Source organism: Thunnus albacares, chromosome 12, assembly GCF_914725855.1.
Source record: "Thunnus albacares chromosome 12, fThuAlb1.1, whole genome shotgun sequence".
Classification (NCBI taxonomy): Eukaryota; Metazoa; Chordata; class Actinopteri; order Scombriformes; family Scombridae; genus Thunnus; species Thunnus albacares.
This window is the reverse complement of record NC_058117.1, coordinates 21,361,831-21,504,201: the sequence shown is the minus strand read 5'-3', so window position 1 is coordinate 21,504,201 and position 142,371 is coordinate 21,361,831. Positions and strand designations below refer to the sequence as shown.

At 38.9% G+C, this 142,371-nt stretch overlaps 8 protein-coding genes, 1 long non-coding RNA gene and 1 pseudogene across 19 annotated transcripts; 6 read left to right on the top strand and 4 right to left on the bottom strand.

The window, feature by feature from the left end:
• The first annotated feature begins 23,375 nt into the window (after positions 1-23,375).
• klf2b (Kruppel-like factor 2b) lies at positions 23,376-25,631 on the top strand. Its single transcript, XM_044369025.1, has 3 exons — positions 23,376-23,711; positions 24,010-24,922; positions 25,067-25,631. The coding sequence occupies exons 1-3, from the start codon at positions 23,640-23,642 to the stop codon at positions 25,240-25,242; spliced, it is 1,161 nt and encodes a 386-aa protein (XP_044224960.1). The 5' UTR covers positions 23,376-23,639; the 3' UTR covers positions 25,243-25,631.
• Positions 25,632-27,154: 1,523 nt separating this feature from the next.
• On the bottom strand, positions 27,155-45,612 carry LOC122993586 (epidermal growth factor receptor substrate 15-like 1). 6 transcript variants are annotated; one of them, XM_044367881.1, is made up of 24 exons: positions 45,515-45,612; positions 44,998-45,039; positions 44,773-44,862; positions 44,601-44,648; positions 44,418-44,513; positions 44,118-44,180; positions 43,903-44,028; positions 43,730-43,789; positions 43,341-43,607; positions 41,927-42,084; positions 41,053-41,218; positions 40,696-40,758; positions 39,153-39,238; positions 38,404-38,476; positions 37,837-37,998; positions 37,121-37,318; positions 36,320-36,484; positions 35,839-35,947; positions 35,462-35,601; positions 35,060-35,120; positions 33,629-33,711; positions 33,291-33,354; positions 30,146-30,282; positions 27,155-28,871 (listed from the first exon to the last, which is right to left on the bottom strand). In XM_044367881.1, exons 1-24 carry the CDS (start codon positions 45,539-45,541, stop codon positions 28,725-28,727), a joined length of 2,631 nt encoding a protein of 876 aa, XP_044223816.1. In that variant the 5' UTR covers positions 45,542-45,612; the 3' UTR covers positions 27,155-28,724. The 6 variants fall into 6 exon arrangements, 5 of the variants coding, with proteins under 5 accessions (XP_044223816.1, XP_044223819.1, XP_044223817.1 ...); XM_044367884.1 differs by lacking the exon at positions 30,146-30,282 and adding an exon at positions 29,389-29,405; XR_006406408.1 differs by having other exon boundaries at positions 28,805-28,871; positions 29,389-30,282.
• A 1,402-nt stretch (positions 45,613-47,014) lies between these two features.
• Positions 47,015-51,189, bottom strand: LOC122993185 (calreticulin-like). The gene is made up of 9 exons (XM_044367126.1): positions 50,974-51,189; positions 50,381-50,482; positions 49,877-50,080; positions 49,684-49,778; positions 49,367-49,576; positions 48,727-48,840; positions 48,458-48,601; positions 48,279-48,371; positions 47,015-48,153 (listed from the first exon to the last, which is right to left on the bottom strand). The coding sequence occupies exons 1-9, from the start codon at positions 51,185-51,187 to the stop codon at positions 47,932-47,934; spliced, it is 1,398 nt and encodes a 465-aa protein (XP_044223061.1). The 5' UTR covers positions 51,188-51,189; the 3' UTR covers positions 47,015-47,931.
• On the top strand, positions 50,482-91,769 carry LOC122993184 (dynein axonemal heavy chain 8-like). Of its 3 annotated transcripts, none has more exons than XM_044367125.1 (93): positions 50,482-50,503; positions 52,712-52,813; positions 52,909-53,043; positions 53,831-53,915; positions 54,291-54,442; positions 55,221-55,407; positions 55,611-55,774; positions 56,110-56,286; positions 56,922-57,035; positions 57,182-57,289; positions 57,411-57,512; positions 57,624-57,770; positions 57,850-58,047; positions 58,186-58,262; positions 58,339-58,438; positions 58,559-58,678; positions 58,766-58,901; positions 59,031-59,218; positions 59,295-59,375; positions 59,697-59,813; positions 60,149-60,268; positions 60,503-60,641; positions 60,870-60,952; positions 61,046-61,152; positions 61,226-61,313; positions 61,826-61,952; positions 62,352-62,521; positions 62,625-62,751; positions 63,627-63,862; positions 64,456-64,560; positions 64,660-64,773; positions 64,879-64,941; positions 65,244-65,344; positions 65,479-65,616; positions 65,846-66,086; positions 66,190-66,389; positions 69,214-69,367; positions 69,495-69,658; positions 70,071-70,173; positions 70,600-70,704; positions 71,100-71,261; positions 71,896-72,120; positions 72,225-72,397; positions 72,862-73,040; positions 73,151-73,338; positions 73,434-73,520; positions 73,613-73,720; positions 73,792-73,926; positions 74,021-74,182; positions 74,294-74,540; positions 74,939-75,180; positions 75,301-75,441; positions 75,543-75,774; positions 75,867-76,009; positions 76,115-76,249; positions 76,341-76,463; positions 76,553-76,766; positions 76,859-76,968; positions 77,057-77,220; positions 77,307-77,499; positions 77,582-77,704; positions 77,793-77,923; positions 78,249-78,402; positions 78,771-78,935; positions 80,457-80,683; positions 80,781-80,899; positions 81,010-81,113; positions 81,509-81,685; positions 81,775-81,942; positions 82,158-82,373; positions 82,767-82,904; positions 82,991-83,118; positions 83,334-83,505; positions 83,613-83,768; positions 83,875-84,030; positions 84,116-84,298; positions 84,563-84,668; positions 84,772-85,024; positions 86,796-86,986; positions 87,074-87,195; positions 87,288-87,403; positions 87,499-87,701; positions 87,809-87,882; positions 87,967-88,119; positions 88,217-88,372; positions 89,015-89,131; positions 89,210-89,311; positions 89,522-89,682; positions 89,777-89,933; positions 90,024-90,176; positions 90,477-90,666; positions 90,972-91,093; positions 91,266-91,769. In XM_044367125.1, the coding sequence occupies exons 2-93, from the start codon at positions 52,772-52,774 to the stop codon at positions 91,551-91,553; spliced, it is 13,659 nt and encodes a 4,552-aa protein (XP_044223060.1). In that variant the 5' UTR covers positions 50,482-50,503; positions 52,712-52,771; the 3' UTR covers positions 91,554-91,769. The 3 variants fall into 3 exon arrangements, with proteins under 3 accessions (XP_044223060.1, XP_044223059.1, XP_044223058.1); XM_044367124.1 differs by lacking the exon at positions 50,482-50,503 and adding an exon at positions 51,285-51,716; XM_044367123.1 differs by lacking the exon at positions 50,482-50,503 and adding an exon at positions 51,844-52,087.
• Positions 91,770-95,079: 3,310 nt separating this feature from the next.
• On the bottom strand, positions 95,080-103,320 carry LOC122993134 (retinal homeobox protein Rx2-like). Its single transcript, XM_044367024.1, has 4 exons — positions 103,094-103,320; positions 101,906-102,392; positions 98,813-99,069; positions 95,080-97,559 (listed from the first exon to the last, which is right to left on the bottom strand). Exons 2-4 carry the CDS (start codon positions 102,186-102,188, stop codon positions 97,122-97,124), a joined length of 978 nt encoding a protein of 325 aa, XP_044222959.1. The 5' UTR covers positions 102,189-102,392; positions 103,094-103,320; the 3' UTR covers positions 95,080-97,121.
• Positions 103,321-107,923: 4,603 nt separating this feature from the next.
• LOC122993402 lies at positions 107,924-115,221 on the bottom strand (annotated as a pseudogene).
• A 1,436-nt stretch (positions 115,222-116,657) lies between these two features.
• On the top strand, positions 116,658-120,115 carry LOC122994674. The gene is made up of 3 exons (XR_006406648.1): positions 116,658-118,679; positions 119,456-119,663; positions 119,772-120,115. It is a non-coding gene; the product is annotated as an uncharacterized LOC122994674 (long non-coding RNA).
• Positions 120,116-120,120: 5 nt separating this feature from the next.
• On the top strand, positions 120,121-122,186 carry LOC122993401 (excitatory amino acid transporter 4-like; the record flags this gene model as incomplete). The annotated part of the gene is given in 7 exon segments (XM_044367540.1): positions 120,121-120,308; positions 120,744-120,807; positions 120,810-120,911; positions 120,913-120,980; positions 121,080-121,230; positions 121,653-121,787; positions 122,097-122,186. Coding segments are annotated over 6 exon segments (699 nt in total), but the record flags the coding sequence as incomplete, so codon positions are not given.
• A 2,072-nt stretch (positions 122,187-124,258) lies between these two features.
• LOC122993653 (caytaxin-like) lies at positions 124,259-134,583 on the top strand. 2 transcript variants are annotated; one of them, XM_044367997.1, is made up of 13 exons: positions 124,259-124,673; positions 126,806-126,912; positions 128,297-128,355; positions 128,439-128,666; positions 129,372-129,530; positions 130,158-130,260; positions 130,603-130,734; positions 130,884-130,970; positions 131,546-131,644; positions 132,025-132,060; positions 132,154-132,201; positions 132,590-132,636; positions 133,837-134,583. In XM_044367997.1, exons 2-12 carry the CDS (start codon positions 126,836-126,838, stop codon positions 132,627-132,629), a joined length of 1,068 nt encoding a protein of 355 aa, XP_044223932.1. In that variant the 5' UTR covers positions 124,259-124,673; positions 126,806-126,835; the 3' UTR covers positions 132,630-132,636; positions 133,837-134,583. The 2 variants fall into 2 exon arrangements, with proteins under 2 accessions (XP_044223932.1, XP_044223931.1); XM_044367996.1 differs by having other exon boundaries at positions 124,259-124,677.
• A 2,460-nt stretch (positions 134,584-137,043) lies between these two features.
• LOC122993654 (nicotinamide riboside kinase 2-like) lies at positions 137,044-139,773 on the top strand. 3 transcript variants are annotated; one of them, XM_044367999.1, is made up of 8 exons: positions 137,044-137,211; positions 137,317-137,407; positions 138,269-138,317; positions 138,526-138,691; positions 138,809-138,880; positions 138,981-139,087; positions 139,238-139,323; positions 139,447-139,773. In XM_044367999.1, the coding sequence occupies exons 1-7, from the start codon at positions 137,186-137,188 to the stop codon at positions 139,321-139,323; spliced, it is 597 nt and encodes a 198-aa protein (XP_044223934.1). In that variant the 5' UTR covers positions 137,044-137,185; the 3' UTR covers positions 139,447-139,773. The 3 variants fall into 3 exon arrangements, with proteins under 3 accessions (XP_044223934.1, XP_044223933.1, XP_044223935.1); XM_044367998.1 differs by having other exon boundaries at positions 139,444-139,773; XM_044368000.1 differs by lacking the exon at positions 138,269-138,317 and having other exon boundaries at positions 139,444-139,773.
• Positions 139,774-142,371: the final 2,598 nt, after the last annotated feature.

The window sequence follows — 142,371 nt, the reverse complement described above, 5'->3', positions numbered from 1 at the left end:
CGGCTGATAGCGTCTGTATTCATTCCTACTGATAGACATGAGCTTACCTTTTTATACATGTTGGCCTACTGTCTTCACGGTTTGTCTCAGCTGTGTTGTTGCTGCTTCTTGTTTAATTGTAGATTAATTTTGTCCATAAATCTTTTACTGTTTTCTTCCAATAACCGATAACGTTAGCTAACATTACTAGTTGACACATTATGTTACTGAAATGCAAAATGCTGCTAATTACTGCAACAGGTCAAGCAGCTAAATCAACTTCTAAAAAAAAGATATTTTTGGGCGGATGATGTAATTTTATCAATCTAGACAAAAGCATGAAATGTGTAAAATAAGATTAAATGGTAATTAATCCATTTATCCATCTTTCACTTCATTGTTAATTCATTGATGAAAATTGTAATGTCTTTCAGGAGAGTTTTATTTTCAAATGATAGCTTTTATTTAGTTTTAGTTGTGTTTTACTCATGGAAAAAAGGTCATGAATCAACAATTTACGTCATAGTTTTTTTTGGCAAAATTAACACTAATAAAGTTGTTTGCTCACTTGAACCTGCCTTACAGCAACGTGAGCTTTGGTAAAGTGAGGGAGCAGACGCTCCTTGAACAATCAATTTGAGAACATATTTTAGCATTAGGGTACGTGGGTCGTGTTCAAATTAATTCCATCAAACTACGTGTTGTTCTAATTTGTTCTAACTTGATTTTTTTGAAAAAGTGACAATATCTGCGGAATCTATCAGCTGCTAAACAGCACTGATAATTATGTAATACACCATATCTTATCTTTTTTTGCTGTTACACATTGAAATCGTCACATTACTCACACTGTAATTAAATATGCAATTAGCAAAGACGATATTGGCGCCAGAGATCTGCCGTTATGACTTCCTGAACTTGGTCTGACGACACTCCAGAGCTCCGTGCGGCCACTGTGACCTCCCAGGCAGTGTTTACTCTCCGGTGCAGAACGAACATGTTTTCACTGAGGATCCTGGGCTCATAAAACACACTAATTAGAGGGCATCCTTCAGCCAAGTGCAGCTATCAGTCAGTCATTTTATGTTTATGGCCATTTTTTTTCTGTTGCTATAAAACTCTGTTGCTGAAGTGGTGTATAGCTGGCTTAAGGAGCCTAGGACAGAGATAAGACTCCTATAATTTCTCCGTATCAGCACTGAGTTTTACGCTGTCTCCATCAGGCTGTAACCCTTGGTCAGGCACCAATACATAGATTTGACAGTCGCCCACGCATGTTATCAAAGCCAAGGATTGTGTGTGCACTTAAGTATAAGTATGTTATGTTGAAAGAAACCCTACTCTTGCATTCTTTGGAGTTAAAGAAAGGACATCGTCCCCTTGCGTGTGCGTTTACAACACAGCAGATTCCATCTTAAAGCCTTGAGTGACATGCAAGATGCAGATTTGACGAAAAGAGAAGGGGAGAGGGAGGTATCTTGTCATTCTTAAGCTGGATGTGACCACGTTAGCATGCTAAAAACGCAGATAGGAATACCTCACAAAAGCCCAAGTCAAACAGATATTGTACTAAAGGCATGAGAAAAAACCGACAGTCCTGGTCCCATCCAGCAAGCATGCGATGAGTCACAGCAGCTTGGGCAAACAACGATGTCTGGCATGAGTCATAACCACTGACACATGGGTATCCAGAACACGTGGATGGGCACACAACAGACAAGTCCAGGCAAAGGGCTGCATCCAGTCTGACAGCCGTTTACATCTGGATCTGTCCATCTCGGTCTACGTGCAGCAAGATCCTCCACCCGTTCACATGGCCATATACTCTTTTGATTAGCAGACTACTGCAAACAGCAACAACCCTGCTATGAGTCACTGAGTCAATATGCAAGTTGTCTCCTTGTATTTGGCACTAAACAGTTCCCATCACATTGTCCAAATATTTCTGTAGCACCAAAGTCAGAGTCAAACAGTTATTCATGCATATGTATGACAAAATTGCCAAAAATACTTATACATGTTCACATAATATATGTATTCATAGTTTCAAATCAAGTTGGCAAAAGCAAACACACACACACACCTGTCACACTGGCAGTTATACAGGCTTTGCATATCCCGTCTTCCTTTTTGAACAGGATTTAGAGATTTATCTTCCACAGTAAGCGAGGTATGCGCTGCAGCCAACAAGTTTGTCTAAGCTGATATAAACCGATCTGATGTAATATGACATGTTGTATATTTATTCACCATTTTCCAAGAACAGGCATCTACAGCTGTGAGATGTGGTTCCTACCAGGTATTTGTAAGGTTAGCGTTAGGCTGGTGTTAGTTGGTTCGGGGGGCTCCCACAGAGGTAAACAGGGCAAGCTTTCTTCAACCTGACATTAGATGGGACTGTGCCAAATGATGGATGACTCAAGGACATTCAGTACTCTTGGTTGAAGCTCTTTGTTGTATTATGTGAGCCCATACAGCTGGTAATCCATTTGGTGGAATGTGGCAATTCCTGTTGATGCCCGCAGGGAAATAAAGAGAAAACACCTGACCAACTGTCCAAGTCTTTTAGGACTTCTGAGGCATAAAAACTGATTTTTCAGTGAGAACAAAAATCTGTTTTGTGGTGTGAAGAGATTTCATTTGCCTTCAGTGTGAATTCTCAACTTGTTCCAGGACTGTTATTGAATTAAATAACTTGAAACAAGCAGAGTAATCTGGCTTACGTCTTGTTCTTTGTGATCCCTTTTTTTTTTTCCATCTTCAAGAGCACATTAGTGCCCCTGGACTTAATATAAGTGAAAATGGCCTGTTTTGTGGTCACTTGTTGGCTAGTCATCCATGTTGGCAGCAGAAAGTAACTAGAGAGCAGTAATGAAAAACAACTGTTTCTGTGCTGACAACAACCTTAGAGAGAACGCAATCGAAAGTCAAGCCAGATTAACAAAGGGTTGAAAGCAGCGTCTCTAAATGTTTATATCAGATCAAACATAAATCAAAAACGAGGCTATAAAACCATTTACTCTTTTTCCCCTTAAGTAGCGTTAATACTTCTACTTCAACATTTCTATACTTATTTGCTTTCTTGTCAAGAGTTGGATTAGATTATTGATAGCACATGTCATGTCTGTGCGTTAAGTACAGAGGTATAGCCAAGTGTTGATTAGCTTAGCTTAGCATCCAGACTGTAAGCAGGGAGAAACAGCTAGCCTGGCTCTCTCCAAAGTTCAAAAATATACCTACGAACACCAAATTAACATGTTGTATCTTATTTGGTCAATCCGTAGGAAAACATGCTGTAACTACTTGGAAAAAAACAGGTGGGGACAATGACTTCCTAGAGTCTTGTCGCCACAGTGCGGAGATGTTGCACATATGTACTGAACAAATAAATGAAGAAATAGTTACAGCATAAATGTTAAACAGCTGCATTTATATGGCGTTTTTATCCAAAGCACTTTACAATATTTCTGCTGCTCACTCACCCATTCACACACACACTCACACACTGATGGCGGCACGCTACCACACAGGGCGCAACCATCAGGTGCAATTTGGGCTTCAGTATCTTGCCCAAGGACATTTCAACATGCGGACAGGAGGAGTCAGAGATCGAGTCACCGACCTTTCGATTAGCGGATGACCCGCTCTACCTCCCGAGCCACAGCCGCCCCAGCATGTAACTCTCTCTACAACCATGTGTCATTTTTACATTTCCTTCAGATTGAACAATTAAGATGCATTAGTCAGTAAGCTTAAGATGTGGTAGGTGTATTTTTTAACTTTGTTCTAAGATAAACTAATCCCTTACTGGCACCACCTCCATACTTACTGTAACACAGAGACATAAAAGTGGTATCGTTCTTCTTATTAGTATAAGCATATTTCCCCAAAACATCAAACTATTCCTTTGATGTTGGAAATATCACTTTATTTCACACTGTCTGACAGTACGATATATATATATATATATATATATGTATATTCTGTAGCAGCTTATTCCAGCTGTTCATTAAAGCTTTATGATGTTTACAACGAGTTAAATTAGTTTTTTAGGCTGCACCATTCCATCAGATGGAAATACTGTAGTTGTATTGTGCATCATTTAACACACATTTACCTAAAATTTAGTCTGACATATCTGATATCTTTGGAAACATTAGGATCTCCAAAAGAATTTAAAATAAAGCTCTGTGGGTTTGAACAATGTTTGGCTGCACAGTGTGAGTTTGTAGTGACTGACTCATTGGCAGTTCTGTGAGGGTTTAAGAAAGAAGAAGTGAATGAAATGGTGATATGTTTTCATAATATCAACTCTATTTTACAGAAATGAAACATTTCATGTCTTTATCAAATTAAGCTAAATCAATAAATAATAACTGTAACCTGAGGACAAATGAATGAATTGAATTATACTTTTATTTATCCATTTGTGTTACACCCCTCATTGCACCGCGGCAGATTTTTCATTTTGAGACTCTGCTCTGGATAAATTAAATGTTAAGCTGAGGATATTTTGAAGTGTCCAGTTTCAAGGAGGAAAAGAACTTGTCGAGTTGAGGATTTTATGCAGGTTACAGTGAAGACATGCAGATGCAGCAAGTTAAAAAGTACAACACAGCTGCTCCATGTCAAAGCAAGCTGGAAATAAAATATCTGCTGCATAGTGCCAAAAAGCTGTTCGAGTTTAGTTATGAAATTTATGAGACTGATAAAGGGAAATCCTAATGAAGAACACATGTTATACTACAGATGAAGTTAAGGAAACCATCTGCCACTGACATCCACGTTGTGAACGGGTAATCCCAAGGAATCTGATAAATTGACTGGAAATGTTTCACAATCAGTGTCCCTCCTAACCCGCCTTTGGATCTGTCATTGCCTGTTGTACTTTCCACACAAAATCAACCCTGCTGTGACTTGAAAGTGCGGCCGTGACCTCTCTGCGGTCACTCAAGCTCTGAGGATGAAGACGAGGTCCCCGGGGTCCTGATGTAGCCTCTGCACTGGACACCACAGCTTCAGAGGTCTCTAGCAGAGAATGGGATACGTTTTTCCTTTTTTTTTTTTTTCTCCAATGTCGCGTAAACACCAGCGCCAGACCTGAGTGGGATCAAAGTGCTCATTAAAGAAGCCCACAACCCTGAGAAATGGCAGACCAAATAGCAGCCCATGGTGGCGGGCAAAAACTAAATTTGGAACAAGGGCACGCATTCATTTCCCAGGAATGGGGTGTCTTAGGCAATTGCCATTGAGCAACGACAGTGTTTTAAACAGTATTTTTTTTAAAGCTACAGTAACAAACAGCAGAGTTTTTGTGCAGAAAACAGAGGAAGAGTTGTTCCTCCAGACAGATAGATAGATAGATAGATAGATAGATAGATAGATAGATAGATAGAAAACACTCATCTCTGGTGCATGTTTTGGATGTTGCATTGAAAGTGAGATCATTGGATGATGGATGATTCTGGACTTTGACTGACCCCTAAAAGAAATATGTCACATGCTTTGTTAATACTGTAAATATTTTAGACAAATCACAATATAATTTAGCTTTCAGCGTTATGTTGGATTTGTGTCCTTGCAATTGTTGATTTTACATGAACCAGCTGTATTACAAAAAGGGAATTATGAGATTTATTCAAGAGTGTGTCAGTAAAAAAGCAAAATGAGGAGAATACGCTGCCAGCCAGTTCATTACATAGTTCAGTGCCGCTCATGCGTGATCAACAACTCTATAAACAGGTGAACAAACCTCCAGTGAAAATAACATACACTTATATGGAAAGAAAATGTGCATTACATTTTACTTTCATGCCACAGAGGTGTCATAGTTTCTGCTCATTTAACGGTTTCCGCCAGCTGGGCTGAAATAGTGGTAATGCAGCGTTTGTATGAGTGACTGAAACACACTGAGGCAACTGTTGTAAGCGGGTGAACACAGGAGAGTGATTCTCAGGTTGCCACTACTTAAAACCTGTGGGTTTTTTTTTTCTTTTTAGAGGTTATGATGGGAGTCAAAGCAACGTCAAACAGCCCTTTCTATCGACTGGCGAGATACAGAAAAACATATTTCATGTGGCTTCTGTGTGGAAGCAAAAAACACAAAAGCACAATTGCGTATCGCCACTTACAGGCTTCTTAAAGGCTCAATCAAGAGTGTTGTTGTTAACATTTGTCCACGGGACAATAGGTTTTCCAGTTATGAACGTAAATCAAAACTGCCTTGTGTAAACAGACGGAGAGAAACAATCTGGAATCATCTGTTGATTCAGATTTCTATTTGAGTCTTTGTGATTATGGCTTTCCCACCATTGCTCTGTAATTATAGTCCCGCTCTCCTCTGCAGTAAGGTTCACATTACAAGTGTGGTTATCAACATGTGTGTGAGAGCGAGTGAGAATGTGTGAGAGTGAGTGTACGTGACGGGTAGTGGAGGACTTTCAGCGCAGGCTGAGCGTGCCTGTGGTTGACCTGTTACCCTTAAAGTCCTCTGCGGAGGCTTAATTATCAGAAATAATACTGCTGGTGAGACTTACAGTACACAGTCTGATATATGAAGTGTACTGCTGATTGGCATGCATATTACAGCTGAGTATATTTACTCATGTACAGTCTTTAGGTAGTTGGTCTCTTCTTGAGTATTTCCTTTTTATGTTGCTTTACTCTTCAATATTTCAGAGGGAAATACTGTATTTTTTACTCCACTGCATTTATTTTACAGTTCATGTTACTTTACAGGTTAAGGTTTGGGATATAAAACATATTAATCATTACAATCACTTATGATACATGATGCATGTTTGTCAGATAAACAGTGTATAAAATAGGTAAATTATTATCTCCATGACAACCAGCTACAACATTAAAATGTTGCTTACACATTAATGTATCAGTAATTATTAAATTATAAAATATTTAACACTATTAAAGGGACTATTCTGCATAATGGGTATTTTTCTTTTGCTAATTCATTACATTTTGCTGACAATACTTACATACTTATAGTCAAAATCATAGTCTTGATTTTGAAGGCAGAACTGTGTTATAACACTGAGTTTTTTCTACTCTTATATAAAGTTATAATCCTGAAGATTTCAGTTCTGGTTACTTTGGAGACACCTGTGGTTACTGGTGGTAATGACATGCTCATTTTAATAAAAATAAGTCACAGGTCCATTCAACATGACACATGTAAGGATCAGCTACACTGTGCAGCTACTCTGTCAGAAAAAAAGACCAAGGAAGACATTCAGCAGTGTTGTCATTTACAGTAATACTGAGCAAATGATCAAATTATGTTCAGTTCACTATGAATCATGAGAGAAAGGCAGACCCTGTCAGTAACAATGAAATTTGAGTGGAGGTTACAGATTGAAAATACTTATAATGGCTATTCCTGAATATATGCCAGCCATCACAATGTATCACAACTTGGGTACATAATAGAAAATCTATTTTGACTGTGTGCCTTTAATTCAAGACAGGTGAGCTTCCTCTGAGTGAACTGGGTGCTCTGACAACAACTTATGAACTGCACAAAACACAGAAACTAAAAAAAGGACACAAAAACCCCAAAACCACAACAATACTATGACCTCAGTTTACAATTTGGTATACAAAAGAAATGTAGGCCATAGTTTGTTTTTGGAGTGCCATTCTGCTGGTTCATAACTTATGTACCATTACTTTTATGAAATTTGAAAAGCAGGAATTTTAGTTTTAATGGGGTATTTTTACAAGGTGGTATTTCTACAAGTAAAAGATAATATCTTGATGTTTGTTTTTTGTGAATGTAGCCAAAAAACACTACAGAATTAGAATTGTTTCCTTTGTCAAACGGACATACTTTTGAGTAGAAATGCAGGCTTATAACCTTTAGGTAAAACCACATTTCAACTGGAATTTTGATTCTCCAGAGAAGTCATCAGTCAAACGGAGGACAGGACTGAGTTGTAGTTTCTTAAAGCTCAAGAGACAGCGCCAACAGTTCCACTTTTAAAGTGTAGATAGAGATATTCCCAGATGAGGTTTAGACAGCCCTAACCCCGAATGATGAATTAGGCTATTCACCTCTCTCAAATCCACACAGACCTCTGTGTGTTTTGTCACATGAAAACACAAGCTTGCCTCTTTACCCCAGGCCCAAGTATGTAAAAACAGAGGAAATAGCTGAAAGAAAAGGTGTCATTTTTCTTCATCTGAAAGAGTGTATGTGTGTGTGTGCATGTATGACTGAGAGAGAGAGAAAGTAAAAGAAAGTGAGAGCGCCTGCATGCGTGAGAAGCACATGGAGGGAAAGTGAGAGCGCGAGGGGAGAAAGAGTAACCGGCCTCTAACTCGCTGATCTCAGCTGATTACATTTTCCCGTCCAGACGGTAGACATTCCTCCAACCTGTGGCCGCAACCATCGGGCCCCTCGGTTTTAACTTTGCAGCAGAGTCCCATTAGAGGTAAACAACCCTGAGTCTATGCAGACCGCAGAAACAGGTGGGCGTGCGGGGTGAGACTGGTCACTGGAACCCTGATCGAGGTCAACAGACAGAAAATCTTCAACAAAAACTTTCAACCTTTTGTACATCTGATTTTCTCACGGACACCTAAAAGGTGAAGAAAAAAAAGATGCCTTGCGGTCTCTCTCTGTTTAGATGGCTGTGAAAACACAACATCTGTGCCGCAAGGAGTTAAACATCAGATCTGTTTGCTGCTCAAATACACCCTTGGAATTTGATCTGCCTGAGTTGATCAGAGTGAACCTGTCATTCCCACAGGGAGCAAACCACTTCACATCTCTAGGTTCGCACCGTCATGTGAGTAGCAGTATCTGCCGTCAGACCAGGCTGGTGACATGTTGAAGCTGTGACATGGCAGAAATGAGTCAGATTCACAGTACATCCATATTGTGTGTGTGTGTGTGTGCGTGTGTGCGTGCTCTGACTCAAGCAGCTCCTCTTGCCAGGCCTGTGTGTCGCTGTACGCCCGCAAACACATACACACAGTCAAAACACACACCTCACCCCAACGACAGCATCAGTTTTTCCGCCATGGAGGCCACAAAGGTCAGGGAAACACTGGCTGCGTTTCAACAAGCCCCCCCCCTCTCCCTTCCCCACTTGCTCCTCAGCAGGCCGCACGTTTACTATCAACAGGAAACATCTTTCACGGTAAAGGAAGTGTTACTCTCTAATTGGCATGATGTGATTCAATGACCAGATTACTCCCAGCCAATGGGAGGGGGCTTATTTTAAGAGGAGGTATAAAAGGGAACAGAGGCCCTTCCAGAAAGCTTAGACGGCACAAAGTTCTCACACCGACTACATGGTGTGCTCTCAGCTCAACTTCTGCAAAGTTGTTAAGACTGTACATAGAAGCATTACTAAGCACATCTGGTTTCATTGTTGTTTCATGGATCCCATAACACATCATGAAACCACAGTCTAAGCAAAAGAAGATGGGGGGAAACCCAGAGTGCAAAAAAACTGACCTCATTATGATTCTCCAGTCTTGGCATAAAGTATGCGTTCCTCCTCACACATTTTATGAACAGAGAAAAATGATCCAGTAGCCTGTAATATATCGTATAATAAATCATGCTGGAGCTAAAAGGTAAATGAAGGTGAGAGGAAGGTCCCATTGAGAGGGATTTACTGTTATTTTTTTTCTCTTTTTTCACAGAGGTATTCACATTTTGGAGCTCTGCCTTATGACGAAGCAGTTACCCCCTCAGCTGCCACTGATGCCACAATCTCATTTTTAGTCTGCACATTCCAAAAAGTGATTGTTCTTGCCAACTTTGACAAATTTTCTTTTTTTTTTTTTTTGCTTCAATGGACGGCAAGAGGCATGAGAACAGAGCCAAAAATATCATAATACAGAGTGTGACATTAGGGGAGCACGGCCTAGCGACGGGGAGCTATGACGGAGTTCCCTGATTAGTGAGTTACCACGCAGAGACAAAGGGCCTCTGAAATCACAGGAAACAGAACAATCAAAGAGCCGGCGCACATTCCAAGAAAAGCAGCGCGCCACAGAAGCACAACATGATCCAGGACGTTGCTCTGTCTGAACATCTGATGAATGCTTTAGCTGAGCAAGTGCAGTATTTATTAATAAAGAATGATACATAGGACAGACCAAATAGCTAAAATCTTAAATTAGCAGAACCCATACATCAGATGCTATCTTTGATCGCTGTTCCTCTCATTTTCCTGGTTACAGAAGGAAAATCAAAAGACATGAATCCGAGCCATATTTGGATAAGAACTCACCCTAATTATAACTCCCACACTGTTGGAATCTGTCTTACAACCTCAACAACAGGTATTTTTATACACTTACAGATGCAAAACCCCCAAACCCTCAAAACTGTGGGGTCCCCTTCCCCAATACCACCGGGCCCACACAGCTTCCCCATGAACCATTAGAACTGAACTCAGGAAATAACCGGCTCCCTTTCTCCAAAATGGCAGCCCTGTTTCCGCAGTGCTGGCTTGCTGGATTAGAACAATTCCCCACCAGCCCATAATTTGTGGGACTCTCATAACACGACACACCCTGCCATACATTTCCATTATAACCCCATTTTGTCCTCTGATGAGGATATTTCAGGATGAAGGGCATCTTATCCAATTTCTGGTGAGGGACCCTCTGAGGGGTTGCTTTGGTTAAGGCCTTCACAGATGGGCTTCTAGCCACCAAATGTCTCAGATTTCTCCTCAATTGTTCGGTAGCAGGTAACAACAGGGTTGGACAGAAAGCCCTCAATGTGGTCGCGCAAATTCTAGGTCAAGCAGAGATGAAGGAGATCTATTTTTGGCAAAATGTGCTGTTTATCTCAGTGTGTAAAACCAGTGGGGAACCTCTTCCCCCACAAGTCAGGCCCACTTCTCTAACTTGTGGTGCATGTGGCGATCTATGCAATGTGGTTGCCAAATTATCTGTTTTCTCTTTGTTAAGTTAATATGATGAGGTATGAGCGGCTAACATTGATTCGAAGTAATCAACTAATTAATGCAGAGTTAAATGTAGATATAAGGCCTTGATGAAGAGGAGTATTTCCGCACCATTAGAAACACAATGTCTTGCAAATCCCTCATCAGAGTATCAAACGCAGAGAACAGACCAAGCTGTCTGTCCTTTCACTGTATTTCCAGGCCAACAGTGTATCAGTCAGGCTTGTGCAACACAATGGGGCGAGGGCGAAATATGCCAGATGAGTATAAATCTTAGCACGGTCGACCTCAGAGTCTACGAAAACAAATTAGAGCCCGGCAGTACCCTTGGCTCACTCAGACACACACATTATATACACAACTGCTGTACATGTGTTCCTTTTAATCCCTGATTTGAAAGACAACATTCGACATGGGCCTCAGCGCAGGCAAGAATGTGGTATCTCTGTCTTGAGCCTGTGTGAGGTCCACGCTGCTGAGTTGATTATAGACAAAGCACAAAAGAGAGATGCAGAGATCAAGAGACAATGTGAATGCAGTTCTCACATGTTTCTGTTTAGGCTGAGCAGGAAGGTTACAGCGTGATGCCAGGATGGTGAATGATGCATCAGTTTCCTGATAACGTTAAAGGCAAAGAAACTTTAACACATGTCACTCAGATGAAAAGGGACATTAATTTTATTCCATTACACCATCGCTGCATAAACACAGCCAGCACACACACACACAAAATACACTCAGGCGCAAATGTTATTGGTGTATTCTTGCCAGAAACTTAACGTAAATTGTATTTGCAGCCATAGAGGGTGCACCACGTTGAGTAGAGAGGAACTGTGATTGTTCATTGCAAACATGCAGCCACCTCAGTTTGCGTTAACCCACAACACACAAAAGTACACGCTCACACACACGAAACACACATTTCAGGAAACCATGGCCAAACTGTGAGAAGATTCACTGTTCGAAAAACAGGAAGTGGTTACCAGCTGCATTAAACCAGAGTACACCTCTGTAATACTCAAAATACACTGAGAACCTTCAATATCTGAGTACTTTAAACTCTAAAGGAGAACTGAGAAAACAGTTCTACTGCCACCTCAAATTCAAGTTTTATTCGCTTTATTTGCATGAAAGACAGATGCACGTTTAAACAAGCACATTACTGAAGGATTTCTCGTTTGTGCTGGAATGCAGTCCCTCAAAGAAGCAGTCCCTTGTCATTAGAAAATTCTAATGCAGGCTTTTGTCAAAGAACATCTCTATCCCTTTAACAAAAGAATGTCTGAATTGCATAATATGCCAGGCAGGTAGATTAGCAAAGGCTTATTCTCCTGCACCGTGTCTGTGCTGCTGATTGCTGTGCCTCAGGTTAAACAGAGCAGCTGCGTTTGAGAATGTCACCCAGAGCTGCGGGGCTCTCCTTCCAAATGAACTCACATGCATTTATGGATCAAGTGTGTTTACCCCCTCGGCCTGCTGCAGGTTGAAGTACATGACCTGCCCTGCTGTGGAGCAGTGCCCAGGCAAGCTGACAATTGCGAGGGCTTAGATGGGAATGAAAACAAGAAGGGAATAAATCGAGCTAAGTGTCATTATCTGAGAGGTAAGTGTCTGCAGCTCGGGGGACAACACAGGCAACAGGTCTTGTGACGAGCTGGCGTGAGAACTGGTTCTGACAGTTGAGCTGAGCCGCAAACAAGATGGGCCTGATAAGTGCTTAAGGGAGAGCTCAGGTGAGCTTTAAGTGGTCAGTCAAGGTTGAGAGGGTGAGGATTTCATGCTCTCCCAGAGGTCATGGACTCAGGGACGCCTCAGAGAAGCAGCCACTTTGACCTGTTGACCCTTCAAGTAGCCTGTGAGATGTGGTCACAGGCTCAGATGTTAAGGAGTGAGACTTGCTCTGTGTCGGCTTTCCCCACTCCGTCAGAGCACATGCTGTTGCCAAGCACTGGGTGTGTGTGTATGCATGTGTATTACAGTCACTATTCACTATGACAGTATGAGATGATCACATATTTTGGGAAGAGTTGGCTGATGAATAAGACAGTCAGTCATAAAACACCATGGAGGAGTTACATCAACAGTCCTGCCTTGTAGTAATAACCTCAGATGTGCACAAATAGACCCGACCCTGCCTTGACATATAAGGAAAAAATGCATTGAAGCCTGATTTGGACATATATGTCCATTATATATAGTACAGTTGTGACATATTTTCTCATTAAAGGGAACTGGAAGGTGTGTCCAAACTTTTGACTGATAGCGTAGTTCTTTAATCACCATTATTCTGATGTCACAATTTGTCATCTACTTAGATTTAATTTCACTATTAGTTTAGTCTTCACTCCTCAACATCTCAGCTATGATAAGAACCAGCCCCCCATCTATTTTCACATCACAAAAAGCCCGTAAATTCCAACCTGATCAATGGTGGGCCCCTTTCAGGAAGTGTGTGAAGAGGCACAGATGATACAAGAGATACAGGTTATTAAAGAGCAGCGGGGAGAAGGGGAGTTTGAAGTTAACCAGTCGGGTGAGGCCCCCTGAGCCATTACAGTAGGTTAATTATACCTTAGTTGAAGTGTTAAATAGACCAGTAACCTGTGCTTTGGTGCCGTTTATTGAAGCCAGGTGTAGTAAATAAATCAATTAGGTATGCGGCTTCAGAAGTAATTTGACTCACTTCAGTCTCAGGGGGAGTTTTCGAAGCTATCTTTGACTTTATGTTTGGCACTGTGTGGGTATTTTCAGTTTTGCTACAGTTGTACAACACGACCGATATTTAAAATAGCTGAAAATCCTCCAACTGTAAACGACTTTGAACAGATTTAAAATCAGGTTACGTCAGTGGATTGCACATAGCCACAAAAGAAACTGCTGAAAGTTGGAGAGGAAACCGACATGTGGCTCAGCAAACCACTCTCTCCGTTGAGGTAGCACACTTCACAAATGATGAACTGAATATTTTGCATTGGTGTGGATTCATTGGTGTGTGCATCGTGGACCCACCTGGTAAGTTGACAAAACCACACTACAAACACCGATTCCTGTCAGTAGGCTAAGACTGAAAGAGGGACACATCAAAATCTGAATGGTGCGCGTGCCAAATAGTCGGTACACACCGGATCTCGTTTGTTTGTCAACCACAGGTTGTTATCTTCTGTGCCTTTTTGCAGCCAAACCCAAAAATCTAAATTACTCAGTTCCAGATACACCCATAGCACCTGAACACTCCCTTTAACTGATATAACTGTACAAAGTATCAAAGCAACTGATTTGGCACTTGTTATAACCAAAAATCACATCGTCATCTCTCTTTTTCTCACGCTGAAACCCACATTACAGAACCACATTATAAAACATCTGTTAATCTGACGTTTGTAGTTTCCATATTCGACTGCAAAAGCCAACAACAAGTGATACTGAGAAAACTAGATACTGTCTGTCAGCATCTTTCTCACCCCTCACCCGCTCTAAAAACAAGGGTGTTTTATGGCAGTTTGACTAGGGGTTAATGTCCCCGTGCTCCTTTGAGATAGCATCTGTAATGTGCAGAGGAACCTGTCTGACCCCCTCAGTGCAGAGTTATTGACTGACTGGGTGCTGGATGATTTGCAGGCAAACTCGGGATACCTCCTGGCCTTGAGACATGGAGGAGAACAGACTTCACCTGTGTGGATTCAAGTTTCTGTAATTACTCTCAGCAAAGCCTGATGTTAGATATTTGGAAAAGTCATACTCTCACATTAAATAGTGCGCTAAGAGGTTGTACAAATAGGATTCTATGTCAAGGTTTTCTTGGTCTTTACTTCATATAACTCTCAAGATCCAAGTTTTTTTGACAACTTCAATTTACCGCATGATGATATATTTCATTAGTTTTTGTTATGAAAGAAAGAATATATGAACACATCCTATGACCAATCCGAGGCCATGACCCTGAGATTGTGAAACTCTCTTCAAACACATTTAGTCACATACGTTAAGCTTCTTACACTGTTACAGAGGAATCCTGACGTTTTGACCACTGAAAATGACAGTTCAGCTGATGACCTATCTGTTCCTCCCACTTGATTTGAGACACGATGACTGCTATTCACTACGCATTTCAATTTCCTTTCACCATGACATTGTAACTTATACTCACTCATTTCCTACAACAACTCACTAATAAGCTCCTGACAGTTTGGGCTGAAATGGCGTCAAGCTTTAGCCTTTTAAGGGATCCATTTAGCAAAAAACACAACACCATTCAGGGGTACAGGATCAATATCCACTCTCTGAAAGAGCGTGGTTCTGTGAAAACAGACGAGTACACTCAAGGAATCGTAACCAGGTGTAGGGGAGGAAATACCTGGAGCATTCCTCAGTGCAGGAATGTTTTTATTAGCGTTTTTACAAATGTCGCCATTTCGAGGTGTGTACACTATAAAGTGCACTGCAGGCTGGATCACTCAATCAAGCGGTGCGTGGCTTCAATGGGGAACCTGTGTCGAGGCCAAGGTTATGCTATTTGAACAGCTGGCACAGTTTAGTTCGGCATGTTCAAATGTGCACAGGTCTGAGGCTGTCATACCACACAGAGGAAAAAAAACACAGGCCTCCCCCGACTTTCAGCAGGATAGACTCTATACAGTGTCATCATACTCAAAGTGTTGATCGAACAGGCGTGTTAAGCTGCTCACAGTAGATGGGTCAGACATTGATGCATCAAAAAAATAGAGTTGAAAGGCTGTTAACCAAAAGATCTATCTTTGTAAGTTGAAATAAATGCATCTAGGTTATGAGCGTGCAGCTTTCCGTTCTCTTTTTTTTTGATATCTGCCTTTTTTTGAGTCAGAAACTTACTCAGGTCAATGTACATTTTCCAGTTTTTCAGAGAAATCAGTGCAAACAGAAGAGACATGGACACATTAATCAATGAAACCCCTATCACATTCACACCGTCAATACATAAGCTTTAAAAAAAAAATTAAGCATTTTGGAAATACGCTGGAAATTCACTTTCTTGCCAAGAGTGAAAAGATTGATACCACTATTCCTAAAATGTTGAACTATTCCGTTAAGGTGAAGATGAAGCATAAAAACAAACAATTTTACTATTTTACCAGAAGTAAAAACATATATATCACAATGTGCACCGAGCCTGGCCAACACTTTGAACTGTCATGTGTCCAAAGGCCGGCCTGAAAACGTTCCAGTGCTTTCAGAGTGACCCACTTCAAGCCCCTGAGAGCCTGCCCATTCTCATTTATCAAATAAAAAGCACCTTTCTTAGCACTTTGCAGAGAAAAAAAACATTTTCACAGCCAGCGAAGCCATGTGTGTGTGGTGTGACGAGTGGGACCGGTATGATTCCTGGTGTTAACAGCTAATAAATTGGGGCCCATCCCCCGGTGCTGTACTGGCTCAATTATATCCACATGTAGCCATTATTCCTGCCATGTTAGCTGGAGTGGGCTGCATATTTTTAAAAGGTGGGTTTCCATAACACTTGCTGAAAGCTACCTCGGTTGTCGAGACACATGTTTGAGCTCTATGGAAGCCAGACACTGGCTGTTTTAATGCAGAGGTGCTGTGGAACGCAGCAGGGGCCAGTGTGTGCCCTTTGTCTTCAAAAGTCTCACCTCAGTTATGTGTGTGGAGACGATAAACAGGTTTGTTACCTGGATAGAGTCGCAAACAAACATTCAGATTAACCTAAAGTCTTTCCTCAGGTATTTTAACACTTTTGTCTACAAGTTTCCAACAATATAACTGACATACCCTCAGCTGCCAGTTTATTAGGTACAGCTAAAACTAATGCAGACCTGCAATAAGTCCTCCCTTCATGAAGGTTATAATGTTCAGTTTTGGTTGAAACAGTTTTAACGTGAATGCTGTCTGTGTTGTTGAATTGCACTGCATTATACTGAGAAGTATATTATAAACACCTATCAGTAGTTTATTCAGCCTTAATAAAGAACACTACATCCATTATCACGATTATATAAGTGGATTTAATGACTTTAAATGATGTTTTTGTAATTAAATTATTCTGTTAAAGACACTGTGTTCCATAAAAAGCCTTTACAGACAATTACAAACTAACAACCCCTGAAATATTGCGGTTATGTTTGTCTCAGCGGTAAAAATTGGAGGGGAGTTGGACTCGTGTCTCTCTGGTATTAACTGGTTTACTTTTTCATCTTAACCATGTAAACAACCAGGCAGTGTCATGCAGCTGCAATACATTATTCAAATGAGCGCAGCGTAATTAACCGCTGTATATACTGTAGCTTAGTGGCAGTTGTGTTTGGTGACAGTTATCTCTAACAGTGAAACTCAACTGTTCTTTAGTTATGCTAATTCAACCAAAGAAACTGTACTTAATGCTCCCCAGCAGGTACAAATGTGTGCTCAGGACTATCTGCTCAGTCCCCGTGCTGTTTTTTTTTTTTTTTTTTTAACAAATGTTTGAGGTTTTGTGAAATTGGAGCAGGACTAGGGCCAGCTCTTTGAATGTCACACTGTTGGCACGTGCCAACCTTTTCTGCTCAACATTTCTCTCCACCCCCTTGTCCTTCCCCCCCCTTTTTTTTCCAACAGGGGGGATGGAGAGCCTCAATGCTATCATTCTTTGATTCTGTTTGAATCTGGACGCATGTGAGCAGGAAAAGGAGCCAAACGTGCTTCCTGAGTGGTCCGGGGGGGAAACGCTGTAATAAGCAAGGGGTGGGCGGTTAAAAATAACTGGGCTATATAAGCCCGGAGCAGGATCCCACTCACTCTCAAACTCTCACTGACTCTCGCTCGGTCAGGACGTCCCGTGCTGGTCCAGCGCTACCTCTCACACTTACACACTGTTTTTCCATGGCAGTTAGCGGAGTGTGCCACATGAGGCAGGGCTGATGTGTCCAAATCCTCACCGCAGTGACGGAACACTTACAGACCTGACACAGACATGATGCATGCTTGTATTCATGTCACTGACTTAAACAGCCCAGTAACAACTTATAAGTGACAACATGTGTTTTCGTCATGGAGAATATGAGACATAAATCTATACGATGAGCCAACAAACCCAAACTTTGTGCTGTTTTTTGGAGACAAAAGAATTATAAAAACAGAGTAAAATGCCTTAAATTCTCAACATTGCTGTTTAAGTTATTCGTGGGAAAGTTTTTTCAACAACAGGTGCATTCAGAAAACAGAATATCTTCAAGAATTAGTCTGACTGTCACCGCTGCAAGAACATGTCAACAACTTCATGAGTCGTTAACAACCCTGACAACTTGCTGATAACTTTCTAACTTCGGTATAGCTTCACAGATAAGACAGCAACACCAATAGCACAAGCTTTACAATTGTGAAATGACAGTTGCCTAATGTTAAAACTATTGTGTAAATCTCAATTCAGGGAAAGAGATTTTCTGGAAACATTCAACACTTGTTTCATGTGACAATTTCATTTGTTCCTCTTCTGCAGGGAGAGAGAGAAAATGTGCAACATGTATGGGGCTGCAGGTTGGAGGAGCAAGACGTGAGACTGTGCTTTGACTAAAAAGGACACGAAGTAAAGAATCTGTGGCGGACACTGAATCCCTTCCAGGTCCCAGATGTTTGTCCTATTTGTGACCTCTAACCTCTGTGTAGAGGGGGACAAGCAAAGCAAAGGGAGAATTTCCCTACAGGGATCAATTAAGTTCCACTTCTGTATGAACTTATTACAAATCTCTTTAAACGAAACCTTCACTGAGAAATATTTTTGTGTGGGCTGGTGTCAGAAGAGTGTTCCACCCATCGTATGTGAGGCCCCGCGCGTTCGTCCAATTTGCCCAAATGAAATTCTCTTGTTGGGTACGTACACTTCTCCTCAGGAAGTGACGGATCAGAATGAAATACAAACCTGTCTCTGAAACATCATGCGAATTACTGAGCGCTCCTTCCAGGGAAACACCAGACCTGCCAACTACAGCTTTTTTTGTTTTTTTTTTGGCTTTCTCATCCCTTTGCTGCACCTCACAGAGCCGAGCACACTGCGTGCAGTTTCACATGATTTCAGGCTACTCAAAAGCCCATCTTACAGTCCTATTTGTCTGTCTGTCCATCATTTGGAAGTGAAAGATGTCAAGTAAAGTCTTACTACAGGTCTGTCGCAAATCTCCTGTTCATCACATCTGGTTGCATCATGACAGTGTACTACAAAACAGAGTGTGTGCAAATAATGGATTAACCAGCTTGGTTGAAATGTGATAAGCTTGCTGTGTTGTGAGGCTTTTGGTAAGAACCAGTAATGTTTGGTACGTAATATTCAAAGTTAGACTGAATGAATGAGTGAGTCAGTGAGTAATTGGTCTGACGAACTAGATTTATTCAAGTAATTTCCAAGTTTACAAGATTACTAGAACAGGTTGAACTTTATCTTTCTAAAATTTAGTCCCGATCTGAGCAAACCTCTAAAAAGAGATGTCTTTGTAATATGAAAACAGCAGCTGTGGTTCAGCTGGTAGAAAGAGTTGTCCGTTAATTATAGGGTTGCCACATGTCAAAGTGTCCTCAAAAGAGATTTTGCCCACAAATTCAGCTTTTTTGGGGCTTGGCTCAGAAATAGTCACACACATGAGATATATGTGTTAACTTGTGAGCTTCAGAGGTGGTGGTAGGCGGATTTTGTTACCTTTGGACAAAGCCAGGCCAGCAGTTTCCCCCCCGTTTCCAGTCTTTATGCTAAGCTAAGCTAACCATTTCCTGGCTCCAGCTTTATATCGAACAGACAAATATAAAAGTGTTGTGGATCTTCTCATCTAACTCTCAGCAGGAGAGCGAATAAGCGTATTTCCCGAACTGTTCCCAACTATTCCACTAAGAAAGACACTAAACCGCAAACAAAAATGTAAGTTGCTTTGGCCAAAAGCATCCAGAAAATGAAAGAGAATCACTGAGGTTATGAAAAGTTCAGTGACAAATCACACAGACATGCAATATTCTGTTGAGATAGCCACGTTTTACATATTGAAGCACAATCAGATGTCCACAGACACGGTTGTTCAGCAGGTGCAAACCAACTTGGTCTCCAAAGAGTTGAAAATGTTTTTTTAGAAATAATTAATTTATGAGATATGACTGAGAGTGCAAACAATGGATTAAGTCTCCTTAATTCAAACTTTTAAACATTACACAGCGTTAAAGGTAGCTGAGTAACAGGGGAAGTGAGAGTGCTCTCGCTCTCACTGGTAGCAGAGCAGAGGACTGCTGCACAGAGTCGAGGTCAGAGTCAACGGTCAGAGGTTCAGACATCATGCCGGCCGCTCCACTGCCTCTAAAAACACACTTCCTCTCCGGGATTTACTGGATCTCTGCTGTGTGACGCACTTTCCACTGAACACATAGCACAGATCAGGGATCAGGATGTGGAAACCTAACAGCTGCACTGACTGGTGATGGTGAACATGACAGCTTGATGAGAGGTGATCTGTCTGTCATGAGGTGCTGAGCTCAGGCGTTCTCTGTTTGTTCAGATCATCAGTACCGAGCGCTTTTACGCTTTTCTTTCACTGTACCTGTCGCAGGAGGGAAGGAGGGTGTTTGGGATTAAATGATGATTCAGTACGTGTAGATAGATATAGAACATAATGTGTTGATTCGTGTTGAAAAGTAAAAAGTACGGCCCTTAACTATATTTATTCAAGTACTGTACTTAAGCATAATCCAAAGAACTTGAGTATTCTCATTTTATATCACTTTCTACTTCTTTTGCACTACATTTCAGAGGGAAATGTACTGTTTACTTCTCTACATTTATATAACAAATATAATTACCTGTTTCTTTGCAGATTAAGATTATTTAAATATATTAAATAAATGAAACTTCACAACAGTATATAATACAGCTCTATGACAAGATAATAGGCTGCTTATACAGGTGAATGCATCATTAATAATAATCCAATACTATAATATATAATGATATTAACATTGACAGAGGACATTCTGTCTGGAAAATGAGTACTTTTGAAACTTCATACTTGAAGTTTCAAAAGTACTCATTTTGCTGATAATACTTGTCATACGTGTACTTTATATAAATATAAAGTAAATATATATAAAGTAAATATAACTATGAAGTACAGAATGATAAATATGTGTGCTTACACTCAAGTGAATTTCAATCCTATACTTTTACTTGCAATTTAGTATTTTTACACTGCTGTATTGGTATTTTTACTTACGTAGAGAATCTGAATATTTCTTGTTATAATTTCATTTGGCAGACGCTTTTATCCCTCTTCCACCACTGGTGTCGATTGTGAGATTTGATAAAACATGAAAAAAAAAAAATGCAAAACATGTGTCAAGAGAGATGAGAGAGATAGAGATGTAGATATAGATGACAAAGTGATGCTGGGGTGATTACAAATCTAGATATCAAAATACAAGTGAATGTAGGTGACCCATATTGCAGAGTTACAGTTGGCCAGCAGCGGTGGAAAGAGACTAAATACATTTACTCAAGTACTCTACTTAAGTGCAATTTTGAGTTACTCGTACTTTACTTAAATATTTCCATTTGATGCTACTTTATACTTACACTCCACTTCATTTCAGAGGGAAATATTGTACTTTCTACTCACTGTTTGACAGCTTTAGTTACTTTTCAGATGAAGATTTGACACAATGGATAATATGAAGATGAAACCAGTGGTTTCCAACCTTTTTGACTTTTGACGTCTTAAAAAAAGCTGTGTGTAGTCGGGGTCACATTTCAGATGTCTATCGGTTGTTAACAGCTGCACCAAATAGTGATTTTTCCCTCCAAACTTCTCACATGGTTTCATTTCAATAAATGTTCAAATGATCCAATATTTCACTAAAAATCAAAGATTAGAGAAAAAGTCCAAAAACTGAAAACAGATTTGTGTATCAGAACTTTGTTTTTTTCTTCTTTTCTCTCCCATGAATCATCTCACGACCCCTCAGATTTATCTGGTGACCCTTTGGAGGGGCCTGACCCCTAGGTTGGGAACCACTGGACTAAACTAGCTAACTGGAACATGCTGCTTACACACTGATACTTCAGTATTAATAATCTAATGATGTCATATATAATAGTATATCAGACAGAGGGACCAAACCTCTACTATTACTGCAATACTTTAAGTACATTTTGCTGCTAATACTTATGTACTTTTACTAAGTAGGATTTTTTTGTGCAGGATTTTTACTTGTAATGGAGTATTTTTACATTGCTGTATTGGTACTTATACTTAAGTATCTCAATACTTCTTCCACCACTGGGAGCCAATGAGGTCCTGCTGAGAAAACCATCAGACCGTCTTCAAGTCAGAAACCAGATCTCTCAGGAGAAACAGCAACAGGCAACAGTTGTGATGTAAATTTGACCCCCAATCGACACCGCAGACCGCCCCCCTCCCCCTCCCCCCCTCCTCTCTACCCCTCAACCATGTCAGTCCATCATTAACACCTGAATGGGATGTTACCTTAAATCATGTTTACATCAGGACTGGTTAGAGCGTTTAAAAGCCGTGAAAATCGTTTCAGACTACCCTGGCGCCTGTTTGGACAAGCCTGCTGTGAAAGAACAAAACCATCTTCCATTAATGATAATGAGCCGAGAGCGGGACGCGCTAAACAGGTGGAGGCAGCAGCACGCACCCAGCTCACAATATCTCACGCTTTTTTAAAAAAAAAATGTCTTTCTTTTTATACTATGTTCAACTCTCACTGACCTGCACACACATCTTTTTTTTTTTGAATTACGAAACAACGCAGAAGCTGTTCCTCATTTAAGTTTAAAAGCGTTAAAGTAAACGAGGAATAGGTGTTGGATTGTTTGTCATTATAAGAGAGAAAATAAAGAAAACATATATGAAGAAAGTGACGATTGCAATTTGACAGCACACATTAACGGCATTAATAATCAAATGATAGAAGATGGTAATGTTTTTTGACATTTTTGTGGTTAATGATATCAGCTATCTATGCGTGTGAGTGTGTGCGTGTGTGTGTATGTGTGTGTGTGTGTCATAAAAGATGATTACGTAACAGGCTGCCTTTTTTGTTGTTAAAATCATTTCTTATTTATGTGTCTTTCCTTCCAGAGTTTTAACCCACTAAACTTTAAATCTAATTGTATTTTTTATTACTGTTCATCAAAAAAGTCATATCTCTCCCATGTTGTGATGATTAACTGAAGTACTGACAGCCTTCATATTAAGCTGTTGGTGAGGCTTGGCCTCCGGCACTTTCTGTCATTAGACTTGTTCTTTTCAGCATATTACGTAAGTATCTATGGTTGCTATATTGCCCAGTGTGTTTGTAATTTGCCTGCAACTTTTTTCCAACTTCAGCTCAGGTGGGTTGGTCTGCTGAGTGTTTGCGTCACTCTGTGGGGGAGGTCCTACACTTTATAGGCTCCTCAGCGCTGCTCGCCTGTCATACGGCGCACTGAGCAACGCTGCCTGCAGGAGCCGCTTTATAAAGAGCTAAATTTACCAAACTTTACGTTGTTTCCTGAGCTCTCACAATTGGCCAGGAGTAGTCGGGTTAGAGGGTTATAAGGTTCGGAGGACCTCCTACCACTCAATCTTGTTCATGTCTTTGAGGCGCAGCTGTGGAGAGGCGACAGTGAGATAGACGCACAGACTTTGGTGCGGCTGCCGCTCAAAACAACGCGACTTTAAAAAGAGATTTTTATTATTTCACCGAACGATGGCCTTATCCGGAGTGATGCTACCGTCATTTTCGACATTCTCAAACCAAAGAGAGAAACCCTGGGAAAACGTAAGTTAAAACTTATCTTGTATTGTGTTTTAAAATCAGTGATTTGCATTAGATGACTTGTCTTGGTTGAGTTGATCATCATAGTGATATTAATATCGGCCTATTGTAAAGCAGTTCGAAATAATTTATTTGCTTTTGGAAAACAAGAAAAAAACAACTTTATCCTTATTTTAAGAAAATAAAGCTCAGTATTAGACTGAATTATTTGTCCAGTGGAAATTATCTGCAGTGTCACATACAGTGTTTTATTTCACAGCAACATTACAATCATGCTTAATGATATTTTTTATTCTTTCAGAGATGGAAAGGAGATATGGACAAGCTAGTCTCCAGCAGCTGCTCCATGCTTGAAATGGTACACAACCTGGACAATCATAGCAAAAAGGACGACGAGGATCTGAGTAATTATTTGGATCTGGATTTTATTCTCGCCAACACAACTTGCTCAGACAGCGCGGCTGTATACGTGGGCACAGCTGATCCCAACATGTACACGACGGGAAACTCTGTGCCACCCTTCCCTGCAGACGACCACCGCTCGCCGCCACCCCCGTACGGCGCCAGCCTCATGACTGAGCTGCTCCGCTCCGAAGGAACCAACAACTATGGCATTACGCGCAACCCCAGCGTTCAGGGGAGATTTTATGTCAACACGACGCATTTTCCCCGCCAGGACAACATCAAAGTGGAGCCACCCATGGACAGTTACGGCCCTGTTTTGGGCATGGTGCCCCAGAGCTGCAGCAAAATCAAGCAAGAGGGGAACGTTTCGTGCATGATGTCCTTCGAGCAGCCCCGAGTGGCCATCTCTCCTCGGGCAGCCAGCAGCATGACCCCGCCTCTCAGCCCAGATGACCAGGGGGCTTCGGACTGCCAGGCACCGATGTGCCAGCCCATGAACTTCCCGCAGAAGTATCACACCACGGCGGCTTTCCCGCACCATCCTCAGGCTCCCCAGATGCAGATGACCTACCACGCTCCGCATGGTGCGTTTGGCATGTACGATGAAGGTCTCAGCCTGCAGCCTGGCGCGCAGAGGGTGATGCTCACACCGCCCTCATCTCCCCTCGAGCTGCTCGAGTCCAAACCCAAGAGAGGACGGCGCACATGGCCACGCAAGCGCACGGCAACGCACACCTGCACCTTTGCTGGCTGCGGCAAAACCTACACCAAGAGCTCACACCTGAAGGCACATCTCCGAACTCACACCGGTAAGTTTAAGTTCATATTAATGACGCATGAAGTAGTATATTAGCACCACAACTGTGCGTAATTACGTACACGACTGCTCAAATCAAACCCATATTTCCCCTTTCAGCACAGACTAATGAATTTCCCTTTCTTTGTCCACGCAGGTGAGAAGCCGTACCACTGCAGTTGGGAGGGTTGTGGATGGAAATTCGCTCGCTCCGATGAGCTGACCCGTCATTTCCGCAAACACACCGGCCACAGGCCCTTCCAGTGCCACCTGTGTGAGCGCGCCTTTTCCAGGTCTGACCACCTGGCACTTCACATGAAGAGACACATGTGAAGGAGCCCTGAAAAGGACTTGGGCTTCATGGGGGGGTAGTGTTGTTTTTGTTGTGATTCAACTGATGTATTTTTTATTTAAATTGTTCTCCACACGACCAAAGTCTTTTTTATATAATATTGAATTTAAAAAGTTTTAGTGTTATTATTTTTTAATAACGTAGCTGGTACTACTTTGGTTATATAAAAGCTTTAGAAAAGCTTTGTTTGCTTTACAGCAGGCAGACCAAGAAGGGGCTGGCCCTGTATATACTACTCTTCATTGACAGAACTGGAATGCTGTGTTTGACACAAAAGTGCCTTTCTATGACTGTGCTACTGTAAAACTCTAGTATATGTTGTCGACAGGAGTGAAATGCTCATACATTTTTTGCCTAACATGTGCAAAGACAATGTTTTATTTAAACTGCCTCACTGTTTGAATGGCCTAAACTCTTTTATTTTAATGTGGTCTCCTATTTTTTTTTTTTTTTTTTTGGGTGATATTGTCTCCTCTTGGATCCAGCCCCTCTGTACACTATCAGGGCTTGATGTCCTGTGCATTATTTTCTACTTAAATTTATATAAATATGTACATGGATTTTATACTGTAAAATGTGTATTTATTGTAAATATTAAAAAAAACAATGAAATTGAACATTTGGCTTGGGGAACTCCTTTCTTTCAGGAAATCACAAGATGCATCTTGTTCACACATTTGGTTTAATGGGCCGCATCCACCCACTCACCCACCATTCTTTGCTGCCTTTGAAAGCACTTTAAATGGGTGCAGTGGACCTGCAGACCATCACATCAGTTACACTAAATAGGTTATACACGTTGCCATTGGATAACCACTTTAATTTTACAACATGGGCACTTGATTTCCACTGTGATGCTTTGCAGCTGCAAGACAGAGAAGGGCAGCAGCTTGTGGGCTTAGCCTATAAATACAAACACTCAATTTCCATAATTACAGAGTGAGCTGGGAGCCGTCTGGACGGAGGGGCACAGCAAACCCTCATCAGGGAGCCCTTAGACTCCCTTTCTGATGGGTAGAAATTATAGTAGGACATCAAAGGGCCTTAATACTACAATTACACAGAGTCACCCTACACTACAGATGCAAAGTATGAGTCTGTGCATATTATGTCTGTATGGTGTCAGTGAGCATTTGTTTCATCCGCCATCAAAGGCTGCATTGAGTAGTATCAAAGCCAGATGGCTGTTTTTTTTTTTTTTTTTTTGAAAAGATAAATATTAAAAACATTTTTCTTCAAATACAGCATGTGACCAGTCATTGACAAAAGTCTTCCTGTTGCTTTATGATAAAAGTTTACAGCTTTAAAACATGGCTCAATAAAAAAAAAACCACTCCTTCCAAGAAAAGTGCTGTCACTCAGCTCCACTGTTATCTTGTATCTCACGCTCACTCATAACAATAAATTGTACAACCGCTGGATGTGTTCTTCAGCACGTTGCCAGGATTGATCATATTTAAAAAATGAGGAAGTACAGACCAGGTCAAAAATATCTGCAGTAGTCGATGCAAATGTATCACTCTCATTTCGCTTTTTTTGTTCCAATATCAACGCAGAGCCTCAAGATGAATAACTATCTATCATAATTTCACTAACATAACTCTGTTCTGTTTTCACAAGAAACTTCTTTTTTAAGTAGCAAATTAAGACTTACGGAAAGATTTAACCAAAGTCCTTCCTTCCTGTTCCTCATGGCCACAAGTGTAATTTCTATATTTATAACTGATACATTTACTTTGCTATCAAACAAGTGAATAGTTTCATTGTGACGTAACTGACTATTTTCTTTGGTTGTTACAATATTTTACTTAAAATACAAGACTTACCTTGTTCCAGGAATGTTAAAAATCACTTTTATTGAATTAAACATTACAGTTTCAAGCAATTCAAAACTCAGATTATTATTTTTTTTAATAATCACATACATACTGTGCAATATTACATGTTATAATGATATGTTGATAAATAAGGCGCCGTCACTCTGTACATGTCCAGTAAGCTCTGGATTATACAGTGAATGCATTATGTGCCAAATAAACCTGATTAGTGTGAAAATTATTACAAGAATGCAACATTTTAAGGCATTTAAACAAATGTCCTCCAACTGGGTCATAAGACATTAATGAACAGAAAAAAAAAATCCACAGAAAACAACAACAATAACAACAACAAAACAGATCCAATGGTTGATTTGAGCATTGAGAGAAAAGCAAAATCTAACCTGGAAGCAGATTTCACTTTGTATAGGCGGTAGTGTGAAGAATACAAGTAAAAATGTCAAAGCTTAGTGTAACAGCACCAGTATAAACTATGTAGGTTTACACTTATTCCATTTTATAGAGGCTCTTAGTTGTATGGGAGTGCAAGTTGTTTGGGCGTTACAACAAGGCAATGATAAATCATCTGACAAACACAAGCTGCTGACATCAGAGTGACGGTGCAACAGCGCTCCAGGTGGACTGAACTTTGTTCATAAGAAAGGAAGACCTCAATGATTATCGCTAGCATCTTAATTATTGGAAATAGCAGAGATAAGAAATGATAAGGGGTTAAATCACATTTAACTGTAGCAATTTTAGGATTAAAATGGCTATCAAGAGATTTAAAAAAACATCATATCATATGTATGTCCCTGTTGAGCATTTTTATTTCTTCAATCTATGTACTTTAAGGCTATAAATAATAGATAAGCAGGCATAAATGGCAATACTTGTAATATTTGAAATAAAAATCTGAATTGTGCCATTCATGATCTTGATAACTGAGCTCCAGATCTTTAAGACTGGTTTGTTTTAAAGATGGACTCTGCTGCTCTGAGGCGTGTACATAAAACCATCATCAAATAATATTTACAGTACATGAGGAGGTTTCTTTAAAAAAAAAAAAAAAAAACAACATTTGCGATTGGACAAACTAAATCACAGGCTAACAGAGCAGTTAGCATGTGTGGTAATCCATAATCAATATGAATGTTTCTGAGTAATTAAAGGTTATATAAAACAGTTTAAACAGTGCATTTTACAAGTACTTCATATACCACAGATTCATTGCTTTTGTATATAAATAAAGCAGTAAAATATTCTTAAAATGTTATTTTTCTTGCAACAAACAAGCTTTTGGATAAGGCAGGGTTGTAGGTTGTAGTCAAGTACCCAGCTGGTTTGGGTTGCGTTAAATCGCTATGTTCTTGCAGGATGAAGCCAGGCTTAAATCAAGTGGCTCCGTATTGTCCCTGATTATAGTTGCCATGTAGTTTGGGAGCAATGAACCTTAACTGGTTGCTAAATACGGAGTCATTTGACATGACTCCAGTCATGGCTGGAGAAACACTGGTATCTTACACAAATTGGTAACAGGGGCTGCTAGACGTGTCGGGCCAGTGTGTCGGTGCTGTTGTCATGAGTGTGCGGAGGACTGCTAGGCAGAAGGAGGAGGACTAAAAGCTGTGGCGGGGCATGTCTGGTCAGGCGCTGGGCATGTCGGCCCTGCTGAGAGCGATGGCCAGCTCTAGGTCCTGCTGCTCCTGGAGCCGCAGTCTCCTCAACCTCTCCTGCTCCTCACGCTCACTCTCCCGCTTGGCCCACTCCAGCTGCTGGTTCTCACTTCCAAACTAGCGTAGAGAAACAAACATGAGATGTGGACAAAAAAAAAAAAAAAAAAAGCAGAGACAGAAGCTGAAATGCCAACACAAAAAGAGGCGAGTCACTGGACAAGAGCGAGTTCTAAAATTAACTGTGGATGCAAATTTGAAATCAAATGTTTCTAAATAGGCAGAATGTCGACAATTACGTCCAAACATAACTGAAATGATTTTATACACAACAGCAAGTTGAACATGATAAAAGCAAAAAAAAAAGAGGTCATTTAGATTTCACTTGGACATCACAAAAAAGTCAAAAAACCCAATGAAAGCTTAAAAAAAAAAGATTCTTACACAACACATAGAGCTTATACGGTATATAAGCGGTATACTGTTGACATAAATTACTGGAGAGATATTTCCCATATACATAAGTGCTTAGATATTTATTTAATTAATTGTGCTCATGAATCACCGTTCTCAGATTATTCAGGTTTTTCACATGCAAAGGATTGAAGTTGACCACCACACCCTTGTACAGTCTTACCTTGGCACGTTCAGATCCTGGCAGAAAAACAAAGATTACAACACAGAGCTCGATATATAAAAACCACAAATCCCTTTCACAACTGTCATGCTGGCATGAGGGATAAAATTAATTAATGTCATGTCAAATGATACAAACCAGACACAAAAAGCTGCCATGCATCATCTCTCCACTTGAGAGCACGCTCAGCTGTTAGGCTATGCACGATGGCAAAAAAGCGGAAGACGGAGGACAATGAAGAAGATTTAATCTGTTGCACTCTGCTTCAAGGCATATCATGTTTTGACAGCAAATAAGCCTTTAGCTCGTACTTCAAGATTTGAAAAAAATGCTCCCAGAGTGCTACCTGACCAGGCAAGTTCACTAACTCTCTGACTAAAAGTTTATATATCCTAACTTCCTGTCAAAGCCACAGATGGCAGCAAGCATGCAAGCCCCTTTACCAGGCGGACGTAAGCAACAGTCAGCTAGATAGAAGTACCAAGACTGTTCACGTCAGTCATGCAAACATGTATTTTCCTTCCACACCAAGCCCTTAAAAAGCTTTCAGTTGTTCTGTCAGTTGTTAGTCAACAGCCAATAAACATGGCGGTCCTGTGATTGCGTGCTATAAAGTCACTGTGTGATGGAAAGTTAACAGAATGAGGCCCAGTGACTGACATCTCTCAGCCTTCAGCTCTACAATGTGAAGAGTGACATCATAAGATCAGTAGCTCATGCAGACAAAAATAATTGACTGTAAGTAGGCTACACTTACAGAGCCAAAATCTGCAAAACCCATAGGACAGTCTTTGGATGCTTTACTCGAGTGTGTCGTAACAAAAGTGTCTTTACTGTCTGCTGTGGAGCAAACGCTCTGGGAGGCCTCTGATGCACTCAAACTGAGCATACCTACTGGAGAGGGAAGACATTTAAGTAAGTACCAAATTCATGTAAGAAAAAAACACACTTCAGTGCCATCACTGCAGATGCTCAGAACTGAACGCCCCTTGGGAAAATAACATCACACTTTATACACTAATGTGTAATATTGTTCTGCTAAATTTTCACAGGAAGCCAACAGCTTTAAGCTCATGCATATAAGTCACCCAGGGGAAAGCAATACTGGTTCAAAAAAGGTGTTAACCACATTTTTTGAGTAAAGCTCACTGAACCATTGAAGCTTAAAAAAAGCACAGTGTTGCTCTTTTAGAACATCGACTTATAAAAGACGGACCCGCCCTTGTCTACGGTAAGTGTTGAACTCGTATGTCGTATGTTGATGGTGTTATGGCTGCAACTATTCATCTGTCAAGCTTTGTTCAATTCTGTGAATGAAACACAACCAAATCTAGGAATTGGAGTGCTTCTACCAAAAAAAAAAGGGCTCCACTATCTATCTAACAATGCACAACAGTGGAAATTCCACCTTTGATTTACTTGAAGGGGCCATATTATACCCCTTTTCTACAAGTTCACACAGTTCCCCGGCGTCTTAATAAAATGTATCTGACATGCTTTGGTCAAAATACCACAGGAGCCTTCTCATCCTGTACAGAACAGCCGATTTGAGTGCCTGCCCGGCCCACCTCATCCCCCCTTCTACGGGGTGTGTCAGCTACCATGGTAACTCTTGAGCGTGAACCCCCGAAGAAAACACAGCGATGCTCATCAGCGGTGCAGCGAACACACCAAACACCTTGCGTTACTCGCGTGACTTTGACCGGGGGATCATTTGTGTTTACTCGCCCCAAACAGCCAGCAAGCAACGACAGGCACCGACTAGTCCCCAACCAGCGCTGGAGGCTCAGCCTGTATGAAACCAAAATAAAGACTCACTAGTGTCGAAACGTTAGGCTGTTTGCACAATTAAAGGCTGTGAATTAATAAGTGTGCTCCAGTCCCTTTTGTTCTCTGAAAGTCAGCTGTCGTCGAACTGAGAAGCACCTGAGTGAGCTGCATTTTGGAAGATGCACAGAGAACCCTGTTTGAACCCAAAATAAACTTTTGATGTTTTGGTGTGGTTTAATTGCAACTAATGGATCAAATGGATGCTGAAATAACTACATCATAATGCCGATTTGTAAAAAGTCTGAATTCAGGTTTCATCAGGTCTGTCAACAAGACAACTTTTAAAATACTTTTCTTCTAAATTGAGTTCAGATCAATCAGAGCTATGCTAACACTGTAGCTGCTCCATCTACACTCAAAATAACGTCATCTAAAGGCATAAATATGGCAGCGAATTTATTGTTTATACACACAGACATCTACATACTGTGTAACTTTAAAATTATATAAACTCACTGGCATTTAAGATGTTTATTATTGATGACAACAGCTGAGGTAGTGTGTGATTCCAGTGTTAACTTAGTTTTAGCTAGGCTGAGAGGCCAGTTCAAAGATAAATCCACTTAATCCCAAAAATCTAAAAAATAAACTCCTTCCGCTGGTAAACTGCTGCGGATCAGAATAGAATTGAGTGTTTATTCCTCCAGAAGATGTGACAGCAGCAGCAGCAGCAGCAGCCGCAACACAGGACACTCCGGCTCTGCTCGCCGGCTCTCTGCTCCAGAACTGGCCGGCGTTCAGCAGCCGTCTGTCGGCGAGCAATGGCTCTGTCCCCCAGTCCAGCCCTGCTATACGTGCAAATTTTTCGCCCTTAGCTTAGTTTTAGCACGTGAGAACAAACATGGCAGACCTTAGGAAACTTAGTGGGAAGAGACTCAGATAGAGGTATGGATGGGGGGGCAGTACAATTTCAGTGAATCTCCAAATGATGTTAGAAGGGGCATCAAATCTAAATGGCTTGTTCAATCTCAAAAGTACAGAGTAAGTCACCCAACCCCAAACTGACTTGGTTGTCTTATTTCAGTTTCAGTTTGTGTATTAGTAGGCACATAAGAAACCAAAATATATACGCACAAGCAATAAAAAAAATGAGTTTTTCATAATATGGCCCCTTTAAATATTGCTCTATTAAATTTGTTATTTGTGCTGCAATACACTTGGAAGCAGTTAGCTGGATTACACCTTGTAACTGGACCAAAATTTGTTGTGCAATTGCCCCTGTGATGCATACACTCAGAGCAGCCCACATCTTTCTCACTTCCCCTTCACGTATGAGGCATATCTCTGGAGCTAGCTGACTGCCTGGCTAACTGGATACACATCTCTTGCCCTCTCTGTGTGGTAAAGCAAAGGGGAACACCAACTTTCTCACGCTGTGGCTTCTGCTAAAAGAATAAGTGCAAGGTCACAGCGGAAGGCAACGTGCTGGGCATGGCCTGTGGGTAGAGTGTGACTTCACGTACACACACACAAAAAAAAACCTCAAGATGAACATGAGGCTATGTGCATCGAAATGGCAGAGAAATTGTTCTCAGTCTTAACACATTTTTGACAAGTTTATAATTGCACAACTGAATTTATATCTAATTAATAATAAAACCACCGAGATCACATCGCTCTTTAAACGTTATAGTACTACCACATCTCGAATGACACCTTTCCTGTTGACAACTTCAAAAGAAGAAATTGCTTTCATTGCACTGTCACAGCTCAATAGGAAGTACATTTTTCAGCACACCATCAGGGCACAAAAATCCGTGTTTAGAAGGACAACAGTCAATCACAATAAATATACCCAAAACAATGCTGCAATGACATTTTTGTGAGAGGTTGCAACTATTAAAAGGTGGCCGAGAGCAAATAAAATATGTGCTCAAAATAAAATACCTTGACATGATGAACGGTATTGATTTCAACTGGTCTAAACCAACCTTACATGCTAATTATGAACATCACTGAATCACTGATGTCAAGTGAAGCAGCAAGCACAGTCATGTTCAAGCACACACACACACACACACACACACACACACACACACACACACACAAGGACAAAAAAAATCAGGGCTTACCATAGGGAGGTGCAGGCCGGTTAGGCACATTTTTCTTTGATGGGAGCGCAGGATTGTCTGACTTCTGCCCACACACAAGAGGAGAGACCAAAAAAAAAAAAAAAAAAATCTCTCAACTGTCATTCAACATGATGACTCCAACAGAAATGTCAGCCAAATTATAAAGCCTCTGGCCTCATGGCATAGAGGTTGTTTTCATAAATGTGATGAATGGGCAGAAGAATAAGAAATCACTCATGATGAGAGTAAAGTACATAACACAGCTCTCTACAACTTAAGTGGAAAGTTAGGCTTTATGGTGCAACTGATTCATAACTCTGAGAGTCTGTGGAGCTTACCTTCGACATCTGACTAAAATCGGCAAATCCACCCTTGCCTCCAAAAGAGTTGCTTCCAAAGGGGTCCACTGTCCCAAACACATCTGTGACAAGAGTACATTGAAACACATTTGGAACATTTGAATAGGTTTACGGAAAGAGCCAAGAAACTATAATGAAGTTCAGTCCCAAACCACACATTCAAAATCATCTCAGCATCTTGCTTATTCTGAAAGGGCCTGCATGCTATTTTCAGCAAAGGGAATGTGGCATGACCGTTAAATTTTCCATGACATTTCGCAAAATCCCTGAAAAGCAGAGGTTTTGTTTAACCTGACGTATGCATCTGATCAGCTAATTAAAGGCGTCAGTTGGAGTACTGTTAACCAGAACTGTGCCCGGGTTGTTTTGAAGCTCAGTGGTATGCCGCTTAATGAAAAAAAAAAAAAAAAAAAAAAGGCAAACTGCAGATGGTTACAGTGAAAAAACAAAACATTGTAATATAATATGTTTGTTGTGAATGTGCAACCACAAGAGACCCCATTCATGTGGAGTACGCTGTGTTTTTCTTTTACGCACAGTAACTCAGCTCAGGTCTACAGTTGCCTCTGTGTTCTTCTGAAGGTGTGTAGCATGGCAGAGCATTGGTCAGCAGTAGCCACTAACTTAAAACAACTTCCGTACCGAATGAAGCAGAGCAGCTCAATAGTAGCAGATATAAAGGCAGGACAGAGGCAGGAGTGAACTGGTTAAAGGAGTGGCAGTGTATTCTAGTAGAGCAGGACCAGCAGTCACAGAGTTTCTGTTATGTTTGGCTCCTGCAAGCCTCCTGTTTTTCCAGGGTAGGGGGAGTATTTTTAGTTGGCCAGTAGTTAAATGCGTAGGTACTCGCCTAAAAATAGCCTCAAACCACAGGAAAATTTGAAGCCACAGTGAGTAAAAATTGTTTGCCCCTGATGCCCCCAAAAATAAAATCTAAATCTAACACGTCACCCAGAATGGCAAAGAATGACTCTTTGAGATGCTTTGCACAACGAGAACGTTCTCTCACGTTCAGATGTCGGTTAATAGAGTCACATTCTGGGAAATCTGCACGTATTTAGTACAGGGATGACTGTGCATTTGTGCTTTTATTTGACAAAGTGACACTACCACAGTGCCATCTCATGTCATCTTCCCTTAAACAGCAATTGCATATTTGATAGAAGAAACACAATATCTTCATAATGACTGAAAACATAAACCTCCAACCTGCTTTAAAAAAGAATGTACTACAAAACAATTAGAAAAAGAATAAAAGCTAAACTGAGAAACTGAGTATTACTGATGACTCTTCATTAAACAATAGCAAGGAAAACTCAGGTTAATCTGTAAATTTACAACTGAGAAGACCAAGAGTAAAATCTCTCTCTATGTACTGACATCCCATGATGCTTGTAGCCAACAAAGTACCTGAATCCCTTGGTTTTGGGCTGTTTGATGAGAAGGGGTCAGCACTGCTGAAGGCACTTGGCTGAGAAAAACAAAAAAGCAAAGCACAAGTTCAATAAGTAAGCTACTGAAAAGAGCTTGTTGAAAATACAAAAAAAATGACCACAGTAGCATAACCACCAGAAATCTTTCTTTGTAGTGCTGGTTTACTTTTCCCATTATCTACAATGGAGAAGACATGCCAGAACTTGCTTCTATCAGCACTGACAACTATAGCAAGTTGTTTAAAAGAGGAAACATAACATTTTGAACTCTGGGGAAAAGAGCCTTAGTGTTCTCAGGGTCACATTGCATACAAAAGAGCCAAGATCAACACTTCAAACTAACAAAATCTGAGTGCTAAAAAGAAGATGTGTTTGATACCTTGGCTGGTGGTGTGGGTTTTCTACCAAAGGGGTCTGAGGATCCAAACAGGTCTGACTTGTCTGTCCTCTTAAAAAAATCATCAGATGAGGTGCCTTTGAATGGATCACTTTCTTTGAAAGGATCTCCCCCAAATGGATCTAGAAGAAGAACAAAACGGTGGTGAGTTGATAGCGACTGGCTTGGCTGCATTATGACTTGAATCATTTTCAGTCTTTAAAAAGTATCTGAGGTTTTTTTCCACAGCATGAACTCCAACAGACTGGAACAAACAAACATTTCCATTTCGTTTACGTAATTGCACAATTTTGGCATCCATAATGTAGATATATTTTAGGAATTTAGCAGAAAGGCTTATTCTCAAAAGGTCTTCAGACCTTTGAAGGGATCGGACTTGAAGGGGTCTTCTGTCTGGAAGGGGTCTGCTGGGGGCTCCTTAGCGCTGCTGTTGTTGAACATGGCTATTTTTGACTTGAAAGATTCATCCTGATGTAAAAATACATGCAAAAACACAAATCGAGACACGTCAACATTAGTCATGCCATGACTTTGCACTAAAATATAATTCAGCAAAAAAACTGTCCACTTAAAGCCGTCAGTGACTATATTACATCAAAACAAAGTGTAACTTTATGGTATGACAAGGCAGAAAATCTCTTCTGGGGGCTACAAAACTGTGAAACAAATAGATTTCATGAGCATATTTGTGTTTGTATTCCTGTGGCATCTTAACAGTCATTTTTAAGGAATGGGAACCAAAATGTGAACCAGGATCATCAGGTGTACAGGCGAATAAAGTTTCTGGGTTCTAGGCTAAATTCTTGTGGTAAAAAGAGGACTTATTCTTCATCTCCTCACCGCACTTCTGAAACCTCCGTTCTCCTTCTCAGCAAAAGGTTCACTTAGGTCTGGCAGGTTGCTGAAGTTTCCTCCATTGATGTCCTTTAGGGAGCTGTTGTACTGTTCGATGGTCTTGGTCACTTCCTTTTGGTTGTCCTGGATCAGCGACAGCTTACTGCGAGCCTAAAAACACATAAAAGACCGTTTAATCCATATCTGATTTCATAAAGACAACAGCGTGATTTCCTTCTTGGTTCAACAGGGCAGAATTTCCTGCCAGGTAGAAGTAATTATCATTTCAACCTGCACTTTAAAACATAGTGAAATATAGTGATGTATTTGCTTTTCCATCGTGGATTTGGTACAAATACATTCATCAAAAGTCAAGTTTTCACTAGATTAAACAATGATGACCATGTTTAGCAAATTCTGTATATGGTGGTAAGTGGTTAGGTTGGTCAAAAAGAGCAATTAAACTATGATACAAGAAGGTAATAAACATTTTCACTTTAGTGTTTCAAATTTGTGCTCCCCAATGCACGTTAAACACTTAAGCACAGTAGTCATAGCAAAAAAAAGTTGAACTTATGTCTCAAAAAGTGAGATTACTATATCAAAAAATATACCCACCAACACCAAAATACAATAAGTTCAAATTCTACAGACATTACATGAACATACACACAGGTCTTCCAACACAGGGAAGTCAGTATTATCACAACTGATCTTTAAGCCACAAAATGTTGAGCTGATCAGAGATCTTATTGGCCCTAAGTGCCAGAACATCTTCATGTAACATGTCTCTCTGTCCATACTGACCTGGTTGATCTCTTCCTGGGTGGTTTTGAGCGACTTAATTATGCTGTCCAGCTGGACGCGACCGGAGAGCAAATTCTGCTCCAGCTGGGCCTCCTCCTCCTGCAGCCGGCTCAGGTCCGCCTTGGTGCGACCAAGTTCATCCTCCTGGCTCCGGAGGTCAGTCTCCTGAGAACGGATCTGGTTCTGCAGGGACGAAATCTAGAGGGTGGTAGCGGAGATATTTGTAGGGTCATCATTTGTGTAATAGTTTAACTGCTCTACATTTAGTAATTATAACTTATGTCCGATTTAGGTTGCTTGTTAGGACAGATCAAGGTAGCAATATATTGAGGTTTGTTCTCTGCAAGAAAAATAAAAATGTAGGCCTCAAATGAATCAGCAAAGCAATGCTTCACTTCCTGATACGTGTGTTAATGCTCCCTTCAAAAACAAAATTAGCAAAACACAACAAAAGTTACAAACACCTGACTTGCAACTTTGTTACAAGTAATAATCTGCAGTACTTTCCTTCAAACAGACCTAAACCTACACTGAACTCACAGTTTGACCAACATGTGATATCTGGTATCATAGTAATTCCTGTAAGTCGTCTTCTTACCACAAACATCACACCCCAACACAATCAAAAATGCAAGTGTCATCAAAAGCAAAATACAAAACACAATGGTATTTCTTCTTGTCATATGCATGTTATTTTAATGTGTCAAGACTCTAACCATCTGGGACTCTTCCTGACACTTCTGCTTGACGTCATTTAGCATCCCCTCCAGCTTGGTGCGCTGCTGGTCCATCTCCTCCAGACGTTCCTGGGCTTCCTGCTTCTGGGACTCCAAGTCCTGCAGGCTACTGCTCTCCCGGTCCAAGTCGTTCTGCATGTCCTGAGGCCAAACACACATACCCAGGTATCATCTTTATTCAGCAATTAACTCTTCCAGTTCACCTCGAAACTGTGTAACTTTGGTGGGAATCAGCACAGGATAAGTGAGTATCTGACTCCTGATTACTTCTCCATGAGTTCATCATCATGCTTAACTCAACAATCTTCTTGAGTGGATCTCAAAATGTGCATTGCTTTAAAAAAACAAGTCAAAATTACTCCATGAGTTTGCCTTGTTAACAGTAAATAAATTATGTATTTTTAGGCATACAAAAAGGTCTATTAGTACTCTTTGTATTGTTTCCAGGCACTAAGATTGACTTGTAGTCACTCATGAGACACTAATTATACAACATTATTTTATCCATAAACAGATGGTTTGTGCATTTTTTTGACTTAGACTTACTTGAACTTCACTATTTTGTTGTCTGATGGTTTCCTCCTTTTCCCTTATCTCTTGTTCCATGATGAATTTCTCTCTAAAGATGAATGACATGGGAGAAGAGCAAAGGACAGGAGATTACAATTTGTTATCACTCATTAACAAAGCAAATGTATGCCATTTTTTTCAACAAGCTTGAAAAAACAAATTGATGAAGAAGACAATGTGATGAGAGGAAGTAATTGCACGGAAGCTACACCCTACTTGATGGCCACAGCATTTAACACTACTTAATGTCACTTATTCAGCAGTACGAGCATGAGCAAACAAATGGTTCAAAGTTTCGGTTGATGCTGTTGGTGAGATGTGGAAACAGAGAGATTTACACAGAATCAACATGAAAGAAAAAGCAGAGTGTGGGGGATTTGTTGCATTCAGTAGTCACTTTATGACCTCTGTGACAATATACCAATTTAAAGAAGAAAAAAAAAATCAGCAAGAGAAATTTAGAATATGATTGTATACATGCCATAATAATTTGAAAGAGAGGTCTGGCAATTGTGATATGTTTAACCTTATTTCAACTGTCACAGAATAACTAAAGATATTTACATGAAAGCTACAAATTGTTGTAATGTAAGCTGTGTTAACATAATTATGTTTTTTTTAATTGCACTTATAGTTTCATGGTGCTTAGATCTCACTGCAGCCTCCCCTCTTTTTTTCTCAGAGGAAAAGAAACAAAGCTATCCTCCTGCTACTAAGGGGCTCACCTCTGCAGCTGAGCTATTTCCTGGCTGAGGTCGTCCAGCTCTTTGATGCCTGTCAACTCTGCCGACCCTGTAGAGCTGGTGCTGTCCTGAGGCGAGAGACATCGAGACAGACGAGTGAGACGGCAGAGGAAAAAAAAGAAGAAAAAAAAAAGGACATTCAAACAAGTAAGCACGATAAAGGATGTTAGGGGGGGACAGGAGGTGAGAACAGAGAAAACAGGAGACAGGTAGGAGAGAAAATGGATATGAGGGAATGTGAAGAGGGAAGACAGGGGTTAGGAAAAAGGAAACAAAAAAAGATGGAGAAACAGAGCAGAGGGGAGATGAGTGGTATGCACGGGGGAGAGAGGAGCTCCCTGCTGGCATGTCTAGCAAAACAAAAGACACAGGAAGGAAATACAAACACCTTGCACAGCTAGGGAAGGACAGAGAAAGAGCCAGACAAAACATGAATGAGGAGAAATGCAGACAATACGAAAGAATTTACCACTACGGTGAAATTTGGGTCATTTTTAAAAAATATCAGTTATCAGAGACAGTTATGGGAACTCCTGGTGGCTTAATAGAAAATGTAGGTGTCCCGGAACCGTCTCCCTCTGTAAGCAAGCCAAGCATTGATCAGATAAATGCTATCTTTAACTTTTTCATTTTTTTAAAGTTTCATGTTCGACCGCAAAAAAGGGAACTGTGAAAAAGAAGAATTTGGTTGAAATGATAGCACTTATTTATACTTTAAAAAAAAAAAAAAAAAATTTATTTAGACTTTATTTCTGTGAATTATTGCTCTGTTGATTTTAGTCTATTTCTGACATCGAATTGTTTATAATTCACACAAACAACCTGAATGTCTTTGATGTGGCAGGTTCAGGTGTGGTTACATATTAGAAGTCCTTCCCTTTTCGGTTTTGTGTAAACGCTACACGCTAACAGGCAGCTGTTATCCAAAATGTTTGGACATGTTTCTGTTAAGCATAAGAGTGAAACAAGTGAAATTTTTTCTTGAGTGTATAGTTTCCATATACAGGATGAGAAACTGCAGCTTGATGTCTGTTCTGATGGTCAGAAACTGAAGCATTTTATTCAAAAATTACATTTCCAACTAATTGAAATTGATATTTGATTTTACCGGCACACCCTTGACTTTTGATGCTTTTTGAGGATGACAGATCCCCTCAGTCATTGGTTGGCCAAACTGTAAAACTAAAAAACTAGACTAGTGACTACTTGTTTTCCTTGTATAACACAGTATTAACTAAGTAGAGCTGGAATAACATTAGATATTGTGACAAGTCATTGATGATTACCCTTAGAGCAAAGGGAGGTTTAGACAAGGGACATTTATGGAAAATCCAAAGCATTACAAATTTGTTGCAAACAGTAACAAGATGGAAGTATTCATGTGTTCCCTTTCTATTGGAAAATAAACTGGAAAACTGGCATAATAGAAGGGGCACGGTCCTGTTTACACCTTGTGCTTCGGACTGAGACAGATGACACGATAGAACAAAAGCGCCACCTTGTGACAAAAAGCTGAACTACTCACTCTGCGGATATTAGCTAATGCAGCATATTCAGGTCTCACAGCTGACATAAGCCCCGCATAGCTCTGTTAGACAGGATAGAAAAGCAAAAGCACAACAGAATAGTTTTGCAACAGCAAGTCTGGAAAGCCAGAAAGCAGAACTCACCATTTAAAATATATGTAGATGTAGGAAAACATAAGACTCTTGAGGTACAGATGCAAGTGAGAAACCTTTGGCTTTTGATTAATGACAGAAAGGTAATAACTGCAAACCACCAATATAGACTTTGGAGTTTTGGCTTGCATTTAATTACAAGCACAATAGTGAAAGATAGGAAGCCTTTTAATAAAAGAAGCTATTGAAAGATCAGGACTCACGGAGCCTGCCACTGATGCTGCAGTCCTCTCTGAGGGGGGAATCATGTCTGGAGTGAGAGTGGAGGGAGGGTCCATGCCTTTAGTGACCTTCTGCTGAATCAGATACATGGCCAGAGAGAACTGCTCCCGGGTCAGCTTGCCCGTCTGTTTAGTGTCAGCCAGTCCCCTGCAGAGAGAAGAGACTTCACTTGAAACATGACATTCTTTGTTCCTTTTTAAGAAAATTATATCTGACAATCACAGATAATGACATCCATCTGATATTGTCAAACATGCGGTCGAATTTCTAAGAACACGAGCATATCTTCACCACAACACAAGACATGAGCAGCGTTTAGAAAAATAAAGAAGTGCTGCAAATAAAACACAAGCAAATATGTGACCACACATACATGCCACAAAGAAATGTGCTGCAAATAAGGAAAACACAGGCAAAGTCCACAACACACACATTTTTGGGGGACACTTGATAAGTTAAACACTCATCAATGATGTTTGAAAATGAGATAATCATGTTTATTTTCATTTTAATATTCTTATTACCCCATTCAAATATTATTGGGAGATATTTTTTGTACAGCTTTAGTCTTTTACTTATTATTAGCTTGTTCTTCAGTTTTTAGTGTCTCTCGGAAGCTTTGAATGTGTAGAATCTTAGTTCTGTTGTACTTGCAGCATTTTTCTATTTGCTGCAAGCTATTTTATGCCAAATATGCAGGGTCAAACTGGTGAATGTATTTCCTAATTTGCCTGTGATTTTTGAGGACTGAGCTGTCTTGACCCCTGTAATATTCTCAATATGTGAAAAAGTGTGTTGTGAAATTAAACAAGAAAATCTAAAATAGAATAAATATGATGTGAACTGAGCTCTCACCATATCTGTGCCAACATGGTCTGGGAGAGACTGGACTGCATGAAGATCTCTATGACCTCTGTCCCAGTGACGAGGCCGTCGTTGTCTGTATCCATCTTCTTGAAGATGTCATCGTATCTCTCTCTGTCAGCCACCGGTACCACCCAGTTTACCGCTGGCTGGAAGGAACAAAGGAACAAAGAGCAACATTTACGCGATTAGAGATGAAGGAGAAAACATCTGCTACAACTTCACAGTTCTTTTTATGTGCTAGACTTTAGAGTGATAGTTTGGATTTTTCAAAGAACAGGTGGTATTTGCATTTACTTATACTGGTTAACTGTAAAAATTATACTACAGCACTATAGATTATTAGTGACCAATAAGGAAAATATTTGCAATAAATGCAAGCAAGGTTTACCCCACATGTCCAAGAACACTCCACTGAAATGTACTTTTACCAGTTGTTTACTACAAACAGCATGACAATCTGTCACTGAGTTACCAACCCCATTAACACAAATACTGGAAAAGTCATCATATAAAATCCAAGTTTAAATTCAAACATTTGTGACTAAATAAGTTAATGTAAGCGAGGATACATATGCAAGAAAATGGCTTTGCAAGACCTCCCACAAAATGTGGAATGGACAGTTTTTGTGTTGAATCAGTTACACAGAAAATTAAAAATGGGGAAATTAAAATAGCAATTAAAGAAGGAGAAAAAGACAGGAATTTAAAAAAAGAGGACATCACAGAAAGCCTCACTTCTTTTCTCTGTCAGGGAAACCTGTTTTTCCAACAGTCACAAATGAAAAATCCCTGCAGCAATAACAAAGTACAGGGAAACACACTGGCCTGTGCACAATTCTCAGAACAATGTGGCAAAACAAGTTCACCCATTATCAACAGAAAAGAATTAATGCATGAAATGGGGCTTTCTTTAAAACACCAGGCTCTGCCCTCGTGACCATTACTAAGGGAAGAACAACAAGGGCTAAACATATTGATTTTTTCAAAAGGACTGGATGTTTTTCCAAGTTTTTGGTGTTTTTCACTTGATGCTTGTTTGAAGAAAAACTACCCAAGACAGCAGGCATACAATCTTGTGTTTACTTCCCCATGAAGGAAACAAAACTTGTAAATTCTATTTCAAGAAGTGAGGAGGGTCGGGCATGTGTGAAGACACGGCTGGTGTAATGCAGAACCACAATTATACATTATATTATTAAACTGAATATTAATTTTTGTGTGATTTTTCACGCAGTTTCCATTATTATTGTGATGTATAGCAATATAAGAAATGTATTCCTAATAATATCTTGATATCCATTTTAATGATATTGCCCAGCCCAACTAGACTTATCAATGTCATGATGCAGTCACACTACGCCAACATCAACAATTCAAGCATCACAAAAGTGAGGCAACAAACCTGTGAACTAGATTTAAAGGAGTGTTTTGGAGAGAGATTGACAGTAGTGGTGCTGAGGGGAGTGGCGCTGGGCAGAGGAGGAGTGCTTCGCAGGGTCTCTTTGAGAGGAGCCGCACCAGCCGCAAGCCCGGACAGGGCAGGCAGGACAGCCACAGCACCTGGCAGCGCAACCGCAGATTTTTTCCTTTTGGAGGGAGGAATGAGGGAAGCCGGTAAGGTAGTTGGGATAGGTTCTTTCTCCATGGCCCGATACACAAGATGCATGACCTAGAAAATGGGAAATCAGTTCATTTAATTGTATTAGCAAAAACAAAGGTTTTCTATTTTTTATTCCTGATTTTAAAAATCAAGTATTATGATCCCAGAATGACTCTGGAGTGACAACTTACCACTGTGAATTCATCTTTGTCCAAGTGTCCATCTTTGTCTACATCACTTAACTCCCAAATCTAGAGAAACATAAAATAAATGCCAGAATTAACAAGATTTAATTGCTTTGAATTGTTAACTCTGCTATATCAGGAGAGACTGTGCAAAGGTTACATCTAACATGTAATATCACCTTTCCTAACACATCCAGAGGTAGCTTGGAGTTTATCAAGACTGGCTTCACTTTATCACCAGAGAGGAGACCATTTACAGGGGACAGACTCTCAAAAATGCCCTCAAATTTCCCTTTTTCATCAGGCTGGAAAAGAAAAAAGAAAACAGGTTTCAGAAACAAGCCTACTTTTTGCATAATCTAAGGAATTTTCTGGACAAATGGTATCAACTCACCCTTATTGCCCAACTATCAGTTGATGTTGTTGAAACACTTAATAATGGGCTGCTTGTGTCTTTCTGTTAAAAAAATAAAATGGACATGAGATACTAACAAAGTAGGCTGTCTGCAGAAACAAACACAGCAACAACCACATGAAAATGGTGAAAAGATAGTTATTAAGAAATGTAATTTTTCCCTCACGATATAACTTCCTGCGACACTCATGATACATTAATCTTTAATCAGACACAGAGAAGTCATTTTTTTCCCTGCCATCATGTTGCAATAGTCAGCATAGTCATTTCAACACTCACAAATTTGGGTGCCGCTAAAGTCTGATTGAGATTGTTGAGACTGATGTCATTTCCGCCCTGTGCTGAGGCCACCAGTCTTAAAGCTATGAAGAAACCCTATGAAAGAGGAAGAAAGTTAGGTGTGTTTTGTGCAAACATCAGCATCACCACTGGCAGCAAATTTACAGAGAAACTTGGTGTTACCCGCTTGTCCAAGTAGCCTTTTCTTTCTGAATCTGCCAGATCCCAAATCTAAAAAAACAAACGATAAAAACAAAAAATTACTAAATTTATTTTTTTTTAAACTAAATTAAAGTCAAGATGGCAGTGAGCACATATATGAATGTGTTTGTGAGTGGATGTGTGTATGATCCACCTTTCCCAATGTACTGTCTGACAGCCCTGATTTCTTAAGGAACTGAGCTGCATCTCCGGCTGATATTTTGCCACTGTTTCCTGGATCCAGCTGCAAAGAATCAACGAAACACATGAAGTAGGCAGAGCAGAAATAACATAAGACATTCATTGATTTTATATGACTGGTGATATACAGCTAAATTAACATTGAAAGAGACGGACACAGCAGTAGCTCCGACTTTACCTGTCTGTAATAGCTCTCATAGGCTGGGTTTCCACTTGATAACTAGAAAAGGAGACGGGAAACACATATAAATTAATTCCAAACAATAGTGTCAGCTAGCACAACCTCCACGTTAGGCTGTTGGATGACAATAGCTGTAACGTTAGCAGATTGCAGTTACATCATCAAGTCAGTCCGACGCTAACGTTAGCTAACTAAATGTTGGTTGTTGTACAGTTTAACCACGCATTTATTTTCATTAATACCGTCCTCACTGTTAACTACTACTTTCCCTACGACAGTAGCTTCTCTCCTCCATTTAAACGCACAGTGCCTCTGCTGTCCTTAACCTAGCTAACCATGTTAACTTAACCTGATTGACAACGAATTGTTTCTAATACGGCCCCACTAGCTAATATCCACCACTGCTGGTAGAGTAGTTAGTTGTGTGGTGAGAGTGTATAGCGACTGTAACTGTCACTTGGTAATGATCAATATAAAAATTCGCCACTTTTCCCAAGATACTGGAAGTTGTTACCTGATTGAGAGTCATAAGCGCCGCCATATTTCCTGGTGTCTCGGGAGCGCGCGAACGCCCCTTAACCGGACGAGCACGAGCGGCGACAGATGAGACGTCTTATTTTTTTCCCACCTGCATTCCGCAAAGACCCGCCCTACTCCGCCTCTGATTGGCTAGTATACGTTTCCTTCGTTGGTAAGATTGGTTAGGTTTATCAGGGTCAGGGCCAATCAGAGGCAGAGTAGGGGCGGGTCTTCACAGAATGCGGGTGGAAAAAAAATATCGCTGACGGGCCGGGCCGGTGGGTGTAAACTGGAGCAGTGACTGGTGCTGAGAGGGATTAGATATGGGAAAATGTATTGTGCCAGTACAAACAGAGGTGGAAACCTGATTTAAAGGACCAGTGTGTAAGATTTAGTGGCATCTAGAGGTGAGGTTAAAGATTGCAACCAACTGAATACCCTTCCCCTAAGCCCCTCCAATTCTGGCGTGTACGAGAACCTATTGTGGCGACAAAACTCGCAAAGAAGAAGGGTGCTCCAGAGTTTGGTTTGTCCATTCTGGGCTACTGTAGAAACATGGGGGTACAACATGGCAGGCTCCGTAGAAGCGGACCCACTCCCTATGTAGATATAAAGGGCTCATTCTAAGCTAACAAAAACACAATTCTTATTTTCAGGTAAATAGACACTAATAAAAACATACTTAGTAATTTAATATTCCATTTCTGCAAAGTCCGTTCCACTGGATGCCCACTAAATTCTACACACTGCACCTTTAAAGGTAGCAACATGCTGAACTTGTCATCACACCCATTAATTCATAACATAAATGCCACACTGCCCTGCCTTGTAACTCATTGTAGTTATTGTTAGTGAACATTTCTGTTTTCTCATTGTAAATGGATGTTGCTCAAAGTTGCTGTATGCACATAGGTCTTACCAGGTTCATACCATGAATTCACCCTTATCATTCCTTAAAAAACAGCAAGGTCGGATTACTTGTCAGGTAAAGCAGGCAACTATCCAAAGACCTTCACTGTGGTAGTTTGCACCACTATATCACAACATAAACTGCATTTTTACCTTAGTAGCCAAATTTCACATACATAAATTTCAATTGTTCAAGTTTGTTTGAATTATCTTATCACAAAGATAAATTGAAATCCATTACTTGTAAAACAAAAAAAGGTCATGCAGTAAGATGAAATGTCACCTATTTTGTGAAACAAACACAGTCATATCTCATAGTCGGTCATTTTTTCCCTGTAGTTGCATGAATCATATGAAACCTCCCCCAGAGATAGAGTCGGCTTTTACCATTATACAGCCAGCATTTCTCAGTAAAACTAATCTTGATTTCAATATTGTAATATGGCAGGTTCATGGTTTAGTTTTTCATTTTGTCTAATGCTGTAAAACATGAAAACAAATTGTGGTTGTGAAGTAAGCTAACTTACATTTAAACCACATACTTCCAAAATGTGAGCATATGCAGTGAAAAATATGACAGGACCAATATGGTTATAATCTTTTAATAAAAACTTTGGTATCAATAACATTCTGTCCAATAAAAATAAGTGTGTGACCCAAAGTGATGTCATCAGTCACACCAGGGGCTCACCATCTGTTTCTCCAGACTTTCAGGATATTATGCAGGTCCCGTCACATTACCATGAAGACATGATGAATTCATGCCTTTTCAATGTAGAAAAACAATTGCATTGTACACTTAGATGAAGATTCATTTATGTCTAAAGATTTCATTCATTTCTGCCTTATAGAGTGGGGAAAGGAAAATAAAGTCAGTGCCACAGATGTAACCAGAATAAGTTACATTATATTACAGTCTGTATTTCTGTCTGTATTTTTTGATAAGTCTTACATTTTATATATTATATGTTCTGTTTTATGTGCATTTTATGTTTTACTGTGCTGCAAGAGAAATTTCCCTTTGGGGACAATAAAGTTAATATTGGAATCTGAACAGTTTGACATCTGCAAACCTCAATTTGTCACATTTACTACAGCTTATAATCAACTGTCAATGTACTCTAACCGGTGAGGAACTGTGCAAGGGAATCTGCAATTAAAAGTTAGACAAATAGATCAAGAAAATCAAGACAACAGTGGATGCCAGTGCCTCCATATTCTCTGTTTTTACAAATTGCTGATAGAGCATGTGAGGAATGGATGTGGTGGAAGGTGGAAAACCTTAGAATCTACCCAGCAGCTCAGAGGCAACAGGGCGGCATCATGACCAAAATGAAAGAGAAACTAAGTCCATAAACATCCACCCTTCACTATATAAACCCCTCAAGTTGGGTTGTGTCCAAATCTCAGGGAAAGGATGCACAGCAGCCACAATACCCCTGGAAAATACAGGACAGAGTTTCTCTAGGAGGCAGGACAGAAAAAAAATCTGGCCAGACCTCCTCAAAGCTCATCTTTATGCTTTGCTTCCTCCTCATCTGTTTCTGAAAGTCCCTCCTCCATGTCTTCCTTTGTTTCTTCCTCCCCATCTTCTTCTCCCTCGTCGTCTATGTCTTCATCCACATCATCATCGTCATCAGCGGCGGTATCTTGCTCTTTGGTCTTCTCCTCCTCTTCTTTTTGTTTCAGGTCATCTTGCTCCTGTTTCATTTTCCTCTCTGGTTCCTGTGGGGAAAGTCCCGATAATGATGAGCCATGACTTCTAATCTAATTTGTATTTCACAAGCGACGGTTTCATTTGCCGTACTGATATACTAAATATGGAAATATGAATTGCAGCACCAGCATACCTTTGTGACGCCCCATGTCTCATTCCCAATGTCTTCTGCTTCCTTCACGTCATCTGTGATCAGGAAGTTGTCAAAGATGGTACCAGATTTCACCTGAGATGAACCATAAAAATGTTAAGCTTTGGCATCATTACAGTAATAACATTAATACTCAAAAGATGTCTTTCTTCCTCTCTAACCTGCCAAAGATCGAGACCTAAAACACCAATGTTGTCAAACTTGTAGATGGTGGAATCAGGACTGTATTCAGGATTGTCAATCTCAGGGTGTACCCAGGCTCCTTTGTAGTTGGGATTGTCGATCTGCTTGGGTTTCCATTCTCCCTGGAATAGAGAAGCTATTTATTATGCTGTAAAGGCATCAGCGGAGTGAATGTTTAACTTTTTTAGGCACAACAGATAATTAAAAGCACAGGCTCTTGTAGAATGACTATCCATCTTAAGCCTACCTTGTACTCGGGGTTGGGGATCATGGGAGGCTCCCACTCTCCATCCATATCCTCATCCCAATCATCAGGCTTTTTAGCATCAGGGTCTGGAATGTTTTCAGGTTTGTCCCAGTCCTAAAGGAGAAGAAATAACCCCAAGATGGGAGGTTAAAGAAATAGAGTTGTAATTGCAAGTTTGGACGTACCCTTGATTCAAGGCATGATTAATGGACAATAGTAAAAGACTACAGCTGTACTGGGCAGCAACAGATAATATAAAAATATTTTGAATACTTATATAAATTCCCACTGTCAATGCAATAAAATTGATTGAAAAAGGTCTGCCTCTCAATAAAAGTGTGGCAAACAAAATAACTGTATATCTGCTTACTAGCACTGGAAAAGGTGGCACAGAAACATAATTATCTTGCCATCATTGTCTACTTGTTCAACATGTTTTATATTAAGTGGTTGATCTTTCCAGCAAACCTGATTTTAAACTATTTAAGATTCCTATTTTGATCTGACATATTGCCAATTAACAGATCTTGTCCCACACTTAAACCCAAAGAAAAAGACAAACAAAGGTACATTTTAAACTGGATGAGGTTGATTACCTACAAGCTACTGGCAGCAGACGTATATTAGTAAGCTTATTCACCTCAGGCTTGGTGTCATCAGCGTCGTCAATCTTGGCACGGTCATCCCAGTCCTCTGGCTTCTTGGCTTCAGGGTCCTTAATTTTCTTGGGAGGCAGGAAGTCCCAGTCCTCCTCCAGACTGCCGGATTCTACCTTCTTGTTGTCAATCTTCACCTCATAGGTCTGGTCTGGATTCAGGATCAGTGTGTACAGATGGGTCAACTCATCATCCTAAAAGAAACAGAAGTGTTTTGATTAAGCCACTGGTAGAGAGTGTGTTTGTACTTTATGATAAAGATGATAATAATGTTTTTTAACATTTCTTATGTCAGAATTACCTTGCACTTTACTTCTTTCTTGATGAGGTGATTCTTGCCCTTGTAATTGAAAATGACGTGAACCTTCTTGGTGCTGTAGCCACAAATATCAGGGCCTGTGTGAAATAGATTAACACAATCACTAAAAATTGCAAATCCTGATATTATAACCATTTGACCACAACTGTTGCTTCCTGGGAACATAACCACTTACCAAACATGATGTAGTATGTGGAATCTCCATGCATGGCACTCTGATCCAAGTCAGTGGGGAAGACCTTGACATAGCCACCACCACAGTCAATCTTTTGCTCATGCTTGACTGTAAACTGAATGACCAAAGGCTTGCCCTCGTTGTTGAAAGGCTCAAAACGGGCAGAGGTGGCATAGAAACGAGCATCTTGGCTTGTCTGCAGACCTGAAAAAGAAAGCATGAAAGAAATCTTTAAGAAGACAAACACAAAATAGAAACCACTGCACTTAACTGGAGGAGAGATGAGCTTTTCAAGCAAAGCTACAATGCTGAAGTTGAGCTGTGGAGGCAGTAATATGTTTTTGTTTAACTCAGTAAATATTATAGCTGCAGAATCAGGTAGCAACTAGCAAACTTTTTCATAATCTAACAATTTATTCATTATTTCCTCCAATATTTACAAAAGGGACAGGTTTGAACGACATGTGACTGATCAATACGTCATTTCAACATTAAAAACTTTACCTTTGTCTTTCTCAGCATCTCCATAGAAATTGCCAGCCGTTAGTTTCCACTCTCCATAGTCAGACTTGTGCTTGGAGTCCATCCAGCGACTTCTCCATTCATCTGAACAGAAAAAAACGACCAGTAAGTTCAACGAGGTTTAACACTTGGGACACATCAGTTATTTCAAGGTACTTCCCGAAAATTACTGACATCAGCCAACTGTATATGCACATGTGCGTTAGCTACTCTTTGGAAGGTAAGTTTCATAATTGTGACATTTGTTTAGTTTACTGCCACTTAGGTTAAATCTAGCTAGCTACTTAGTTAACCCAAGGTTAGTTGTGGGTAGCATAACTCAACGTTTGCTAGCTCTCGAGGCCTTGTTAAGGTTAGCCAGCTAACGTTATCAACTTAGCTAAAGTTAATAAGCTGAAAATGAAGGTATTTTTTTACTGAACCGCTGACTAAAGAAATCTTAGTTTCGTGAGAATACGATTTAAGAAAAATTCGCAATGATTATTCTAACCGAAAGATGGCTAACAGTCAAGCTAAACGTGCAATGAATTAACCTCCTGCACGACCAGCATAATGAATTTCTCTGCCAAACTTACCACCGTCCAAAAACTCCTCCCGAAAGTAAACCTTTGCATGTACGCAGTATACTACCAAAATTACCGCAACTACGCCCAAGACTTGCATTTTCCCCATCTCAGGACCACTGTCCGCTACCAACAATACCCTTGCTAAATAGAGAATATCTTCTGGAGAAGGAAGAGAAGGGGGATATTTTAGAGTCGCTCCAGCGAACAGATGTCTACATGTCATTGGACGACAAGATGGCGTGTCTGGACCAATAACAGTAGACCACGAAACATAGGTCCTCTGCGGAGACTGACCCAGGATCTGTACTTATTTTGGTAAATTCGTCGTTGTCATTATATCAACAGTCCGATAGAGGGTGCCAAATATAACAAAAATAAATAATGGTTCCCAGACGATGGCCCGGAAAGCATTCATAATGATTAGAAGTCTGATTCTGGTCATCCATCCAGCCAGTCGTTCAGTCTGAAGACTTTTTAATTGCCAAATATCATTGAAGATAATGTGAAGTGTGATTTGGCGTCATCAATACAAGGTTACTGAAAGAAAATACGTGGACAAGCATCATTAGTTTCTCTAACAAGCCCTCAAAACTGACAGAGAGAGAGAGAGAGAGAGGCCAAAAGCAAAAGATGAAGAACGGCTGGGGACGATAACATTTATGTTTTTTCATGTCACCTTTGACACTAACGGCTATAACGCCTGGTGGTGTCCCTCAACGGCTGGGCAACAAGTGCGATCATTTGGCAAGCAGGTAAGTTATGCCAATTAAAACGAAGCACATGAAACCCAACTACACGGTCAGGGTTATTACTGAAAGAAAATACATGGAAAAGCATCATTATTTTTCTCTGACAGGCCCTCAAAACTGAGAGAGAGTCCAAAGCAAAATATGAATAACGGTTAGGAACGTTGAGATTTTTTTCACGTCACTCCTGACACTAACTGCCAGTAGCGCGTGGTCTCCCTCCAACGGCTGGGCAACGGTGACAGTTACAGGGCTGTTAAAGCTGGATTTGAATGAAAAACTTGCTGTCAGCGGTCGGAAAAACCAACGAAAACAACCCAAACAGAAAAAAATGTGGCCGACAGAGGGCTGTAATTGTAACGGATAATCAAGTGTTGGTAAGCACAGAAAAAAAGTGAACAGTATGTTAACATGATGTATGGCATTAACGTTAGCTTGCACAAAGTGTCTGACTGACAGCCAGTGTAAAGTTTGCTAAACTTGGATTAGTTAACACAATGTAAACGTTAATAACCTTACCAGACGAAAGTTAACTAATCTAATAGCTATAAACTATCTTTATGTAGCTTTTATTTAACTTTAAGTTAGCCAGGAGCATATTTGTAGCTTAAGTGGTAAGGCGATATTCCTTTACAATGGTAGCTAATAGCTATATCAGCTTATTTAGCTAACCTCGCTCTCAGTTGAACGTTGTAAAATGTAACAATGTTAATCAACGGTCTCATTAACCGTTAAAACGTTTCCGTTGATATGTATTGTGTGTATATAATGTGACATGTATTGTATATAGTGTGCTCATATCTAATGGTAAACTCCTCGATATGAATGTCAGCTCGATTTTAAAAAAAACAAAAAACTGCCATATTTTGCTCAAAAAATACATTTATTTATCAGGTTAAAGATATCCCCACTTCTTTGGGGCTTCATTAAAGTGAACATAATGGCATGAGGCTGCAGCACAAGTGGCAAGTTATGTTTTTTTTTCTTATTTTTTAATGCAGGGAGGATATGCAGAACTGAGTTTTAATCAGCGGAGGAGGATTTAACCTGAGCTCTTACAAATGGATGCACATGATCCAAAGCCGAAGAAGCATGGCTATCAGGTAAATTACATCTAACACCTTTACATTTAGACCTCCGCCTACTGCATTTGTTAATTGAACAAGTTACTACTATTAACACTGCTTATCATCCTCAGGCCAAATACAAGCAGGCGAGAGAAGAGCGAAAGAAGCTCCTCACCCCTGCACACATGTACATGATTGACATCCTGGCTGATAGGCTGTCCTTGGAGCCAACAGCAGTAGAGGACTTTATTCTAGATTCCTCATCTGTGAGTGTGTCCTAAGGGTTTTGTTTAGGAGATTGAGAATATCTCACAGGAGAAGTAATTAATCATTCCAGTGTTGGTGGACTGTTTTGTGTTCATTATGACAAATCAGGTCTGTGATCAAAAGAAATGAAAGAGCCAAGACTCAACATTGACATAATGAGATCCTTTCTGCATTTGGGGAAAATATGTGGCAGTTGCAACTTCTCACTTAACCTTTCAGATGGAAACTTGGAGCATCATTACATACAGGCTTCCAACAATTCCAAAATTGAATACAGGTTTGGTGGCATTCAGAAAAAACACCTTAGGGATAGAAGGCACAACTTAGCCTTTATATTTTATTGGTCAGATGAGGTTCACATGTTTTGGTTCAGTTTGTGCATCATATGCATAATGGCAAAGTTTTAATTCTAATAAAAATGTAAATTGTTATACTATTAAAAGCAGCCACATCTCAACCAATGCACACCAACACATCCTATTGCCATGTTCTTTTGTCTGCCACTGTGTCTTTTTTGATACTACAATACCACTGTGATATACAGAAGTCACAATATTAAAGGCTTACATATAGTAGCTTTGAAGTGGGTCAAAATGTTCATTCTTTGTTTCTGGTGTTGTTTAATGACGTACTATAGTACTGTCATGACTCTCATCATTTTTGATTTTGGGGAGAAGTTTTCATTTTCATAGGTATTTCTTCCTTAGTTTACAGGAACATTGCGTTTTTGGTTGAGTGCGTTAGTGTTAAAGTTATAATTTCTTTCTTTTTTCCATTGTTGAACAGCTGGCTGCTTTTGATAATTTCTTTTCCAAGGGAGGTTGTAAAACCATTTCCTTTGTGTATCAAGAGTCTGAAGTCCCAGGAGTAGGTGGGTATAAATCTAGAAAGATAATCAGTTTCAGCTGTCACACATTAGCCAGCATGTCATGTGTAATTTATTACTTGACTGTCATCATGCAAGTTGAAGTTATTTTTAATAGAGAACAGAATGATAACAGCAAATCAATCACAAGACACATGGTTGTACAATACTCAATAAGTTTTCATCTCTGGGTCCATATGTGTGCTGTATGCAACTGAGTTTATGTTCGGTCATCTGTCTTTACTGTCTAGTAAACATAATTGATTGAACTCGCACCCATACTGGTTAATATCCAAACTTCAGTTTAAATCATCATTGAGTAGTGTTACATGTCCATTTCTGTTTTTAATCTCATCAAAAATCATTTTAATTTAATTTCAGAGTGTGGCCGCTCATATCCTGGGGCAGCCAAAGGGGAGAAAATAATGAGGCTATTTTTAGCCGATTTGTCTCAGACATGCCTTACAGGCATTTGCTGCTCTTTCACACGGACTACAGTGGACATTCCTGTGAATTCAGAAAACATACATGAGGTAAGACGTGTAATGTGTAAACCATTTAAAATGGTGTTTTCTGTGATTGTAAGTCATTTATTGTTCTCTATAAAAGCGACATTTTCCCTTTATACTACTGTATTTTGTTGAACTGCACATGCCATGATTTTATTGATGTGCTAAAAGAAGTAGAGAAGAATTAGAGAATTAACTTATCATAATTAATCATTGTGTGCTAAAATAATTTATTTTTCTAATAAAACTAGAAAGCTATCAGAGAGTGCATAATCCACAAAGGCTGGACAACTTTAAGTTAATTTTAATGATAGAACTTTAATAACAATAGAGATTGATAGATGATTTTTCAAGGTTACCACAATCTTGTGCATATTGGGACTTTGTACAATAATGAATTGTGCAAAAATATCAAGCATGACAAACTCATCACAACTGAGTTATGGCCATTTAGATGCATCATGTCACTGGAGTATGCCTATTGTCAAAATTCTATCAAATGTTGCAAGATTGATTTAGGTTGACATGCTGTCATATCTAAGGAGTCTACAGTGTTTCATTTCATTCAACAAAACTGCCAGTTTTACTCATTAGTACAACTTCAACCAGTTAGATGGAACTAATCAGCATTCCCTGTATGCATTTGACAAAAGCTGGCAACCTTTGTGATAGAAAACACATGTTGCATTACTTAGGAAGATCCTTGCTGCAGATGACCATGTAACTAGCACTAAGCAAATTTGAACTTTTTTGCCTTTTCATTTTGTGAAGTGATCGATGATCTTGTCTTGCTGCTTTGTAGGAGATCTTTTTTTCAATGGTTGATGCCAGAGAGGGTCTCCTGAAAGGGACGAGGAATGCTTTCAATTTTCTGCTACCAGCTCTTGATGCAGCACAAAACTGGGGCGTCCTAGATAAGTCTAGACTCGGAGCAAAAATTAAAACAAACTTCAAGTACACCATACAACGCTGTCTTAGCTCCTTAGATGGTAACTAATTTTTTTTCTGTCAAATTTTGATGTTTAGAGAGAATTATAATTGTAACCTGTCTTCACCATTTTTATTAGCAAATCCTACTTAATTGCTTTCAAATTATCATTTGTTGCTTTATTTGTTAACAATGCCATTACTGTAACCAAAAGGTGGTCTTTAAGTAGTTTTGATGATCTTGTCTCTCATATTTGTACCCCAGACATTCAGATGAGCAATGAGAGTATCGTTCATCTATATAAAGTCACAGATATTGACTTCACTAAATTGGTGTCCCTTGAGGAGATGAAGGTTGCGGCTGCCAACTTTGACATGGTGCATCGACTGGAAGAAATTCTGATGCAGTGGTATAAGCAAATCGAGCAGGTTGGTTAAATGAAGATTTTATATTTGTTACTACTACTCGAAGAGGCAGTAGTCAATTTATGTGATCAGAAGTATCAAGAACTAAGACTCAAACAATGCAATATCATTAAGATGTCATTAAGATACAATCTCAGAGCATGATCAGGGTCTATGCAGACTGTCCAAAATATAATCGAAAACTAGATTAAATTAGACATAGAACATTTTTCATGGTGAATAAATCCATATTTTGAATTATTAAAGCGTGTCACTTCCTAATCAGTCGTACTTTATATTGACTGATTGATTTGCTTTCAAAGGAAATTGTAACCTTTCTCTGTATCTGTGATCATCAGGTCCTGATAGAGAGTGATCAGTTGAGAAAAGGGGTTGATTCTGCAGGGCCACTGAGTGAGTTAGAACACTGGAAAAGAATGTCTTTAAGGTTCAACTCCATCATCAATCATATCAAAGGCCCAGAGTGCAAGGCAGTTGTAATGGTGCTCCATATCAGCCATTCCAAAATTATGAAGGTATGAATGCTTGAGTCTTCAACTTAATCGGTTAGGTTTGAATTGCGTACAGATATGGACTCCACTCCAAACTTGGGAGAAACACTCAATATTGCTAATTGATTCTGTGAAAATAAAACCAGACAAATGTCTGTGCAAAATGATATGATGGAAAAGTTTATTGTTGCATCAGATATTCTGATTACGAGGTGAATGAAGATATGTGATAAATTCTTAACTTTTAATGTTGTGTTTTAATGGGATATAGCATACATACAGAATATATATTCTAAATTTCTGATTCTAGTGGACAATTGCAGTGACAGTTGTCCATAAACCTAAATTGAATCTATTTTTAATAAATGTCAAATGCAAGGACTTGCTTGCTTTTCTCTGATTCTTATTGTACATTTGATGCCTTTGATGAATTATATAAGAAATAAAAAACAGCTGTTTCAGAGTCGTTCCCATTATCACAAGAATAACATTATGAGGAAATAGCAACCTTTAGGTAAATTAGGTATACATTGTTGCAAATTTATATCTAAATATTGACGCAAAGTATCAGCTATCAACTTCAATTGGAACTTCTAAAGCCCTCAAGCCATTCACAGGATTATATTTAATCAAACCTTTTCAACCATGCGGCTATGCAGATGTGGCGGGAGCTGGATACCAGGATAACGGATCGTGCCAATGAGGCAAAAGACAATGTAAAATTCTTGTACACACTGGAGAAAGTCTGTCAACCTCTTTACAACAGTGACCCGGTATGTATAGTAAATAATTTAGGTGATAAACACCTAATCATCATCATTACTTTTTTTTTTAATTATCTGTTAATCAGAAATGAATGCAACAATTTCCATTGACACAGAGTATTGTCAATAATGTCAATATATGTCTGTGCTTTCAGGTCACCATGATGAAAAGTGTGCAGAATGTGATCAATGCCATTCAGATGATTTACAGTGTTTCACAGTACTACAATACAAGTGAAAAAATATCTGCACTCTTCATCAAAGTGAGTGAATTCAGTTCAGTCAGAGAAAAAATACGTTGTATTCAGAAAATAACACACAATGTAAGGACCTAGTTTTCTTTGTGATGCTTTAATAATTTTTTGGCCTCTAAAAATTTAACAGGTCACAAATCAGATGGTTACAGCATGCAGATCCTATATTACTGACAATGGCACTTGTCTTATATGGGACCAAGATGCCGAAGACATCATCAGCAAAATGCAGGTGATGATCACACCCATATGGATAACATCTATTGTATCATTAGTGAGGCTTGAATATAACACACATTGAATCAACATGTCACTGTTTTCACTAATCTTTTATCCTTGGCAGGACTGTATCTGCTTGTATCAGGAGTATCAGTCTTGCTTCCAGAAAACAAAGAAACAAACAATGGAAAGACCTGGAAAGAGGTCCTTTGAAGTTTCAGAGATGCAGATTTTTTGCAAGTTTGAGGGCTTCTGCAAGCAACTCGAAAAGGTACAATCCAAGATCCCATTTTTTATCCCATTCTTACCACCTGGCCTTGTCAAGTAACAGTCAGCATTATCTTTTCTAGATCACACAAATAATAACAGTGTTTAAGACGTTTGAATCTCTTGGGAAATCAAACATTGAAGGCATTGAGATTCTGGCCAGACAGTTTCACACTATATCCATGAATGTGAAAAGGAAGCAGTATGATATGTTGGCTCCAAGGACAGCTGAATTTGAAGCAGATTTTGCTAAGTTCATGACTCAGATCAGCCACATTGAGGTAAATATTTTATCCTGCTTTTCCAAATTGCAACTTGCTCTGATATTAGTAGCCCCCGTTGTCCATCTCCCTATATATACTTGGTATTGTTTCTGAGATAGATGATTGTGTAAACATTTTTGCCACCTTTACCTACAGAACCAGCTGCGGACATTTATGAACTCATGCTTCTCAAACATCATCTCATCTCAGCAAGCTCTTTGCCTAATACAACGGTCAGTACATAATTTTAAGATACCACTGTAATTATTTAAACTTTGGACGATTTCTCATGAATTCCTTTATTTGTAGTTTTCAGAGGCTGAACATTCCTTGTATAATGACAGAAATATCCAACACCGTGGGTCTTATTCTTCAGCAGTATGCCTCAGAGGTAGAGTTTGTGAAAAAGGTATCCCATTTGCATGCTTATATACAGAAATTGACTAGTATTGACATCCGAGTATAATTGTCAGATTTGTCTGAGCATTGATTAAATGAGCAGATGTACTTGTGTAAATTTTCTTTGCAGCTCTATGACAAACAAAGAGGTGACCCTCCATTAGCTAGAAACATGCCTCCTGTGGCTGGGAGGATTGGTTGGGTCAGGCACCTCTACAGAAAAATAGAGGAACCCATATCATACATAAAAGTAAGATGTAATTTCTCCTATTAAAACAACAAACGATACTGGATACCGAAATATTTCATTGTTGAATGTATCTGTTATCCTCAACAGAAAAACTCTGACATCCTGTGCAGCCCTGAGGGACAAGATGTGGTCAAAATATACAATCTCACTGCAGCTGCATTAGTAGAGTTTGAGTCTGTCTACCACAGAGCATGGATGAGTGAAGTGTCAAAGCTGGATTATGGTTGGTTCTCTTGCCCTGACCTAATATGGTGGTACTCTAGATGGTACACAGAACCCCTTTTTAGGTTGCATCATAAGATTATGTTAATATTCATTTCATATGCTTTCTCCCTATTCTGCATCATAACAGTCTTGAATATTACACTGCTGGTTCGTCACCCAAAGACTGGAAAATTTGTTGTCAACTTTGATCCTAAAGTAACTGAGGTCATTCGAGAGGCTAAGTGTTTGTTAAAGATGGGTCTGGAGATTCCAAAGCAGGCTTTGTGTCTGGTCAAGTTGGAAAGCAGAATGAATGCTAATCACCTCAGACTGCAGGTAAATTATTTTATTATATTTTTTCACAGATGGATGGGTTACCTTAATATAAAATGACTTGTATGCCTTCTTATAGACCATTTTGGCAGACTTTGAGTCCACTTGTGAGAGCATACCTGCAGACTTCACCAACTTGATGGCTTCAAAAATAAAAAATGTAAGCAGTTTATGAATACAGTACATTTGAAAATAGAAGTAAAATATCAAATTGTTGAAGAAAAAACAATGTATGCACAACATAAATAGTTCAACTCATCAGTCAACAACAAACATTTTAAGTGTTTCTTGCTTAGCAGGAAAAAAACAGTAGTGCCTTCAGTAGAAAAGCTTTCTTGCTACAGACTGTGGACATGTGGAACCTGCTTTGCCGCACTTCATATTTTTATGGCTTTTTTGACTATTGACCTTTTATTTCTTAATTTACCAGTGCTTCCAAGGTTGCTCATTTATAACTAAAATGTTTATGATAAATTACAAGGTGGAATCTGCACTTCGCCATGGGTCAGTGCTGCTCACCTGGTCATCCTTCCTCCTGGACAAGTTCTTTCAAAATGTTGACAGTGCTTTGTTTGAGCTCAAACATCTTGTAAAGAAGGTACATTACTCAATAAAAGCAACGTGTAAGCTGTCCCTCTGTTTCAGATATGGATATTGCTATAATATCAAGTATAGTCGTTTACTGTTTAAAGTAATACCAAAACTAATGAATTTATGAAAAAGATAAGAAATTAATCAGTGTAATCCCATGATGTTTAGAGGATTATTACAAACTCACCATGAATGTTTGTGGGTCTTCTCTGTAAAACATGTCCTTGAATATTAAAATCACAAGTATGGCCATTAATAATTTGTCACAATTTTGCCCTTCAGGGATTCACAGAAATACTATAGCTCAAGGGCAATTTTTCTATGCTACATTTCCTTTTTCAGGTGCAGGATATCTGTAAGATACACATTGATGATGTCCTTAAAGACATCTCAGAGACTGTACTGATTGAGCTTCCTGAAGATCACGCTTCCTCAGTGCAGCACCTGATTGACCTTAACGAGGTATGGTACTGTGATGACCATCTTATTTTAATCCACCAAATAAAATCATTACATAAAATTGTATATTCGCTATTGATGTCATACCAGTAAATGACTCGCTAACAATTTTTACTGTGTTAACGATGTAGGTTCAGCTTTTTAAGTTTGCACTTCAAGTATGAATATGTATTCCATAGAATTTTCATATTGTGTCTGGGTCACCTTTACACTCATTGTGTTGTCAAATCTCTTTAGACTCGATGTAAGGAGTGGGAAAAGATATTGGACTACAAATGTAGTTGTGTTAAAGAGGCAGTGAAGGAGCTGGGTAATTTGTTCAGTGCCATGTATGAATCAAAAGGCACCAAGAAGACTGTTGAGGAACCTGTTCCAGGTGCCCTAAATTCCTGTTTTAATAGTTGCATGCAAGTGGAAAGTATATAAATAACCATCATACAGCCACTAACATTTTATGTATTCATTTATGTAGTCAAAAGTTTGGACACACTTTCTCAATGAGAAGGTGTGTCTAAACTTTTGACTGGTACTGTATGTACAGTTTGTTTTTGTTTTTTTACTTCACCTTCTAAAACGTTTTATCAGAACTGTGTGACATTCACAGGAGAGATCCAGAAGACCCCTAATGAGGAGGAGGTAATGACTTCAGAAGGTCCAGATAGAAATAAAGCTATCAAATTTGAAAAGGTATGTTCGCTTACTAACACCAAAACATTGCTCATGGTGTATACAGTATACCAACAAATGTATTAATGCTTCAAATGAAAACTGAAATTTCAGGAATTTAAGAAGCTTTATGAACACTTAAGTGCAAGGGTACTGGATGCACTGGTCAAAACAACTAAGTTATCTCTTGACACCCTGAAAAGGAGAATCTTTGGCACAAAGTAAGTATTTCTGGGTTTGTCAGTATGTAATAAAAGGGCCAATATCTAAGCAACACTATACAATTTCTTACAGATCGACATCAACTTACCAGAAGCCAAAGTCTGAGTCTGGGCTGGTCCCACTAATAAAATCTGAAGTCCAGCTGGTCATGCCCAATGTGGTGAGTCTCTAGTACTCTTGGTTCCCAAGGCACCTTGAAATCCTTGAAAGTTTGTGAATTTGAGAAGAAAAATCAAGGCCTTGAAAGTTTTTGAAAGCAGACAAAAATAGACATGGGTCTTTGAAAGTGCTTGAATTTATATATTTTGTGCTAGAATATAATATTGTTTTGCTGTGCTGTGTTAGAGAAGGCAAGAGACCACATAGTCTATGAGCCTCTGTATAGCCTGCTAGTTCTCATTATAAAAATTCTGTGTTACAACAGTAATTAACGTTTATCTGTGTCTCAAATTATGCTGTGTTGGGTCTTTGAATTTGAGGGAATTGGGCCTGGAAAGTCCTTGAACAGTCCTTGAATTTGATGTTTAAGAAGGTGTTGGAACCCTGAGTATTCATTGACAGCTGATTTTAGTTCATGCTAGTGAAGTCACAGGAAAAAGATAATCTAGAATTGCTTGCCAATCTTGTGAAACAGAAAGTTTTGTTTCTCTGTCTGATATTTGTTGTGATTAGGTAATGATTCCCACTGTAGATGAGATCCAACAGGTCATAAATCAACTGATGGACTTAGTGTTGGAAGTTAACAAAGGTATTACATGCTGGCAGCGGGAGTACAGTCATGATGGCACAAAGAACAAAGGTGAGTTATTGTCAGAAGGAACATGGATTAAAAAAAATACCTGAAGACAAGTTAATAGGAAAGACATATGTCTTAAAGTATAATAAAAATATGTGGATTTTAACAAAGAACACTTAATCTCCTAAAATGTACACCAAAATATATATTATTAAGTTTAAGTTAATAAAGTTGTTCATTTGTAGATCTCTGTATTAAAAATAAGAACAATCAAGATTGATTATTTAATCTTTTCATTTAATATGATGGTACAGTGTATTATAAAATCAATTCCCTGATTGGCCAACATCAATCAAAATTGCTTGCAGCTCTTAAAATTTGATGTGTGAACATGAGTAGTGTTATTAATCTGAGATTTAAATTTTCAAGAACAAGTTTTGGTCATTTGTAATCATCTTATAGGCAGAGAGAAGGAGAATTTCTATCACAGAGTTGTTGAACACAAGGACATCAAAAAGGTTGTGGTGATCCTGAAATCAGCTGTTAGCTCCCAGAGAGAACAAGCGACTGTTCTGAAACAGTTCGATCCATTCAGAGTGATCTGGGATGAGGACAGGGACCTCAAAATCAAGGTATGTTGTCCTGCGAACATAACCTGTTATTGTTTTGACTTTTAGTCAGAAAATGTATTTTTTTCCATTATAATGATATTAACATTATCTTAACTTTTAAAAGGAATTCATGGGCAGCAATCCATCCTTGATCCAGATTAAATCAGAAATCCAGCACTACGACTCAATTGAACAAGACATTGATGATATCAAACCTATCATTGGTTTTGGGTTTACTGAACTGTCAACAGGTAAGGTAGCAGTAATGTCTTCTAAGCAGCAACTATTATTTTCCCTCTCTCATGTACACTACATTTTACACTGTGTAGTGGGTCAAATTCCAGTGGAGAGTGGAGAGAGATAGCTTTACAGCACACAGCCAGAAGGGGGAGCAAAAGACTTAGAGTTTAGATTGTTACCATTCCAACATTTACAAATTAGCTGTAAACACAAAGTACAGTTGAAGCTGTAGTTTCAGTTTGTCAGGTATTTGATCATAAACCAAAGAATTAAACAGATTTAAATTTTGACCTGATGATGTATGTGATAAGGAGGTGGATCCCCAAAGTAATTACAATTCATCCTGTGTGGAACATGAATGTCTGTATAATATTTAATTCCAATCCACCCAATAGCGGTCAGGACATTTGACTCAAAACCAAATGTCAACCTCATGGTCAACCTCATTTGGGGGAAACTCAGGGGATCACCAGAGACAACAACAACAATCCATCCAATATTTATATATAAAGATACTTCTGTCTGGACCAAATTAGTAGAGCAACTGAACAACATTTCTATCCACACCATGCCATGGCAAAAAAATTTCCAACCAAAGAAGCAACAAATATATGATTTAATAGGAACTGTTTTAACTTTTTGAATGAATGCCAAGAATTTTGGTGGTGAGATAAAGGCCTTACTTTTACATCATCCTATGTAATCATACCTATGTTCTATAGTTAATTTCACAATGATGAGGCTGAAGTTTAAAAATGATGTGCTTATAATATTTTAAATGCTGTTGCCTTTCTTACTGGTTGTGTCATCACTTGTGTTTGGGGTTGTGTTTGGCTGTGTGTACGTGTTAGAAGGGTGCACAACAAATTGTTTCTCTTGTATACAGATCCATTAAAGAAGTCACTAAAAATTGAGACCAAAGCCTGGAAGAAACTGTTGTGCAAATATCTGAAGGAGCAGTACAAAAAGAAAATGATTGACACCAGCATACATACTAACAAATACATCATACAACTATCTCATCCTGTGGCTAATCTGGAGGATGTACGCCGTGCCATGGGGGCCCTGTCTAAGCTTCGGGATGCTGAAATACAGACTGACATGACATTGATTTCCATTGAGGTATGAATAGCACAGTAATTTGTTTTCAGGGATATAGCTCAAGTCTAGTCTATAACTGCAACAAATGCAAAGTAAATAGGAATGTGTACAAATGTGATTGACCAGTTTGGTTGCATTTTAGCAAAATCTGAGCCAGGCTCAGATTTTTTGCCAGAGGAACCTGTGTCTTTTTGCATTTCTGTATTTGGGCCACTGCTGTGCCAACAAAGTGGTTTCACTAAAACAAATAAATACATTCTGATAAAGTAGCAGACCAAACTGGATCCACAGACAGTATTTAAAGATCCCCTCCACACACCTAACCCTGATATGGTTTCTCCACAAAGTAAAAGTTCAATTACCTAATTAGAGTTTAAAATAAAACAAAACAAATCTTGGCGAAATCTTGTGTGTAGTTGAAGAATATTTCTGACAGTTAATGATAATGTCTGTGCTTTCATATAATCTGCAGTTTGTCATAATAGGTTCAGAAATGTTTTTTACTTTCATTGTCTACTTGAAGTCATAAATTATTTTCCTTTCATAAGTCAGACCTTGAGTTTAATTTGTATCGATGTGAAATAACCATCTTATGATGATCTAAAATTTTACAGGAAGCCTTTGAAATTCTGACTAAATATGAAGCAGAGGTAACCATAAAAGAAGCAGAGGGGGTACACAATCTGAGGCATTTCTTCACAAAGCTTCAGTCTAAAGCTGTTAGTATCATCATTATATTTATGCTTATTTTGTTTTTGGATGTTATAATGTGCACTTAAGTAACTGTGATTTTGTTTTTTGATTCCGGACATTCCCAGAGATCAGTGCAAGATGAGCTTGTTCGTATGCAACCCAAGTTCAAACAAAACCTTCTGGAGTGCGTTACCATTTTCCAAAATGATGTTAGCACTTTTATAGACCAGTATGATTCAGTAAGTAATCTGTGAATCTGTGTTTAACTATGTGTGTGTAAGTTTTCAACCAATATATCAATTTAATTTGATCTATTAATCAGTTCATATGGTCTTGTATTTTAGGAAGGTCCTATGGTTGAAGGAATAGCTCCCCAAGAAGCCAGCCGCAGGCTCCATAGTTGTCAGGTAATTTTACTTAATTTTGCTCAATGCAAAAGTATCAGAGGTGATATGTGAGCAAGGGGTAAATGTGTTTTATAAACACAAACAATTGTCCATATCCACACACACATTTTTGATGATGATTTTTGTTTGTTTCGTTTAGTCTCAACTTTTTGTTGTATGTTGAATGTTTTAAAGTTTTTGTTGTTTGTTTGTTTTTTGTTAGTTTTTTTTTGGAAGCTAAAAATAAAAAAGATATATTAGTATCTTACTTTCCTGAGATGAGAATGTCTTGCATATTTGATGACCTTTTGTATTTTATTTAGGTTAAATTTGAAGAACTTTGGAGAAATTTCAACACATATACTTCTGGGGAGCAGCTTCTTGGCCTGCCAGTTACACAGTATGACTGTCTTCAAAAGAAAAAGTGTGTTTCTACTCTAAAAGGCTCACCATACATTACACTAAAATTATATCAATACTTTGATTATAATGTTAATCTTATTGTATTTTATAAAGTATTCAGACTAATAAAACTATGATTTCTTATTATTACCTTAGAAAAGAGCTTGACCTGCTTCAGAAACTCTACGGCCTGTATAATGCAGTGATGAGTAAGATTAGTGGGTACTATAGCATTCTGTGGACAGATGTGGACATCGAAAAGATCAATGCAGAACTTTTGGAATTTCAGAACAGGTAATCATTGTATTTCTGTTATTTTCTTTCCGTTTCTGTGAGTTTTTTGTTCTATGGAGAATGCTTGGCTTTAGGTAGGCATATGCTAATATTAGAACGTAATTAACCAAAATTAATACAGTATTCTCTCTCTGTAATAGGGAGAAAATATTCAAATACACATTATAAAGAAAAAACATAATTGTATTTTTTATCACACATGTATATTGGTTATTTTTGCTATTTGTAGGTGCCGAAAGCTACCCAAAGGACTAAAGGACTGGCAAGCCTTCCTGGACCTGAAGAAGACAATTGATGATTTCAGTGAGTCATGCCCTTTGCTTGAGATGATGGCAAACAAATCTATGATGAGGAGACACTGGGATCGGATCACAGACCTAACTGGTCACCAATTTGAGGTGGAGTCCAGTACCTTTACACTACAGAACATCATGGAAGCACCTCTGTTGAAATACAAGGAAGATATTGAGGTTTGCTCTCAGTTTGGACAGTTTGGTAACATTTAAACACACCTATCCCATTTTTTAGCCATTTTGTATTCACTTTCTTAAGCATGGCTTTCTGCATTTGTAGGACATCTGTATATCGGCTGTGAAGGAGAAGGATATTGAGGCTAAGTTGTCACAAGTGAAAGAGGTGTGGTCTGGGCAGACACTAAGCTTGATGACATTCAAGGATAGAGGAGAACTAATGCTGAAAGGGGCAGACACAACAGAGATCCTCACCATCCTGGAAGACAGTCTGATGGTGCTGGGGTCACTGCTGAGTAACAGGTAGAACTGGGCAAATGCTAACTTGAAATTTTGAGTTGAAAAATTAGATTTTTCCTTCAAAATGAGCGCAATTTACATGAGTGAAAGCACATCACAAATTTGTGCTTCTGGTACATTTTGTGAGTGATTAAGAGCTAAAAAGAAGTAGTTCAATGATTTTTCTCAGACCAGCAAGCTCAGAATAGAAATCCAATGCTGAAATAGAAATAGTCAATCAACAAACAAGATTCCAAAATATCGACCAAGATCATAATTGAACACTAGTAGAGTTGCAAAGTGGGAGGGCCTGCTGGTTCTGGAAGTATATTTCCCTATTCTGTATTCCCCTTTTGACATTTTCTTTGAACAACATCGTCAATATTGCTTTACATTGTGGACTCTATTTTCTTGCAGGCGTAAGGGTAGTGCTCAGCTAAAGGCAGTCTTTACACAATTTTCCTGCACCTGTGCCTGCTGAGGCTGTGTTAATGCAGAATAGGCATCGCAGTGCAATTTTAGTGCTCATTTTGGCACAAAATTGCATCTGCAATAAAACCTGCTTAGACCACCTCTTATCCGCCAACGCAGACACAGGGCAATTTACGTGACTTCAGTTGGTAGACCTACAGAGACGTATCCAAAATCACAAACCACCTCTCATTAATGTTAAGTTTTGCCCCTTTCAGTTTGCCACATTTTGTCATCTACTCAAGATTGACATGAGAATCAAAACATAATTTTTAAGGAAGATTTTTACAAATAATATCATCCACATGTATGTAATCCAATAACCCGGAGTTCATAAATACGTGTTTCCCACAATAACTTGTAGAATGTTGGATCTTTTCCTTGTTTATTAAACAGCTGTAGTCATTTCTCAGCAGCAGGAATGATACATGTGTTTCATCTATGGTCAATGATTTGAGAGAGGGGCTATGCATCATTCACTCATGGATAGCACAGAAGAGGCAATTTCATTAATTATTTCAGTCTTCCGACACAACGAGAGGATCAATCAGGATCTATTGTAATTGATGTTGTGCGTTTGCTAAACATCAGACTGGAAAGCTGTTACTCACAGATTCCAAGTTTAACAATAAAACAATTTGAAGTAACAGTTGTCCTTAAGATGCGTCCTGAGCTCCATCAAATCTGTCTGGACATTTATATTAAATAAACGTTCACACTCACTTTAGAGAATCTAATTATTTCTTCTGTCATGTCACAAGGATTGTTACAGTTAGTTTTCAGTTTGGTACTTGCTGTCAAGTCTCAAAATATTTGCAGTAGTCAATTCTGTGCATGGACGTGTATCCATATGATCAGTGTGTAAAATACAGCTTTATTTTCATTCTACCATTGTCAGCATATTTTGATTGATGCATGTTACAGACATGAACTCTTTTCTCTCTCTCACTCAGCCTCTCTCCCCCATTTCAGATGTTGCTGGTTTAAAGGGGATGAGAGGAGCTCATTTGATTAGTCATTACTGAAGCTTATCCTGACTCCACCTGCTGATTCTGTATTCCTCCCACTAATAATGTATTCAGTCTCTCCTCCACATTGAGCATGGCTGAGCCCAGTGCACTAATGCTGATGGTCAGGAGAACTGCAAAAATTTATAGTCACACCCACACACGCCATGTGCCAGAAATTAGGATTTGAATCTGTACGTACGCCCTATTTCAGGAAAATTTGGCCTTGTACTCCCTATTTCAGGAAAATATGGCCTAGAAACTCAGGACTCTCGCATAATGTAGTGATCCTATAGGTTTATACTATGACCACCAGTTTCAATTATTTCAACTTCGTTTCTGAGAAATAACATTTCCACTGATTTCATTCTTCCTCCTGAAATGCACCTTGCTAGTCGTAACTTCTATCCCAAAATCTTTACACAGTCTTGTACCTTTGACTTTTTACCAAGAACCAGATATTTTCTGATGCAGTTGTTAATATTTTGTACTGATGACTTAACTGGGAGAGTTTCATGCCAATCCAAGGTGTTGGAAGGGCTCAAACTTTGAGTAACACAACATTCTCTATAGGATAAATACTTCTGGAACAAGGGGCGCCTGAAATAGCACTTCCTACTTTGCAGCTCTATTGAGAAAAATGGATGGAGGACGTAACTGATGATTCAAAGAGAAAGTCGACATATTGGTGCAAAAAAAATTTGAGGTCTTTTAAGTCACAGCATCCTTTCAGTCATGGTCTCATTAACTAGAACGTTTTCAAATCCCTTTTGTATTTATAAGTTCAATGTTGTATGGACTGTTTTTCCCCCATCAGATAAATAAGAACTGATGTTTTGCATATGAACTGTTTTTATTTACAGGAATTTAAAGACTGAAATGAGGCTTTTCAAATGCAGAGAAGGAGAAGAAACGATGAGTTTAAATGTATTACTTAACCTTTATTAAGTGTTTACACACCTAAAATTGGCAGCACCAGTATGCCAGCAGGACCAATATTTGTCACCATTGACTGTATATTTGTGGTGATTTGAACATCAGAGGTAAACTTTCTTTCTGTCTCAGAGACCTCAGCCTCTCTCTACCCCTGTTTCACCTACAGTTACTTTTAAAGGGGATGAGAGGAACTTATGTGATTAGTCATTAATGAAGCAGGCTAGGACTCCACCTGCTGATTCTGCATTCCTCCTACTGATAATGTATTCAGCCTCTCTTCCACATTGTGCCCATCTGCATTGGAATTGCAAAAATGTGCTGGTCACATCCATGTGTGCTTAGTCGCATTTGCATCTGCACCCTAATTCAGGAAAATGAAGCCCAATGTTTTGTACTGTCTTAAGGACCTTGTGACCATTGCTGTCTCTTTATAGGTATAGTGCCTACTACAAAGCAGAGATCCAGGATTGGGTCTCCAAGCTTTCAACATCATCTGACGTCATTGAACAGTGGGTTATTGTGCAAAACCTGTGGATCTATTTGGAGGCTGTGTTTGTTGGGGGTGACATTGCCAAAGACCTGCCACAGGTAAAGTTTATGCTTTTTATCTTTTTATTCTGAAAATTTAAATGTTCAGAGATTGAGATTAACTGCAGTATAGAGATACAGCATAATCCTAATTTCTTTGTAAAATAATTGATTTTTCCCAATGAAGGAAGCAAAACGTTTCCAGAATATTGACAAGTCCTGGATTACGATCATGCAGCGAGCCCAAAAGGTACCAAATGTGGTGGAGTGCTGCGTGGGAGATCCAACTCTGGGACAGCTCCTCCCAGATCTTCAAAAACAGCTGGAGTTCTGTCAAAAGTCTCTTGCAGGGTAAAGCTTTGCCAAAGATAAAACAGATAAAAAATGAAACAGAGGGAGACATTACATTTGTCTATGATAGTTCATGCAACTGTTTGTTCCTCTGTCAATATCTGCAATTATACTGCATAACCAAGCAGTTATTTTGAAACAGACTTGTTTCCTGCAAAGTTGGTTTAACAAAATCACTCGTATTTAATGATTAGTATTTATTTCTAATTGATTCGCATTTTAATGTTTTCCATTCAAGTGTTTTCATTAGACTTTTTTCACCTATTTTTTGTTACTCCCACTCTGTTTTGTCAGTGTCTTGAATCACAAAGAAAACTTTGTAATTAATGACATACTGTAAGTTATACAGTAGCTATTGTACAATGGCTGGAGGTGATATGTACACTGGATATGATGTTATCTAACTCAACAGGTACCTCGAGAAAAAAAGACTCCTGTTCCCACGATTCTTCTTTGTGTCTGATCCAGCCCTCTTGGAGATCCTAGGACAAGCAAGTGATTCTCACACAATTCAGGTTAGCCCATTTATTGTATTCATTTATATATAATATAAAAAAGTGATGATGTTAACCATAAACGGTCAATCACATAGATATGAAAGCACTTATGTAGACAAGAAAAAAATGTAAGTACCTTTGCTAAGGTTATGTTTTCATTCCCATTTATACATCTAGTAGTTATCATAATATCTTGAATACATGTCAAGAGATTTCAGTGTAATTTGGAGTAGAACGACCATGGGCCAAGCAAGAAAATGTGGGATGTAATTTGGGGAATTTTTAAAGGATTTCTTAACATTGTGAAAAAAGGAGTTTTAGCTTTTCTTGTATTGCATTTCCTGTAAATTTACTTAACTGTCATTTATATTGACTTATTGATTGCTTGAATTTGTGATGAAAAAAAATTGTAAAACTAATTTTAGGTGCAATTTATTTCTTTAGTCACATCTCCTTGGAGTGTTTGACAATGTCAATGAAGCAGAGTTTCACACGACAGAATATGACAAGATTATGGCTGTTATGTCACAAGAAGGAGAGAAACTACCGGTATGTAATGTTAATTGTATTTACAGATCATAACTGTAATGTGGAATTGTGTGTGAACTGTGTGTCTGTTTGACACTGAGTGCAACTGTGTCTTATGTACATGCATCTGCATGGGTTTGTGTGTGAGTAGTTGTATTGTTTCGCTGCATTTTTAAACTGGTTTCTATATTTCCATAACTAGGAACATAAATAGAGTGATAAATTTTAGTTAAGTAAAATTATGCAAGAATTGATAGCAAAAGGTACTTATGTATAAAATGTAAAATTGTGAAGAATAAGGATGTTGAATTGTTGATTTTTTGTATTAATCTTTTTTTTTTTTAACTTAATGTACTTGCTCTCCAGCACTGTTCACAGTATAGAATAAAATAGTAAATGTGTGTTTGTGGTTCTAGCTGGACAGTCCTGTCATGGCACAGGGACCAGTGGAGCTCTGGCTCGGAGTGCTGTTGTTGCAACAGCAGGCTTCATTGCACTCCGTTATTAAATCTTCAGATCTAGAGATCAATGATGAAGACTTTGATCTTCTCTCTTTCCTCGACAAGTTCCAAGCACAGGTCAGTATGGCGAGTGTGTGCCAGAAAAGAAAAAAGACTAAATACCCAAATACCTTTGTATTAGATTTTAGGTCAACAGTAGGCTTGTACACTGTATTATTATAATAGATATGCTCCTTTGCTATGAACTATGACAAGAACTGTCCACCCTCTTACCACAACTCCCTGTAGATGCTTCCACAACAGAGGTTTGAAACACTGTACTCTATAAGCTTAGAATATCATCATTGCACATTTTAGAAAGAAAAGAAAATTTCAGATCAAACTGTCCGGAATGATGGCCTCAGCATGAAATAACTACAAATTTAATCATGACTTTATTTTCACCAATTTACCTTTCTCTGTGATGATACTTTTTATATTCTTGGATGTACTTTGTGTCAAAAGTTTGTAAAAATAACAAAGATCAATAACCTTGTAGTGTTGAAATATGAAAAGAGAGGGGGTTTTTTTGGTACAGTTCCAGTCAGAAGTTTGGACACACCTTCCTATTCCCTTGAATGAGAAAGTGTGTCCAAACTTTTGACTGGTACTGTACATGATAGAATTGCAATTAATGTATATTAGCCAATACGCTCAGGCTATATACAGGCAGTTCACCTTTAAATGCATTGTTTTGCTCTTACTCTCTTAGGTGGGCTTGCTGGGAATCCAAATGCTTTGGACAAGAGATTCAGAAGAGGCTCTACAAAATGCTGAAGATGACAGGGAGATCATGCCTCTTACCAAAAAGAAATTCTTAAATCTGCTCAGCGTTCTCATTAAACAAACAACCTATGACCTGAGCAAGTTTGACAGAGTCAAGTATGAGACGCTTGTCACAATCCATGTGCACCAAAGTGATATATTTAATGACCTAGTAGGTTCTTTGAAAAATCTTACTTCTATCATGGATCTTTTGATATTATAGACTAATGGTTATTTGTGTAACACATTCAGATTGATGTCCTACTTTCTCCTCAGGTAAAAAAGCGAATCAAGTCTGTCACTGACTTTGAATGGCTAAAGCAGAGCAGATTTTACTTCAAAGAAGACCTGGATAAGGTCATTGTGTCCATTACTAATGTCGACTTCATTTATCAGAATGAGTTCCTAGGCTGTACCGACCGTTTGGTCATCACCCCTCTGACTGACAGGCAAGAAAAGAGGAATATAAATTACTTAAAGGCATACTATGCAGGATTTTCCTTAAAGTGTAAAGACTCATACAAAAATAATCCCTCTCAATCATCACTTATGATGATCCCCCTGCCTGTATTTTCTTATTATTTTGCTGTGTTCGGGATGTTTCTGGGCGTCAACCTTTACAAGGGAACCACTGTGAAACAATCAGAAAATAACATTTTATTTATCTGATTCACTGTTTTTCTCATTACTGCCATTCACTCTCTAGTACTTGACCATTGCTTTTCTTTCTCTCTTCCTCTCTCTCACGCTCGTGCTCTCAGCTCGCTTGGGGGAGGAGGGGACAACTCTGAATGTTGTGTTTACAAACAGCAACGGACAAATCCATGCATAGTATGCCTTTTATAATTGAATTTACTTTTCATATAGGGTTTAATTTCTAAGTTCAGTCAGAGAATTGCTTTTCTGTCTGCAGGTGTTACATCACACTAGCACAAGCTCTGGGCATGAGCATGGGAGGAGCCCCTGCAGGGCCAGCCGGCACTGGAAAGACTGAAACCACTAAGGACATGGGTCGCTGCCTTGGCAAGTATGTGGTGGTCTTCAACTGCTCAGACCAGATGGACTTCAGAGGACTTGGCAGGATATACAAAGGTATCCCAAGCAATAAAATTATTCATCTAGCAGTGTGGTGTACTATTTTAGGTATCATATGTTGTAGTTTTGTCTATTTTTTTGTTTGTTTGTTTGTTTGTTTGTTTCAGGCCTTGCACAATCAGGGTCCTGGGGCTGCTTTGATGAGTTCAACAGAATTGACCTGCCAGTGCTTTCTGTCGCTGCTCAGCAGATCTACATTGTCTTGCAAGCACGCAAGAAGCTTAAAAGCACTTTCATCTTTACCGATGGAGACTGTGTGGACCTGAATCCAGAGTTCGGCCTGTTTATCACTATGGTAGAATGAACAAATCTTATAAATCTTATAATAAACATTTCAAAGAAGGGTAGAGAACATCAAATATATTCCAACATGTTGTCATTCCATCCTAGAACCCTGGATATGCAGGTCGTCAAGAACTTCCTGAAAACTTAAAAGTGCAATTCAGGACAGTGTCTATGATGGTGCCAGACCGGCAGGTAGGTCGAAGCTAGTATTGTTCAAGAGTAAATTGCTTCCTTTTAGCTGTAGTCATAACTGACAATCACTTCCCCACTGTTGTTTTTGGCAGATCATCATGAGAGTCAAACTGGCCAGTTGTGGATTCAATGAAAATGTTATCTTGGCTCAGAAATTTTTTGTCCTTTATAAACTGTGTGAAGAACAACTCACAAAACAGGTGAGAAGCTTATGGCCAGTGCCTAATTCATAAAGTGAATGATTATTGACACAACCTCTACTCTTTACCAGGTCCACTATGACTTTGGCCTAAGGAACATCCTATCTGTATTGAGAACACTAGGGGCCAGTAAGAGAGCCCGACCCGATGACTCAGAGTCCAGCACTGTCATGAGAGTGCTGCGTGACATGAATCTTTCTAAACTGGTATGAGAGGAACTCTACTGACAAACAGGGATAATATATTTTATATTTTACTGCGTAGACAGACACTGTATGTGGATCTTTTTATTTGTTTCAGGTGGATGAGGATGAGCCTCTCTTTCTTAGTCTGATCAATGACCTTTTCCCTGGTATCCAGCTGGATGGGAGCACATATGTTGAACTTCAAGCTGCTGTAGCTCATCAAGTTGAGCTTGCTGGTATTGTCAACCACCCCCCATGGAACCTTAAGTTAGTCCAGGTACCTCATTACCTGTTCATCCACACGTTTTACTCCTGTTGTTGTCTTGTGTTTTACCAAGTTATAATTTGGAAAATACCACTCTAACTGTTATGTTACTGTTACCACCAGCTTTATGAGGCTTCACGTGTACGCCACGGCCTGATGACTCTGGGCCCAAGTGGAGCTGGGAAGACCACAGTCATCAACATCCTCATGCGAGCTATGACTGAATGTGGAACCCCACACAGAGAGTTGCGCATGAACCCAAAGGCCATCACTGCACCGCAGATGTTCGGCCGCCTAGATGCAGCCACCAATGATTGGACAGATGGTATTTTTTCCACTCTGTGGAGGAGGACGCTAAAAGCCAAGAAAGGTTTGTGACACAAGGTTTAGTGCACATTTAAATAATATGTCTGAATTTATGTCATATATTTTTTTACACTACTCATTGTATTATTTAATTAATTATTGCTTGAACTTAAAGAGCTTTACAGTTTACCTCTGATTCACACACACCCACCTACACACACTAGGTATGTAGTGCTGGTCTGACCATCTAGAGCCATTTCAGTGTCTTCAGGTTCAGGGTCTTGCTCAAGGACACTTTAACATGTAGATATGAGACGCTGAGGATTGAACCTCCAACCCTGCTAGTGGTGGATGAATTGCACTTGCTCCTGAGCCAAAGCTACCCAGCCGAGTGAAGTGTAGAAGAGAGAGTTTTAGAATTTAATAATTGAATTTTAATGGCTTATGATGGATTCCCTGCAGGAGAGTTCATATGGATTGTGCTGGATGGTCCTGTGGATGCCATATGGATTGAGAACCTCAACTCTGTGCTGGATGATAACAAAACACTGACTCTGGCTAATGGTGATCGCATCACGATGTCTCCATCATGCAAGCTGGTGTTTGAGGTGCACAACATGGATAATGCCTCCCCTGCTACTGTATCCCGGGTGGGTATGGTCTTCATGAGCTCTTCAGCTCTCAGCTGGAGGCCCATACTGCAGGTACAGTTGTCATCAGTCATCCATCAGTCATCAGTCATCAGCGGAGAGAGTCTTTGTAGATAGAAACAATGCTTCTCTTACAATTGAGTGCTTAGGTTGAATACAGGCTTTATGTTTTAGGGATGGGCTAACAAGCGCAATGCAGAAGAAGCAAGCAGCATTATGGATTTATATGACAAGATATTTGAGGATGCTTACTTGTTTATGAAGCAGAACCTTAAACCCAAAATGGAGCTTTTGGAGTGCAACTACATAATGCAGGTATGTACCAAGAAGAAATTTCTATGTTGGACAGGAATTGGATAATGCTCTAAACTTTTTTTCTGGAAACATGGAATAATCTGATTATGATCTACCCTTAGTCTGTGAATCTGCTGGAGGGCCTCATCCCAACCAAGGAGACAGGGGGCTTAGTTGGTAGCAAACACCTAGAGTGCCTCTTTGTCTTCTGTCTAATGTGGAGTCTGGGAGCCCTTTTGGAGTTGGAGGATCGTGATAAACTGGAGGCTTATATCAGAGCACATGACAGCAACATTTATGTGCCTCAAACACAACCAGGAGAGACTATGTTTGAATACATGGTCAACTCAAATGGTACATCCATTTCATACATTTAATGCCACCTCTTTTTTATCTAGTTTTTAAGTGAGATATAACAACTGTATGTATGGTAATTTCTGTTTCAGGTGAGTGGTGTCATTGGAATCACCATGTGGGGGAGTATGTCTATCCAACAGACCATGTGCCAGACTATGCCTCCATCCTTGTGCCAAATGTGGATAACACAAGAACATCTTTCTTGTTGGAAACCATTGCCAAACAACGCAAGGTGATCTTGTCCCTTTTTAATAGATGTGTTTTTCATTTAAAAAGTAGTTACTTATTTTTGTTTAGGGTATATCTGTGAAAGATTTGATATATTTTATTTGTATAGGCTGTATTGCTTATTGGTGAACAAGGGACAGCCAAGACAGTGATGATAAAAAGCCACACAAAAAAGTATGATCCTGAAACAGACCTTTCCAAGTCTCTGAACTTCTCTTCTGCGACAGAGCCCATGATGTTTCAGGTAGAATATTTCTCATGTTCTGTATGGTTGTCGTTGTAAAGTTTTAAAATAGGGTTTTGTTTGCAAAAGCAATGTTTATTTTTCATTACAGCGAACAGTGGAGAGTTACATTGAGAAACGAATTGGCAGTACCTATGGGCCCCCAGGGGGACGCAGGATGACTGTCTTCATTGATGATGTAAACATGCCTATTGTCAATGAATGGGGAGATCAGGTGCTTATATAGCAGGTTTTGTTATATATTTACTATTTCATGTTCAGTCAATTCAGTTAGAGTAACTACTGTATGTGACTGTCCAACAGATTACCAATGAGATAGTCCGGCAGATGATGGAAATGAGTGGCATGTATAATTTGGACAAACCAGGAGACTTCACCACTATTGTGGATGTACAGATACTGGCTGCCATGATTCATCCTGGTGGTGGGAGAAACGACATCCCACAAAGACTGAAGAGACAGTTTACTGTCTTCAATTGTACTCTGCCATCTAACACCTCCATTGATAAGATCTTTGGTACTTGTCCCTAAAATGACATTTTTTTCTGCTTACTATATATCAGTTTGAATGAAACACTTCGATTATTTTCTCATGCTCTCTTTCTACAGGTATAATTGGCTGTGGATATTTCGATACTTGCAGGAATTTCAAGCCTGAGATATCAGATATGGTGAAGTGTCTTGTGTCTGCTGGGAGGATTTTATGGCAATGGACAAAGGTAATCACTTGAAAAATAATGTGAAATTGATTTAAGTGATAGATTTATTAATGAAGACATGATTTGATTGTATGATTTCACATTAAAGGCAAAAATGCTTCCCACACCATCCAAGTTCCACTACATCTTCAATTTGAGAGACTTGTCCAGGATCTGGCAAGGAATGCTAAATGTCAAGGCTGATGAGTGTGATGATATCCCCACTCTCCTGGCTCTTTTCAAGAGTGAATGTACGAGGGTGATTGCTGATAGGTATGGTGAAGTTCTTACATACAGCAAATCCCCTTTTAAATACAACAAAATGGCAAGAAGGCAAACCGAAATGTATTTTTCTATAGGTTTATTTGCTCTGAGGACAGAGAGTGGTTTGAGAAGAATGTATCTCGTGTGATCCAAGAGCATGTTGACCCCGACCTTGTACCGGAACTTCATCCTGAGCCATACTTTGTCGACTTCCTGCGAGATGCCCCTGAGCCCACTGGAGAAGAGGATGATGATGCCTGTTTTGATGCCCCCAAAATTTATGAATTGGTATGACCTTGGTATTTAGGCCATTTAATGATATTTGTACTGATTATGTCACCATCATCTGAGCAAAGTAACATTCTTCCAGGTGCCAAATTTTGAGTTCTTATCAGAAAAGCTAATGATGTATCAGACCCAGCACAACGAGGTCATCAGAGGCTCCAGCCTAGATTTAGTTTTCTTCACAGATGCCATGACTCATCTTGTCAAGGTCAGCTTAGAAGCCAATCTAACAGATACATATCCTGTAGTGAAGGCTACAGATAATTCTGATTTATTTGACATTTGCCTCCCTATAGATCTCACGTATCATTCGAACGGACAATGGAAATGCCCTGCTTGTGGGAGTGGGAGGATCAGGGAAACAGAGCCTGACTCGCCTGGCCTCATACATAGCTGGATACAACATCTTCCAGATCACATTGACAAGGTAAAAAGAGAAAAAATAAAAAACTGTTCTCAGCATTAGTGAGGAAACTTGGTAGAGGGACGCTATGCAGCAACAAGATGAGGTGATAAATAAAATGAAAATTCAATAATAGTTAGTCATGTATTTTGTTTTAAAATGTTTGTAGAAATGCAATATTGTAAAATGTTTGTCAAGAAGCAATTGAATAAGTATTCCATGAAACCTTGTTTGTATTTTAGATCCAGTTTTCCAAAATTGTGTTTTCTTATTGATCCTTATTGTTTTGCTGCATTCACACTTTGAGGGATACTTGTTTCTTACACTGCTGTGTTTGTCTTTCCATCAGAACATACAACATAAGTAATTTCATGGATGACCTGAAAGTGTTGTATAAAACAGCTGGGGCTGAAGGCAAAGGCATTACCTTCATCTTTACTGACAATGAAATCAAAGATGAGGCCTTCCTTGAGTACCTCAACAATGTTCTTTCTTCTGGAGAGGTGAGGACTTCACTTTGAGGGTAAAAAGCACTGATGTCTGTGAACCCCCAATTCATGATCACCCAAACAAGCTTGGTCTATATTTAGACAATGTAGTTGAGGACTTTCCTATTTATATCATTGAAACAATAAACCATGTTATGATTATATTATGATTATGAAAAAAAGGTAAAAAATAAAATTAACAATTTAAGTTTACTGAATAATTACAAGTTAAATCCAAATTTTGTTAAGCCGATAAGAAAAATTTAAAAGCAGCCATTGCCTAATAAATGATCAAACTTATAATATTTACTATAAATCTAATAGATCTCAAAGTAATGCTTTGGCTGGTCCTAATGACTTCACTGTGAATTAACTGTGCGCAGGTCTCCAACCTTTTTGCAAAAGATGAGATCCAAGAGATCACCCAGAACCTGATCTCTGTGATGAAAAAGGAGTTACCTCGTGTTCCACCAACGTTTGACAACCTTTATGACTACTTCATATCACGGTCCAGAAAGAATCTGCATGTAGTTCTGTGTTTCTCACCGGTAGGTTAAAACTCAGTACATCCATTATGAGAAGCCAGTAACCCATAGATCAGGTGCTTAAAAACTGTATCTTTGTACATTTATTTTGGATCTTTTTGTTTAAATTGTCAGCTGCAGTAATTTCATTATTATTTCAGTATTTGTTCTGTTGCATTGCATGCTTAAAAGAAGCAAAGTAGAACTGCTATATTACACATGCACTTACGAAGCTACTCCTGTATAAATGAATGTTTTTGGTTAGATTACATTGTATCTATAATGGCTCCACACTTACTTTTATTTTCAGTGGCAGTTGTGCCCCTGAGTTGAAAAAAGGGGTACAGACAAAGATTTAGGGGCACTGTAATTCTCAGGGAATGCATCTCTAACGCATTTCTTTTTTTAAAACCTGCAGTGCAGAACTTTTACATATAAATAAACATCCTTTACATTCAAGCTCTTGCCAAACGAGTTCACACAATGTTGATTAAGCCTATCACCGCCAGTTCTCTCTGTATTTCACAGTATACTGGAGATTTAATCTGAAATACAGGATGTAGTTGAGACCTAACAAAGGACAGGAATGCATTGTGCTTCATTAATGCATCCTTTTTTTAAACTACTTAGAGACTGCTTATTCTTTTGAGGCATTGCAATCATGTTTGAGGTTTGAATCCAGTATCGAATCTGCTTACTAAATCTGACTTCAGTACTGAAGCTACTTGTCAAATCTGAATCAATTCAAATCCATTTAGGTTTGGTGTTCAACTTTTGAAGAAACTAAAGTTAGAAATAACTACAACTCAAAAGATTCACCTAAAATCTGTAAGCTGAGAGGACAGAAACAGTTTTGATTGGCAGCCTTATTAATGTTCACAACCTGCAACTACAACTTGAAAATGAGAGAAAATAGAACTAAATTCATCACAAAAGGCATTTTTGTGCTGAAGGCGCTCAGTATACATAGTGAGATGAATGTTCATAGCAACAGAAGACATTAAATGTTGATTATATATGTATGCAGTACATTGAAATAACAGTAACCTATTGACTTTGGCACACCTTTTTTTCACCAGCAACTCTCTACAAATACTGAATGTCTACTAATTGTTAAGCTGCTTAATTGTTGATATGATACTGCATGAATGAAATTCTAACTGAGAGAATGCAACACCTGAAATTGACATGATGTGATCAACTAGACCATTTTAACTATTTCACTAAAGAAGAGTATTTGCGGGAACCACAAAAACACAAATAATCTTTGGCTGAGTATAGACACCAGCTGCAGAGAGCACACAAACCCAACATTAGCTAAGTTTCATTATGTTCTGTCATCAAGTTATTTACACAATCAATGTTAATTAGCGACAGCTGATATGACCTGCTGTCCCCAACGTTTGTCATCTTAACCAGCAAAAGCAACTGTCATCTGTATACATTGCCAATCCAGGTGTCATAATCTAGAGTCACTCACACCAGAGCGTCCAAATAATTTTTTACATTTGCACACTGTAGAGCCTTTTCTACTGTCCTTGACAGGTGGGACAGAAGTTTCGCTCCCGATCTCTGAAATTTCCAGGGTTGATATCTGGGTGCACAATGGACTGGTTCACCCCTTGGCCCAATGAGGCTCTGGTGGCTGTGTCCAACTATTTCTTGTCAGAGTTTCCCATGGTTTGCTCTGCTAATGTGAAAGCTGCCGTGGTGACCACCATGGGTACATATCATGACAAAGTGTCCAACACTTGTGAAAGCTACTTTGAAAGGTATAAAACACAGAGCATATCTATATTGACATTGTAACATTGTATTTATTTATATCCAGATATACAACTTAAAGTTGTATGCTGTTTTATCTTTCAGGTTCCGAAGAAGAACTCATGTCACCCCTAAATCCTACCTCTCTTTTATAAACGGTTACAAAACACTGTATGCTGAAAAACATAACTACATCAACACACTTGCAGAGCGTATGAATGTCGGTAAGGAAGTTCAGCAGCAAAGCTAAGATATACTATGAAGATGATTTTTTGGGACAGCTTTGCAAGGTCTACTTAGGGAAAGGATTTTATAAGATGTTACTGATTTCCAGGATTGGACAAACTGATGGAGGCTAGTAAGTCTGTGGCTCAACTATCAAAGGACCTTGAAATCAAGGAAAAAGAGCTGGCTATAGCATCTGTCAAAGCTGACAAGGTAAATAATAATATAGACTACATCTTCCCATGACCCTGTAAAAGATGCACAGTTATAGATAATGGATAGATCATGTGCAACTTCTCTAAAATCTGAAAAAGGGACATAAAAAAAACAAACAAAGGTTGTGGCAAGTATGACACATCTTATATAGAGTAAGTTCATTAATTGGGTAAAGGGAGTATTAGCTTTTCCATTAAATATTTTTAATTATAGAAAATAATATATCTGAAGTATATATTATAGTAATAGTAAATATCTGTCCCAGGTTTTGTAAAAAAAAAAAAAAAGAAAAACAACTTGTTAACTGGAAAACTGGATAACAGGTCAACAGTTTACGGACATTTATATGATACCTAGTATTACGTGAGACATTTCTTGTTGCAATCACAAAGGTGGTGGCAGAGGTGACAGTCAGTGCAGAGGCTGCTACCATTGTCAAGAATGAAGTCCAGATTGTGAAGGATAAAGCCCAGAAAATTGTGGACGAAATTGGAGTAGAGAAAGCTATTGCAGAAGAAAAACTGGAGGCTGCAAAACCAGCTTTAGAAGAGGCTAAAGCTGCACTGAATGTGAGATTTATGTGACTTTTTGCGTTGAGCATATTTGTATTTACACTATGTGTGTAGTATAGGACTTGATATACTTTGAAATTCTACAGACCATCAAGCCTGCTGACGTTGCCACTGTGAGAAAACTGGCAAAGCCTCCACATCTGATCATGAGGATTATGGACTGTTGCCTGCTTTTATTCCAAAAGAAGTTAGACTCTATCTCTATTGATCCGGAAAGGCAATGTCTTAAACCATCATGGTCAGAAGCACTGAAGGTAGCAAATATCCTTTTTTATTAAATTTCTATAGTTACACCTCACAACCTGCACATTGTAAGTGCTTTATGTGAACCTAAATTAATGTTTTCTGTGTGTATGGTCCAGTTTGCATGTTCCATAGTGTAAATAATAATAATAATACCACATAATATTCAACTTTGTGAAGTTACTCATGGCTCCCCTTTGTCCGTCTGTCTTTGTCTACTCTATAGCTCATGAGTGGTGCTGGTTTCATGACCTCCCTCCAGCAGTTCCCAAAGGACAAAATAAATGAGGAAACTGTAGAACTTCTGCAGGTCTACTTTGACATGGAGGATTACACAATGGAAAATGCAAAGAAAGTGTGTGGTAATGTAGCTGGTCTGCTTGCATGGACCTGTGCTATGGCCACATTCTTTGGCATAAACAAAGAGGTGCTACCACTAAAGGTAAAATTCACCTTCATCATTTATGCGATGCAGATGTGGCATAGGTAGTGCTGTATTTAAGGATAAATGATATCCACATCTTAAGCTATAGGTTTTATTTGCTGATGTACATAATGTAATAATACTCAACACATATACAGTGACACATTTTCAGTTATTTTAGTTCTGCAATCTAGTATGTTATGAAAGGAAACAAAAACTGATGAGAATTTTAAGCATATTTGAGTGTGATTTCACCCATTTTATAGTTTTTAGGATAGAAATTATAGCTTTAAGATCATAATCAATTTTATACCTTGCATTATATGTTACAAATGATATGATAATTATAAAAATCTTTTCTATGCTGTACTCTAAGTTTTGTGAACATCAGTGTCCTTTATCTGTGACTAGGCTAACCTGGCGGTTCAGGAAAGCAGGCTAAGAGTGGCTAATAATGAGCTAAACGGTGCTCAGGCTCAGCTGGCTGAGAAGCAAGCCGAGTTTGACAAAGTTAAGGCCAAATGTGATGCTGCTATGAAAGAGAAACAGGTGTGGTTCAACCTTGTAAAACATTACATTTACTTTAAGCTAGAAATTGAAATTTGGAGTCACCTAATAGATCATGTTTTTTTCAGGACTTGCTGGATGATGCTGAGATGTGTAGGAATAAAATGCAGGCTGCATCTGCACTTATTGATGGACTTAGCGGAGAAAAAGTGCGCTGGATTGAGCAAAGCAAAGAATTTAAATCACAGATCAACAGGTAGGTTACAAAGGAAAGAGAATCTAGTTGTTGAAAAATAATATTTCTGGAACCCATACAATGTTGGGGACATTTATTATTATTATCATTAGGTTTGGCTTTTTCAGGAGAGATCTACAATTTTTTGTATTTATTTGTATTGTATTTATCCTGAATGTCTGAAACTTTAAAACTGAACTTTAAATGATGTCATTTGCCTCTGTTATCCTTGGCAGACTTGTGGGTGATGTGCTACAGCTCACTGGCTTCCTTTCTTACTGTGGGCCATTCAACCAAAATTTCCGTGATATGTTGTTGAAGGACATCTGGGAGGCAGAACTAAGAAGCCATAAAATCCCTTTCACAGAAAATCTTAATCTAATTTCTGCCCTAGTGGACCCTCCCACTGTAAGAACAACACAAACTTGCCGAAAAAAAACCTCACTTCTACAGTAGCTGCACAAGATTGTATTCATGTGATGAAACATATTCACACCTCTGTTTATCTGTTTAAGATAAGTGAGTGGAACCTTCAAGGACTGCCAGGAGATGACTTATCAGTGCAGAACGGTATCATTGTAACAAAAGCAACAAGATATCCCCTCCTCATTGATCCCCAGACTCAAGGAAAGGCTTGGATTAAGGAAAAAGAAAAGGCCAATGCACTCCAAGTACAACACCTAAGTGAAATGCAATTGAGTTGTGCCATTCCCCCCCCAAATTAGCTGTTGGTACAGTAACGCATAAAATGGAAGAAATGTGTCATCTCGCTTTCAGGTCACATCACTCAACCACAAGTTCTTTCGCACTCATTTGGAAGACTGTCTTTCTTTGGGACGCCCACTGCTTATTGAAGATGTAGCTGAGGAGTTGGACCCTGCACTTGACAATGTCCTTGAGAAAAACTTCATTAAATCTGGGAGGAGTTTCAAGGTAATCAAATGTAATATCAGCTTGTAATTGATGATACAATTGTAAAATATGTCCTCTTTTAAATTCTTGGAGTTTTCTTGTGTAGGTTAAAGTGGGAGACAAGGAGGTGAATGTGATGGATGGATTCCAGCTCTATATAACTACCAAACTGCCTAATCCAGCATACTCGCCAGAAGTCAGTGCGAAGACATCCATCATTGATTTCACTGTAAACATGAAGGGCCTGGAAAACCAGCTACTTGGTCGAGTCATCCTCACAGAGAAACATGTCAGTGTCTATTTTTTGGATTGTACATAACAGATTTTTCTCACATGGGTCTATCAATTCAAAATAATATTACATAATGGTTGGTTGAATGGTTAAAACACCAACAGTGTGTCGGTTTGGGTTTGACTGGCTCGATCACGTAAATGTCCTCTCTTCTATCACCGTGTTATTATGGTATTAAGCATGTAATATTGATCTGTCTGAGGCTGCATGCGGCTTTTAGATCCACTGATAAGTTGTGAGTTATTTTAATGCTTTTTACAGGAACTAGAGGCAGAGAGACTTAAGCTAATTGAGGATGTGACTGCCAATAAGAGAAAGATGCAGGAGTTGGAGGACAACCTGCTGTACAAACTTAGCAGCACAAAAGGTACATCAGTCATTGTTGTAGGTTCATGCCAGTTTCTTGGAAACCTGTGATGTCATAATATATTTTTGAAAACTAAAAAGTGTTTCTGTTTGTGTAATTTAAGGTTCCTTGGTTGATGATGACTCCATGATTGGCATTTTGAGTGTCACTAAGCAAACTGCTGCTGAAGTTAGTGCAAAGCTCAGTGTTGCAGCAGATGCAGAGTTGAAGATTAATGTAGCTCAAGCAGAATATCGACCTGTTGCCTCCCGAGGTAGCATCCTTTACTTCCTCATCACAGAGATGAGCATGGTCAATGTCATGTACCAGACCTCACTGGGTCAGTTCCTCAAAATCTTCGACCTGTCACTAGCAAGGTATGATCTAATTTAAACCAGTTTAAGAAATATTTTTGAATAATCTTGTTGCTTGTTTGAGCATGGAACAGCATTTCTACTATGACCCTACATGTCATACTACGTTACTCAGTAACTACAGTTCATTTAGAAAGTATTCAGACACCTTCACTTTTTTAGAAATGTTTGCAAATTTACTAAAAAGGAAAAACTGAAATATCACATTGACATAAGTATTCAGACCCTTTACTCAGTACTTAGTTGAAGCACCTTTGTCAGCGATTACAGCCCCGAGTCTTCTTGGATAGACGCGACAAGCTTCGCACACATGGATTTGGGGATTTTCGGCCATTCTTCTCTGCAGATCCTCTTAAGCTCTGTCAGGTTGGATGGGGACCATCGGTGGACAGCCATTTTCAGGTCTCTCCAGAGATGTTTGATTGGGTTCAACTCAGGGCTCTGACGGGGCCCCACAGTGACATTCACAGAGTTGACCCTAAGCCACTCCTGCATTGTTTTGGCTGTGTGCTTAGGGTCATTGTCCTGTTGGAAGGTGAACCTTTGGCCCAGTCTGAGGTCCAGGTTTTCATTAAAGGGTAAGAATAACCCCTGCCTGTCCTGTCTCGTAATACCACTTTGTACCTCAAGAGGTGATACTGAGTCACTGTAGCATCCAGTTTGCCCTTGGGGGATATGTTGCCCCCAAGTGTGGAGTATGAATTCGACAGGTGACAAATTTTTACATATTGCACCTTTAGGGATATCTCTGTACTTCCACTCAGCTTTCCCTCAACCCTGACTAGTCTCCCAGTCCCTGCCCCAGACCCCTGAAAAGCACCCCTTATTTCTCACAGTCTGAGAGTCCTTCAGGTGCTTTTTTGCAAACTCCAAGCAGGCTTTCCTGTGTCTTTCACCACGGCAAGGCTTCTGTCTGGCCACTCTGCCCTAAAGCCAGTGGAGTGTTGCAGTGAGGGTTGACTTTCTGGAAGTTTCTCCCATCCCCACAGAGGATCTCTGGAGCTCAGACAGAGTGACCATCAGGTTCTTGGTCACGTCTCTTGCCCTTCTCCCCCAAATGCTCAGTTTGGCCGGGCAGCCAGCTCTAGGAAGAGTCCTGGTTGTTCCAAACTTCCTCCATTTAAGAATTATGGAGGCCGCTGTGCTCTTGGGAACTGTCAATGTAGCAGAATTTTTTTTGTAGCCTTCCACCGAGCTGTGCCTCGACACAATCCTGTCTCTGAGCTCTGATATGCATTGTCAGATGTGAGACCTTAATATAGATAGGTGTGTGCCTTTCCAAATCATGTCCAATCAATTTAATTTATCACAGGTGGACTCCAATTAAGGTGTAGAAACATCTCAAAGATGATCTAGAGAAATGGAAGACACCTGAACTAAATGTCAAGTGTCAAAGCAAAGGGCCTGAATACTTACGTCAATGTGATATTTCAGTTTTTCCTTTTTAATACATTTGCAAAAAAATCTGTTTTTGCTTTGTAATTATGGGTTATTGAGTGTAGATGTGGGGTAAAATGAATGTAAACAATTTTAGCATAAGGCTGCAATATACCAAATGTGAAAAAGTGAAGGGGTCTGAATACTTTTTGAATACACTGTACCTTGTGAAACCTGCCTAAAAATTTAAACTAAACCAAAAAAGATGACAATTTAAACACAACCTTCATTTTTACCAAATAATGGCCTTGGAGGAGGATATCCTTGTTGCACACTGTTCGTACATTAAATCTTTCCTGTGTTTACTATTGCTATTATCATGAATATGTTTTCACAGGTCTGAGAAGTCCTCAAAAACTCAGAAGCGAATTGCAAACATCATTGAACATCTGACTTATGAAGTGTTCAGATACACAGTTAGAGGCTTGTATGAAAACCATAAGTTCATCTTCACCCTTTTGCTGGCCCTCAAGATTGACTTACAGAATAACAGAATAGAGCATAACAAATTTCAGATTCTTATCAAAGGTAAGATGATCATCACTAACAAGAAAAGTTAATCTACCTTTTTCTATGGTGTATTTTAACATGTTGACATCTTATATATACATATAGGTGGCGCAGCTCTTGACCTGAAGACATGTCCCTCAAAGCCATTCAGTTGGATCCTTGATATGGTATGGCTTAACTTGGTGGAACTCAGCAAATTGCAACAGTTCTCTAACATTATAAACCAGGTGAGCTAAAGCTCTATGGATTATATCATATCTTCATCTGATTTATTCATAAATGTGTCTTTAAAAAGTGTTGCTATTTACATATTTTGTAGGTGTCTCAAAATGGAAAGGCCTGGAAAGCATGGCTAAATGCTGATGCTCCAGAGGAATGTGTCATCCCAGATGGATACAACGCCCTTGATGTCTTCAACAAACTTTTGCTAATAAGGTTGAGCCCTGCTGCCAGTCACATTGCTTACTGCATGTGTTCAAATACACAATATAACATTTCATTCAATCATCCTACAATCCATTTTTTTACAGGTCTTGGTGTCCTGATCGTACCTTGTCTCAGGCCAGAAAGTATGTGGGAGAATCCATGGGCATGAAGTTTGCGGAGCCGGTCATTTTGAACCTTCACAGCACATGGGAGGAGAGTGACCCTCGCACCCCACTAATTTGCTTCCTTTCCATGGGCTCAGATCCCACTGAACAAATTGAAGGACTTGCAAAGAAACTTGAACTTGGTGAGCATTACTCCTGTATTAATATTCCATTGTTTTAAGTGTCTCATCTTAACCGTGACGATTGCTTACTTTGTGTCATGTTCTCACTATATTGTTGTGTCTTACAGAATGCAGAGCTATATCCATGGGGCAAGGGCAGGAGGTGCATGCAAGGAAGCTCGTTCAGATGTCAATGGCACAAGTGTGTATTCTGAGTTGATCAAGTATTACATTGATGGCTGACTACTTGACCTGATCTGTGGGATCTGTGTCCGGATATACATAGGGAGGCTGGGTCCTTCTGCAGAATTGCCACCTGGGTCTGGAGTTTATGGATGAACTGCTAGAAACAATCTCTACAGCAGAGACCATGCATGATACTTTCAGGGTGTGGATTACCACGGAACCACACAATCTATTCTCCATCACACTCCTACAGGTGACACCTAACCTCTATAAATACTGTGATGAATTTATAAACATGTACAGTACATGAACAAGCTTCAAGCAAACATTTTTCACCTCTTCACCTCCAGTCATCTATCAAGTTTACCAACGATCCACCCCAAGGTGTGCGTGCTGGCTTAAAACGAACATTTGCAGGAATTTCACAGATCCAGTTGGAAGTCAGCAACCTGCCCACGTGGAAGCCTTTGCTGTACAGTGTGGCCTTTCTCCACACTGCTGTGCAGGTAATGATCACTGATGAGGAAAGGGAGCTTTATTTAGAGGAGCCAGTGACAAAATATTTAGACCTTGGCAGAGTTCAAACTAGAAGCACAGAAGGATCAAAAGAATTCATTTGATTTTTTTTAATTATATATATAGGATTTAAGCAATTGTATACAATTTAACCAATTGTATACAAATTAACTTCCTAAATCCTATTTCTACTATATATAATATAATGTGTGTTGTATTATCTGCCATTTTATTATAATTCTGACCAAGGTGTGGCTAAACTTGGTGGAACTCACAAGTCACTAACATTATAAATGCAACACCATTTTCTCAATAAATCTTGCCCAGAATGTTTTGTATGATTATCTGATATATTTCTCTGGTGTTCATCACTTGTTATGATGATGAAATCCTTCTGATAGCCTATCATGATTTGAGCCATTAATGTTTTAAAAAGGCAAAGTGCGCTTTACTGTTCACACACTTCAGGTTCACACTTCATCCATGATTGAACAACAGTTTCAGTTTGTTCTCTCTAAGACAGCGAGAGAAGACAGGTCTTCATAATCACAAAGTCTTTTTCTTTAGTGTTAACTCATGCTCAGTGGCTTGATTCAATATGTGATAAATTGTTTTATTGCTTCCTTTTTGAGGAACGGCGCAAATTTGGACCATTGGGTTGGAACATACCTTATGAATTCAACTCTGCTGATTTCACTGCAAGTGTTGAATTTGTTGAGAGACACCTGGATGATTGTGGTCCCAAGAAGGTGAGGATTCAGAGGTCTAATTTTTAAGAATTTCTTATCATCTTTCCTCACTTACCACCTTTTGCTTTTTCCTCACAGGATGTCTCATGGGTAACTGTGCGTTACATGCTAGCCGAAGTTCAGTATGGAGGAAGGGTCACAGATGACTATGACAAACGCCTACTGAAGTGTTTTGCTCGAGTAATAATCTAATTTTTTCCTAATCTGGAATTTCTTGTAGATTACATATAGGAAACAATACAATATAATATAAAGCAATGCAATTCAACAGCACCATTGACAACTGAATGTACTGGATAATACCAAAATACTAAAAACATATTTTTAAAAGGACAATTATTTCTCTTTGATCCAGTATTTTATTTAACTGTTTAACATTTTTAATTGCAGGTGTGGTTTAGTAAAAAGATGTTTGATCCATCATTTTGCTTCTACACGGGCTACAAAATTCCAGTGTGTAAGACAGTAGAGGAGTATATGGAATATATCCAGAGCTTGCCTACAATAGATTCACCCCAAGCGTTGGGGCTGCATCCTAATGCTGACATCACGTAAGCTGACATTATGCTTAATCTCTCAAGTACTGTTTATAATGTATGATATTGCTAAAATCACACATTGTGCTTGGTGTTCAATGTTGACCAGATACCAGACGAACACATCTGCTGAAGTGCTCGATACAATCACAAATATCCAGCCCAAAGAAAGTGGAGGGGGGTCAGGAGCGACTCGGGAGTCCATTGTTTACAGCATGGCAGAGGATATGTTGGACAAACTGCCCCCTAATTATGTGCCACATGAGGTCCGTTTGTTTGGTCTATAGAGTTTTAGTCACCAACCTTTGCACTGACTATAATCTAAAAACTAAACTATGCAACTTTGATGGATTAAGGTCAGAGCACGACTGTTGAAGATGGGTGCTCTGAACCCAATGAACATCTTCCTACGTCAGGAAGTGGATCGAATGCAAAGGATCATCGGTGTAGTGCGCACTAGTCTGACTGACCTGAAGCTGGCAATTGATGGCACTATCATAATGAGTGAGGTCAGATCACTGAGTCATCCCTTTGATCACTCTAAAACACCCACGCTTCACCATTAGTTTCTTAAAATACTAACTTCAGTACATGTTTGTAATTCAGTTCTAACATGTTTTGACAATTAATATTCACTGAATATGTGCATATTATAATACTGAAACATTTTATTTTGAATATAATACAAAACAAAGTGCAAAAATTATTTGTATTCCTGAATATACGGTCATCAAACTATCTTTCAAAAAAAGGTTTTTTTGTGAGGGTTCAAAGTGCTGTGAAACTACTGATCTGTACTTTACTCCCAGAACCTCCGTGATGCCCTGGACAATATTTTTGATGCCCGTGTGCCAAACCTGTGGAGGAAAATCTCTTGGGAGTCATCCACACTTGGCTTTTGGTTCACTGAGCTTCTGGAGAGAAACAAACAGTTCCACTGCTGGGTGTTTGAAGGAAGGCCCAAAACCTTTTGGATGACAGGTTTCTTCAACCCACAGGGTGAGTACCAAGCTTTCGTAGAATAAGGCAATTTTTAAAATTGTCTTCCACCAATAAACAGATTAAAGACTAGACTAGTTGTATAAATGCTCATCTTAAGTCACTGTGGTTTTATGCTTAAAGGAAAATAAATGAATTCTAACAGATTCATACCGACTGATTGATGCATATTGAGTTTGTCGGTAGTAAGATGACCTAAAATGAAGACCCCAAGCAAATGTCAACATCAGCTGAGGTTGAATTGATATCATATTACAATACTGATATCAATTTATAACTATCTTTGTCCTGGCTGATGATTGCAGGTTTTCTAACAGCTATGAGACAAGAAGTAACAAGGGCAAACAAAGGCTGGGCTCTGGACACAGTCACCCTGCACAACAAAGTACTGAAGCAGGCAAGAGAGGAGATAACAGCTGCCCCTACGGTGAGTCAGAAAGCATGCAAATATTAGCAGAACACCAGCTTATAATAATACATAAATCTCAAATTCAGCTAACACTTATAGTCTTGATAAATTTAGGCGGACATTTTTCACAAACAAGTAATGTTTATTCTTTTAGGAAATACACTTTTCACTGACTGCCTTTCCTCAACAGGAGGGAGTTTATGTTTATGGTCTGTACCTGGACGGTGCCGGCTGGGACAGGAAGAACATTCATCTCATCGAGTCCTCACCCAAAGTGCTGTTCACACCCCTGCCTGTCATCCACATGTTTGCCATCAACTCCACCGCCCCTGTGGATCCTAAGCTTTATGTCTGCCCCATTTACAAGAAACCAAGGCGCACAGACTTGAATTACATCACAGCAGTGGTGTTGCCTACCACCCAGGCACCAGACCACTGGATCTTGCGTGGTGTCGCCCTGCTTTGCGACATCGCATGAGGGATAGCTGCATGTCATTGTTTATGTGTAATACTGCTTAAAGGGAACATTTTAAAAAAATCACGTCAGATACCTGTAAAGAGGTCTATTTAAGATATGTTATTAATTATATTGTTACATTGCATTGTTAAGATTTACTATTAAACAAAGGGTATGATTTAACATTTAGAGTGGACTGTCTACTAGTTGACAAATCATTAAAGTTGTACAAAGTGATAAGGTTTTCATTGTACCATTCTTGCATCTAATTCAGTGTGCCAGTCAGTATGTTGGCCAGGTTTTGTGAATGGCCTCTCAAATGTTGCAATTAAATTACATTTTAATTAAATAACTGATCACAAAGTCTAAATGCTGTCGTTAAGTCTACTCATACCAGTAATATCATAACCTGGTAAATTCCTCTTTAGTTCTTTCCCCCTCTGACATAAAACGCTTGACAGTGAAATTCTGGAGGAATCTGATAGACATGGCAGCGCTCTCACCAATCAAGTAGGGCTACAGGTAAATGATACTAGTGTACATCTCTTATAAATTACAGATATTCCAAGCATTAGTAGTTGTAAGTACTCATAGTTCAATTTATGTGTATATAAAGTATCCAATCCAGACTATTCATTAACTTTCACAAAAGTCTTTACTCCTGCTCACCATTGTGGTTCAAAAATTGATCCCGAAAACAACATGAAAAAAACTTACTGTGTAAAATTATTTAGCAGTCTAAATAACTCTCCATGTCTGTTCTGTACACACAGGACCTGAAACAACTTTTAACAGTATGGACAGATCACATCTACTGATGACAGGCGGTCAAGTCGGCCACAAACACATTTTTGTTGCCTTCCCATCCTGTCAGTCCCAGCAAGTATAATGGAACAAGGTAAGAGTCTCCTATTTGATCTTACTGCTTTTTTGTAAAATGAATGAGATGTTGATGCAGACACATTTTGTATACAGGATGAGAGTAGAGATAAAGCCAGATAGCTCCAACACCTCAGGAGACGAAGCACCAGACCACACAGGCCGACACTCACACCAGTACTGAAATGCAAGCAACTCTGGTTGGAGAGAGGTGTTCTTATGTGCACAAACCAATGTGTCACTTGCTTGTTGTGCCTGAGGATTAAAAGAAGTACAGTACTTATCCAATATTGGCAACGATTAAGTACAAATATGTGTGGAACATACTGAACATACACGTGGTCATTTCTATACTAACCCATTCCACTGTAATAAACTGGATGCAAACTGAACACAACAATTACTTTCCAGTTAGTATGGTTTAGAACGATATACATTTTTTTTTGCAAACAAGCTATACAGTTCCTCATTTTGAAACCCCGATTCTGGAAAATACTGTTATAGATGAAGGCAGTAAAGCCGGTTGATTGTCTATATTGAAGACAAACCTTATGTTGCCAGTTTGGTTTCCCCTCAGTTACAATTAGCACTTGCTAATATGGTTTCTACAGGTCAGCGTTATGGTCAGTTGGGCATTTATCAGTTATGGTTAAGGCTAAAATTAGTTATTAGTTAGTGAATGTTAGTCAATGCAATGAAAAATTAAGTCATTAATGTGTGTGGGTGTATGCTATGCACATGTGTGTCTGTAAGGTGAAGAAGGGGTTGCTGTTTGAGTGACATGTCCTTTTCCTAAAAGTGAACACTGGGACGAAGACGAGCAACTGGCGCCAGCCTTCAAATCCCCCCCACCCTCTGAGTGATCCCCAATTATGTCAAGAGGGGAAAATGGTGTCCCTTTGAAAAGTGTTCTTAATCAAACCCAATTAATTCCGCTCCTTTCCCTTATTATTTCCACCGTGGACCACGTCCTGCTAGTCAGCCTGTTAACTAGAGCCTGGGCCCCAGCTAAGGTCACGCTTGGCCAAGCAAATAACATAATAATGTGTGTAATTATTTACTAGTTCTGAGTGCGTCCCTACCAAATTCGGTGTTGCTACATTAAGTCTTCATGAGAAAGGTGTGGTGAAAGCTATCACTAAATATAACAAAGTCTAACACTTTTAATCTATATCCTCTCTACTGATAGTAATGCCAAACAGCTCAGTGCTCAGACATATTAATGATATGAATGTTTAGTATACGCTCTCCTTGCAAAACTAAAGGGTAGCAACTAATAGCAAAGCAGTGAGAAAATGAACTTTTTACAGTATACTAATATACCTGTTCTGGGCAATTATTATTCATAGTGCAGAGGTGTTAGGAGGCCTACATACTGTTTGATAACACCCTCATATTATTTTCTTATTATGTTGTCCCAAAAGTCAACTAAATAAAGAGCCTTCTGCTCATGACTCACTTATATCGTGCCCTGAGTCAAAGTAGCATTTTAAAATTGTAGCTGGAAAACAAGGTCAGGATATCTACATTCAAACACTCTTATTACTTTACTGTCAGATGATATGTATAGACAGGAAGCAAGTTTGCATCTAGTCTAAACACATTCTTAAAGGTTTGAACAGTAGCAGCCCATTAAGTATGCAAAAACTAGGACATGACTGTTTCCAAAATAAATGTTTTTAACATCAGTGTTTATTTTTGTCCCATTTTAAGTGATATATTGTAAAAGATCATTTGTCCAAGTTTGAAACCAACTCTTCATCAGTCTACTACTAATGCAATACTGCCTAAGCAAGTAGTTGGCTTTGACACTTTCAGTCATACTAGTGCAAATAAGAGGGCTTTACTCACTTCTTTACCTCTTCTCTGCGAAGCTGCTTTTAGCACACTTGATACATTCACCTCACTAAGACTAAAAACCAGTGCGTGCAAAAATATTTTACTGTCTTACTGTCGACTATTTTCTCAGCACTTTACCCTCTGTCCCTCTGGTCAGCTCATGTAGTGCTCTGGTGCAATTTTAGGGCCCAAATGAAATATAATAAGCATAACATTGCACACAGAAGAGTTTTTCATTTTCACCTCTTTCACACCATTGTTCCTTCCCTAATATACTGAACCTCTCTTAAAACCACTGTTTCAATATTTAACAGTTTCCTACCCTCAACCTCCATGTCTGTTTTACTATTGATAAAAGTTTTGAAGCATATGACAGAAGCTGATGATTGATGTCAACTTAAAACAGAAGTTGACTGTGTCAGACAAGATGGTTGGTACGTTAAGTTTAGATTATCTACCCTACTAATACATCCCTGTAAAGGGCGCACATGCAAAATAGACTTCTATGCAAACCTTCATCCAAAATAAATTGGGGCAGCTAAGCCACGCAGGCTACTGGAGGGCAATTAGAGCTTGAGCCCTTGTGGCCTCTGCAGCCTAGCAGGCGGGGCCTCCTGACACCCCTGGTTGGGCCTGATGGAGTGGAGTTTCATCTGCCTAACGGCCTGGCAAAGCTCCACAGGCCTGAACAAACACAACAGGCCTCCATCAGGCCAGCTCGCTCTGTCACAGCTTACATGGCCTATTGTACACCAGCGCTCATTAACGGCACTAAGTCATGTTGGTGTCTTACTAATGCGAGTGTGGAAAGAAAAACAAGATCCACAGTTGAAGTGCTTCTACAGTGGTGCTACCGTAACTTTATTTTTTCTTTTGCACATGGAAAATGAAAGTCACATCCTAAAAACTTGAAAGGACTAGAAATTAGTATATAATAATGTTGAAAACTGATGAAAAAAATGCTTTAAAATAATAAACAACCATACACATTCATAAATGTGTTCTCTGTTAATAAGAAATGTGCCTTTTTGTTTCTTTGGCTTTTAGTCCACTGTTGTCAACAGGGATTATAACTAAATATAAAACCAAACCTATAAAACTGACAGTGTAGATGCTGCCATTTCTAAAGGCCATCATACACAGTTAATGTTCTGTAGTGATGTAGATGATAACTGTTCCTTAAACTTCATTATGGTGTCCACAGTAGATTTCCACTGACGGATAGATTTGCCTCAAAGCACAGCCAGAGTGTTCAGTAGTGCTTTGCTTGCCCAGCACCCCTCTGCATCACTGCAATGCACACACACCAAATACATTATAAAAACAGACACGCATTATCACCATGACCTCACAGTATTTATCTGAGCAGCGTCAGTGCAACGTCATCTCAACGTCATCTCCCTCTAGTTACATCAAACTGTTCTACTTTCAAGAGGTAAGAGAAGTTGCCAGCTCCCATTAACTTTCTCACTCTAAATCCACCTGACTTCAGTGAATATTTTGTCAACAATGAAATGAGGAGCATCCTTTACCAAGGATGAAGATTAAGACAGTGCACAATAAAGAACAACATTGATATGTTGTGCTGTTTCTGTAAATTAGAGATAATATAAATTGGCAAGTTTGAGGGGAGGGGCAAAGTTAATCAGGTCTTGAAATGGGTTTTTCAGGTGCATCTGAGGGCATCCTGTCTATGGCTGAGAATCCGGGGTTAATCGCTTTAAAAGCAGTAATTAGGTGTTAAGAGGTATGCTTGTCTGTTTAAATTAGCCTCTGAGCCAGATTACGCTCTGTGACTTCCGACAACCTCCCCCATCAGGTCTAAATGCTCTCCAAAAGGCCATTTTAATAATTTAAGTAAAAAAAATACAAATATTGCCTTTAAACCCAAATCAAACTTAGATGTATGTGGGAGAAGAGGTTATGAAATACACATCTGTGCCCACTTTCTTTTCACTTTAAGAAACTATAGTAGAAAATATAGTAGAAATGACCAACCATTGGTGCACATTTGTTCAAAAGATGGACAAAGAGTAAACGCAACCAAACAGACATACAGGGAGAGAAATCTGTTAAAACAAACAAAATTTATACCAAAGCTATATAATTTTGAGAACTAGAAACTGTACCAGCAAACCATGTCAAAGCGCAGCAGTGTTCATCAATCCTCATGAAGATATTATCACTTAAAGTAAGCAGCAAAATCTTACAACAAGGTACACAGACTAAAGTCAGTATCACCTCATTTATAAAGTACCTCACATCCACATAACAGTCAGAACACCCCACATTTAAGACAGGAAACTTGTTTAAATTGTTGAAATTTGTCATCACGTTATAACTCCAAATACAAAAATGTTGCTACAAGACTCCACTTAGCCTTTCATATACTATATTGCAGTTTGTTGGTACTGTCTGAAATGCATGAAAACATACAAAATTAGTCTTGACACACAATTTTGAAGTGTCGATCAAAACATTAATGTAGAGGATTGTCTTTTATTAAAACAAGTGTGTGTTCCCAAACAGTGTAGCAGTTAAAAATGTATATGTCTGGTAAGGAGGTCCTTTAAAAATCGTGTATAAGGCAGGAAAACTCTTTCCCGTCCAAGTCTAAAGAAAATTGACCCACAGAGGTTTGATCATTTTCCCTCGGGGTTGATAAGTTGTTCATACAAAATTAATAACATTTTTAAAGTGAATTTTAAAAAATCCCAAGAAATTAATTTCCAGAGTTATTCTTTAGTGTCATTGAAAAATATCTGACTTTTGAACTCCTTGTCTTCATGAATCCTCTCCGTTGTATGAAATAAACAGTCGAAAAGAAGTTTGTAAACATTCACTGGAGCAACTCAAAAGTGCTTCATCAGGTCACATGTGTTGCCAGGTTTTATCCATTGACTGAATGTGCTCTTTGGCCTTCATCCTGAGTGCTGCGATGCTGGAACTCCTGTCATCCTCCATTGGGTATTTGTCGTTGAAGCTGGGCGGGCACTGGTAGGGAGGTGGGCCCATGGGCTGCATACTTTGGACCATGCCAGGTGGGGTGTTGAGAAAGCTGTGGCTCGGATAGGCTGGCTGCAGGCCCTGAGGTGAGCCCATGAACCCTGGGATGGTATGCATGGGTGTGGCACTGGAAATGGGTGAGGTGAGCCAGGGATCTAGGGGCATCGGGTTGGCCACTGGCCCCACGTTGGGAGGCATCGGTGGACGATTGAAGGATAGCATAGGGGAATCATGAAGCTTCATGGTGCTGGTGTCCATCTTTTCTTGACGTCTCCACTTGGCCCTCCGGTTCTGAAACCACACCTGGACAGAGATAAATGCAATGAGGTCAGATGGTGCAGTGTCATGGAGGCACTGAGACACAATGGCAAAAATCATCATCAGAAAAAATACAATCAATCTCAGAGTTTGAGCTGTCTGCCACACTGTGTTGTCTGATGGTAACACTTGGGGTGTGTGAAAAACGCGATTCACATAAGAATTGAGATTCTCATCTTCTATGATTCTGAATCGATTCAAAACGGCCAAAAACAATTTCTGTAACAGTATTTATTAATAATATTATGTTTTGAACAGATTGAACAAAAAAGGGTGGAACTTAACTGCGAGGGTTATGCAGCTCCTGGACGGTGTACAGTGTGCACATGCAAGAGTAATCTTGTAGTTCATCTTACAAAAAAGCAAGCCTTTGGGCGCATTTTCGAGTTAATAACGTAATAATTAGCTTTCCAAGACAAAGTATTTTGTGATAGTGCACCATCACTCAGAGACTAATGATAGTGAAGTGGAGCATCAAACTCCAGCACTAGCAAATGAGAGCGGCTGACCAACACACATTGCAACACTTCACAAAATCAACCAAGAAAAAGACTCAGTCTGTAGTCGGTTTCATGTTAAATGTTCTGTGCAATGTCTTTTCCCGGTACTAGCGTTGCATCCGAGAGGCTGCTCTCCACTACTGGAGACCCAACACTTTTTCCCCTCTTACTCCCATTACACACACACTAACTTCTGTTTTTGCAAAAAATATTTAACTAGTGATGTTGGCCATTAAATTACACTTTAATGTGATTATTCTAATACAGGCAGAAGACTGTAACATGCTTCAAAATGAATGCAGTTAACTTTTTTTAAATCACAAAAGTTTCTCTGCTTTTTTCTGTTTGTCAGACAGTGACCTTCATCAAGACCAGTTAGCGTATCTGTCAGTTATGTTTTATATTTCAGTTCAGTGGACAAAGGACACAAATCAATAGTTTGACACACAATGCACTGGCCTAAAAATAGTGCGCCACTTTCTATTTATTGAATCAAGAATCGGTTTTGAATCTAAATACATCCTTGAAATAAATAATATACATGTCTGATTCTGTTGCCAATCAGAGCTGTAGTGAAACAGATTTAGAGATGGGAACAGTGGTTTTATGAGAGTTGTTGTAGATTAAACCTATTTGTCCCAAAAAATGACAACTGTTTTTGCAGCTAGGTGCAAAATAAAATAAATTATCTTATGATTAAATGTGGTATGCTGGAGATTAGGATATCACAGTCTTTACCTGAACCCGAACCTCAGGCAAGTTGACCTTCATTGCCAACTCCTCACGGCTGTAGACGTCTGGGTAGTGAGATTTCTCAAAGGCTCGCTCCAGCTCATGAAGCTGATAGGTGGTGAAGGTCGTACGGTTCCTTCTGTGTTTCTTTTTAGCGTGCTCCTCCTCTTTGGCCATGTCGGGAGATCCCTCAGCAATGTCTTCCTCCTTTTGCATGTTGCTCATTTCTCCGTCACACTTGTCACTGGAGAAAAGGTCTGATTCTAAAATGATGAAGAAGATAGTAAGACCAAAATAGGCATCATTAACCATCTGAAATTTTCACACTTGAAGGGGAAGAATGTTTGTTATAGCTGCCTTTCTCATTGTGGATGTCAGAAACCAAGATGAAATTAAAAAGCACCTCTCATTGGCAACATGTTTACATCTTTAGGGTTATGATATGGTTATGCTGTGTTACATATTGCAACAATTTATACTTGTTTGCTTGAATGAGTAATTCTGCCTCATTAGTAACATACAAAAATATAGACAACAAAAATGTAAGTGTAAATCAGGGTTAAGTAGGACGTCAGTATTCATATCTTTTAACATCTAATAAAATGAATGTAACATTGTTAAACAACCAACAGGTGTGCAACTTGTAGCCAGTAAACAGTCTTTACATTTTGGCAACACTACCATTTTGACAAATCTTATTTGGCTCAGTCAAAGACTACATCAGTTTAGAGACTTTCTATTTTGTGCATTACCCAATAGTAATAATGTCAACAGTTACAATACAGTACAGTGAATCTTTCAGAGTTCACCCCTGTTTATTAATTCTAAATGATTCAAATATTTTGTTTATAACAGCTGAACACCACAGCCAAATAATTTCTCAGAGGACCAATTCACAAAATAATCCTATTTTTTCCAGAAATGTTGTTACCAATGTCAGCAGCATTGGACACCAAACTTGTAAGAAGTTGCATCCTTTCAAATCGGGGTCAGATTTGCATAAACATGGTTCACATTCCACAGCATTTCCAACAACTGGGTCACTCTCCTCTCTTACTATTTCATTAATTCTGCTTTCTGTGACAACAGTAAAACATAGAAATAGCCTCGTATTCTGAACACTAGAAGTAAAACTTTTTCTTGCTCTTTTATTTCTTTCTCTGTAGTCGAATAAATTATCTTATGTCTAGTTTTAAGATGATGTGATTGTTTAAAATTTCAAGATGAATGTATGTAGCTTTTCAATGCACACGTCTTAAGTGAAATCTTAACTCTTCTCCTCGTGATAAAAACAGCTTAATGTCTGATGCCCTTTATACAGTTGAGAACACCAGGGGTTTGGCAAGCCCAAATGACATCACGTCTTTCACTGAATTCTTCCCCTGCAGTAATCCCATAGTAACAGATGCTACCAGTTAAACCTGTGAGTCCCCGCCTCCTCTAATCTAACAAGGGACTTTAGTTGGCCTCTACACAAGCCAAGTAAACAGTCATAGTCCAGATTGTGTCTTCCAAGAAATGGATGTAGAGCAAGTGAGCCATGTGTGTGATGCACCAAAGCTTGTTAATCATACCAAATCGTTTTAGGCAAGATGGTCAACAGATCATTGGTTTGGAATAATGATGCCAAGCAGCAAAAGCTGTTTTTGGGGGGTGGGGCTGAATGAAAAAAAACCTTTGTTTTTTCCACATTATGTTAAGTTCTAGGGTAAAGCACCATATAAGTATCTAAACTCCCACATCAATCTTGTTTATGGACAAAATTTAATAAAGTAAAGCTAATTTTGCCCGAGGGATCAAAAGTGTTGCAAAATTATGCTTTGATTTATAAAACTCTCAAAGGTATCAGCAACAAGTTTTTAGCATGACAAAAGTCAAAGCAGTGCTCAGCTTGTATTGTTTACAATGGGATACAACAGTGAAGAGTTTTCACAACAGAAAAAGGCATCAAACCTCAAAAAAACAAATCATCTTTGTTGCATAATGCGCTTCTCCACTTCCCATGCATTCCGGCTCCTCCATTGGAGAGAACTGCTCTATCTGGTCTCTACTGGTCACATAGGTTGTTCCGATGACAATATACTGTTCATATTTTAAGCTATTAAACATAAACAAGTCTGGAGCAGAGTAAGCTAAATTTAGAAAGTCTTTTACATCCTACATATGCAGAATATTGCTATCACATACAGTATTAAATATTTTATTTCAACCAACTTAACAAGTTTTGCTCTAATTATTTTGAGTTTGCTCAACATCTCAAAATTACCAAAGACAACAGATATGTCAGCTGAATTGACTTTTCTTGCAGTGGACATAGTAGAGTACAAGTGTAACTAATTACATGGCTCTGGTCCACTTGTGGTGTGCCAGGAGGCTAGCATGCACAGCGCCAGGGCCCTGGTACTATAACATCTGATTGGAATGTAACCATAATTTATGTTAACAAATCAAAATGTCCTCTGTTTAAAATGATGGTGTGTTTCCACTTGATAAAAAACAACAACACTGTTTCGTGGTTTTGAATATATTTCTCAGTATAAGCCATTTATAGATTCAAGGAATTTTTAGAACTTACATCTAAGATTAAAATCAAGATTCAGAAGTATAGCTTGAACACAGAAGTATAGTAAACACAGGTTTTCCATCGGTCAAGCTTGTCTTTTGCTGGTTCTTGTATTTTTATCGTTGTATTGTAAATATGAGAGTCCAGTCACCTAAAATCATAGGTAACTATTGTATTATCTTAAGATGGAATCACACAAATATAACTTCATTTAAATGTAGTTCTGTGCTCCTCCTTTTGCACTCACCAAAATTGCTGCCCTTATTACTTCACATCGCTGTCATTACAGACAATCACAACCATCATGATATTGAACTTTGTTATGGAAGGATACTGGTCCAACATATATGGAAAACAGTGTGGGAGTATTGCATTCTAAACCAGAGATACACCAAGAGACCTCAATAAACTTTATATATGTCCAATGTCACTCTCTGCACAGTCTAAGATAAAATCCCTGAACTGACTGTGATCATGAAGAAATTCATCTGAGACTGTTTGTACAACACAATATGTTCTTTTCTGAAAAGACTCACCATGATAGGAAGAATGTTGAGAGCTGTCACGCAGCTCTGAAAGATGGCCATAGGGATCTGATGGGTCTTGCTTCTCAGGGTGCTGTGGGTTTTCTCCATTGGCTTTTTGGCCCTCATCATCTCCTACTGAATGGAGTAAAGGGTCCTGGTCTTTAGTGAATCCCAGTATGACATCAATGCTGTGGACCCTACCTCCAGTGCTTGAACCAGCACCTTTTGCCATATCATAGTTGTCCAGGCAACTGTCGTCCACTATTCCGAGCGTATCCATTGACAAATGCATCCGAGCCTTTGGAGATACTTTCTCTCTTTCTTGTCAGGAAAAAAAAACCCAAAATGAGACAAGGCAGAGCAGTTGTTGTAGAGAGCTGCGTCACATGCAATGGAACAGCCTTATGTGAAGCGTGAGGGCCGTATTCTTCAGGGATCACTTCAGTGAGGTTGAATATGGTTTTTGTGAAAAAGCAGTACAAACTCACATCTTTGTCTGCAAACGAGTAAGTGAGAGAAAAGAAAAAAATGACATGACACATTCTGTACACTTAATGAATCATTGAATAGCTTGTTAGTCTTTATAGGCTTCAGTTGTTGTAGTGGAAATGAGATCTGTTCTGGCAGCAAGTTCCCTTGTTTTGATTGTTAAGATACTTAAAGTAGCACAAGTACTTCAAATAGTGAGTGTTAATCTCCTCCATAAATTCAATGTTTTTCTACCTCAAGAAACTTCATCAAATCATGCTATCTTTGTAAAAGTTCTGTCACGATCATATGTTGTTGACTACAAGCAGGGCAATATTTTGTCAACAAACCTTGATAAAAATAGGAGGAATTTTAAAGTGAATCAGTGAAGAATCTTTGCTCTGCACAGACACTTTTTGTATCAGTGCATATCTTATTTTTACAGTGTCTAGAAAAACAAACCCAATTACCCAATAATCTGATTCACATCTGTTTTTATCTACATAGCACATTTAAACCTCAGCATTTTTAAAGTTTTTACATACGTATGCAGTAATTTGAATTAAAATCTACCCAAAGACATCTTGTGAGCCACCAATAAGCAAGCTGCACTTAAACAATATTTTAATCTCTTACTTGAAAACAAATGAACCTTATGGAAACCCATACATCAGTATCTATTATGATTGACAAAATGCACAATAAAGAAAGTAAATAAATTAATCTTACCTTCGTTCAAGGTTCTATCACAAGTTACGCTGCGCACATCGTGTCTCTGTAGTCCATAAGTACACAAATGACAATATCTACTGTAGGCACTTGTTCCTCCCTGTTAAGTCCTTGAAATCCCCTGCACACAAGTGAGCAAAGGACATACTGTTGGAGCCCTGTGCAACAAGCATATGTAATGTCTTTCTCTCCTGACAAAACTCTTCTTAACCACACAGGACACCAAAGCTTGCGGGGGAATGGTAGTAAAACCAAAGGGTTTAAGAGGTTTATTAATTGGAATCCTTCCCCTTTAAGAATGACTGACAGTTGTTTTCTGGTCAAGTAATTGCTCCAAATGTGTCCTGCATTCAGACCACAGAGGGAGGCCATTGCTAATGAAGCCTTGACAAAACTTTCAAAAAATCTATTGTTTGAAAGATAATGGCTTGTACTGAGAGTTTCCACTAATCCCTTCATTATAGACAATGTAAGGGAGAAAAGACACAGAGATGGACTTTTAACTTGAATGGCTACAGACTGTAAAGACTTGTATTCATAAATTTTTTTTTTTTTCAAGCAGACCATTCTTTATGAGCATTGTTGCATTTGGAAAAATAAATGAATCACTTGTGGTTGAAAGCAAATTTAATGACAATTTTTTTGTGGAAATAAAGAATGAGCAATGTTATGAAGGTTTCCTATTCAGATGAATTGTCTACTTGAGTTACTATAAATAGTACACAGCTAAGAAGATACGATTTATAATAGTAATAATAGTCAAAGCATCCTGCATTTTTCATGTTTGTACAAGAGGGAGTGACAAGAAGTAAAAATAACAACATCTAGGTCCAGAAAAGTAAAATGGGACAATCCTCCCATACCATTTAACCTAATCATTTCAAATACTGTATGAGCAATAAGTGTACAAGATGAATGTTGAACCCTGTCCTTATTAAAAGTCCCGTTAAAGCCCCTTTAAAGTGTTTCAGTTGAGACTGTGACACATACTCATATTGTTTACATGAGTCAGATAAAAAAAATAACAAATAGTGTGGCCCTGTTTTATGAATAATCTTGTTGCTCTAATGGTTCACAGTGGAACTGGGTTGGGGGCATTGGGGGCATTTTATCCTGCAACCTGCAGTTTCTCCTCTGCCAGCTGGCACAACCAAAGCTGTGGCAGCTACAGTAGGTGTTGCAGAGATCAATCCTATCCTTAATGAGCCTAAAGACTTCACTAGAGATTTCCTCTGACCTCACTCCTCCCATCTGAAGATATATTTAGGAGTTCTTTGCACGGCAAAAGCAAAATCCAGCATGGAAAAGTTGTGCACAAGGTAGTTTTTCCTACAGAATGTCAGGTGTATAAAATCTGAGAAAGCAAAAAATTGAAGAAAAAAAATTGTCTCTGAAGTGGTTTTAAGAGAAGTCTGAAGCATCAGCCATGCAACAAATCATATATCAAATACTGACTTTTATTATATTCAGTTATTTTATACATACTGTAAAGTTTCCAAGAATTAATGTCATTATTAGGACTGCCAGACTGATTTGAAAGTAAGGAAGTACTGTTTTTAAGTTTTCATTTGTTTACTCTGCCATGCGTTCTATGTGGATTATTTTTGCAATAGGGCATTGTTTTTGAAAATGCCTACAATTACCAAGAAGATGAGTAAAATCTGTTGGTACACATGTATTACATGTTCATATTCATTCCACTTTTCATAGACTCCATGAAAATTTGCTGTAGTGTCTAACAGGCGGTGTGTGTAAAAAATAATAACTATTGATTATAATTAATTTTTAAATACATTTTGACACTCATTAAAGACGCTTAATGAGGGTCTTCCATCTATGGATATGCCATCCTCTTGGACTCGGGGAGATTCCCAGAAAGTTTGTCTGCATGATTGTCTCATGCCTAAGCAGACGAGGAATTTTGAATACTAACAAGTTTAAAGCCGCCTGGCAACACTGATCTGAATTGCCAATGCTCTCTATGGGCAGAATGGCTGTGGGTTAAGTGGCTTTGGCTGAACACCTTTTCTTGGTTGTCAAGGTTGTTTTCCAAGAAAGCAAAGACTGCAAAGCCCATTACTTTTGCCTGTGAACAACAAGCTTTGCTACTAGAAGAAAGAAATAAAGTAAAGGAGTTGGCATGTGCCCAGGCTCTGCCATATGGTTACTGTAAAGAAAGTCAATGTGTGTTGGCAGGGTGCAACGTGTGCTCTTCATTAATTTATTCATTAGTTAACAAGGCATTTTCATGAATATTTTAAAACATCACAAATTAATTAAGGTGTTCTGTCATGTCAACCAGGATTTCTATTTTGGAAATTGTCTTTTAGCAAGATAAAACATTGAAAGAAGCATTAATTGCTTTAGTAAGCTGATACCATAAGACAGTCAATGGACTTAGAGGATGATAATTAGTGTCATCAATTAGTGATGCAAGTGAGAAGATTCATTGTGTGTGATTCAGAACATCCAGTTGTCACAAAATTTAGAGAGTTATGATTTTCATAAAAAGATATGTAAAAATATATATAGTATATGTCAGAAACTTTGAGGTATCAGAATGATTTTACAAACCAACATTGAATCTTATAACAGTGTATTAGTACGCAATGATGATATAAAAAAAGATCAGGTGGTATTGTCAATTGACTCTCACATGTTCAACAAACCACATGTATCTGCAATCCGTTTCAGCTAACCTGACTTCGACTTCACCTGATTGTCGAATACACCTTCTAAAATTCCCACTTAGCAGTGTCAGGGTTATGTTTAACCAGATAGAACATCTGGGTGAAGTCCTCTTACTTCTTGAAGACTTTTCAAACCTCATAAGCAAATGTATACATCAATTTTACGTTTCTACACAATAAATATTTACATTTAAAAAATATTATATATTTACATATTAAAATGAGGGGAACAAAGCTGTATGTCAGAAGATGCTACAAGATCCCACCTTGTATGCTTTAAATGTGTTTTTTAAGAAATCTGATACAGTTTATTTCAGTTTAAATAATGATTACTCCAGGCTGACCCAAGAGCGTTGTCACTGCAGTTGTCTCCATCTGTATGGTGGTCTTGTCGCAGCAAGAAAAACGCAGGTATAACTATGAGCATTAATGATGGCTAGGTTCAAATAGTGTGAGCCAGCATGTATAATTCTTGCCAGAGCCCTGGAAATGATACACCTGAATGTCTTATAAATTACACCTGTTTATCAAGTCACAATGTTTACTGTGACCTTTGTGTGTCCACATCTGTATTTGGAAATGCTATGCACCTGTTGACACATAATGTTTAACACCTACTCAGATCTAGTTCAGATGTTTCTAATATCATCTATTGTTTTGCCCACTACATTAATGGATAATATTCATATGAGACCTGCAAGAGGCTCCTAATACCACCCAAGTCGTTGGCAAGCGAAATTGATAATCATTTTATCACATTAATATATTAAAGCTGTCCCTCTTTGCTTGTTTCCCCATTATCCTAATTGAGTACAAATTGGTTAAGAGGGTGCAGCATAGCTATCAAGCTCCTTAGTTTTATCAGATGACAATTTAAGCCCCTGAGATCCTATTAGGAAGAAAGCGGATAATGTTTAAAGGCGCTGTGTCAGCTTACAGGGGGAAAGGGGGATGGGGAGCAGCAGGGGGATGACAGGGAGATGATGGAAAGGGAGGGTAAAATGCTGAGCGACTGACCATGTGATCAGCTCTGGCTGAAATGTGAGGGGAAGCTGACTCTTTCAAATACTGAACAGTCTGTACTGTCAGATGTGCAAGTCTATTATCAGTTTGTGTGAGGTAGTACATAAAATAACCTTTTTTTATTTTACCTGGCTTCAAGCTTAGGCTTTGTTTACAGACATAATGAAAGTTACATTTTTTATTTTAGAATTTCAAAATGTCATTTCAGAATATCCAAAAAGGCTATAATTGTTTTAAAAAATGTACATTAAATGAAACTAGTAATCTAATTAGTATCTAGCGATGGAGGGGCCAAGCAGGTATCAGGGTAAAAGTTTAATCCTAGATTAAACAGTATGTCCGATGATGTATGTAATCTATTTGCTTTTCCTTATAGGTGCAGTACAAGCAACTCAACATACCTGCTATGTCAAGGTGTGCAGATAGAGATAAGAGTGCATCATTGATGTTCCTGCATAGGACATATTCCTAAATTTCCTTATTTTTAATCCCATGCATTTGTCCTACTATGCTACTTTGAATCCTGCTTATTTAATATTTTGAACTGGTGCAGACAAAGTCATTAGGAAAGGGGAAAAGAAATGTTCAGAGCATTCAGGTACTTTATCTTTTAATCTTTTGGTTTGTCACAATAGTTAAAGGAGTTTAACCCTCCCTCTACTCATCCAGATTAGGACTTGTTGACCCACGGTTAATACTTCCTTCACTTAAAGTCTAATTTAACATCTTTATCTTTTAAACATAGTCGTTGAGGAGATGACACAAAAAGGAGCATTTCATACTATTTCAAAGACTGTTAAATTAATATTTTTAACGTGCAGATAAAAAGACATCAATAACATGACATTAATGACATTAATAATCCCACTTTGAATAAAGCTAAGGACTTCTAACATGGAGATGACAAATTAATTTAGAGAAGTAATGTAAGCGCTGTGAGGTAGAGCGGCCCTCCATAGCCAAATCAGTTTTCAATTGTAATATTTTCTAAAAAAGAAATGACTTTCTGGATCAAAATCAATAGCTATTAAATCTACATTGTACTTGAATTGTCTAACATTGCAGTTAATATGACCACATATTTGAAGGCCTAGGTATAGTTTGGGTTAAATGCAGGTTAAATGAATAGTAGGCACATGAGAAAACACTTTTCCTGAGCAGTCTGCTTTATCTCCATCACTATGGCCTGGGTTTGGTTTGGTGTATCATTATTAGTGTCCTCTTCTTAATCCTCTTCCACCATTTTTGTACGGTCCTCTGGCAGGTCAGTGTCATCTATCTTGAGCACTCTATGGACTAATGAAATAAAATAGTTTTAATGTATATTCAGAATGACAACCTCAGTTTCTGGATAGTTCAGCAATATTAAATGTTTTGTACTGTTTTGTATGAAAATTAATATAATTATGAGAAGAATAAATATGCAGGTATTGCGACATGACTTTCATTGAGGGGACATAACTGAGGTCATTGATGGTTATTTCATGTGTTAAAGCAAGACTATGTAACATCTGCTGAGCATCAGCAACAGCGTCCTCTGCTGCCACAAGTGGTAATTACAGGACGCTGATGCATTTAATTCTGTTGATAACAGGGCAACCAAAATCTGTCAAGTATGATTAAATATTTTCATTAGTCACACCAGTGCACCTGAAATTTCTCTCCTGTGTTCCTGTTTGTACTTTCAGATATCAGCCTTATTTTGCTGTTTCCTGATCGCTTTCAGTCGTTACAATAATGCAGTACCCTCACCGCAAGGTAAAATACGTTTAGGCTACCTGTTGGAGATGTGCTCTTGGCCGAAAATGCACTAAGAGCCTGTTGTCTGCAGCTCTTCATCAAACTGTGGCTGTTTCTGCTTGTACTGTTCCTCTTTGCAGTATTTCTCACAACAAATGAACGAATAGCTCCAAATATCTCCAGATCTTGTTGCTGTGTCGACTTGTTTAGGTGACTTTGACTTTGTTTGACCCGGCACAGCCAAAAGTGCCAATGGAAAAACCCTATACTATTTCTCGTGGGTGATCATACCCACTCAACCCAAGTTACATAGTGCAAGAACAGGTGTTCAGGGCGCAGAGTGGGAATAAAAGAGGGGCCATTCTCCCTATTACACATCAGTATACCATCAAAATAATTTTGAAGTTTTTATTTTAAGGTAAAATAGTTGCATAATGTTGCTTTAAGGAGTTTCTTGTGTGCTTCTGTTAAACTTAAAGGTATCCTGTGGAGTTTCTGACACCTAGTAGCTCTTTGGAGCAGTAGTTTTTTAATGAATGTGTCCCTGTTTTGTTTGTCTCATCACATCTCATGTATCTAGGTGACACGATGCACAGTCCTACCAATTGTTTCACACTATTGTGTAATTGTTTCCACTGATCTACAGGTGGCTATAATGTGCCAAGAAACACAGCAATGTGCCAACAAAGGCAGAGAAGAGGAATGTAAGCAAGTAAACATGGATGTATTTTGGTGAGAAACAGTCAATACAAACATAACTTTTGTTTGTTTACAAGAAAACACCACAGGGCACTTTTAAATTTGTCTGTCCACTCTCCCCTAATCTGTCAGCTGACACCATGGTTATAGTGCATCTGTCTCTTCCAAGTTACACTCCCTTCAACATCAACAATTGTAATAAAATAATAATAATACTTATAAAAGAAACTCATGTTCCACCCCCACAACTGTAGCTTTTAAATGTAACATTAAGACCATTGCAGCAACATGTTGATGTTTGCCTGTGACGAACAGTTCGATTAAAAGGGAAAAAAAACATTTCTATAAGAATTTTGCTTTCAGAGAGGCTTATCAACTTATTAAACTGAGATGGTTAACAAGGTAATTATGCCTGCTAAACGTCAGCATGTTAGCATTTAGCTTAAAGCCCTGTTGTACCTAAATACACCCTCACAGAGCCTCCGGCATGGCTGCAGATATCCATTTCATGTATAAATTGTATGAATATTGTTGCACATTTGAATGCATCCCCTGAATGTATCCTTTGTGTCTTCGCTCTGCCTTCTCCAAGAAGCCTAAGCCAAACACATGAGTCTTAACATAAGAACACGACTTAAAAAGGTTAACGGGTGGACAAAGAAGCAGGTGGCTTTGAGTAAAGCTTTCCTTGAACATCCGTGTCTTATCATCAGCAGCATTACCACATTACAGTAATGTTGTTAGCAAGGGAAAACAATTCGCACCAGGAACACCTGACCAGAGTCAATGAGATTATACTATGAAACATTATCTTATTGATCCAATCAACTACTCACACTGTATTGTTTTGATTTGGTTAAGCAAGCTGTAATTCCTATAATTCCTCATTCATCTGATCTCATGTGGAGCTGTGAGAATGAAGTCTCTCCCATTTTATGATCCTGGTGCTTTTATTAACATGTGATAGAATTTCCTTGATGCTTGTACTTCATCGTTCACATTTTTATTCTTAAAACGTCACAGGAGGACACAATTTGGGTTTGTGTTTTGTCATTTTAAAATTAATTACAGATTGGCCTGATAGGGAAGCTATGATCAAAGAGACATACAGTTTAAGATGCTTAAGTACCCCAAACCCAAAAGTAACAAAACCTGCTACTCAAAACCCCAATACACCACTTGTTGTCATGATGGTTCTGTATCAGTTGAAGATTAATGTTATTCAAAGTTCTCCAACACCAATGACCGGTGGTAGCAAAGCATTAAAAATTATACATTTGGCTCCACTTGTCTGGTGGTGGGAATTAAAGTAATTGGCAGGTGCAGTGCTACAATTAAATGTCAAAATTTTAAACCTTTCTTGTCTTGTTTTTTTACTAAAGACAAGGGATGATGATTGCATCTTGTTACTGTTTCTGATTGCTGCTTCATTTGTGGCCCAGGTTTGTACTGACGCAGAAGTTCAACAAATGCATGTCCTTATTTGCTACATAAGGCAAGTTGATCCGGGCCTAATTCAGTTAAAAAATAATGCATTTATACAGTTGCTTTTAGGGGTTTGGTATGTTAGTTTGGTTGAGATTTGGTCCTGGTTTCATCTAGTTTCACTTCACAAAAGAATATCATCCATGTTCCATACAATCCACAATTGAGTCCATTTGTGTTAACTAAACCAGGCAGAGTACTACACTTTTGTTTTTATTAAAATATGTAAAAATGTAATATAAGATCAGGATCTCTAAACATTCAAACTCACCTTTGGGTTGCACTGTACCAAATAGTAGGGTTTAGTTAAATTAACTTATGCAGAAAGTAGTCTGTTACTTATCCACCCTCTCCACCCAGATTCACCTGTTTGGCCTGGAAAAATTGAGCTACCTGCAGGGTTGTCAACAGTACTATAGGATCGTGTCCATATTGGTACTAGATTTGACCCATGTCTATTTAAGGGTGGTCTGCTCGGGCCCTGACCCTCTTTTAATGAGATTAACTACACCAAGAGCTGCAGCTTGGCACATCTCCTCGGGTACTTGGTGTCTTGGCCGGGGCTGTACTCACCTCATTCCCCTCTAAGACTGTGCCGTGTATACATGAAGAAGATATCAGCATTCACTGTATGTGCGTCATTAGGCACATTCGAGTAGTTATGTATCGTCAGTTCATGAGGTCTAACAAACAGTATAATACAGTGTCATGCATTATTTCCCCTTTTGTGTGTTGTCAAAAACTTGAACCAGAATTTCAGTTCTATTCAAATAACAGAGATTGGAGACAAAGCAAAGTCCCTGAAATCTATCTAAAAATCAGGTGTAGTCAAATCCATTTCACCACTAACAATAATGTGTGGTTTTACTGGAACTGTGACTCAGCCACAGACCTACACACTGTCTCTTATCTGGATAAATCAAAATGAGGACTCTTGCAGCTTCCTCTTAATAGTTTAATCAGATAGTCTCAGTAAGTCAAGTGGTCTAAGTAAGCCAACCCCTAGTTTTGATGTGTACGTTTAATTAGAATCATAGGTTTTTTAATTAGAAAAAACTCAAAAATGTGCTCCTAAACTGCATAATAATATAATATTAAAGATGCAGATGAATTTTTTTGTATATATTGAATATATATTTTTCTGATTATGAAAAAAAAATTCTAGTACAGCACTATAGCTAGATGTATAGCTTAAATAATTTTCAAATTAAATTTCAAAAATGCATACATATATTTTTTCCCTTTTTATCAGTGAACCCATCTAATTTAAATAAACCTTAAACCCCCTGTTGTAGTTGCATTTAAAGACATAACTGACTTACATAGGCTTCCACACTGTCACATGGAGAATGAGGCTTGTGCCTTTTTGCTTAATTGAAGACAGCTAACACATCAGCATTACTTGAGATTGTAAAGTGATTAAAAAATTATTGTTTTAAAGCGCACTGCCTAAGAGACATGTTTAATGGTAGCTTCCTGAAATCGAGCCCTGACAGGTTATTACACGCGGAGCCTAATCTGCTTCTCCGGCTAATTTGAGCCCCAAGCTAATAAACCCCCACCTAAAGCTACCTTATAAGCCTTGTTTGCATCCGTTGATGTCACACATGCATCACACACAACCACACAGGCAAGAGAGTTCAAACTGTCAAATGCACACCCACGCACGTTTTGGTAAGAAAAAAAAAATCCAGGCATCAAATGAGATATTAGAAATCTAGAATAATGGGGTGATATTAGTGCAACATCTTTGCAATTACACAAGAATAATATAGTGAGATTCAGATATTGTTGTCACAATATTAACGGGCTAATATTAGTGTAATTCCTTTATAATAATACCAGAAAACTCAGGAATCACCGTCAGTGAAAACATTCCCTCTCTTGTTTTAACGTTAATATAAAACTGTCTCTATTCTAGTACTGCAAACTACAGCATTTTATGGCCATATTGATTTAACCTAAACACCAAAAAGAACTGTTGTTACCCAAAGAGGTAATAACTGGTAAACTGTTTTCTGTTAATTTAAATTTTTTGGTTATGTGATTGTCAAGTCAACATCAGTAACAAGTGTCATCACTTAGAAACGCCAATGGTAGCTTCTGTGCAATAACAATGAATCATAGAAGGAGAATTTAAACCTGAGTCTACCAGCATGGCTCACATCGCAATAGCACCTCGTGTCATTGGCCGTACTTGGTCCCCATTCAAATGGGGACATTTAGGGTTAAAGCAGTGCTGTATACCAGTACTGTACAGTATCATTCCTCCACTGTTATCTGAAGGTGTGAGGCCTTTTGTTTTGTTTATGTCTGTGGCTCACAGACAAACATGAAGTAGGAGCCTACTGTAGTTAGTAATACTAATCACACATGCTAATCCCTGCTTAATGGACATGTAGGTCATATTTTCTCTTTACAACAGCTTTCCACTCTATTCAACAATTCAGTAGGAAGTATTCTCACATTTATTATGTTCACTTTTGTCCATAAAAATAGCTCAATGTTATTTAAGTGCTTTGTGACTCACACTAAAACATTTAGGCATTTAAATATGTTAAGATCCCTGGAATGTGTACATATTCTCTATCAGGATCTCCAGTTCAGCACATGTGTTGTGCTACACTAGTCATAGACATTATTTTTGTTGCACAGCAATTAGTTTTACTCGGATGATATAATAAAAGCATGTCTCTGCTTACTCACTTCTCTTCCGCTAGCTGCCTCTGGTACTCAAACTCCTCCCTGGACATGCCTTTGGACTCCTCCAGTTGCTCCTGCTTTACCATCATCTCCAATACTCTTCAACTTATCACCCAACATTTGATTCATGAGGAACAGCATTGCTCACTTCAGATAGATGTTAATGGCGCAATCCTACAGGGAATGGGGTGAGGGAGGTCAACGGCCAATGGAGGGGAGAAAGGCAGTTGATAAACCTTATATCTGTGAATTAACAGATTACTGCCTTACAAACTTCCCAAATGGGATCCTTGGCTAGACTGTATCAATAACTTGTGGCTGGAGTAAAACCACTAAAGAGCTAAGCTCATAATTGGCAGCCTTCCGACATCGGAGAGTCTTTACATTGTCAACAAGATGCAGCAGCACAGAACCTCAAGATGTAGGCGACTGCGGTTTTACTCCACCTCACTAACCAATACTAATTACCACTGTACATCAGACATGGGGTTTAAAAGATCATAAACACAGATGAAAGCAAAAATGTTCAAATAAATCCCATAATGTAGTAACATGTTGACAGCAAATCTCATATAATGAATTTTAGTTAAATATTCACTCTTTCTAGATCTGCCTTGGTTTCCGCTTAAAATATCTGAACTAACTAACTATCTCAACATACGTTTATTTTTCTTCAAATTTTTCATATTAAAACACTTCAGATTGCCCCCATTATTTTACTTAACACCAGATTTTGATTTTTTTTTTCTTTCACTTTCACTTTCTTTTACAGTCACACAAGAAAGCACAGGTCAAATTAATTCAAGAATAATTTATGTATTATTGGCATGTCCTCAAGGGAACTCTGTCACTAGGTGATTTGTGACTAAAGGGACTCAAGGAGCTGTAAGATACTTAAAATCTCCCTGATCTGCTCTTCTGTCTTTTCCCCTGCTAAGACTCAGTATTTTAGGGACACTGTGGCCTTAACACCTCCATGACCTAAAACCTCTGTGCCTAACACAGAACTAATAAGGCTCTGGATGTTATACTCTTAGGTGTTAAGATCATCTAATTACAGAGGATCTGTTTAAATCATTCACTTGTACCTCTGGACTGAGGCCAACTTGTCCAACTTAAACAGTTACTGGAAAAAATGGATACTTCTTGTTCTGATATCTGATTGATCTGATTCATTGTGAAATACATACACACCCGAAACTTAATAAAAGTTAAGGTTACCCAAAAAGTCTAAATACACAGTTTGCCAAACTATGGTTAAATAAACGACTTCTGGGTTCCTCAAAGATGTGAAGCTCCACCAGAAGTAGTGTATTTAATTTTGTAAATCCACAAGTGTATGCAGCACATTGAGCCAATCATGGAGGAGTGCTTTGAGAGCTTTATAAGGACATTTAAATATTTAATTTCCACCCCAAAACCATTTCATCATTGGAAACTATTGTAAGAGAATTTCAGAAATTCAAGCTGACTGCAGTTGCTCCATCTATAAGAAAACTACAAACCATTCAAGTCTACAACTGGTGAATTTTATACTCAAAAGGTTTGGGTGGCCTACTGTAATTCTTTTTTCCATGATCAGAGTAGACGTTGGACCTCTGACCTGTTGTATTTACCTTCTGTTTTATTATTTTACAATATTGAAGCCTTGTAGATTTAGATAGTTTTCATTCAATGCCATAATTGGCATTAAAGGAACTGCATTAAGCTGGTTTAAGTCCTATTTATCAGACCGATTTCAGTTTGTACATGTTAATGATGTATCCTCCGTGAAGCCAAGGGTTAGACACGGAGTTCCACAAGGTTCTGTACTTGGACCAATTCTATTCACCTTGTATATGCTTCCTTTAGGTAATATTATTAGGAAACACTCCATAAATTTTCATTGTTATGCAGATGATACCCGATTATATTTATCAATGAAGCCAGATGAAACCAATCAGTTAAACAAACTCCAAGCATGCCTTAAGGACATAAAGACCTGGGTGACCTGCAATTTTCTACTACTAAATTCAGATAAAACTGAAGTTATTGTGCTTGGCCCTAAACACCTTAGAAACACATTATCTAATGATATAGCTACTCTGGCTGGCATTATCCTGGCCTCCAACACCACCGTAAGGAATCTGAGAGTTATCTTTGATCAGGATATGTCCTTTAACTCCCACATAAATCAAATCTCAAGGACTGCCTTTTTTCACTTATGTAATATTGCAAAAATCAGGCACATCCTGTCCCTAAAAAATGCAGTTCACGCATTTGTTACTTCTAGGCTGGATTATTGCAATTCCTTATTATCAGGCTGCCCTAACAAATCTCTAAAGACTCTCCAGCTGGTCCAGAATGCAGCTGCATATGTACTGACTAAAACTAGAAAAAAAGATCACATTTCTCCCATTTTAGCTTCGCTACATTGGCTTCCTGTAAAATCTAGAATAGAATTTAAGATCCTTCTCCTAACTTACAAAGCCCTTAATGGTCAGGCACCATCATATCTTGAAGAGCTCATAATACCGTATTATCCCATTAGAACACTGTGCTCCCAGTATGCAGGCTTACTGGTGGTCCCTACAGTCTTTAAAAGTAGAATGGGAGGCAGAGCCTTCAGCTATCAGGCTCCTCTTCTATGGAACCATCTACCAGATTCGGTGCAGACACCCTCTCTATGTTTAAGAGTAGGCTTAAAACTTTCCTTTTTGATAAAGCTTATAGTTAGGGCCGACCAGGCTCGCCTTGGATCAGCCCTTAGTTATGCTGCTATAGGCCTAGACTGCTGGGGGACTTCCCATGATGCACTGAGCTCCTCTCTCCTCCTCCTCCTCTCTATCTGTATGCATTCATGTAACATCAATGCATGTCAGTAACTTTGCTTCTTCCCCGGAGTTTTTTGTGCTTTCTCATCTCACAGGAAACCCTGGGTTCTGGGCCGAGCCTTCGCGGTCCTTCACAGTCCTGATGGCATCCTTCCCTGGCTATTGCTGTTTATACTTATTGTTATTGTTATGACTGTTGTTCTTCTGTCCCCCCTCCCCCTTTCCCTCTCTCTTTCTCTCTCTCAACCCAACCGGTCAAAGCAGATGGCCGCCCACCAAGAGCCGGGTTCTGCTTGAGGTTTCTACCCGTTAAAGGGGAGTTTTTCCTTACCGCTGTCGCCAAGTGCTGCTGGGGGAATTGTTGGGTCTCTGTAAATTAAAGAGTACGGTCTTGACCTGCTCTATGTGAAAAGTGCCTTGAGATGACTTTTGTTGTGATATGGCGCTATATAAATAAAAATTGATTGATTGATTGATTTATACTGCTAATATTTAGTAGAACCGTCTTTGACAAGAATTAACAGCCTTGAGTCTATGTAGAAGGGATGAGAGAGACTGTCAACATGGATTGGCATTGTAGTCCGGTACCTATGATGGAAATAGAGCCAGTCACAGTCCCAGTATTGTCATCCCATTTGGTAGGCTCATGAAAGACTGGTAGAGAACTGGCTGGTTTGGGAGATGCGACTATTGGTTTCTACTTTTGTCTTTGTCTCTGGGTGTGAAGAATATTCATGTGTCATAAGTAACGACTGGTGAAAATTACTTTAGAACATGTTTTGTGCAGTGACTAACATTTATTTTTAAATTGTGATGGATGTTGTGTTTGTGCACTGGCTGTCACTCAGGCAAACACAAAGAAAGCATGGGCACATAAAAACCAACCTGCAGCTGGACTAATGCACTGTGTTCAAGTGAACTTCCAGAAAACAAACCCAAAATTGCTGATACTGGCCAAAAACCTGCTCAATGGGAGGCACTGGAAAGGTGTTCTTGGTGCGCTTCATCCAGTCGAATGCTATATCCCGCCTGCCAGAGGGAACACTGTTTGTTTTTTTTCAAATTAATGTGTAAATTTTCATTTGATGTGGCTTTAAACTGTGATATGATTCAAAATCCTGTGCAAAACCCCATTTTGCATTTTTTATTTTCAAGCTGACACAGAGTCTGCTAATTTAAAGAAGTACATTTAACATTTATTATAATTATGGCAGGGTTATACTTTGCAGTCAACAGAATATCACTAGTCAATGGAGGTATCATTTTAATCTTGACAGTAATGATGCATTTCCAAACATGCACATTAGATATTTGAATCCTAATTGACTTAAATTGCACATCGTGTGCACATAAATGGCAATTGAAATCTCAGTTTGCTTGAATTAAAGCTGCATTTCTAGACTTTCAGGGACATGACCAACCAAGAGGAAAAGGTGAAGCCAGAATAAGCAGAATAAGCGATATGTACACAATTCCTTCTGAATGAACTTACACATAAATTCCTCAGCAACAAACTATGTTCTAGCACTTATAATATAGCATTTAACAGTACTTGATACTTCCTCTATTCTGAAACTAAAGCAGTTGCATATGACTTAAGGGAAAGGCACAGACACAAAGTTGATGATTGAAACTTTCATGCTTGCCAACCTTTTCATCTTAACTGTGGTAAGTGGAGATCATACTTTAAGGCCGTTCATTGAATGCCATTTGAAAGGGGATTATATACAGGTGAGAAAAAATGGAATCATCTCTCATAATACTTTATATTTACATCTACTGACGTGTTGTTATGTAATGTTATTGATTTGTCACTTTTAAGGTCTTTATATTTTTACCATGTGTGGATTTTACATGAACCTGTTTTAATGCCCTTTACTCTTGCAATTTTTCTTAATTCCAGCATTAGATCAAAACACTTACTTCATGTCTATTTTTCTGCGGCCTATAAAAGAAATGCTGCCCAGCTCCAACGACCTGTCCGAGTTGGACTCAGTAAAGGTAACAGAACCACAGGAAAAGCAGACATACTGCAAATGTACTAAGTCCTCAGGTCATTTATCTTCATCCCAGAGTCGATCTAATATTATGGCTTTTGTTTTTCTCACTACGGCTGCTGTTGCATTAGGTAAGTGGTTTTCAAACACATTGCACTTTATTCTCCAATGAAGAATGAAAATGTGCTTTCCAACTGCCATGAAACAACAGTAACATTGTAAAGTCCAAATTGCAACTCGCTGATTAGATTTTTTTTTAACTTGCTAATTTGCTGACTTGCTGACCTGTGTTTATTTGTCTATAAGGGTCGGCCTGAGTTTCGCTTTGCGACACAGAGGTGTGACAGCCAGAGATAATAAATATTTAAGCTTTCCTGGAGAGCTGCTGATGAGAAGATGTTGGTGCTTCCCCTCATCATTTCCATTGTGATTACAGGTTAGATCCACACTTTTGTAAATTTCGAAATCAAGTTAATCAAAGTCAGTGGTTTGATGCACATTACACATGGTAATAGCTTCCAGATTATAATCTTAATTTTTTAGACACACTACAGTAGTAGCTGTTGTACTGTAGTATGGCCAAGTCTTAAGACTAATGAAAGAAAAAGTAAATCTGACAGCATAGAGCTCAGTCTTAAAAGCTCAGTTTTAAATGTCCTAAAATTTCCACCAGACATAAAAAATATTTTCCTTCCGGCACCACAGTAGACACTTTTTTTTCATCCATTGAGAAGCTTTGTTTATTTTTTCCCCAGATAAGATTTTATGTTTCTACTGTTACTGAAAATGCCTTTAATTCTTCACATGTACTTTTCAATTAGTATGCGGTAAAATAGTTGATTATTTTGCTTTTTACATAATGAAACAATTATGAAACATCTGATGTGTATTAGTAATATTTTGTTTAGTTTACCTAGTAGACAAGGTTTTTAACATGAAGCTTTCATCTCAGTTTTAATTTTATAAGTACATTGTTCAAGTAGAGAATGATAAAATGTTTACAGGTTTTCTCTGAAAATGTTTATGTATTTAGGGCCTCGACAAACATTCCAAATGTTTTATACAGGTCAAAATGTGCCCATGTACATGTGGTAATTACTAATTTGTGTACTTAAAATAAAGCGAGAATGTGTGCACGTACAGAACTTAAACACCAATAGCGATTGCTGTACTAATTAATCATGAGGTTTAGATTCATCTTTTTAATTTCAGGCTTGTCATCTGTGGACAGGAAGACTTATGGGAAAATTGGGTTCAGGGCCTTCAGGTACTGCATGGTCACCACACTTATCGCTGCATTCACTGGTGTTGTCGTAACCGTTCTTATCCAGCCGGGGAAACCATCCAGATATACAGCAGTGTCCTCTGGTGGTAATGCAGAGGCTGTGCACACTGTAGATGCTTTTCTGGATCTAATCAGGTATGTATCAAACTTTTCTCAAGAAAACTATACAGGAAATGTTCTCAACATAATTTAGAGGTTTAATGATGCATTAGGGCACTCAGAAGATGTGTTTTTGACTTACAGAAACATGATCCCTTTAAATCTGGTAGAAGCTTGTTTCAGAAAGGTAAGATCTGCTTTGGTTGGCTCACCAACCATTAACATTTGATTCTACTTCCTGTCCAGTATAAAACTGTTTATTCCCTGAGTGGTTCAATCTGACTGAATCAAAAGAGATCAGTGAGATTTTTTTAAATGTTTTTATGTCTTCCTGCGATGGGAACCACTTGTTTGTGTCCCTTATGTTGCGATGATTCTGTCACAGTGTTTCTATCGTCTGACCAATCTTCACTATCATTGTTGTTGTCATTATTATTACAATATTTACAATATTATTATTCATCAATACACAATTTATTCTAACTGCTTTATTAGGACCCCTATAGATGACACAGTGCCGACACCAGGCACCTCAGATGGGGTCAATATTTTGGGTTTATTGGTCTTCTGCATTGCCTTTGGCCTCATTCTGGGCAGTATGGAGAATGAGGGAAAACCTCTGAGGGACTTCGTAGACTGCCTGAATAAAACTACCATGCAACCAGCTAACATGGTCATCTGGTAAGAATGGGAAACAAACAAGAAGATAAACTGGTTGTAACTCTCTGAGTCAATACTGTCTTTAACGCACCGGTTCATCTGCATTTTGTTTTACGTGTTGTATGTAATTGCTTTTAATTTTCTGTTATCACTGTTATCTGTCCAGGGATGAGGGAATATTAGTAGCCATATCATTAAAGAGCTAATCAAAGGCTGCATTCTCCTAGTCTTTGTGATAAGGTTTTGGATAAACTATGAAATATATATTGTCCCAGTGTTTGCTATCCATGAGGTATCCAACTGAGGTCAGTTGCTTGAGATTTCTTGCAGAGGTGATAATCTATGTGCACTGCCCACTATGTTAGCTCTCTATCACTCATTCTGGGAAATCTTGCAAGAGCATTGTGTGGTCAGATATGATGATTTCCTCTGCTCTATCTCACCTCTCTACCACAGGTATTCTCCAGTGGGAATCCTTTTCCTGCTGGCAGGACAAATATTGAAGATGAGAGACCCTGGAGAGAGATTGGTCATGAAGTTGCAATGTATACTCTGTCAGTGATCACTGGCCTGCTGATCCACAGCTTCTTCACCCTTGCCCTCATCTATTTCGTTGTCACACGTAAAAAATCCCTTCAAGTTCATGGTTGGTCTGCTCCAGGCTCTCACCACTGCCTTTGGGACTTCATCCAGGTGAGCCAAGGTCTTAATTTTAAACATAACGCATTACAAACACATTCGGAATGGCAGAGTGTCAGTGTCCTTCAAATACATTATGGGTTTCTTTCATAGTTCTGCGATCCTTCCTGTAACCTTCCGCTGTATGAAGGAGGTTCACAGCATGGACAAACAAGTGACATGCTTCATGCTGCCAATAGGAGCCACAATGAACATGGATGGTGCAGCACTCTATGAAGCTGTAGGTGCTTTATTCATAGTCCAGGTTAATAATATGGAGTTTAACTGGGTCAAATCATTGTTCTCAGATCCGATTAAATTTATATCAGATTTTAGCTATGTAAACGAAGTTCTGTAAGTTTTACTAAGCCTTAATCTCTGTTATATTTGCTTATAACTTTAACCTTGATTGGTGTTTGTGTGCTTTAGGGAAAATACCTCTAACCTCAGGAAGCTGTTAGGCCCCAGTGTGAAGTACAGTGATGATCACACACTGTCACACTATTTTTATAAACACAAGCAGAGGCCTCGAGGACCAGTTCCCATAGTTTTGAGTGGTCTCCTTCTCATTGGTTGAACTTGTACATGCAGATTTTCAGTGTTTGAATCCACAAACATGATTGATAAACTATTAATGGCTTATATCTTATATTGCATTAGATAACCATCGCTGTTGTTTTTGTTCAGTTTTACTGTCACAGCTGCAAGTACCGGTGCGGCAGGCATCCTGCAGGCTGGCATGGTATCCATGGTGATTGTGTTGTCATCAGCTGGACTGCCCACAGAAGACATATCAATGCTCATGATTGTTGATTGGATTCTGTAAGTGCCTGCATGTATCTTGTACTTTTCTCTTTCTGAGAAACAATCTATGCGACATTACATCAGACATTAAGAGTGAGGATATATTTTAGCCACGGTAGCAGCATAGCTCTAGTGATGGACTGTTGGTCTGTTGGTACACCACTTTGGTCCAGACAAAAGGTGTTCCAGTTTTGTCTAACTTTGACTAATCTAGAATAATGGTATTGATTTGCCCTATAACATAACATCCTTAAAGTACCTGTACATGTTGACAGCATTCTTTAACTTTTATTGTTGTGGTCAAGTCAATTATATGTTTGTCGACAGGGATCGTTTGATGACTGCCACCTATGTGCTGGGTGACTGTATCGGTGTGGGTGTGGTGCAGCATCTGTCCAAACATGACCTGCAGAGCTCCGCTCCTGCTGAGGAATGCTTGGAGGAAGAAAGCTCAGCTCCCATGAGATTTGACCGTGTGTCATTGGCTTAGACTCGTGTTTCGGATTTTTACAAAGACCATCAAAAGATCTGTATGAGAAACCCAATAAGTTACAGATACTAGTGGAACAGACCATAAGAAAAGGGGTTATCAGGATGAGTGACAAATGTTTAGGCAGAGATATAATCTAAAGGATCAGGTAGGCACAACCAAAAATACACTCATTGCTACAAGACAAGTTGCATACTAGTTTAGATGAAATCATTAAAAGCATACAATTGTGGTGCTGTAGGGGTTAGATATAAAAAGTTAAATATAAAAATTTGACATAATTAATAGGCTATATGCCTTCAGAATTTTGGAAAAAGCTATATATTATATATTGCATATTTTATTTATTATTTTTTAATTTATTTATTTAATTTAAGTCAGTTTTTACCACTTTATTTAGTGTTTAGATTTGTTTTTGGTCTGATTAAGCAGAATGGTTACATGACATGAAAAATTATTTCTTACTAAAGGCACATCATAGTCTTTGATAGATTGTGACTGATGCAATTTGCCACATTTTCATTAAGCCTTATGATAAGTAAGTGTTTCTATTTTTTGAAAATTATTTCTGTAACACAGTTAATAACATCAACTCTCATGCTCTCTAATTTTATTCCTGCAATTCATAATGTTAAAGTTACTGTGTTAAATATAGTAAATTATAACAGGCTTTACATAAGGGTAATCAAGAGATCAGTCCAACCCTGTATTTTAAATGACAACTATCTAACAGTGCACTATTTCATCCCGTTGTAGCACTGCAGATGTGTCTTTCACAGTAATCACTCTACCACCATCTGGTGGGAGGAAAGTCAACATGCCAAAAATATCTATATATATCAGTGACCCAGTTACTCATGGGCTTTGCATGTAAATACATATAGAACTGTTAAATATTTTATAGTACTGCACCAGTAAACACAATGTGCGCCTGTAACTGGCTGTGTTTTATGTTTTCTCTGAAAAAAAACACTACAGCAAGGTACAGAAAGGACGACAGCACTGAAATATAAATTTCACCCTATTGGCTATTAAAAAGGACGTTTTCAGAGAAAGTTAAGACAAAATTTAAAGCTAGGCAAGCTTTTCATGGAAATAAAACCTTTAATTAAAAAAACAATAACTTCTTTGCCTGTTTATTATAATAACAATTGAATGCAATGTTGGTATGTTCTTACTCACCTAAAGTTAAATACTTAATATTCAGGGTGTGTAGTGCTCAAAATCTGTGAGCAAACAAATGCTTTCACCAACAAGTCTGGGCATATTGAGGTATTTCAGTGCTGTGCAAAGTAGCGTTATTAATAGAAAACTGTAAACACACCCGAAATGCAGCCAGTAGCAGAAGAATAGAAAACCGTGGCTGCTCCCACTGGGCGATGAGTGCAATGCCAGAGAGATGCCACTCTGTGTTCACTGACATTGCCCAGAGCTCAGTGCAGCTGTGAGGACAGAGCAAGAGAAAGAGAGGGAGGGAGGGAGGGAGGGGGGGAGGGAGGAGAGGAAAGGGGAGTAAGCATCACAGGCAGGGAGCTAGTGAAAGGAGGGGAATTCATGTGGAGGAGGGGTTTCATTAAGAGTGAGAGAGCTTAAAAAGGATGGTGAGAAAAAGCAAGAAAGCGAGAGAGACTGTGTGTGTGTGTGTGAGAGAGAGAGAGAGAGAGAGAGAGAGAGAGAGAAAGATGCTGTTGCCAGGGAACAACGGTGAATTAGAAACGTCCATGTTTTCAAGCTCGCAGGAGGACAAAAACATGTTCAATCATGGATGCAAAATGGACTGAACGTGACAGGAAGGAAAACAGCTGATCCTGACTCGGGGCATTGCACTCAGCCAAAAGAAAATCAAAGAGAAGGAAGGCAGGTTTGATTACATAACTATCACAACACAGCTCCGATGCGAGTGACGTCATCACAGCAGGATTAGAGGCTGGGGTGGGGGCTTTAGTGTTGGTGGAGGGAGGAGGAGGGTAGAGAGGGGAGGGGGGGGATTCAGCAGAGACAAGCAGAGGTAAATGGGAGGAAGAGAGATAGAGAGTGCTCATCATGAGACGAGCTGAAAGCGCAGGCTGAGGATTATCTTTTGTCCAAAAAGCAGCATGGGATCTGACAGAGGAGACTGAAAAGATGAGAGCAGGATGGTGTTTGCTGTGTGATGATGACCCTGACTCTCCTAACCGTTCTCCCCTTTACAGGAGGACTCGATTTCTCTCTCAGCCTCCATTAGAAGCATCGACAAACAGCAGGAGTGGTCCAACAGCACCTCTCCTGAGCACACAAGTGTCCCACCTGCAGACGTAAACAGTAATGAACCTCACTCTGCTCGAGCGGCTTTAAGGAGGAAGGGGAAAGAGGAGCATCTGAAAGCAAAACAGAGAAGCTTTCAAAACAGTGACGAGGAAATCTCCTTAATTACAGTATGTGAGTAACCTGCTTTTACATGAACCATGGTGTTTTCTGATTACAGCTGGATAAAGTGCTTTTTTTTTACACAGAATGTTACTCACAGAGGGCACAGACTTAATCAATGCTCCGTTTCATTCTGCTAATATGTGTGATTCAAATTAGCGAGACAGTGTCTGTTTTCATTTGTCAGATAAGGAAAGGGCGGCAGTCGTGACTGAATAGCTGCTCACACACTTATTAGCCCTGAAAACCTATGAGTAATGGGATCCTACTGTACACGAAACACACTATATGCTGCCAATTTATGTGTTTCTTCTTCTGCTCTTCTCACTGGTTCAAAGAGGACACCTGGCAGGTTGTCTGGTCCCCGTCAATCAAATCTGTTCAAGCCTTAACCACACCGTACTAATAAAGCAGATTACAGTTTTTGAGTGTCAAACTCTTAATAAAATAATATGTAAAGATGTTTTTGATGTTGATTGATGCTTATTTAATCATGATTATTTAATGTCAAAGAGATTTGAAGCCAAGTTTTCAGAGGCTTTTTCCATCATTGCCTGTAGATTGCAATCAGACAAGTTGAGGAAGGCTCCACTCATCTTGTCTCTGTTGCCTTTTATCATCCGTCGCCCTATTGATACTTATCTTCAAGCTGCGAGCCATGTAAATGATTTAACAGGTCAGAGGAGGAGTATTAGTATAACATTTCACTTACAAATTTTACTCATGTTAGAGGAAAAGTACTTGTCAAGAATATCATTTTATTATTAAAGCATTATTCAGCATTTGCATACGTTTTAATTTCCATCTCTGAGACAGAAGATTAGGTTTTGGTGCACTGAGCACAGTCAATAGCTCTCGAGATAGTGTTTGGAAAATAAAGGCTGCCCTGCCATCTGGACTCAAATCCCTACCGAGCACGTGCTGCTGCAACATTACTTTGTGTCCATCAATCAGCGGTTGACTGTATGAGCAGTTTAACCCGGGTAAGAGACATCTGCACACGCATCTGAACAATCCACACGCACTGATCTGCTGTTTCCGTGTGAATTTCCCTGTTTTTTTCCTCAGCTTGTCACACCCCTCTTAGCTGTGAAAATGATCAATCCGTTTCAGGAGGCTTTTTTTTTAAATCTGAGTGTGAGAACAAAGGAAGGCGACTTGAAGTATAATTTACCCTGAAGGATCTTTATTAAAGTGGCTTTTAAGGAATTCCCCCATCAAGCTCACATCAAACCCCACAACTTCTTCGTGGGACTGATAAACAGACTTTCCTCCACCATTTAGAATCCAATCACAACAGCACAAGCATCATGTAGCCTGAAGGCCTTTTAGCCCACTTTTTTTTCCTTCATATGGGCTCTGATGTGTCTCACTATAGCTCATCAGTGCCATGCCAGTGGACAAATGGACTTTGGTAACGTCTGCTGCAGCATGATCAATGGCTGGGACAGTGATGTAGGAAGGACACCCCCCCCCCAACCCCACATACACATTACTGACACAAGACTCACACATGATGTTTATTCTGTGCGTGACTGATCCTTGTATGACAGCCTGCAATAACTGACCTAAACACGAGACGTTGCGTATGTAAAGCTTTACGTCATATAGCAAGAAAAGGACAGGCGGTGCTGGGTGGACACTTCTGTCATTTCTGACTTGGTTATGTAAAATATGGAAGTACAGGTCAGTCTCTGCTCTAGAGTGGCAGATATTATTTGCTTGTATCACCCTCAGGGGTTAGGGTTAGCATGATGAGCAATGTGGTGTTTTATTTTTGTCTCTTCGCCCAGAGATGCAGAGGAAGAAAACCAAATGGGACTTAGTTTTGCCAGTTTTTTTTACTTACACTGACTTCACTGCATGTGGGTTGTAGAAATTGCAAATTTTGCAATTTTTTGGCTGCATTTTTGATATTTTTCATGTAAGTCAGAAGGATAAAAGTTGCAGATTTGACAGAACTTATTGTTGGATTCTTCACATGACCAGGGCTCACAATTAAGTTTTGTTAAAACTCTTATACACTATAAATGAGTCAGACTTAACTTGGCCTATAAAGACAGCTACACATATCTTTTAACAGTGTTCATGGCATTGTATCCTGAATGATATTGTGTTTTTTCCTGTTTGTCAACCACAGAGAGCTGAATCCCGTCCTCCCTGGCTGAGGATGGGTACAGCAGAAGCCACTTTACGCATGGATAGCATGGAGGTTAAAGACGAGTGGCAGGACGAGGATTTCCCCAGGTATCCCTACATACGTATGAAAGCGAGAGTGTCTGTGGGTGTGCATTTTGTCTATTTCTTTGACAGCCTCTGAAATAATGGAAAGTCAGTCACGTGTGTTGAAAGCTGAGAGGCAGCAGGTGTGTTCTTTCCGTGATGCGGTCGTTATGTGATGCGTGATGAGGGTGTTGTCATGTCAGTGAGCAAAATAGCAGCTTGCACAGAGAGAAAAGACAGAAGGCAACACAATGAATAAATAGTTGGCCACCCACACTCTTTTACTGGCAAGAATCATTTCTAAAGCAGAAGAAATGTGCTTGACAAAAATGAGCAGAGGAAACAGATTATTCCAGGATATCAATTCTATCCTCAACAGCTTTACATGTGTTTTATTACATACAATAATGTCGTCCATCTCCTGCAAGTCATCTTGGTATTCACACGATATCCTGGTGGCTCAGATGGCTAAAGGACATACAAGGTTACTGCAATATGGTGTCTTCAGATGCAGTTCAGAATCATTGGCACGTTCCATCTCTATCTCTGACTGTGAACTAGCTAACAAGGTCAGAAATATCTCAAAAAAATCAAATGTGGTGGAATTATGTAAAATGCTGCTGGGAAATAAGGCAAAGTTTCATGTCAAATTACATTTTTCTCCTGTATTTCACCTTGATCTCAACTTTGTATTGTTTCTTATGGCTGTTTCTTTATGTAATATGATAAACGTACCTTCAAGCAGTTATATTATAATATTGCTTTCACACTGCAAATTGTTTTTCTCTTCCCTACTGTTTAATCCACTCTTGAATATCTGTTGGAGCTGTCTTTAACTTGCCTCTACAAAGCTACTGACAACATAATAACAGCAATTATCTCAGCAGCTCCATCAGCTAGTCCATACTTGTGGTGTTTTTAGGGTGTGTTAGTCTATGCTTGCATGTCTGCGTTAATGTCTGTGTCTTTCTTTCTGTCTGTGTGTCTGTATGAGTGCAATCTACTGTAATCTTGCTCTCCTCTCCCCCAGCGCTCAGGGTTCGTCTGTCTTATTATAATGTCAGAGGGGAGTTGAGAATTACTGGTGTTGCTTTCTCGAACAACACGTATTGTTTCCAAGGACACACTGTACTTATATCACAATAGAGCGTCTCCAAAAAAAAAAGGCTAAGAGCAAAGAAACTGCTTCTCATATTTTTCTTTATAGTTTATTTTTGTTTTGCTTTTTTATCATAGGAGTTTATTTCAAATGCTTATAACTGGCAATTATAAAAAGACCAAAACAATCATTATCTTGGTAGAAGAAGAAAAATAAGAGAAACTATAATTCCTCCAGAAGTCAATCTGTTTTCTAATTTGCACTGTTTCTATTATCACTGTATTTATACATAAATATATTTATCTTCAGGCCACTACCAGAAGATGGAGATGTTGATTCTTCATGTGGCCTCACTGACACCAGAACCAGTACGTGAAATAAATAAACAGCATTAAATATATATTGTTGTTACTATATACATTATCTAAACTTCCCTGACTTGCTTTTTTAGATCCCCCCAGCTCTCTGAATGTGGGAGAGTCCATGGCCCAGCGTAAACGCCGCACCCTGGTCGCCCCCGACATGAACCTGTCCCTGGATCAGAGCGAGGGGTCGGTGCTGTCTGATGACTTCCTGGAAACGCCCGATGACCTGGACATTAACGTGGACGACATCGAGACTCCGGATGAGACTGACTCGCTGGAGTTCATCAACAATGGCAACGAGCTGGAATGGGAAGGTCAGACAGAGGTCACATAATAATGATAATTTTAGAAACATTTAAATGTTCAGGATTAATGGAGACACTGAATTTTTTCAGGTCAAAGGATGCATGTTAAAGCAAATCACATTATCACAGAGCAAAGACAACCCTGTCTCAGACATCACATGTCATCTTCCTTTGGCTTTTAGTTACCGCTTTTCACTTTTCCAAATGAAAAGACACAGTGGATGCCCTCAGAAGTGCAGTCAAGCCAAAAATCATTGGATGTTTACTTAATTCCCCAAAGTTTGCTCCCTTTAGGGTCTTTAATTCTTGTTTCCATCGTAGATCCAGTACAATAGTACTACTGACAACACTCATTTCCTTCCATAGAGTTGAATAAATACCTTTCTCACACAGTCCCAACCATTAGTATTCATTGCTGGACTTTTATAAATTAGATTTAAGCTTTTTGCCAAGTGTCTTTTCAAATCTAAGAATAATTATGTAAAGTTGAATTTTCACAACTTTTTAATTTGACAGTGTTTCCACATTATGTAGTTTGTCTCAAGCCGTGAGTCATGTTGAAGTTTGATAGTGAACAGATATGAAAATCTTTAACTCCGTGACCCTGATCTATCTCATGTTGACCATATGATATCACGTCATAAATGTTAAGACAAGCAGAGAGGATGGTTAAACAGTCTGACCAACAACTTTCTGGTGTCACCTTGTTCCTAGATGACACTCCTGTGGCCTCCGCTAAACGTCTTCCAGGTGAAAGTGAGGAAGAGAGAGACTCATCCGGTCGTCTCTGGCGAACAGTGATCATCGGTGACCAGGAGCAACGGATTGACATGCAGGTCATCAGGCAGTACCTGAGGGTGGTCACACATGGAGGTAAGTTCAGGTCACAAATGCGTGTATGTTCTTTTATAAACATACCAGAGGGTTTATGTGCCTGCGTGCATATATGTATGTTAGGGCTCATTCAAAGTGGGTCGTGAAAGATAAGTACTGTTAAGTTACAATGTATTTCCCCCAGAATATAATCATGTTGTCAGGGTGGAAAAGCCTCTGAAACAGCATTTAGACCTTCAAGGGATGTAAAGAGACATAAAGGCAAAAAGGCAGAGCAAAGCAAACTATTTATATGGTACATTTTATGCACAAGGGAAACTCATGTGCTTCATATTAAAAATACATGTTAGCATAATGGGATTAAGCCGCAACTACTGACTCAAAACAAGTACATACAGCGATTTAAATTAGCAGAATGCAGCACTTGTTGAAGCAAGACAACAGAAAATAGAAAAGCTGTAAAGCTGCTTTGAAAATAAATAAATCATAAGTGAGCAATTTATGAATAAATACAGTAATCTTTACAGAGTTATTTTTTAGACCTCCATAGTCATGTCAAATTATGATACAGCTGATATCAATATTGATTTTTGAGTAAAATGCCACTGCTCACATCATTGCTAATGTCACTGTCATCATGCTGAATGTGTCTCTCTCGTCTCTCAGGTTATTATGGTGAAGGTCTAAATGCCATCATCGTGTTTGCAGCCTGCCACCTTCCTGACAGCAGCTGTGAGGACTACACATACATCATGGAGAATCTCTTCCTGTAAGGGACTCTTTCACAGTTATTATGAATCTTTTTATGATATTATTCTTTTACTTTACTCTGTGTAATTGATCAAAGAATATGACTGAAGATGATTTGTCCATGAAATGCACATGTCAAATCATGTTTGAAATGATCATTAACATTAAATGCTCAAAATGAAAGATGAATCATTTTAACAGCCCTCATTTTGGCTTCAAGTAGTTTCCTTTGTAAAGCACATATCTGAACTGGATCCACTCCAAATCACCATTTAAACATAGGAATTCTGTGTAATTGATGCTTTAATCTCATATGCCGCCATATCATCAGAAGATCTGAGCTTGTTTGTTCTGTCATCAGGTACGTTGTGAGCAGCCTTGAGCTGCTGGTGGCAGAAGATTACATGATTGTTTACCTGAATGGAGCAACTCCTCGCAGGAAGATGCCCGGCATCAGCTGGCTGAAGAGATGCTACCAGATGATTGACAGGAAGTAAGACAGAAAAAAAAACAAAAGCATTGTTTGGGCTAACATGATGAAACTGTGGTCAAGAATGTGAAACTATTGAGTCATGATGTTAGAAATGATGATTAGAAATATGATGGCATCTCAAATACTTTTGCTCTGAATGTCTACTGCAGACTGAGGAAGAATCTAAAGTGTCTCATCATTGCTCACCCAACATGGTTCATCCGGACGGTCCTGGCCATCTCAAGACCTTTCATCAGGTGAGGACATGTTTATAATCCATCAGTCTATCCCTGGAGCGATTTATTGGCTGAGAAACAACTTGTCTCAGCATATCTAAGAAACAGAAAGAAGAAAGAAGATGACTATGTCATGCCATAACACGCCTGTGTGTTTATTCAGACCGTGACAAAACATAAAAGTATTATAATTCGGCGCGTCCTGGTGGCCAAGACACTTAAAACGCTGACTGTGTAATTACAATGTCCATGGTTTTAGTCTTGTCTGAAACCTTTGTTGCATGCCATCCCCCTTCTCTCTCTCTCTCCCCTCACGTTCTGTCTCCTCTCTACTGTCGTCAAAAACGCACAAAAAATACTTTAGAGAAGAAAAAGTACAGTCACTCCGTAACTGTTGCAAACATCTGTCTCAGGTGTAATGTGTTGGCGTCTATCTCAGATGTCTTCACTGCTTGAGTCTCTTGTGCCTTTGCTGTTGTTTGCCTCTCGACTACGACCCTCCTATTAGCATCTGGACGTCTTTCTACTTCACATGTTTATTTGTATTGTTCTGTTTTTTACATATTTCATTTTTAAACCTTTGTTGTTCTCTGCAGTGTGAAGTTCATGGATAAGATCCGATACGTTCACACCCTGGAGGAACTCAGCCAGATCATCCCCATGGAGCATGTGCAGATCCCTGAGTGTGTGCTGCAGTAAGTACTCTCAACCACCAAGGGTCACTACTGAGACACTACATGTGTCTGTGAAAGCTGAACTAATGTGTTGCATGCTTACAGTAACCCTGAAAGAATGCTTACAGTACGGCAATCAAACCAAATCTGAGCCAAACAAACAAGATTTAGTAATGTGTAATTGTTTGCATTTATTTAAATGTATAGTTGTTGCTATTTATTTTAATGTACGTAGCTGAAACACTAGATGGTCAATATAGTGTGTAGTATACTGGCAGGGTAAATAATCTTTGGCTCATCTTCTACATATGATTTGTAATAGTGTACAGCAATATATCATTAGCTTCTTTTTACATCCGTGTGACACATCAGTCAAAGATTTCTACTCTGTTTTTTCTAAGGTATGATGACGAGAAGCTAAGAGCACAAAGGGAAAGGTGAGCAATGGATTTTAATGTGATTTCACATTAAAAAGGATTTTAAGTTCATGCTCTTGATGTAGTTTTGATATCTGTCTGTCTGACTTACAGACTTGAGCAAGAGCAGCAGCAGACCAACTCGACACTGCCTAAAGAAAGGTGAACTCATTTACATACAGTCCGAAGCCATTTCTGGATGAATTAAATACTTTTTTCTGCTACAGAACGACGCCACTACAACATGGAAACTGTTCAGACATTTTATTCTTTTATTTAAAACTGGTGGTGGTTACTATAAGTCTGAAAAAAATCACTTTCACTTACAGTTTCAGTTATTTAATTCCATCCATTAAGAGTCTGGAATAAGGCAGCTTCCTTCATTAATGTCAAGAAAATGTCATGCAAAAGGCTGAATAGTAAATCAACTTGTTTGAACAACTATTGCAGCCACTTGGATGTATTTTAGCAGCAGAATTATCAACATAACATGAGCTAGTAAAATATTTACATATTTACTTATGGCTTAACTCTAATCTGTCACGTCCAGGCCGAAGTCAATGATAGCAGAGGTGGGCAGTGACATCTGACATTAAGGTAAGTGTTCTCATTGACTTAACTGCCCCTCCATCGACTTTGCAGGCTGGTTTGTAATGTCAGCCCACTGTAACTAACCTCTGACATACATAGAAATGTTGTCTTTTGCGCACACACGCATGCTTATGTCTGCAAAAGAGACACGATACAGTAAATCACTGAAATGCTGGACGATGGCCTGTTCGGAGTGTGGAGGGTCACCAACCGAAAGTCCAAAGGGTCAGCTCTCAGTTCAAGAGCTCCGAGATCCAATTTACAGTATCATATCGAGTCCAGTCAAACCAGAAAGAGTGATGGGTTGACTCAGATCTTAAAAGTCAAATTTTCTTTTAAAACAGTGAAAAATTGAAATCAAATCTGTAGTTTTAGAAAACAAATCAAACTTAAATACATCTCTGTTTATGGGTAGATGAAGGAAACTGAAGCACACCACTGTTTCTTTTATTCTATTTTTATTTCATTTTAATGAAATTGCAAATCGCATCAAAGTGTTAACTGTCAACTTCAAATGTCAACTTTTTGATTCCTCCTGGGCTCTGGTCCTTCTCTAAGGGCACCAGGCCAAAGGCTAAAGTACAAAATATGTTGCTGAATATATACTGAAAATATATTGACTACTGTAACTCATCAAGTGCAGCTTATTTCCACGTTTGCCAAGTCATGTTTCAGCTCAGACTGCATAACAGTCCAAAAAATGTTACCTGAGCCTCAAACACTGTATTCCCCTTACCCCGTGTTACATAAAGCACAGCTGCGTACCCTGTCCTGAAATCAGAGGAAATACCCACCACAGCAGGCAGCAGCAGGCCGCAGCAAGTCGGGGTTAGTTAGGATGGGTTATTTTGGAAGTCCCCACCCCCCACCTCCGTGTGTGCTGTGCTACTGACCACTCCTATGAGCCTCCATATATCACCCGGAGGACTGGCTGACATCCCAGGAATGGACACAGACACCATCTCCTAACCAAATGCCAGGGGAGGAAGCAGGAGAAAAATATATAGGCAAACCTGATATGTGTCGTGTTTGACGGGGGAGAATAGTTCATGCGTACTGACATACAGCAGATCTTGAAATTGTATCAGGAACATTATATTTATGCAGGTGCAAAATGTCGATGAATCATTATCAAATTATCATTCAGACTGTCAGGACCAAAGGTCAGACAGAGAGAGAACTTAACTTTCTGTATTTGCATTACAGAGCTTTGAATCAAAAGGCCTATGGGGAACATCCATTCATTAAAATGGGAGCCAGCCTAGACCATCGCTTGTTGCACCGGACTGACTGGATTACATGCAAGACAATCATTTCTCAAAACATTATTTTCAATAAAATACTTGCTTCAAACAACTGAAAGTTCATTTACACCAAAGCTTTACGAGTTACAAGCTAAATAAAATTATATCTGCTCCCTGCATGTCGACCTGAGCTCTAACCATAGCATGAATTCAACCATATGAATGAAAATGTACGGACTTGGATGAACTCTCAAGCATCTCCCGACGGAGCCGGAAATGTCAGGCGTTTGTTCATACTTGTAATATATTTTTGAGAAAGGTGTTTGCACAGATATTTGGTTTTGTTATGAACGTTATGGGTATCGTTTGGTTTCATGATCGTTTACCGACAAATAATGTGCGATGATATTGTTCCTCTTAGACCTACAGTCGATGTTACTGATGCAAACGTGTGTTACAGTTTCAGGTTTTCCAGAGTTTGATATGCAGGTGGCATGCTTGTTTATATCCTTCTGTCTCTGTTACATTTGTTTTTGTCAGTTTTTAAGTCATTTGAAATGATGTTTTAAGAAATACTTTTACAAGAAGAAAGAAAATCATACATTGCTACAAATGAAATATATTTAAAGAGAGAGTCAAATTATTAAAAGTGTTATTTATGAAAATGTGCCATTTACTGTTTGTAAAAAAATAAATGAGTGAACTAAAACAAGCTTTTGTCATGTCGTGATTATACTCCCCATATCCAACCTTGACTCCTGCAACACAACAAGTACAGCCTTACCCACGTACATCACAACTTATATTTTCATCTTTTTTATTGCCTCTAAATGTGTTCCAGTTTGGTCCAGAATGTTTGTGACATTTCCCGGTGAGTTATTAAAGGGCATCGTTTTGATTTATGAGAAGACTGTGTTGGCCAAGTTGGTTGATGTTCTTCATGTCACCTGACAGTCCTGTGCTGCTCTTCATAGGGATCATTCAGACCCCTCTTTATTTTTATATGCAAGGTTACTGTGTTCACAAGGTATAAGGACGATATATAACTGTATTGTCGCTGCAATCTGTGAGCAGCAGAAGAGATTTTTGCCTTTATCCTGCATGTTCTTTTACATTTTTACCATTAACTGAAGTCTACTATGCAAAATCAATCAGTCTAATCTGATTAATTGATTCAGCTATAAAAGAAAATTAAATTACATTACTTCATATGTCTCTTGACCTATAATAATATACAATTAGTATTTCAACAATAAATTAAAAAACATGGTCTGTTTGCTGAACTTGTGTTTATGATTAATCGATATTGGCATTGGCAACAATACGATGAAACAGAAACTACATTTAGTGAAAAACACTTATTTGCTTTCTTTCTGAGACTTCGATGACAATGTTGACGCCACTCTGAAGTCTGTGCGCTCAGTACAAAGCTAGAGCTAGCAGGTGATTAGCTTAGCTTAGCAAACTGCAACTAGAGGGAAACCGTTAACCGTGCTCCCTCCAAAGTTCAAAAATACACCTGCAGCACCTCTAAAGCTCATTAATGACATATTTTGTTTAATCTTATGACAGTTTGTGGTTTTACAAGGATTTATGTGGTATAACTACTTCTTGACGAACAACGGCCAGGTACACAGTCTTGTCGTCACCATCATGTCTTCAGGAAGCAGTCACACTATGTAACACCCTCTAAAACCACAAATTGTTTTTACGGTTCAGTTTTTGTACGGCTAAAACACATAATATATACGTTGTGTTAATTAGTGAGCTTTTGGGATTTTTTGAACTTCGAATAGACCCTTGCTAGCTGTCTGTACCACAGACTCCAGTCTTTATGCTATGCTAGGCTAACCACCTTCAAACATGAGACTGATAACGATCTTCTCATCTTGGACTCGGCATGAAAGCAAACAAGTGTATTTCCCAAACTCAGTCAAACTATTCCTTTTTATCCTTGAAATGTAGGTAATTTTACATTTGGTTTAGCCTCATTCTAACTGTAAAAATAATATATATAACAAAATAGTCATCTAAAGGTCTGTCTGTCCTCTCAGTCTACAGAAGGAAAAAGTATGTGCACCACATGCCTCACACAGTGGACCACATGGCTTGGTGCGTATGTCGGAGCAGAGCCATATGGGACAGTTTTGTAACCCCCAATCTTTTTTCCCTTTCTTTTTTTAACCATATACTGTATATAACATTTTCTGTTTACTAACATCCGACTACTACAATACATCAAGGCTCTGCCAGTTATTTCGATGTAAGAGATGAAAAAATATTATCATCACATGGTGCCAGCAGTGAAACATGACACCATGTGCTCCGATAGCTGGAACTCAAAGTTCACCTCTCTCACACTTACACTTAAAGAGATAAGACCAGTTGTAAATTAATTTCTTCAAATACTCCACAAACAAAAGGTTAGACTGCCGCACACAGAGGCGTGTAATAACTGAGGCTGATAAGCAGTGTACTGTAAGTTCAAAGAGATATGTGCTATAGTTACTCGAGACCCTCTGGTCACATGGCTGGTGGACATGTACTCCAGCTGGTTGCATCAGAAATATGCGTGACACAGCAGGCTGACACACAAAAGCCAACTAAATATAGTGCTTCTGGTCTTCACCCACCCAGAGCTGTCTAAGCATGGAAAAGTTTCCCTCGAAAAACCCAAATAATGAGGTTTTACTCTGTGCTGTGACAGATGTTTCAGAAACAGGACGTGACTTATTTACTCTGGCATGTATTACAGTAAATTAAAATTATTGTACGCTTAGCACTTGCCTCCTATATATACAGTGCCAATACTCCCTTAGGATGAATTTAATCTCCACTTAAAGTACATGTCTGAGTATTTGAAACCAAACTGATCATCACCAGTCTAAATGGGCTTCCTGCTTGAATTTCTCTACTATCTTCTAAGAACTCTGTTAGGTGTGTGGTATTTGTCAGGTATTTGGTTGGCCAGTGTTCACAGGCTCCCTCACAGCAGGTGGAAAATTTGGGGTCTACTTTCATGTAAATGTGACGCTCCTAAGTCCTCCTCCCATTGGTGTTGTGTGTTGTAAAGTGGTGGCTTATTGGCTGCAGGAAAAAGAAGCTGATTGGTTTGAGAGGCTGTGACGCTGCAGCCAAATCCTTTATATGCCCGGCAGGGAGATTGTCTATCAATGAAGTAGTAAAAGGGGGGAACATCTGTGGCAGAAGAGAAGGAAAGGTTTTGAGCCTTTGAGTGAGCGCTTGCTTTGGTTGGGTTCCCTTCTTTTATTTACCGAATTCAAGAGTTGACCAATATCTAAAATAAGAAAATGAAGTTAATAATTGGCATTGGAGGGTAAGTATTGTTTATTGTATTTTCCTATGTGTCTATAAATGAAAATTTGCCAAAACTTAGAGTGTAAATCATATTTGCGTGGCATGAAATTCATCTTAATTTCAGAGTGACCAACGGTGGGAAGACCACTTTGACAAATAGGCTACTAAAGACATTACCCAACTGTTGTGTGGTGCATCAGGATGATTTTTTCAAGGTAAGAAAAATTAAAGTCACCATTTTTATAAGCTTTGAGGTTTGTATATTAAATTTAAAGCTACAATACATATGATTTGAATGCATTAATGCTAAGTTAATAAAAGTATTACTTATAATATGTTCTTGACTACATTTTATGCTCAGAAATAACCCGCCAGTCTGACCTGCAGATGTCCTGTCATCGCAGTAGCCTAGTAATACATCTGGCTGATTGTCTCCTGGACAGCCAATGAAAGGGTTGAGCGTCCCCACTTAAAGTCAGACTTAGTCCAAACATGTTGCAAGTTCTGCAACTAACTTATTTGCAACTTGACTGTTAATATTATTAACCTCATTTGGCATAAAAGAAGCCATTTTATTTCTACCACATCCATCGTCTATTCGTGTTGCATTCAGGGTCAGCAAAGGTTGATTGACCACCACTCATGTTTTTTAAAACATCAGTGACTTGATGTCACTTTTTTATCTTATCTCATATGTCATGCCACTATAGCAAGACATGGGTGTCGTTTAAGGCCGCGTTACTGAGAAAAAAAATCTAAATCGCAAGTTCCAAGTCGCAAGAGTCCGAGGCTCTCGAGAAATAAACATGCTAGAAGTTCCATCCCTAAAAGCATCCTTCTTTTCGTCAAAGTGAGGCAACAGCGAGCGTTATCACCCAAAGACCTTATGAAGAGAAAAGCGCTGTCCTATCGCAATTGCAACATTGAGAAAAAATAATTTTTAAAGCGCACCAAAAAAAATTTCACCGTGTGCTACTTTTGGTGGAGACGAGTCCCTGACTTGTCCTGTCCAGGTGTGATCAGCTCCGACTGATTACTAGGTTGCAGCAATGTTTTATTGGTGACTGTTATTTCAGAAACCCGATCAAATAGAAGTCGGGGAGGACGGCTTTAGACAGTGGGATGGTAAGAATGGATTTCCCTTAGGAAAACCATGCAGTAATGTACTTTTTCTTTCCTGCACATTTCTGTAGTTTGGTAACAAATCAATTCTGTGAATGCTACAGACATTCACTAACCGTGACTAATGTGTGTTCAAGCACATTGGTGAGGAGTGTCGTTTGCATGTGTGGTGAAGCCCGCTGTTCTTTCTTTCCTCCTTGTTCTTTATCAGTGATCACGGCTCTGGACATGGAGGCTATGGTCAACACTGTGAAAGGCTGGCAAGAGAACCCGGTCAAGTTTGCCCGCTCCCATGGCGTCAGCCTGGCACCTGAATCCGACTCGGAGAATGGGATCCATTTTCTCATCGTGGAGGGATTCCTCATCTACAACTACAAGTGGGTCTCTTGCCGATATCAGCTTCACTTCTGGCCTCGTTTTCTATAAAATTGAAGCTACAGGCCTCTTGAACACTAAATCTTTTCACTAATCAGAGCCTTGCCTCCCCTCTGCAGGCCTCTTCTTGACGTCTATGACAAATGTTTCTACATTTCCGTTCCTTATGAGGAGTGCAAAAGGAGGAGAAGGTAACAGCCTTGTGGAGTAATGCTGACAGATTGCACTTGAGTGACACAGTATTACAGGTGTTGGCTATATATATGACTTGATTGATTATGTGTCTTGCAGTACAAGGACATACACAGTCCCCGATCCCCCCGGCCTCTTCGACGGCCATGTCTGGCCCATGTACTTGAAACACAGGAAAGAGATGGAGAGCAAATGCGACAGAATAGGTATGTTAAGATAATTCCTCACATCTGGAACTAAATATCAACGATCCCTCATGTTTCTGCACTGCTCTGACTCCCTATTTCCAACCTTACTGACTAAATCCAAGCAAAATATTCCCCTCATTCGCAACTGATTTGTCTCTTTCTGCACAGAGTACCTTGACGGGATGACATCAAAGGAAGATATGTACAACAAAGTATATGAAAGCATTCAGAACTCCCTGCTGAACAACTTATAGGTAAATAAACTTTTAAACATTGATTAGCTTGAACATTATCTCAGTCAGATGATTCATCGCTGTTTTCGTCAGTGTGAGTAACTGCTCTTCTTCTCTCTCTCTCTCTCTCTCTCTCTACAGCAGGACGGGGATGACAGAGGACTTGTGTATAGACTTGTAAATATAATTTTGAGTAAATGTGCAACATCAATTCTGTACTTCTAGCCTATATGATTTCTGATTTGTAAATAGTTAATCATGTAACTTATTAAGAACTAACGGCAGAAGCGTTGTGTTTTGTATAATCCTGTGTAACTTTTTTTTCTAAAAGATAAGCCACCTCTGGATTACCCAGTGTTGAACATCAGGGACAGATCTAAAATCTGATCTTGTTGTATTATACATCAAAGTGAAATACCCACTGGGAGGAAGGATTTTTGTCTCACAACATAAAGAAATGACTGAATCCACTTTAAGTCTCCTGTTTTTATTCCTGACTCACTTCAAACAAACCCGTATAGTTCCCATAAAAGTCCTGTTCTGACTCATAAACCTCACGTTTGACAGCTCAAACATTTACATATATTGAGGATGACTGATAACATCCTGCAGCTCTTGAATGAGCCTCGTTATAGCCCAGATTAGATTTAGTGTCATAGTGAAAGCGGCTGGTTGGCTAATCATTTCCTCGAAAAGACAATTCCCTCGAACAGGCTATTGTAGTCACAGGAAGGGAAAGTACAAAAGTACAAATACAATGATTTTACTGCCTCCATTACTACAGCTACATTGTTTTACTGCATTTACAACTGTCTTTATTAATTTTATATTATAGCTTGATTATCTGGTTTTGTACATCTTGCTCTTGTATGCAGTTAGTTTGGTTGTTTGACAACGAATGTTTCTTGTTTTCATGTCACTCTTGAAAAAGAGATCTTGACCTCAATGAGACTATCTGATTAAATGAAGTTTCTAAAGAGTTGCCATTTTAAAGATCTGGATACACAAATGTGAAATGATGTTGAAGCATCTATGCCTTTAAATATGACCACTGTTTTTGCTTTTGTTATATAAAATTGGAAAAATAATTATTTTACCTATATCTTAAACATGAAAGAAATTACATAATTATTGACTCTTTAGAGATCCTGAATTTATTTTAGGCTTTGTGAGAATGATTAAACTAAACTCATAACACTGGGTACATAAACTAAGAAAGAAAATCTTTAGAAGCACTTGAAAGTAATTATTATTATATTTAATGAAGCCCTCTTTTCATTTGCTCCCTGAACAAGGAGCTCAGAGTCCGCTACAGAATATATTGTCTTGCTCAAGGACATGTCAGCTATGATAATACTACAGCCCTTACAACACCTGAAGTTTCTTTATTCTTGCCTGTAGCCATGTGGAGTAAAGGACACATTTATTTTATTTTATTTTATTTTATTTTAATTAAGACATGTAGTGAAAGTGGCGTGCTCTCTACCCTCAGCTAACACTATCTGCACAGAAAGGAGGGGAAACATGAGCAGTATATTTCACATTTATTGATATTTCAATATCAAAAACCCAGTGAGTTATATAGTAACTTTGAAGGTTGTGTTTTCTATCTGCTGCTGACTGTACAACATCATTTTGAAGCAGAAAACTTGTGTCTGACGGGCAGTAATGACTAGGATATGAGGATTTATACCCAAAGCATAAAATAATGGATTCACCACCTATCAGAAAACACATCCATAAGACTTGCTGAATCTCTCCTTTTTCTTCTTCTGACCACAGATCACTTCACACTGTACATTAATTTGAGAAAAGACCAGCCAGCTCTGACCCTGGCAGAGCAGTGCAGGGTGTGTATGTGGGGGTGGTGGGGAGGGGGGGTTTCAGGGTCTTGTGATACGTTTCTGGGAGTCTTTGCATGCCAGCAGTTGGCCTGGAGTAGAGGGGAGCTGGTCTGTCAGTTTATATTTAGGCTAAGTGCCTGAGGTGTCAGGGGAATATATTTAACGACTGTACAGCCAATTACTGATTACCACACACCCACTCCGCTGGTCTGACTCGAGTCGGGCCAGTCCCAACGCACCACCACGGGGGCGGGTAAGGTGAGAACCTTGTTGGGTGGCATTTGCTCCCACGTCACCCGCTGCCATGACGACCTGCAAAGTGCAGGTTCTCTATGTTTGGTCTGAGAGGCAGGGACACAGGAGATGAGCAGCTGTCATATGCTCCACAGACCCCCCCCGTGTGAGTCAGTGAGGACCCCTGAGGCAGTGAACAGTTGTGGTTTTGCCACTTAATAGCAGGAATATTTACAGCTGCCTTCCTGCGTCAGACATATGTGAACAAGTGAATTCATTTCTGTTATAAAAGAACAGGTTGGCCTTGTGTTCGTCATTGATTTTAGTTTTTTAAAGACCATGAAGTGATTTGGTAAGTGGCACTTAGTGGTTTCACAATGACTTAAAACCCAGAACAGAAAAAAATGGCATCTGGTGCTTTTAAGCCCATCAGAGGAAACATATCTTTATTTATTTTATTACTCTACTACTCTAATCCTAAAGCTCAACCTGAAAAATATCAAATAATTGAAATGTAATGCTTCAATAATGATGAAGAAAAGAAGAGCAAGCCTCCACCAAAGTAATGTCACTTATTTCAATTGATTTTTCACAACTCTTCTGCCAGTATAAGTTGATGTCTTATATTAATATTAATGTTTCTACTGTGCAGTGATGTTTTTCTACAGGTTATGAGGCTCAGTTTGTCAGTTATTCTCCACGTTTATATTGAACATAAATATTTTCCCAGGGGCAGGATGATCATGCAATAATAGTGTGTTCACCAACTGAGGAGCAGATACACCGCTTAACCAACGTAAAACAAGTCTAAATATACAACACATATTTAGCACTATATGACCAATTTTAAAACTGCTAATTGTTGTCCAGCACTGAACTGATACTATACTGATCTATTCCTAGGTTTCTTTCCATTTATTCTTCATCTACAGATGCTTTGATGTTTTTTTATGCTTTTTGTCTTGTAATATCAACCCTCTGGCTTATTTAC

Bases quoted from the DNA above. Each gene is read 5' to 3' on its own strand.
- LOC122993653 (XM_044367997.1), top strand. From the start codon at position 126,836: ATGGGTACAGCAGAAGCCACTTTACGCATGGATAGCATGGAGGTTAAA. The intron at 126,913-128,296 runs GTATCCCTACAT...ATTTATCTTCAG, and splicing joins CAGGACGAGGATTTCCCCAG to GCCACTACCAGAAGATGGAG. The intron at 131,645-132,024 runs GTAAGTACTCTC...GTTTTTTCTAAG, and splicing joins ATCCCTGAGTGTGTGCTGCA to GTATGATGACGAGAAGCTAA.
- LOC122993134 (XM_044367024.1), bottom strand. From the start codon at position 102,188: ATGCATTTGTCAATGGATACGCTCGGAATAGTGGACGACAGTTGCCTG. The intron at 99,070-101,905 runs GTGAGTCTTTTC...TCATCATTTTAG, and splicing joins TCAACATTCTTCCTATCATG to AATCAGACCTTTTCTCCAGT. The intron at 97,560-98,812 runs GTAAAGACTGTG...ATCTCTGTCCAG, and splicing joins TGCCTGAGGTTCGGGTTCAG to GTGTGGTTTCAGAACCGGAG.
- klf2b (XM_044369025.1), top strand. From the start codon at position 23,640: ATGGCCTTATCCGGAGTGATGCTACCGTCATTTTCGACATTCTCAAAC. The intron at 23,712-24,009 runs GTAAGTTAAAAC...TTATTCTTTCAG, and splicing joins GAGAGAAACCCTGGGAAAAC to AGATGGAAAGGAGATATGGA. The intron at 24,923-25,066 runs GTAAGTTTAAGT...TTGTCCACGCAG, and splicing joins ACATCTCCGAACTCACACCG to GTGAGAAGCCGTACCACTGC.
- LOC122993184 (XM_044367125.1), top strand. From the start codon at position 52,772: ATGGATGCACATGATCCAAAGCCGAAGAAGCATGGCTATCAG. The intron at 57,771-57,849 runs GTACAATCCAAG...TATCTTTTCTAG, and splicing joins TCTGCAAGCAACTCGAAAAG to ATCACACAAATAATAACAGT. The intron at 86,987-87,073 runs GTAAGATGATCA...ATATACATATAG, and splicing joins ATTTCAGATTCTTATCAAAG to GTGGCGCAGCTCTTGACCTG.
- LOC122993185 (XM_044367126.1), bottom strand. From the start codon at position 51,187: ATGACATGTAGACATCTGTTCGCTGGAGCGACTCTAAAATATCCCCCT. The intron at 49,577-49,683 runs GTAATTCTGACA...TGTTTCTTTTAG, and splicing joins AGAAAGAAGTAAAGTGCAAG to GATGATGAGTTGACCCATCT. The intron at 48,602-48,726 runs GTAGGCTTAAGA...TCTCTATTCCAG, and splicing joins TCCCCAACCCCGAGTACAAG to GGAGAATGGAAACCCAAGCA.
- LOC122993654 (XM_044367999.1), top strand. From the start codon at position 137,186: ATGAAGTTAATAATTGGCATTGGAGG. The intron at 138,318-138,525 runs GTAAGAATGGAT...GTTCTTTATCAG, and splicing joins CGGCTTTAGACAGTGGGATG to TGATCACGGCTCTGGACATG. The intron at 138,881-138,980 runs GTAACAGCCTTG...TGTGTCTTGCAG, and splicing joins GAGTGCAAAAGGAGGAGAAG to TACAAGGACATACACAGTCC.
- LOC122993586 (XM_044367881.1), bottom strand. From the start codon at position 45,541: ATGGCGGCGCTTATGACTCTCAATCAG. The intron at 44,181-44,417 runs GTGAGTGTTGAA...TTTTTTTAACAG, and splicing joins CTTTAGCGGCACCCAAATTT to AAAGACACAAGCAGCCCATT. The intron at 35,948-36,319 runs GTGAGGAGATGA...TTTTTACATCAG, and splicing joins ACGGAGGTTTCAGAAGTGCG to GATGAATCTTTCAAGTCAAA.